At 38.7% G+C, this 125,141-nt stretch overlaps 3 protein-coding genes across 4 annotated transcripts; all 3 read left to right on the forward strand.

Annotated features, from left to right (window-relative positions):
- Positions 1-11,492: 11,492 nt before the first annotated feature.
- Positions 11,493-87,294, forward strand: LOC133981017 (spectrin beta chain, non-erythrocytic 4-like). Its single transcript, XM_062419904.1, has 42 exons — positions 11,493-11,637; positions 12,626-12,777; positions 13,517-13,690; positions 21,004-21,095; positions 21,207-21,287; positions 22,197-22,312; positions 22,508-22,620; positions 22,829-23,016; positions 25,215-25,332; positions 25,629-25,787; positions 26,942-27,244; positions 27,707-27,857; positions 28,487-28,623; positions 29,285-29,434; positions 30,632-31,000; positions 31,104-31,318; positions 31,420-31,557; positions 35,416-35,656; positions 36,214-36,372; positions 37,302-37,432; positions 37,541-37,766; positions 40,738-40,940; positions 42,652-42,742; positions 51,269-51,415; positions 66,321-66,584; positions 70,136-70,360; positions 71,055-71,144; positions 71,456-71,734; positions 71,974-72,104; positions 73,258-73,462; positions 73,706-73,951; positions 74,656-74,790; positions 75,772-76,016; positions 76,884-77,022; positions 77,672-77,756; positions 77,851-78,047; positions 78,631-79,646; positions 79,806-79,866; positions 80,253-80,509; positions 84,663-84,833; positions 86,734-86,776; positions 86,971-87,294. The coding sequence occupies exons 1-42, from the start codon at positions 11,493-11,495 to the stop codon at positions 87,292-87,294; spliced, it is 8,112 nt and encodes a 2,703-aa protein (XP_062275888.1).
- A 9,013-nt stretch (positions 87,295-96,307) lies between these two features.
- LOC133980821 (zinc finger protein ZFP2-like) lies at positions 96,308-101,922 on the forward strand. Of its 2 annotated transcripts, none has more exons than XM_062419627.1 (4): positions 96,308-96,871; positions 97,930-98,294; positions 99,233-99,302; positions 99,388-101,922. In XM_062419627.1, the coding sequence occupies exons 1-4, from the start codon at positions 96,448-96,450 to the stop codon at positions 100,980-100,982; spliced, it is 2,454 nt and encodes an 817-aa protein (XP_062275611.1). In that variant the 5' UTR covers positions 96,308-96,447; the 3' UTR covers positions 100,983-101,922. The 2 variants fall into 2 exon arrangements, with proteins under 2 accessions (XP_062275611.1, XP_062275612.1); XM_062419628.1 differs by having other exon boundaries at positions 96,775-96,891.
- Positions 101,923-102,502: 580 nt separating this feature from the next.
- LOC133981018 (zinc finger protein 729-like) lies at positions 102,503-118,410 on the forward strand. The gene is made up of 12 exons (XM_062419905.1): positions 102,503-102,658; positions 104,071-104,410; positions 104,682-104,732; positions 105,519-106,986; positions 108,766-108,928; positions 111,337-111,435; positions 111,927-112,146; positions 112,479-112,549; positions 113,174-113,299; positions 113,913-114,186; positions 115,135-115,880; positions 116,850-118,410. The coding sequence occupies exons 1-12, from the start codon at positions 102,530-102,532 to the stop codon at positions 117,114-117,116; spliced, it is 3,954 nt and encodes a 1,317-aa protein (XP_062275889.1). The 5' UTR covers positions 102,503-102,529; the 3' UTR covers positions 117,117-118,410.
- Positions 118,411-125,141: the final 6,731 nt, after the last annotated feature.

Below are 125,141 nucleotides of genomic sequence, written 5' to 3' on the forward strand. Positions count from 1 at the left end.
GAATGTTCTCCTGTTGGCGACTGAACAGTTTCACTGCAGCGTTCGGGGGGTTAAGTGGTTGTTTCAAGGGCACTGTGATGTTTTGGCATCACATATACTCAAAAGATTAGCAACTCTTTGCTAGTATGGTGGCGTCAGGCCAAATGCTAATAATGGGAAAAAAGAAGAAAAAAAGACTTCCGGAGGCCAGACAGGAGAGGATGAAAGGTCAGGACAGAGACAGGAGGACTGGGAATAGAGGAAAAGGACAGGAGGAAAAAGTGTGAAGGATAATAAAAGGAGAGAGCGGGGAGGCAGGTGCTGGTGCTTTCATTACACCATTGGTGTAATGCTGATTTATTGTGGCTACCGACAGTGACAGCATAGCTGGGGAGAGAGGGCAATAATAACACTGAGTGGTTTAGAGGAGAAAGCATAACAACACACACATGACCAGACTTTCTAATTGTCCGTCATTTTGATGGAAAGGGGTTGTAAAACTTCTGTCATAATCTATTATTACCCAACATTTTAATTTTAATTTTTTAATGACGATAAAACATATTTAATAGCTTTTGTATTCATTCATTCTTCTTAGTTTTTTAATGACTGGCACAGCTGCACTCCTCTGTGAACTGTAGTCACAGACTCGTCATAAAGCATCCAGTCCTTAGCTCTTCAATACAGGGTCAACAACTGGTTTGCGAGATGAGTCCAATGTGAAGCTGGGCAACGATTCACACATGCTCTGAAGGGAATCTTTTTTTTGATAGATTTAGTTACCTCCAAGATGTATTTGCGTGTCTGCCTGTGTAAGCGTGATGTCACATAACTTGCTGTCATGTAAAACCTCCCTGAATTTCGTCTCCGCCTCACCTGGACCATTCATCAAGTCCTTTCTGGCTACACATCATCAGCTGTTTCTGTCATCCTCCACTGCATCAATCCCTCTTTTTTTGTCGTTATTGGGATTTTTAAAGAAACTTAAGACACTCAGCTGCCGTGACATTTTGCTAAAGCCACCTAAACAACAAGGTCGTGGCCATGAGACCGAAGACAAGACAAGACTAGCTAATTAATATGCACACTTGCCATCAACTGGACATTGGTGTGAATAACTTAAAAATTACAGTTTGTCACCGTCAGTGTAATCTGTCAAAATGTCCTCATTGTTTAAAAAAGTTCAGTCAATGACGGGAAAAATTCAGTTAATGCGAACTCTGCACATAACACAGCATACAGTAGTGCTCAAACTGTTAATTGTCTGATTAATAAAGCAGCTGAACTGAAAACTAACCCAAACCGTAATCTAAAAAAAATGATTGAGATAAAGGATAATGAAAGTCAGTAACAGCCCTAATATAAACCTTTAAAATCATACCACTATACATACAACAATATCAACATCCACCACAATACACTGTAGTAAAAGCTTAGCTGCAGTCACACAGCTTACAACTGTGTCACTGAGACAGACAGGTAAGAGTCTGGCTTCAAAAGCTTCAAAGTAAAGAGAACAACAGCTGAAAGAGTGGTGACACAAACACACTCAAACCACCCAGGAGGAAGGGAGTGGAGGGGGGGGACAAAACAAAGATGGCCACCCTGAATATAGAACAATTCGTTTTTAGATGCTGTCCTATAAACCACGCTGAGGCTGAGGTTAGGGTGTGCAGAGGGTCCAGAGATGCCTCATGTGATCTAGATTCTGTCCTTTTAAGTGTTCATTACTGCTGCGTCGCCTTTATTAGAGTTGAGCTGTGTGGTTGGGATGTGACGGCTTTTTCTCTCAGATTTTCTACTAATGATTTAAGGTTCAACTAACACTTAATGTGCATCAAAGGATAGATCATGCCTAATATTTATCTTAATATTTTAACTCTTCTTCCTTATAATCATATTTTGTATAGATAGACAGTCTGGTGTTGCGTGTGTGTCTTTCCACTGTAGGTAGTGTGGTTAACAATGTATGAGGGATGTTCAAGAGATCTCACACACACACACACACACACACACACACACACACACACACACACACACACACGCACGCACGCACACACACACACACACACACACACACACACACACACAGATACATACAGTAGGTTATTCCTGCTCTTTCGTCTAGCTCCATGGAGAGATCAGAGAGGCTGCTGCTGTTTAAAGGGTTTGATCCTTTGATGTTGAAGCAGTAGTGTCTGTATCCTGGGCTGACTGTAACATGTGAACTCTGTAACCCCTGCAGAGTCAAACAGGACACACCACAGAACCAGAACTAGATCCCCTAGTCAGTCTAGGTCCAGAAAATACCTTTTTATCTATCCTTATCCATCACGATCTTAAAGAGCACATAATATCAATACAGCACAATTAATAGATCTCAGCAGTGTGAAACAAGATACTCCACTTACTGTCATCATTATACATTTACTGAAGAGAGCTTTCTGTATTGTATTGTATTAGTTAACATTATAAATGAACTGAAATGTAGATTTTAAGTGCAGTTTTTGTGATCTAGGGTGTCTGATTACTGATAAACTTCCCATACTGGCTGCTGTGAGGGAATCAGCATTACTCAGCACTTTATTTTTGACACTGTAGTAAAAAAAAAAAAAAGCCTCACTTTAAACTCTTCAAAGAAACAAGGAAATTAGACCTAGAAAGATAATACTGCACATTTCATCACTGAACTTTTTCTGGAGAAAATGACTGGAAAGTAATTTTTAGCCTGGAGTTAAATCATCACTATTGAAAGCTGGAGTCTGATAATGAATCCTCAGCACAGATAATGCAGTTATAGTGAAAAAAAGGTTGTGCTAATGTAAAATAAGTCTGTATGTGTCTTGTATTCTCATCTTCTGTTCGTATATCGTACGAAAGGTGTGCACTACTTTTTGTACGATAGGGGTAAAATCTCCTGGTTAAATGTTGAATAATATAGCGTTTATATTTTTAAAGTAATATATAATATTCGTGGATTACTGGATTTTGATCAACAGATACAATTTCGGGGCTATTTTAAAAACTGCCGTGAGACTTGGTTGCGCAGGTGCACTGATCACTCGTGTTACTGCATGTATTTAAATTCGTATATCATACCAAAAGTAGTGCACAACTTTTCGTACGATATCATTCGAACAGAGGATGAGAACGGCCTAGTCTGTTTTAGAGCTCCAGTAGTCTCAGGATATCTGCACATTTGCAGAAGCTGTTGTTTTTTAGGTTGCAGCTTTTGTTTTCTGTCTGCTGCTCTGTTACGTGGGCAACATGTACTACAGCATTTTATCTGGATCTGACTCACTGGAGCACAAAGAAGGGGCATTACCTTTGCTTTTAAATGAATTAATTATATATATATTTTTAAATTAAATAAACTATGACTTAAGCAGATAAATGTAGTTTACTGTTTACTTACATAGTTTTTGCAGTTTTTACTCGCAGTAGCAGTGAAATAATAAGCTGCAATTTTTATCATTATAAAGACATGATGGATTGCGTCTTTCCACATTTTCTATATAAACCTCTTAAGTATTCTCCTTAATATTTTCTCATTAAAATGTATTACAAAATCACAAATATAATATCAGAAGAAATATTTGTATATATTCTTTTGCATTTTATTGTGATATGGACCCTCCTCCCCCACCATGAGCTGTGTCCTTTATAAAGTTTGGAATTGAATTGAATTCGAAAAATGGAAATATTATCGATATCTTGTAAAAAATAAAAAAAAAATAAAAATGTAATTAATATTCCTAGAGAGAAGTTTTGAGTTAGAGAAACATGGACTTTTACTACTTATGGACTCTTTTAATTTCTGATGTTGCTCCTTATGTAATACAGAAGCAACCAACTTAGTTAAGTAGCAGAATTAATTTAATGTTGACATTCAGATGTTTAAACATGCAGGTTTCACGTTCATACAACAGTGAACACAAATCAAATCATTCTCAGCTCAATTTTATATTTAGCTCTTCTTTTTATTTATTTTTATCTCCGCCATCTGAAATTTGACTTCAGGCTGTGTTCAGTCTCTGGAGGGAAATAACGGAAAAAAACTCAACATCTCACTGCTGCTGTTACTTATAGAGCAGAGAATGGATAGCCAGGAGTGTATGTGTGTTAGTGTGTGTGTGTGTGTGTGTGTGTGTGTGTGTGTGTGTGTGTGTGTGTGTGTGTGTGTGTGTGTGTGTGTGTGTCATACATAGTGTTGACCCTCTTGCCTGGGGCTGGATGATTCCTCAACAGCTGAGTCTGATTATTAGAATAAAGGTGATAACACACATGCACATACACCATACACACAAACAAACATACATCACATACACGCACATGCATGCACACACACACACACACACACACACACACACACACACACGCACACACACACACACACACACATACATCAGAGCATCCCTACGAGCTGTGAGTATGATTGATTGAAAGACAGCAGGTGGTTGAGGTTAGGCGAGGATCACGGCAAGGAGAAACAGAGAGATGACACACACACACACACACACACACACACACACACACACACACACACACACACACACACACACACATTTCTATTGTTTCTCATCTGAACTTATATTATATTTATTATGTCTCATATAACATACATTTTAATCTTCTATTCTTATACTGCAGAATTACTACAAGTCTGTTTCTGTCTCATAGCATTACATTCATTTCAAAACTTGGTGACAGCTGAGACAGTGATATTGTCATGTATTTTTTTAAAAACCCAACATCAACATGGCTTCAGAAAATCACTCTGCTTTCTCAGATAGTGTCTGTCTCTTCTTTCCTTGTTTTATTCCCCACGTCCCCACCTCCATCACTTGGTGCAAGCAGCTGAAATGACCCTCGAGCCCAGGCTCTCACACACCCTGAAGGGAAAGGATTGTGCCACATTGGGTTGGGGGGGATATTGGTGAAAAATATAGAGGGATTTAAAGGGAGGTGAAACACAGGGATAGTTCATTTACAACATCTGAGATTATACCATCAGCTGTCACTCGTCTAAGACTTCAAGACAAAATGAAAACGAACTCGAGTGGAGATATTTCCAGTGCAGCTGTAAGGCAGACGGTGTGTTTCAGTCATGTTTATGAGGAAATGTCAGGTTTTTCGTCTAAGTTCGTCATGATCAAGGAAGAAAGGCTTGAAGCAGATGTCACGTCAAAGCTGGTCCTTATGAAGAACTACTCATACTGTACTGTTCAGTTTTTACCACACTGAATCCACAAAACCTATCAATATTCAGCAATAATTAGCAAAAGGGCTTAAATAAGATAATCCGTATCCGTATCCGTTTACTTTGGATATCGACATTGTTTTTATTTTCTTCTATTTATCTATTGTTGTTGTTGTTTCTCAACACCGTTGTAAATGAGTGCAATAAAGGTTAATAAATATTTCATCATATTCTCACATGAGGGGACAAGTTTGTTTTCAAAAGATTCAAGTAAATTAATTTCCTGTCAAAAAATAGGATTTTCATCTTTTCCACTATGGTCCTATATGATTCCCACATATTCATACGTCATTCATACCTATCACCATCATACTATTTAAAAGATCCAGAGCATATTCAGTTGAATGAATATAATAATTAAACAATCACTGCCGCTTTTGGTGTTGCATTTAGTGTGAAAATAATTATCTTACCTAGTTCAATCCCTTAATCTATTTCACCTATTTTCTATCTTTCTTACCTGTAAATTAAAAATGATACTCTGTAGGTTTTCACATGAGCTGCAGTCTCTCTATCTGCTTCATCACCACATAGAAAAGCACTGTAATGTTTTGCTGAATTCTCTCCAGGGAAGAGCAGCCATCTAAGTGCACGCTACAACAGCTTCCCTCTCCTCCCTCTCTCTTCTGTCTTGCAGGGCACACTGACATTTACTCGATATGGCTTTTTTTTTTTTTTTTTTTACAGTGGTTTAGGTATAGTGACAACTGTGAGCTTGGACTTTTGTTGCAGTGGAGAGAGGAGGGGAGAGGCCAGAAAAAGGGATGGAGAGTGAGTGCGAGACAAAGAGAACAAAAAAGGCTGAGGCAGAAAATGTGTATAGAAACCTCACTTACACCTTTTAGTTGTTAGCTTTTACTTGAAATGCTAATAAATGGATTCATCAGTCACAAAATCATAATAATCTTCAAATCCAGCTTTTAATTACTGTAACATAAGTACACAACATGCAGAACGCAGTTGCAACAACTGTATTTTCCTCTACAGTATCTTTTATTGATAGCCATCTATTAATATTCAGGTTGTGGTTCTTGCTCAGTGTGTGTGTGTGTGTGTGTGTGTGTGTGTGTGTGTGTGTGTGTGTGTGTGTGTGTGTGTGTGTGTGTGTGTGTGTGTGTGTGTGTGTGTGTGTGTGTGTGTGTGTGTAAAGGTGGAGGGGTGATGGGGGACAGATGGGGGAAGGGGCCAGAGGGGAGGGGTGTGTGAGCAGGACAGCACATTTTTCATTCTGCCTTATCTTACGAGGCGTTTCAAGGACAGGCTTCAACGGGTGCACAGAGGGGTTAACACTACTGTGGTAAATGGGTTTAAGTCTAAAAAAAAAAAGAAAGAGAAGCTCAACAAATAACCGATGCGGAGAGGAAATATTGTACTACTGTAGCTATTTTTTGTAAACCTTATTTTGCGAAATGTAACCCCACTTCAAGCTTCAAATCAGCCATCGTCAACTGTAATTGCCTTTATAGTGTGAAAATAGAATATGCCACAATAGAGCCAAACAAAATAGTGTATATAGGTGAAAACAGTGGACAAGCTGTATTATATATGTTAAATGTTTCACTTTTGATTTTTAGTTTTAGTTTATTTCAAACATGTTAAAATAACAATATTAAAAATAGATATGACAGCAAACTGTAAGATAAAAAGCAAAAATAATAACCGTTCAATGTTTGAGAAGGATGTAGTCTTAGCCCCCCCTTTTTTAAACTCTAACAATAAAAAAATTACAAATTTTAATCAAAGCAACACAAAAAATAAAGAAACAATGAGAAAAAAAAGACACGTCAAAAAGACATTGTACGAAATCATATTATTCCTGTCGACCTCTTTCTTCATCCTTTCTATATCTGTCAAATACTTTTACTTTTATATAGCCTTTTATATTGTGACACATATGTAATGGAGGCTGTGATAATTAACACTTTAAGAATAAACTTTTTTTTATGAAATTACATCAGTACACTGAAACAGTAAACTTCAATGGGAATTTTATATGTAAACTTGAATTACGAAAAAGGATTAAATATACATAAAATGCGGACTTTATACCTATAAAATATCGGCACATATCGGACGGCATAAACACCAATACCGATATATATATATATGTGACATGCAAATACCCATGTTGTGATACAATAAAGTTCAGCATTTGTCCTCACTAATTGTCTTAATATACTGATATTCCTCAGAGATCATGTTTACCTATTATCAGTTTTATAAAAGATCAGCATTGTGAATATACATTAAATAAGAAGATGCATTGTGTTTCAAATGTCTTTCCATACCTCTAAATCATCAAAAAAGCTTTGTAAGTGTACAGATTTCATTTCCACTGGAAATACGAAGCCGGTTGGCTGCGTATACCACTCGAACACCTGTGTGCCCCCCAACTGGTTTCCAATTTAACTGGTTTCCTTACCGAACAGCTCCAGCTGTGTTGCGCTTCCGTCAGCAGATTCGTCACAAATTCACAAATATACACAGCATATTACTGGAGATTTTTAAGTCGCAGTTATATAGTGCTCACTTCCAGAAAAATATCCGCTGCAGTAGATGTGAACTGCGACTTGAAAATCGCCAGAAATATGTTTTATATTGGACTTGACCCGATTTTGCAAACTCTTCATTCATTGGATGAGCCCTTTTCTCCCTTTCCCAGCAGGCTGTGCTCCATTCCCCATTTTAAGAACAAACTAAGAAAATAATATATTGCAGTTATAATTTTTAAATATACAACCATGGAAGTTGTAGAATACTGAAATAGGTTGAAAGTTGAAAATTGGAAGTGATAAGAAAGAACTGGACCACAAGAGCAAGAAAGCGGTATGAATAGGCCTACATCATGGATCACAATTAACTGATATATAAGTTGTTGTCTTATTTTTGACCTTGGTATTTGAAAAATCCTGGCTAAGACCTTGTTAACTCCTTTAAAGCATTTTTTTTTCTCCAGCCCAAAAAACTGTCCTTTCATTATTCAACACAAAAGCAGGCTGTAGGCTTTAAAAGATGGATGTTACACTTTTCATCCATCCTGCAGAACAGTGTCTGCGGTCAGCTGGGATTATGTTACAGTATATTCAGTTTCACAGTGGCAAGAAATGATCAACTTTTCGAAACCGCTGCTGCTGCAAGCTCCACTTCTCCACAGTCAAACTTTATTTGCATTTTGTGCTAAACACTCATATATTTCCCAAAATATGCCTAAAAGTTACAGTTACAGTTACTGTAAAGATCCTAAAAGTGACTCCCCTTTCATCAGGAAGGTTAAAGGGAAGAAAAGAACTATACAAAATAAACAAAAATAGAACACACATGGGTGGAGGACTACCAGAAAATTAGTCAGTATGCAGAATAAGGCAGAGTTTGCAAAAGAATAAAGAATAAAACAGCAACAAAGCTCATCAAGCAATGTCAAAGACGGTTTCCTTAACTTTGAAAATAGTTTTGTGAAAACTAATCTGTCGTAATTTTGCAGTAGCAAGCTTTTCGCTGAGCCATCTCCTGAAACATGGAGACAATAGAGACCTCCAGATCTTTTAGCTGCAACCATGCCTACCTTCAGAGCCAGCTTTTGATGAGAGGGAAGAGCTCTTGTCCTGTCAGAGCAACCAAATATTGCCAAATTACAGTCTGGCTGGTTTTATTTTTATTTTTTTTAAAGAAAAAAAAAGAAAAAGAAAACCAGTTAAATAAGTCACACCAGAAATGACAGATGAGATGTGGACAGATAGTCTCACCCTTCAGCAGTGAGACCATCTGCTCTTTATGTGACATACTGTACACTGTCTAGACACAGAAAAGATAAGCTAATATATGGAGTTATATGTGAGTTATGTAGAAATACAAGGAGGAAAGTGTAACATTTTAAAACAGTCAATTCTTTTTGGCTACAATTAGAGAAAAATCAGTTTAAAATCTGCCTTAGAGAAAGAAAATCAAAGTCCATCAGCTGTTTAATAGCGGCCATCATGTAAAGACAAGGAGGTTTTTCATCTCTCACCTCTCAACTGATGTGATGATGAAGTTTAGAAGTTATTTTTATCATCCAGTGTTCAGCTGTCAATGGGAAAGAGAGACAGGAGAGATATGAGAGAGAGAGAGAGAGAAATATTTTTTACTCTCTACCTCCCACCATCCTTTGAATCATCACAGAGATTTTATTTTAAGCTTCTTTATTGTCGAAGCTCTGATGCCGAGCAGGTTCTGCATTATTCATGAATGATAAGGAACTGTTACTCAGAGACTCCAGCAGCAGTTTTCTTTCTGTATTATTTGTATGTGTTTGAACACCCCCATTAAGGGCTGCTGCTATGTACACGCACATCACATGCTGCGTTTAGGGCACCTCAATAAAGTTGGAAAAATATTCACAGATTTGAACTTTCTGGATCAATAACTCATGAGTGAAACATTGTTAAAACACAAACGACATCTTTTTCCTGCTGCAGTAAGGTAGATAACGAGCTAAAACCTAATATTCATTCAAACGAGCATGGACTAATACAATCGGTCTCTATGTACGGCCGGCTGTGAGACGAGTGCACAGGGACTGTCTAAAAAGTACAACACCAAAATCAGAAACTAAATGAATATTTAATAACTTTTATACAGTTTAGAGTCCCCAAAGTCACTTCACACATCAATGGTCTTCTATTGGTTAAACTACAGCAGATAGTGTGGAAAAATGTCCTTTTTTTTTGTGGGGGGGGGGGATTTTGGGGAATTTAAATATTCAATAACTTCACTTTTGTATAGTGTGGAATCCCCAGAATCTTGTGTCAATTTTCTCCTGTTCGTTAAACTACAGGAGTTTGGAATATAATAACTCTATAACTCTTAAATAGTGTAGTTTCCCCAAAATACATTTTAAATTAAATTAATTTTAACAATAATGTTAACATCCCTAATTAAGATTCACTTCCACATATTTGTGAGTGTGGGTTTTTTTTTTTTTCCTTTTACCACAAATCCATTAAGCTTAGTGCACCCAAATGGCCCTGCTCCTAATTAAAAGTGTAAAGTTAATTTTGTGAGAATGCTGTTGTTAAATATTGTGTTAAATCTGAATGTCTGTTTCATTGCACTCTTGTGGCCTAAACAAGGTGAAAAGATGAAGTGTGTGATGTCACTTAGAGTTTAATTATGAAGTGTGAACAGCCTTTGTGCCTGTGGTGATGTGTTTGATGGTTACACAGAAACAAGAACGCTGAGAGGCAACAATGGCACCTGTCCTCACCGCCTCTCCTACTGTACGTGTGTGTGCGTGTGTGTGTGTGTGTGTGTGTGTGTGTGTGTGTGTGTGTGTGTGTGTGTGTGTGTGTGTGAATCGTGTGTTTTTACAGGTATATGTTGGTCCTGGTGTGAGTAGGGACAAAGACAGGCATCAGGATTATCACGCAAATATTTTGTGCAAATTTGAAGTATTCTTTATATCTGAGCATTAAAAAACAAAACTATTTTAACCAGTGAACGTCCATCTCTATTTGTGTAAATATAATAAAAGTAAATTTAGTTTCAGATTCTATACACAACCTGTAAATTATAGAAATCTTCAGCAACACCAGACTTAAAGACTGTGTAAAGTGAATTCAGACATTTTCTTCTAACCACATTAAATAAGTCATAAATGTATTTCTAAAAAAGGTGTAAAAAGCATTTCAACCATTTAGATTTGAATTGTGTTCAGGATTTAGTGGGCGGGTCTGAAAATCTGATTGGCATAAACCCGCCCCTGCTGCTGTAGAGGTATAAATACATTCAGCGCACACTGCTACTACTACTACAGTCTACAGTTAGCCAGTTAGCTGAGATAGCCGCCGAGCTAGCAGCTGAGCTAGCCGCCGGGCTAGCAGCTGAGTTAGCCACCGGGCTAGCAGCTGAGTTAGCCACCGGGCTAGCAGCTGAGTTAGCAGCAGAAACTTTCAGACCTAGCATGCATGTTTCTGGTAGAGGTGGTGACTTTGATTGACAGGTGACACTTGGTAGGGGGCGGGGTTTCAGCGAACTCGGCGGGCACTCCCACAGCGTTTGGGAGCTGAGAAAGAGGCTGGTTTTTACACAACTTTGAGACCTAATTTCATATATTTGGCGATTTTTTTAATCATTCAAATTTGGCATGGTGGTTAACAACACACTTTTATGTGGTATGTCAAACTCAGAACACTCAGATCTTATTTTACACTGACTTTAATGGTTCATATGTCTGTGTTTCTGTGTCTCGTTTGTGTGTCGCAGGGCGTCGAGCGCGATGGCTAATGCCTCCCCAGACCTGGACAACGTGGAAGCCCAACGCCAGCTCAACAACAACAACCGACCAATCAGCTCTGGGTTCTGGGAGACGGAGTGTACCAGCTCTAAGCTGTTCGAGTGCTCCCGCATCAAGGCCCTGGCAGGTCCGAAGTCACACACACACACACACACACACACACACACACACACACAGATGAATCTTTATCTTAGTTTTTAACTGGGTATTTATGTCGCTAATAGGTAAAGGACATAATATTTAGGACATAATAACTTTTCTTAGACCCCTCAAATCAATTAGTATTTCTAGTCTTCAAATGACTTCACAGGTAAAGCAGTGCCAAATTGGTAATTAAAGTCTCTCCAAAAAGCCAGAAAACAGATCTCATATTTTAAAGTCTCAGCAGGTAAAGCACCTCAGATAAGGCTGTAAGCACAATTTGACTGAATGCAGATATTATCGTAAATATCTCAAGAAATATCTTAGAGAAAGTGTGGTCTATAGGGTATTTATGTGTAGGGTATTTGCCCACTTACTCACCCAAAGTTTGGTTTGTATTGATACAGATAACTCCCAATTTAATTTAATGCATTATTGATTTGAGTAAAGGCACAAGAGAAACTTTTTTATCATGACTTAACCACAGCTTAGTTTTTCAGTGAGTATTTGTCGCTAATAGGCAAAGTCCATAATAGTTTATATTGATTACTTTTCTTAGACCTCTAAACCCTTCAGCATTTCTAGAGCTCAAAAGGTTTTAGAGGTAAAGCAGTGCTAAATTGGTGATAAAAGTCTCTCTAGAAAGACAGAACACAGATCTCATATTTTAAAGTCTCAGCAGGTAAAGCACATCAGATATGTAGGATATTTGCCCACTCACTTATAACATTATTTTTATGCATGTTGTAGTGTTCAAATGGTTTTAGAGATAAAGCAGTGCTAAATTGTTGTAAAAGTGAAGTGAAAAACAGCATACAGATCTCATATTTTTAAAACAATAATAATGATAAACTTGATTTCTATTGCACCTTTCCAAACCGAAATTACACAGTGCTTTAACCTAATACAATATATACCATTTCAGCAAAATAAAATGAACAGATGTAAAGCTGACTCCTTTGTTTGTCTCTCAGATGAACGAGATGCGGTACAGAAGAAGACTTTTACCAAATGGGTTAACTCTCATTTGGCCAGAGTGTCCTGTCGTATATCTGACCTCTACAACGACCTGAGGGATGGATACATGCTCACCAGACTGCTGGAGGTCCTCAGTGGAGAGCTACTGGTGGGAACTGGGACACACGCTCACTCACACACACACACACACACACACACACACACACACACACACACACACACACACACACACACGCTCACACACAGACACTTAATGGGAACAATTATCTTACTTGATCGTTCATAGGACGAGAAGAAAGGAAGAGTTAAAGTAGCTGTATGGGACCTTTTGGAACAGCAATAATATTTTGTAAAATCAGTTTTAGTGTTACATAGCTACCTCTTTAACTAGATATTTGTTCATTTTTACATATAGCCTACAATAATAACTTTAGCCACTGCTATACTGAATAGGTTTTTATGTAACAATTATCATTTTTCTTTCATTTAATTTTTTTCTGTTATTTTTCTACTTTTTCTGCTTACTAACATCTATCAGATATAAACACCAAGAACTGGATACTAGTTTTCATACTTTTCCCCATGTCCCCTTCCTTTAGTCCATTTATTCTCTGCTTTACATGTTTGAGGTATGAAATATAAAAATTGTCCATAAACTTTTCATTCTTTTTCATCTGCTTTAAATTAATCTGTAAGTGAAATTTAAGATAAATCCCCCCTGATGGTTGTATACATTTTTGACAAGTTATATTTCTTTATGCTAATTATTATGGTTGTCTGCTATATGTATGCTCATGCTACATACTACTGCATGTAGTATTTAAACAGTAAGACCTCTGATATTAAAAACATTATACATCCATCAATATGTCCTCCCTCCCCTCCAGCCGAGGCCTACACGGGGTCGTATGCGGATCCATTGCCTCGAGAATGTCGACAAAGCCCTCCAGTTCCTTAAGGAACAGCGGGTCCACCTGGAAAATGTCGGTTCACATGACATCGTCGATGGAAACCACCGCCTCACTCTGGGCCTCATGTGGACCATCATCCTACGCTTCCAGGTAGACACAAAAAGCATATACAACACCTATGTTTTGTCTTAAATGATGTATTTTTATATAGATTTTTATCACAGCTCAGTGATGTAATGGCTGTTTCTGCAATTAGAGGTTGTCTTTTTTGATTATATGATAGAATCATAGCAAAGGGTTAAAAATCCACTTAATATTGTTTTTGTTTGTTTTTTACAATAAGAAATGATTTGTTTTTCTGTTATTTCTGAAATGTAGCACATACCTTGTTTATTAGGACCATGTACAGGGTTAAACATAAATGTTACCGTTTGATGTACTGTACTATAGCTAATTTTCATTTGCAGTCCCTTTTAATAAGTCAATATTTAAACATATGACATAGCACACACAATAACAGACAGTACAAAGCAAAAAAACACAGGACACATACAAAATACAATGCTACACACAATAACACATCAAATACAATGTAGAGTCAGTGGTTACAGAGCTGAAAAGCTTTAAGCAGACTTTTTAATTTGGTTTTAAATGTGCTGTTTTAGTTATGTTTGATCCTGGTAGTGGTCTGATATCAAATAACAGCATCACCTGGGTGTTTCTAGGTAATGAAAGTACACTAGGCTGCCTTTAATGTTAAATTGTTCATGTGGCTTAAGTCTGAGCTTCTCTCTATAAGTGCAGTGAGATGCTGGCATGTGTTCCTGTACTTACTGAAGCACATACAGTGCATGCTGCAATCAGCACTGCTTCCATTTAGGATGAGTTTGGGTGTGGGGGGTGTGGGGGGTGTGGGGGTGTGGGGGGGGGGGGGGGGGGGGGGGGGGGGGTTGGCGGCTGTCACAGCTGCAGCATCATCAGTGTGCGACAGCGACAAGCAGAGTTTGGTGGATAAAGCCTGAATGTCACTCAGGGCTCTGCGGCCTAGTGATAGCGGTCGCCTGCCAGTCTGCGCTTCGAACAAGGACGCATACACACACACACACACACACCCACACACACACATACATACACACTGCACAAGCTCTCTTACATATACACTCCATCAGTCTGTCTGTCTGTTTTAGTCAGACATACACCTATGTGCTCACATCCTGACATTCACATGCACAAAAACTCTCTCACACACACTCTCTCTTTCACACACACACACACACACACACACACACACACACACACACACACACACACACACACACACACACACACACACACACACACACACACACACACACACACACACACACACACACACACACACACACTCACAGCACACAGTTCCCCAGGCCTTAGCAGCAGTGATACAGGATCAGTTCCTGCCATGTAAGTACAGCAGAAGCCCAGGGCTCCTGTTTTAATAACACTTCAGTGCTATAGCATGGCCTCTGCAAGAAATGCTTGTGTAGCATTAATCAGACCCTTCCGTAGCGTTCATGGTGCACAGTCGCCTAGAAGTCGTCTCCTGGGACTCAGTATTGTCATGCTATGCCTAGCTAATTACCACAAAGCACATTTAATTAGCCCGTAGTATGTAGATTGACCCTCTGTAAGGCCAGTCAGGCAGCTAGCATACCAGCAGGGCAGAGATGGAGGTTGTGTTATGGGTGACTGGACCCCTGATTTTAGTGTGAAAGTTAACATATTGTATGATGTTCACTGTTGAAATCTAGTTAATGGTGGCTATTTAATTTAACAACTTTTTTCTCTTTTTTATGCTCTGCAAACTAAATTTCAATATGTATCAATATGTATCAAAATCAGTCAGTTGAACTTAAGCTTTAGGCAAGACAAGGCTAATTTATTTGTATAGCACATTTCAACAACAATGCTTTACTTAGACATTTAAACACGATTAAATGGTTGAATTTGAAATAAGATAGATAGATAGATAGATAGATAGATAGATAGATAGATAGATAGATAGATAGATAGATAGATAGATAGATAGATAGATAGATAGATAGATAGATAGATAGATAGATAGATAGATAGATAGATAGATAGATTTCCTTTATTGTCATTCCGCATATATACCAAACAGGTACAAAGTGGAACAAAATTTTGTTGCCACTGGCTCCACATAAAACAGAATTAAAAAACCTAATGTGAATAGTAAATAGACAGATGCATAAATAAATGTAAAGTAAATAATAAAATGAAGCTAAAATAGAATAAGACAGATAAAAAAGGAGAATTAAAGGTTACAGTGCAGTGTGACACATTAACCCTCAAATTTGGATTTAATAGAAAGCAGTCGCAAACAAAAAAGTCTTTAGCTGTGATTTAAAAGAACTGAGAGTTGGTAATTTTGACAGAGCAGTCTGTCAAAATAAAAGGACATTTAAATGTGTTTAAAAGTGTTACATTGGGCATATTAGTTTAGGGTAGCTAGGTCACTTCAAAAGACTTGGAGTTGGACTCTTTAGTATTTCATCTGAATTACATATTAGGTAGGTTATTAGTTCAGTAAACACACTTTAGATAGTTTGGATTAGAGTTTCTCAGAAATACAGTATGCACCACAGATTGTTCAGCAACTGTATATCCTGAGTATAACGGACATGGTAACTTCTTGATAGTTAATTTAGGAATGCCTACTTTGTTTTTTTGTTCAGTTTTATTTTTACAGTCAAGCTTAGCAGCACATAACTGTACAGTTGAGTCGACAGTATTGTTGACTGCCTGCTAGCTTCGCCACCATTAGCTGTGAGTTTGGCTGTCATCCCGCTCTCCTGCTCCCAAGAGCCACCAGTCGATGGCCTCTTCAATTTTGCATGCACTGAGAGAGGAGAGCAGTGTGTGTGTGTGTGTGTGTGTGTGTGTGTGTGTGTGTGTGTGTGTGTGTGTGTGTGTGGGTATGACTTAGCCTACTTTCAGGGACACACACCAGACTTAACACCAGCTGATTGGGGACTGTTTGTGCATTTGGGAACGAAAGCTTTGTTCCCAAATGGTAAAGTGATTTTTGGGTCGGTGGTTAAGTTTAGGGTTAGGTTAAGGTTAGGGTACGTCTCAGGAAAAAAGAAGGAGATAGAGATAGAGAGAGTGAGAGGGAGAGAGAGTATGGATGTATTTTAAGAGCTGGATACTGGTCCAAAAATGGCGACCATTCAGTCCTATAAGAATTGCTCAGCTGGTGCATACACCCAAAAAAGTTTCTAGCTTCAGGGTTTACTTCGCTTTAAGTGTTTCCCCTGCTGGCCCCGCCAACGAGCTCCCACTCAGCCTATAGACTTTACATTGCGACGATGTCACAGATTTTTTCGGCTCGAGGAACGTTTTACAAATATAAAACCTCCATGGATCAATAATTCATAATAGTAAGAGTCATAATTGACCTTGTCTGCTGTCCAAAGTGTCCTGTCAACAGTTTTATAGACGTCTCTTTTACAACGGTGGTCTATGCAGCAACACTACAAGTGACCACTGGGATAAATCTGTTGATGGCTGAGTGATGGTGCCTCCAGCTCTTATAATACATATATGAGAGTAAAAGAGCAGTTATGGAAGTAGTGAAGCAGTGATGTTGTTGTGAGTAAGCAGTGGTTGGGACTTAACTATTAATTTTAGTCAATGTTCACCATCAGCGAGGTTAGCTCTGGATGTGGATTCAGGTTATTTGGATTACATACAGCACACAACACTCGTTCCTGCTGACCTTTATCATTTGTCCACATTTAAGTGTCCGTTCACAAGTTGCCTTTTTTATAATCCTTTAGGCTACTGCCGTTCCTTGTGTTTATTATCAGTTCAACCTTTCCTCACACCTGTTTTACTTTTGCTATTATTTAAACAGGCAGGTAAGTTCAGAAATAAAAACTCATTAAGAAAGACAACCTGGGGAAAAAAATACATTTTTGAGACAAGGAGACAAACTGAAGGGAAAATAAAGAACGGACTAAGTCAAGGGACTGTGTAGAAAAATATATTATAAAAAGGAAAAATTGAAATAATGACAAAACATTAAATTATATGGCAAACAAAGAAATGTACATTATAATCTGATCTATTTTTCGATGTTTCAGTCTAGTAAGGTCACGTAGGATGCAACACACTTTGGGTTTGGATGTTACATATTTGGACATGTAAGAAGAGCTCATGCAAGAAATGAAAACATTTCTTCTTTCTCAGAGTAGAAAACAGTTCAGTCATTTTGTTTTCTGGTCACAGCACATTACATTGTATTGGATTTATATTCCTATTTTATATTTTAGGCCTGGTTGCATTTTACATGCTAATATACAAATAAAATATTGTTGGTTTGAGCAGGTAGGGGAAAAACACATCTGATTATAGTCAATTAGTTCATGCCCAGTATTTCTACCATTAACAAGTATTGTTATTTTAGAAATAAATATGAAACTAATAGTATATTTATGTGGTCAATAGATTAATTCAACCGAACACTGAAGTGCTAGAGCAGGTTGGAGAATTGAGAGGTTGCCGTTGTTCTGATGGCTTCCAGTTATCTTTCCCTCTTTCTCCTCATGGCCACCTCTTTTCCCCTTTCCTCCCTTCCTCTGTAGTGGAAGTGAGATTTTGCTTTGCCCAGTCAGCAGGTAGGGCCGAACCACTGCAGTAAATGCACATAGCCAGAGAGAGAGAGAAGCATAGAAAGAGAGAGGGAGAGATAGGGAGAGAGAGGAAGGAAGGGAGATGACTGACTGGCAAAGGAAGAGGTAATCCTCATGTATATACAGAAACAAACTCAAATAATAACAGACTGTTATTATTTGCAGTGACTTCACTTATTGTTCTGTATATGGTTGGCTGAGTGTCCTTGTGTTGTGCAGTGTGTGTGTGTGTGTGTGTGTGTGTGTGTGTGTGTGTGTGTGTGTGTGTGTGTGTGTGTGTGTGTGTGTGTGTGTGTGTGTGTGTGTGTGTGTGTGTGTGTGTGTGTTTGCTCACCTCACACACACACACACACACTGCCACCTCTGATGCTATTTACAATCAGTCTGAGTGGAGACATATTGATCCAGCTATACTGAATATAAGAGAAATTATACAGATTTTGGCTAAATGCACATTATAACGCATTCTTTTGACTTGGTAGTAGATTGTGTATCCAATAACGGTGAGGTGTTCTTAATATTTTCTACATTCCCTGTAGTACATTGTACATTGTCTTTAATATCACATTTCTATTCATTGACAGTGAAGAAAGAACTAATTATTTATAGCAAATACGCTTTGCATCACACACAAATCATAGAAAATCACAGTGAAGTGTGAATTCTTATTGTATTTCCTGTTAAGAGCAACTTTGAGTTGAACAACAGTGCAAGTTGAATTACAAAGTGTTTCATTTTTTCTTCTACTTGGGCAGCATCTAACCCCTTTCCATGATTAATTCATTGATTATTTGTTGGATTTACTGATTAATCATTAACCTAAACCACCAACATGTCAGAAATAATGACAAACACTCATTATTACTCAAGTTACCAGCCTGTAGTCTTTACACTAAAATACAGATTTATCCTTTTTATTTATTTTTAAATAGAAAACATTGGTAGTCAAGTAGCTCCTCTATTTTGATATTGATGCAGCAGAACCAGAGATATCATCTTTGAAATTGTTAAACTCTGGCACCTACATTACCCACTATACAACTCAACCACTGATTGTCCAGTGTTGACTGCTCTGCCAGTAGCAGCTAATGTAGCCTCAAGCAGAGGTGAGGTGGGTCTACAAAGGTCTGGTAACCTCACTTCTTTCTCCACTACCCCAGGTCATTTTTGAAGATGTGGTCTTTAGCTCCAACTGTGATGCTGACTCAAATGACGCCATTTGAAACAATTTATGAGATTTTGCACACCTCCCTCTGGAGACACATGCATATATATAGTATTTCCTAAGGACCTGTAAGCAGACTTTGATGTGTACAATTGCTGGAATACTCCAGTTAAGGTACCCAGTGGAAAACACACATGAAAGATTTAGGTCTCTGTATTGTCTTGTGCTTGTGAAGTGTGTATTTATATGTGCAGGAATGTGTGCGTAATGTTGTTCCTAAAGATGTGGGTAGCAGCTGATTCCAGGGTGTCATGTCCCCAATTACCTTGGATCATGTCACTGTGATGTGATTGGCTCAATGGCTGTCACTGTCACCTATCATCAGGCATTAGGATGATGATGTAATGGGTGGGCATGCTGGGAAGCACACAGTGCAGCGTGTTCCTTACACTGAAATCTTCAGCTCTTATTGCTCTTGTCTGTTTTTTACGTGTAATTCTCTCTAACTTTGTGTTCGTTTGAGGGTTCAGGGATACTTTCAGGAACTGAGAACTTTACGCAAAGCTGATACGAGACCTCTGAGTCACTGCACACACCTCAGTCTTGCAAATAGCTGTTATATGTTTTTGAGACACAGCCTTTGTGGGCAGGACTGAAGTAGGTTACAGTACAAAAGCTTTGTCACATGGTTACTGTCACTGCTTATGATCTAGTAAGCAGCACAGATATATACACATTTAATACATACAAATGATCTGACTCATAGCAGGATGCAACCCAGATGGGAGCAAGGGTGGGTGAGAACACGTTAATTGTCCCCATTTTCCAACACCAGATTTCTTATTCATTTAACTATGCTTGTTAATTGTTTGATTAGCCATAAGTCAATCAGTAATCAGCAACATTTTCGGTTAAATTAAAACATAGACAAGGATTATTAAGTTTAATTATTTATTGGTTTAGTTCTCAGTTCCATAAATTAAGTGTTTTCTTCTGTGCTACTTACCCACCATGTGTTCAACAGACAAATGGAGGAGGCATCCAACTACTTCCTGTATTTATACACTGGGTGACATCATCAGTGATGTCAGTGGGTTAGAATAAGCATGGGGGGGATTTATTTTACTTAGATGTTAAATATTTGGTTTAGTATCTATACTATTATATTATGCTTGTTTTGGCTTGTGATGTGGCTAGTAGATTGGAGGCCATATTTAGTTTGTTATCCTATGTTAAGCCAGTTAAATTTGATTGCTTATTCTTTTCACTTTTTTTGAGACACCTTTTTCTGTTGTTACACTGGACTGAATAAATCAGTTTTCACTCATTCAACAAGAGTCTGACTCTGCCTTGTACCACCTTCCTAGCCACTCAAGTCACAAATTCTTGCAAATGTTGGTCAGCAGCCTTGACACCCTTGTTGTCATCTTTAAACACACTAACAGACACGGTAGTCAGTAAGGGTTATGTAAAATACCTGAAATGTGAATGTACAGTATGTTCCTATAAAGAAAGCAGACAGAGACAGAAGGTGTAGGGTCTGTCCATGCCTCGTTGTCTCTCCCGCAGCAGCTGAAGTGTTGCATTTCTGTGTGCTTGTTCAGATTCAGGTGATCAAGATAGAGACAGAGGACAATAGAGAAACCCGCTCTGCCAAGGATGCGCTGCTGCTCTGGTGCCAGATGAAGACCGCAGGGTGAGTGATAAAACAATCCGCATGTACGCTGCATACAGCTGCTGTTAGTGTTAGCAAGTCGGTGCTCTGTGGTTTACATTTAAAGTTACATAACGATTTTCTGTGCTTCAGGTACCCTGAGGTTAACATCCAGAACTTTACCACCTGCTGGAGAGACGGCCTTGCCTTTAACGCACTCATACACAGACACAGGTATATTAGATTTTTGACAAACCTTTATAGCATGCTGTTTTGTTTAAAACTGTAATGTTTCACTTTAACACTACATGACGACACAGGCAGAAAGAGAATGATTTAAAGGCGCACTGGTGTTGTTGTTTGTGCTATTTATTTATATCACATTCTTTCCAGGAATTAAAGGTAAAACAATTTGAATTAACAAATACGAGAAAGTAAGAAATTGCAATAACAATGTGATGATTTATCTATGAGGTGTTAGGATGATTTGTCATTTCACTGCTGTCATGGGAAGGGGAGCAGGTGAACCCAAATGCAGAGACCGAAAGCAGAGCTACAGAAAAATGTCTATTTGCTTGGTCGTGCATGCAATAACCAAAAGTGCAATGCTGAACAGACTTGACAAAAAAGAGATGAAAACTTGACCAAACTAGAAAACAACAGGATAGGATACAACAAAAAGACTGAACAGAAAACCACGACTTAAAAACAACCCAAACTAATCAAATAACAGGTAACAGGTGATGCAACACGAGAGTAGGCTGGGAGCTGGTTGCCTATAGGGAAGACACAAGAAGCAAGGACAGGGCTAATGAGGAAAATGCAGAGCAAGAGGAGCACACAAGGAAAACACACAGCAAACTGACAATCAAAACCCAGAAAACACACCCAAATATAAATAAGCAAAACCAAATGACTGAACACAAAGAGTCTAAAACTTTGAATCCATGTCATCTCTATTTTAAATGCACTCATGAAAACGTGTGCTTGCTATACCAGCAGTCGCAGTACACGTGCCAAACAACTGCAGCATGATTACAGATTTAACAGAACAGGAAAAAAACATAGATTTTTAAAGTCCTGCAACAAGATTGAAGCCAGATAAATATGACAGTTTCTGTTTCATCATCTTGCACCCTGCAGACCTGACCTGATAGAGTTCAACAAGCTGACGAGATCCAACGCAACCCACAACCTCCAGCAAGCCTTCAACATCGCAGAGCAGCACCTGGGCCTCACGAAACTCCTGGACCCTGAAGGTGAGAATCTTAAACTTCAGTCAAATCACATCATTCATCATTACATACAGCAATACTCACAATTGTGCCATAAAAGTATCCTGCTTTACATACGTAGATCCCTCAATATCCCCTCATTTACCCTGCACTCATGCACAAGTAATTAATCAGAGAGTATTTAAGAAGTTCTTCTCTGTCACCTTCCCTCCTGTCCAGATGTGAACACAGAGAACCCAGATGAAAAGTCTATCATCACCTATGTGGTCTCCTACTACCACTACTTCTCCAAGATGAAGGCGCTCATTGTGGAGGGCAAGAGGGTCGGCAAGGTAACAAATACTGTAATCAAATAGCAATTGAGCTGCAGTTATGTCTAAACCTCAGAAGTGTTAGCAAGCTAAAGCATAAGCAACAAATCATCAAAAGGTGCAGAGCCTAAGATATAAGATGAATATAAATATCATGATGCTTCTGTTTATTTTCGCCCATTTCTACCTCCTCAAAATATCCCCCTCTTCTTCTTGCTGTCTATCTCAGGTATTAGACAACTGTATTGAGGCCGAGAAGATCATCAACCGCTACGAGGCTCTAGCGTCCGACCTGCTGGACTGGATTGAGAAGACCATCGCGGTCATCAGCAACCAGAAGTTTGCCAACTCACTGGCTGGAGTTCAGCAGCAGCTACAAGCCTTCACCACGTACTGCACCATAGAGAAGCCCATCAAGTATGTTTGAAGGTTTTAAATACTATAGGCCTTTTAATGATCATTTATTACATAGCACATGTACACATAAGCATAAATGCATATGAATTCATGCATATCCTACACTTCAGAGAATATAATTTGTTACAAACTTACTGCTCTTATGTTTTAATGGCAACGGGTGGCAAGTTACAATCTCCAAGCAATCACAAAGCTCTAATTGGATCTCAGTTGCAGGCTGCAGCTACAAGCAGGACCTTCATGCCTTTTTGTGATGCTTTAATATTGCTCTATTGTATATTATGTGCGATTAATTGATTGATTGAAGCCAGGTTTATGCTCGATGTAGTGTTCCTGACGTGAGGGTGTACACGCCAAAAATGTAGATATACAGTATAATATCTACTGCTTACAGTTAGTAGAAATTAGTAGAATGAGTGTTATTATCATTACTCATTTAACAAACATTGTATTTACTGTTCGTATGTTTGCTTTGATTTCCTTATTCGTTGGTGTTTAGTCTCATTATAATTAGTTTTCTTTATTAAAGGATGACAGGGTGGGATGCAGACAAGTGACACCACTGAAGTTCTTGTAACACTCACTGAGTTCTTGCTTATTCACAGAACATTTTGTTTGTAAGCCCCCCGGCATTTTGGAGAATACTGCAACAAACAACGCTTTGAGCATTAACGCCTTTGTGCATGAAGCTCATAGCTCGTGCACCATCTGCGGGGGCCCGAACCACAGTGTCTTACACAAGGACAGACAGTTTATCAACAATATTAATAATGGTTTAATATCCAGCTCCTTTAGATGTGAGAATTTTGATTTAAAAAATCAACATCCACAATCAACATCACAATCCATAATGAAAATAATTGTTAGTTGAAGTTCTAATTTGATGTTGTTTTATTGAAATAAATGCAACTGCAGTAAGTGATTATCAGTCAGACTGCCACATATATGTAATTAAGAAGAGAAGGTGAAATTCATTTGTAGGTGTACTTGTTATTTCAGTGCATTAACCAACCTGATCTCATGAAGCTTAGAGTGGATCCCATTAGGGTTGAAACAAGGAAATGCGGATGTCGATCATGTCACTTCCTGTGTGTACATACAGCCAGACATGAATCAGACATAGTCAAACACTGAGCCACTGAGCCTTGAGCTTTTTGTCCAGCATCATCAGGATCAGCATTACAAAAAGCCCGGTACTGCACTCATGGCCCCAAAGGCAGTGGGAGCACACTAGCAGCTATGATGAAACCCACATACACACTGATACACACACGCACACACACACACACACACACACACACACACACACACACACACACACACACACACACACACACACACACACACACACACACACATAGACTATAGTATGTCTTGTTACACTCTGGGTTAATGTCTGGTTGACTAGCTCTGTATGAGCCACATATTTGTGTCCAATACTAGAAGCCCACACACACACAAACACACATACACACACAATTATGATATTGATTCTACAAATGTAAAGGAACAGTCCAACACTTACTTACAACACGGCAGTGTTAAATAAGCCTACATTTCATATTAAGATGTGCTACCAGTCGCACAGCACTGTTACTTTCCTAAGTATCAATTTTTCATTTCATCATTTCCAATTACCAGATTTTTTTTAACTTAATGATCATGCAGTTTTACTTTTAGTCAGTAGGATATTGAAATACTTCACATGCCCAAAGATCATATCACTTGCTAAACCCAAAGAGAACTTGTGTACTTTTTTAGTTGAAACACAGAAAACTCTAAAACTGGATGTATTGTATGAGTGTTACATAATAATGAAAAGTATAATTCTCCTTTTTAATTCAGTGGTTCCTAAAAATGTCACCATATTGCTCTAATGAGTACTAATGTGATAATGATAACAATTATAATTTAAGTATAGAAAAATATACTTATTTTTCACTTGGGTAAACACCCAGACTCCTCCAGTGATGAACAGCCATGACACTGAAGCTTTTTACCTAAGGGACTGAGTTTCAGACCTCATTGAGCTCCTCTGACATTGTATGACTTGAGTGTTTCCTTTTAATTTGTTTTTAATGTTTCTTTTAACACAGTTGGAAGTACTTTCAGTGTGTCTTTCACTGGATGGGGCTGTGTAGAGGTTGAGGGGATATTGTCTCACATGTTACAGATAAGGTTGTCTGATTCTCACCCAGGTTCCAGGAGAAGGGGAATCTTGAAGTCCTTCTCTTCACTATCCAAAGCAAACTGAGAGCCAACAATCAGAAACCCTATGTGCCTCATGATGGGAAGCTCATCTCAGACATCAACAAGGTCATACAACCACCAGCTGTGTTTTTATGTATTAGCATTTCACCTTCTAATAAACAGTTATTCAGACGAGTTCTTGATTAATTACGTTGCCATCGTTCTTTAACAGTTGTTGCTGTCAAATGCAGTTTCTAAAGTTTTGTGGTCTGTAAAATTGGAATGATTTACTTATTTCAACTTGTATATACATTCCTGAAATGTTATTTTAAAAAACAGATAATTTTGAAAATATTCATTATTGTTAAGCTTACATTTTTCCATGACATTACCGCCATTAACCATTAACTTTTCCTGTGCAGGCCTGGGAGAGGCTGGAAAAGGCGGAGCACGAGAGAGGCGTGGCTCTGCGCAAAGAGCTGATTCGTCAGGAGAAGCTGGAGCTGCTGGCTCAGCGCTTCGACCACAAAACCACCATGAGACAAGCCTGGCTCAACGAAAACCAGAGACTCGTATCACAGGTACTGTCGGGATCTCCCATTTAATGATATGACCGTGCTTCTTTCAGTGAAGACATGCGAGCACGCTTCTTTCTACCGCTTGGAATAAAAAGATGTCTGTCCTATTTAATGTTTTCTGCAAACATTTTGTAGAGACTATTAATCACATAATGATGCATAACAAATCAATTTTAAACTTTACCAGTGAAACAATGTGAACAGCATAAATTAATAAAGATTTGTCTACATAGTTTTAATAGGGAAATAGGGAAATTGTAAAGCGTCTTTGAGTACCGCATAAAGTGCTATATAAATGTGATTTATTATTATTATTATTATTATCATTATTATTATTATAAATTAACCTGCATAGTTTAAATCCTCCACTCAAACATCTGTTCTGCTTAATGCTACTTCTCTTAGATTTTAACTTTTCCTGTGCAGAATAATGTATGTGCAGAGTTTGACACTCACTCACATTCATCTGCTTTTCTCAATGCTCACCTTACATCTGACTTTAAGACATTTTTCAGACATGATTTTGTGACATCACAACTAGTTTAGAAGCCACTTATGATCCAGTATTCAGCTAAAAGAAGTGCAATGTTGAAACTTGAAGCCTACAAGTGCATTCATACTGATAATGGATTTTTCGGTGAAGTAGGAAGCATCTTGTGCCTTGTAGTTAAACTTTTAAAATTAACAATATTTGTCTTTAAGTAAATAATTATGAAAAATGGACTGCACTTACAGTATATAGTGCTTGTCTACCTTAACACGCAAAGTGCTTTACATCTTTTACCTCATTCATGCACACACACCGAATGTGGTGAAACCAGTGTCTTACTCAAGGGCACTTTGACACATGGACATGAGGATCGCCAACCCTGAGATTAGCAGACAACCTGCTCTACGTACTGAGCCAGAGCCATCACATTATACTTAAAAGCTGTACTATATATAACTTTTTATGTTTAATACCTCTATACCAGTCTAAATCACAAAGTAGGAGAATATTGTTTCATTCAGCTGAACTGACCCACTGTAAAATCACACCCTGCACTCTTACTCCACCACCCTTGTCTTATCTTATCTTATCACTCTTTCCTCCTCTCTTTGCCCTAGCCACACATTTTTCTTTGTTTCAACCTTTTTTTCCTTCTCTCCACCTACAGGACAATTTTGGCTATGACCTGCCAGCAGTTGAAGCAGCGATGAAGAAACACGAGGCCATCGAGGCAGACATCGCCTCGTACGAAGAGCGAATCGGCGTTGTGGTGGAGCTTGCCGCAGAGATGGAGGTGGAAGGATACTATGACATTCGGCGTATCTTGGCACGTAAGGAGAACATCCTGGGGCAGTGGGGTCTGCTCAAAGAGCTGGTGGCCGGGAGGAGGACACGGCTGGAGAAGAACCTGGCCCTGCAGAAGACCTTTCAGGACATGGTCTATATGATCGACTGGATGGAGGACACTCAGGTACAGGAGGGTGTGAGAGAAAGAGTGAGAGAGAGTGAGAGAAAGAGAGAGGGAGAGAGAGAGAGGAGAGAGAGAGAGAGAGAGAGAAAGAGAGAGAGAGAGAGAGAAGAGAGAGAGAGAGAGAGAGAGAGAGAGAGAGAGAGAGAAAGAGAGAGAGAGAGAGAGAGAGAGAGAGGTAAGAAGTTGTGGATTTGGAGAAACATGGAGAAAGAGTGTTGTATGTGTAGTTCGAAGGGTGAAAAAAAGAAAGGGAGATACAGAAAGAGTCAAAAAGAGTTAGAAAGAGATAGAGTATAAGTATGCATGTGTGTTTTTGATTAAGAAGGGATAGTTAAGAAAGGGAGAGAAATACAATTAGGCATAAAAAGCAAAAAAAAACATTATATGTTTTATGACATCACACATATTCCCTTTTCCTCCCTCCGCCTCCCCCCCCCCCCCCCATCTTCTGCTCCCTCTCAGGTCCAGCTGCTGTCAAAGGACTTTGGGAAGCATCTGTTGGAGGTGGACGACTTGCTGCAGAAACACAGCCTGCAGGAAGCCGATATTGGCGTGCAGGCCGAGAGGGTCGAGACCCTCAACACTGCTGCACTCAAATTCACCACCATAGAAGGTACACTCTGACCTTGTGTATTAATTATGTACAGCACTATTATAGTATTAAGATTTTTCTGTCTAAACAGTGTTTTTGTTGCCTGTAAAGAGGCTGCCATGAAAAGAAACTCTGAAAAGCAGTTTGAAATTTGAATTAAATACAGATTTGAAGAGATTTACATTTTTCACTCATTTGACTGCAGGATGCGTACAGTTACATTTTTAGGAATCAAGACCATTGAAAATGTAGAAAAAAATCATTTTTTCTACATGCTCTACATGCTCTACATGCTCAATTGTTGTCAAGATTGTGTCAAAGACTTGGACATAATAATATTAGTAAATATCATTAAAATACTAGAGTAATTTGGCTTGTAATGAAGCGGCTTTGGCTTGTTATCTCATGGACTGATGAGATGACACCAGGAGGAAATGATCCAGTATTGATCTCACTGTAGTGAAGAGAAGATGTATTTGACCTTGAGATAACTGGAAAATTGATCCTTGGAAGTGATATTAGAAAACTGATCTCCTCTTTAGTTTTGAGGTAGTCTAACTCAGAGTAAACTGATGTAATTAATGCTTTAAAGTGTTTTATGTACTGTATTTTTTTCCCACAGGCATTCATCTCATTTTTTTGTCTCCCAGGTTACCAACCATGTGACCCACAGGTGATCTGTAACCGTGTCAACCACGTCTCTTCCTGTCTGGAGGAGCTGAAACAACTGGCAGCGAAAAGACGCGCCGAGCTCGAGGAGTCGAGACAACTGTGGGCTTTCTTTCAGGTAGGAAGGGTTTGACAGGATGAGACAGAAGGATTTTAGCGAATTTGCGACTTTATAATGTTGGAGAATATCCAAGTAGTTTCTTGCAAGTAGTTTTTTTCTCGAAAATATTACTAATACGCTGTCATACATTTCCTTGGTGCTTGGTTATGCATTATTTTTTCTCATTTGGCAATTGTCAGATATGTATTCCCTGCTAAAGCTGTCTGTTGCTTTGAGTTGATGAAGGACTTATTAATGTAAGAATTTAGAAAAAACGATGAAAGTAATGAGTGTATAATGATAACAGTTTACATCTTTGTCAAAAGAGTCATCGGTTCACACTGCTGAAACACTAATTATATCACATTAGTGATTAAGTTGGCTAATTCCTCTTTCTGCCTTTTGTGAGGCTCTCAGAACAGACCGGGATCAGTGTTACGGACTTCAGTGGTTTCAGGGGAAGACTCTGTTTCTAACCTTTTTATATTATAGTTTTATAGTTTTATTTCTTATCTAATTTTAATTAGTTTTTTCCTTATCAGTTATCTTTCTTCCCTTCCCTTTGTGTGTCTTTTAATTATCTAATATCTTTCAGTTAGGATTATTTTAGGTTGTCTTTATATTGTTTGTATTAAATGTAAAAATGTCAATCCTGTTTGTCTCTTTGTTGTCCTGTTAGGAGCTGGAAGAATCGGAGGCCTGGATCAGGGAGAAGAGCTCCATCCTGGGAGCTCAGGGCTACGGGAAGGACCTGAGCAGTGTGCTGGGGTTACTGCAAAAACACAAGACTCTGGCTGGAGAACTGCTGGCTCACCGGTCACTGCTGCAGGTGTGTGTGTGTGTGTGTGTGTGTGTGTGTGTGTGTGTGTGTGTGTGTGTGTGTGTGTGTGTTTGTCTGTGTCTAAAGCCTGAGGAAACAGCACCTGGTTTACCTGCAGTATCAACACTACACTTAACATGATGTACTTCAGTGACTTTGTGCATCTTTTAAACCCATCTATCAAAAAAATCCCAAACTTTCTGGTAAAAATAATTTTGAATCCTACAAATACAATTTTTTGCAAGATAAGTATTTCCCTGGCTGTATTTAGTATAGTCTAATTAATAGAATCTGGCTGTTTTTATAGTTTTGACACTTATTATGAAAGTGAAAATATGGAAGTAAGTAATTGCTCAACTTCATATTGATTAATGGCCATTGGTGTCTTTTGTCATGGAAGTTATTTTTTCCTTTTTAATTTATTTATTAAGAAATATGTCACATGAAAATAATGATGTCAGAATAACAAGGGAGCAAATTGCAACCCCTCGCCCTCCCTCCCTGCTTCCAAGTGTGTATGAGAACCTATGGTGACAATGAAACTCGCAAAAAATGCAAAAGGCCCTCTCTAGAGCCAGTTTTTGGTTTGGCTCTTCTGGGTAACTGAAAACACAACAGTTCTTATTTTCTGGCTATTATACACTAATTAAAACATACTTATGAATATCATATACCATTTCTGCTGAGTTATTCCACTAGATGCCACTAAATTCTACACACTGCACCTTTAAGCCATAAAAGCATAATAATAATAGTATAAAGTACTGTGCCCTGTCAAAAAAAGAAAAGAAAAGAAGAAGCCATACTTTCTGCCTTCAAAAATGTTTTTATACTTTTTAAATTCCACCCCCACAAAAGCAAAAACAAAACACAAAAACACTTAGTCCAGAAAGAGAGAGGAGTAACCCACCCACTTATATATGGACGTTTAAATAAACAGGTTCTGTGTGATACTGAATAAGAGGTTTGATCAGATCTCACAGGTCTGAGCTTTAAGCAAGGTAGATATTGGAAGTACAGTACTATGTAAGGTGTCACTGATCCTAGGACTCAGTGTGTGTGGTAGTCCATTTAACTTCCTGCAAATAAAATAAATACAATGCTTCTACTATAAAATAGACATTAAAGTCAATGTATGGGCTTATTATCCCACAAAATAATCTAGAGTAACACTGTCATCCCTCCATCCTGCTCTGCTCCTTTCAGAACACCATGAAGCGTGGAAAGCAGATCCTCAGTGAGAAAAGCTTCGGCACGGCTGGGATCCAGGAGCGCATCATGGACGTGAAGGGTGAGTGGAAAAGGCTGGAGGACCAGGCCGCGCAGCGTCTCGGTCACCTGCAGGAGGCGCTCAACTTTTTCCAGTTCTCCACGGAGACGGACGACCTAGTGGCCTGGCTGCAAGACGCTTACCGCCTGGTCTCCAGTGAAGATTTCGGACACGACGAGTACTCCACTCAGACCCTGCTGAAGAAACACAGAGGGGTCAGCGAGGCCATCGACAAACATCGTCTGCATGTAGTGACGCTGCGCAAACACATGGTGGCGCTGCCTTTGCGGTACCGTGATCAGGAGGTGAGAAGTGAGAGCAGGGAAAGCATGTTTTTTTTTACCCTTCTGCCTCTGTCCTCTTATGTCCTTGCGCTTCTTCCTCATTACTCCCCTCTTCTCTCTGCAGGAGGTGCAGGTGCGTATGGGAGAGGTGGAGCAGCTGTATACCGAGGTAGCTGAGGTGGCAGTTCTCAGACAGCAGTGGCTTCACGACGCCCTTGCCGTCTACCGCATGTTCAGCGAGGTCAACGCCTGCGAGCTGTGGATTGATGAGAAGGAGCAGTGGTTGGACAAGATGGAGATCCCTGAGAGGCTGGAGGATGTGGAGGTGGTGGCACACAGGTGAGGAGGGAGAGGAGGTTTAATTGCTGTAGAAACCAAATGGAAGCAAAATTGAACCCACTGACTTGTCCCATTGTATCCATCAATGCCGCGTCTTGTAGGTTTGAGTCCCTGGACCAGGAGATGAACAGCCTGATGGGAAGGATCCTGGACGTTAACCAGATAGTCCAGCAGCTCCTGGATGGGGGTCATCCATCCTCTACAGAGGTCAGAGGTTGTCAGGACCACCTCAACTCCAGGTACTGAAACAAAACTGACCTCCCAACTCCTACAACTGCTACAACTTCTGCTCCCACTGTTGTACGACTATCACTATTGCATTTAACCATCATTAGTACCACTGACACTAATTACAACATCTCTACAAAACATACTAGTGCTGAGCCAGAAGTGCTATTTTTGCTTACCTTAACAACTTAAAATATAACTACTACTATTATGACATGGCAATACACTTTATGACTAAGCTACAAACAAGTACAAATTGGTTTACCTCAGTTTATACTCCTTTTACTCTATTCTTACTATTTTAATTTCTTACTTTCACAAATGATCTTCCAGAGAAAGGTGTTGCAAATTGGCATTTACTATAGCCACTGTGAAACTAACCCTAATAAATAAACAAATACAAATACACCACTGCTACTAATATGAGTGCTAGTTCTCCTAGTTCTCTAAGGAGAGACAAGTTTGTGTCTTTGTATGTTACCTGTCAAACACAGAGGACTACATGCAACTGCAGGTTTTCCATCAAATATTTGCTTCAGTACACACAGAAATCTTTATTTCAGTCATGAGGTAGTGATTGCTGCTGCCAACGTGCTGTTAAGTAAGGCACTGAAGACCCTAAAGAGTAGGGAGGATATGCTGATGGATAATGTTCAGTTAACTGTATAGTTTCTGTATGTGGAGAGCAGCCTGTAAACTGACAGATCCTCTCCTGTTAAGAGCTGCATTGATTTACCAAATCTTTGTCCTACTTACTTACTCACTCCTGGAAGGAGGGAGGAGTGGGTGTGAGGAAAAGGAGGTGGAGGGGAGTTGATTGACAAGCAGTAAGAGAAGAGCAATGATGGAGAGAGAGAGAAAAATTTTAATTATATGGGGGAATTCTTACTCCAGAAAATAGTGGGTTTGTCTGAGGATGAAGAAGATTTTCCAGATGTTTTTGTTTGCACAGTCATTTTTGAAATTGCCATCTGACAAGCCGCGTTTTGTGTCCTGTCAGTCGCTGTCTTAGTAAGATGTTAAACTCCTACCTGCTTCATCGTCTTTCTGAGTATGAGCTCAGTGCCTCAGATGTAAATGTTAAAAAGCAACAGTCTCTCTTACTTTGACCGTAATGTTTATTTACTTTTAACATCCAGCCAGGTTCGACTCTGCGATGGGATTGGCTTTTTTCCACCTCCGTCATATTCACTGACCACTATTACGTCTGGCAGCAGTGTCCATGGCGGCTTGGTGTCTTGTGACCTTGGCATGAAGTGTTGGTCTCAGGCAGACCATCTGTGCCGGCTGCCTCGGTCAAAACAGGGACAGCCGAGAGCCCTTGTACCAAAATAAACCAAACATTAAAAAAATAAACTTTCCTCATCTCTCCTATGCTGCTTATTAAAATTCTCTTTCAGTTTTATAACATTAACTGCGTATTATCTTTTCTGACCTTAGATAAGAACACTACACACAGTATTGGGGTTATTGTGTGTAAATTACCTTTGACTTGGTTTATTAGATACAATGAACATCAGTAATACTCAGTGGGTGCATTTGTGGAAAATTCAAACAAAATTTCTTATTAGAAAAAATGTTTTCACACATTTATGAAATCTGAGTGTTGCTGTTTGTCAGTCAAAACGTATTTGATTTACAGTATAGGTGTAGTGGCCAAAAATGTGATCTATAACTTAAAGATTAAAGTCATTAAGTTAACAGCTCAGTCAGTTTTAACGTCCGTCTTTACATTTTCTACCTTAACAATAGATTTCTGATAGCGTCCATTAATTCATGCTGAAACAAAAGTTAAAATATAAGACAAGATATTCCTTTATTAGTCCCATGATGGGGACATTTACATTATTGCAGAAGCAAAGTGGACAGTACAAATAGAAGAGCATCAATCAAAAAGAATAATGAACAATAAATAATAAGTTGAAAAACAATAATAAAACAGAGTAAAATTGATGTTGAGTGATAATATGCCTGAATTTGGTATTGTAATTGCACAGATTTTAAGTGAGAAATATGTATATAAACGACTACTAACATCAACATAACATTTTACCTTATTTTATACAATGGAAATTATAGAACCATCCAGTTACCATCCACGAATAGTAGTTATAGTATACCAATGTTACTTTCCTTATATATTTATATTTAAAATCAAGATTTCTAGTAGTTTAAATATGTGACTATGCTTTATTTCATAGATGAATGTATAAAACAAGTTCAAGTCAAACTGAGTTCAGCTACACACCCACATTGAATATAATATTTGTGAAGCAGCTACCCCCCTCACATATAAACCCCACTGTTGTATCTAAAAGACGATTTTAGCAGCTCTGAGGTCAGTGTCACCGAGCTGTTTTCCTGCCTGCCTGCTGAGCGCTCTGTCTGCCTGTCAGCGACTCTGCCATTACCTCATTACAATCACAAGGATCTGTTTGTACGAGTATCACTACATGTGTATATATGTGCGTGTGTGTGTGTGTGTTTCTTGGCTGAATGGGCGTGTATTAAGACCTGCTGGTTTGGAGCAGAGTCAGGAGAACATATTGTGTGGTGATACGGTGAGCAGACTAGACCGAACGGAGAGGAAACACAGTCAACTGTCTCACATGATTTCTAACAGTTCATTTCAGGTCATCATACCAATGAGAGACAAACTTCAATAATATATTAGCCTGTCGCTTCTCATTATATTCTGATTACAAGGTTAACGTCCACCAATGATATGGGAGTGAAATGCTAAACTCTTATAACAATGAGAGCAACTAAAACTAAGCATACACAGCATAAAATACCCAAATACATAGAAAACAGTGCCACACCACCAAGTTACTTTTATATTTTTACTGTTTTTCACCTATTTGACATTTAGCTTTTACATCCCAGTTGACTGAGCAGACAAACAGAAACATTGCTCGACCAACAGCTTTAATAATAAGCATTAAAAGAGAGATGATTGATTGTTTGAATCAGTTGTTTTCAATTAGATCTGCTGTTTGACACTGATGCATTTTATCGTGATCTAGTATGACTTTGACAGGCTGGAAGAAGTCCTACAGTTTATTTTTTTTCAAATCTTATCTACAGCAGGTAGGAAGAAAAATAAATTCTGCCTCCAGGAACCAAAAAAAAAAGACAGAAAATCTTTACTTGCAAGTAAAAAATGCACTAAAGCGACGCCTTACAAAATTATAGTGAATACTATACTATAAAGGTGTACAATTTACCAATAAATCATGACTCCTTCACAGCACCACCCTCCCCTTTCTTTGGTATTAATAGGGCTGGGGAGGTTACTAGTTACCCTATTTAAAATGTAATAAGTAATGTAAATATTTCAATTACTTCATCAAAGTAATGTAACTTATTACATTTGATTACTTTTTGATAACTTTTCTAACTTTCTAACTAATGTTTTCAGCTATTAGGGTAAGTGTACCCATTAAGCACCAACATCTAAGTTCAGGTGTTTTTCATGGATACTGACATGATTTATAAGGGAGATCATTTCTTATAAAGAAAGATTGATCTCTCATTTGAAAATGTATTCATTAGTTCATGTAGATTTTGGAATATAAAATAAAGACATTTTACGAAAAAAGTCAAAAGTCTGGCATGGGCTTAATTGGTACTGTGACACCATTTAAGCCCTTGTGTGCTCTAAATAAGATGATTTATTTACAAAATATTAAAAAATATTGATTTCAAAGAATTAAAAACAGCAATATATTTATTCAGTAACATGTTAAATGTTAAAATATGAGGAAAAAACCCTCCTGAGCAAAATCTTAAAGGTGTGACTTCAGATGTAACCTCCTTTGTAATCATCAACATTTTCATAAGTAATGTCTGTTTCCACATCACACCAGGTGGAACAGCATTGTGGAGCTGGTCGAGCAGAAGAAGGATCAGCTGGACTCCATGTTGCGTCTGCAGAACTACCTGCTGGAGTGTGCTGAGATCAAGTCCCAGATCCAGGACAAAAGAAAAGCCATCGACGCCACTCAGTACGTGGGCAGCGACCTGGGAGGAGTCCTGGCTCTGCAGAGACGTCTGTCCACCATGGAGGGGGCACTGTCTGTCCTGGAGCCCAAACTGCTTCATCTGCAGGTAGGGCAGGCTGGAGAAAATGACTGTAGTGACTGTACTAGTGTTCCAGCTGTAATATTTCTTTCAGTTTATCTGTGCAGCATATTTTTCAGTTTAAAATGTATATCAATATTATACTTAGGTATATTTGTATCATTATGACAACACCAATATTCCTCTTGTTCATACTGTCACTATTTTTATTTCCTATTGTCTCCTATTGTTCATATTGCTTGATTACTTACTTATTATTTATTATTCTTTACTTTTTTTATTGACTCTCTATTTTTTGCTATCCACATCGCTGCCGTAACACTGTAAATTTCCCCCCATCATGGGACTAATAAAGGAATATCTTGTCTTATATTTTAACTTTTGTTTCAGCATTAATTAATGGAGTTGAAGTTAAGTTAAAGGAAGACTTTATTCATCTGTGTAAAACATAGCATTTCAGCTTTTAATGATTATTGATTTATTCCTTAAATAACCCTTTTTTTATTAACAAGCATGAAGATGGTTTCATTATGCAGCTTAAAAGCCGAAAATCACCTTTTATTTTGCCTTATATTTCTATTTAGGAGGAGGCGGAGCACATGGCCACCGCCCATCCGGCTCGAGCCATGGAGGTTCTCGTGCCGTTTGATGGCATCAGTGTGGAGTGGGAGGAGCTGAAACGGACCCTGCAGGGCTGTGAGGACTCGCTGATGGTGGCTAGCAGGCTGCAGAGCTTCATACAGGTAAACAGGAGCATTTCATACAATCAGTAAGAAATCTGTGACACACTTCCACTTTGACAGATAATCAATAAGAACTGGAACAGTATATTCCTCTCCTCTCACATTCCTGTCATTCTGTCCTGTCCTTGACAATTAATAAAATCAGATTTTTAAAACTAATGGGATAAACCGTGTAAACACAAAATATTGCTTTGAGTTAGCTATTGTTTTGAGGCTTAAGGAATCTCAGAACATGTTTCAGTAATGATTGATCACTGGTATTGATCAGCAACCCTATTAATTCTCTACAGCCACAGTATGCTCTGGTAGTTTTGTGCTGTAGGGCAAAAGAAACCTTACTTATCCTTCAAGGAAGCACACGCGTAATGTTTTAATTTAGGAACAAAGCTACAAATTACAATCCCACACTCTCATACATTCGGTGAACTCCAGTTATAATATTTCTAGTTTATCCCTCCTGTTGTTTTCCCATTGACATGCAACTTTTGTCCCCTGGTTTGACTGTTTATAAAGCATAAGGTATAAATTATCACCTAATTCTGTGTTAGACCTTTTTAGCCAACATCATTCTAATTTATTACAACAGGTTTTACACATATTTTTTGGAAATTATGGTCAATAGGACTCATTTAAATTAAATTATACCAAATTTTTGAGTTAATGTGTCCATTTTGATGCAGGAGGATAACAGGGAGGGTTTAGGTATTGTTTGATGTTTTTCTTTCAAATGAAAAAATCTCAGTAGATGTGCCAAGAAACGTCAAACAGAATGTATCAGCCAACAATTAGCAGCAGTGGTATCTGACACACAAGTAAGCAATAATCTGGAAACACACTGCATGATCTTCAAGCAGCATTTTTCACAATGGATGGACACACAACAATGGAACGGATGTAATGTAAATCGTGTTCTTCTTACCATCCTCCAGGACTTGGACTCATTCCTCACCTGGTTGGTCCAAACGCAGACAGCTGCCGCCTCAGACCAGCTGCCCAATGACCTGGAGGAGGCTGAGAAACTCATCAACAAACACGCTGCCCTCAAGGAGGAGATAGGACGGTGGGTTAGCTTCTTCTTGTTTTAACTTTATCACCTTTATCATCTTAAAAATACATCAGGGGACCAGAGAATAATTAAACACGTCTCTGTCCTCATTGTTCCTTGCAGGTATGAAGAGGACTATGAGCGCCTGCAGGCCATGAATGAACTGCTGGAGTCGGAGGAGGCTCCTCTCCCTCAGGCCGCCCTGCAGCAGTGGCTTCAGAAGCTCGATGTCGGTTGGAACAAGCTGCTGGAGATGTGGGAGAGCAGGAGAGAAGTTCTGGTCCAGGCTCACATCTTCCATCTGTTCCTGAGAGACGTCAAACAGGCCGAGTCCTTCCTCAACAACCAGGTGAGTAAAAAAACAGGATTTATGGACGGCTCGTTCAGGTTTTTTAGTTAAAATAGTGGTGATTATCGGGCCACATCAACATGACAGTGTCTGTTTTCAATAGACTGTATATATAACTTAAATCCTTGTTGTAATCATGTCATTTGCTCCCCATGTAAAAGTGTCATCCCTCCTTCAACTTGATGTACTTAACATTCATCAAAGCCGCTTCTATTATCTCTAACCTTGCAGCATCACAGAAATCTGCTTAACTCAATAACTAAACAGTTATTCACAACATTAAAAATGTTCAGCTAAATTATGCTTGGCAATAAGATGAAAACAGCAGCTACTTGCAACATGTATGATGTGTTTTTTATCTTATGTGGCTGTTTTTTTTGTTTTTTTTTATGAGCTTGTCTGATAAAAATCTCCCTCGCTGTGTTTACCCTTTTCAACTTATTTTTTCTTTTGAAGGAGCAGCATGCACATCACAAAATCCGTAGAGAGAAAAGAGTCTGCTTCTCAAAAAGCGTTGCCTTTTAGATTGTCAGGTCTTTAAAAATATTTTTTGGGCCAGAAATAGAAATAAAAATAGATAACATTAGCGCAGACTCACATCTTGCACATCTTCTTATAACATGGCTAACAGATATAATGCCTTCTTTAAAACCCTTAAAATACAATGCAATGTGACATCAGCACCTAACAGAAAAATGTGTGAGCAAACTTTAAATTGGTATGAAACTCTCAAGTCACAGTGATAATGAGAACATCATCAGTCACACAACAAATCAGATCCAGGAGGGAACTTTTCATTTACTGTAATGTCCTCCCCTCTTTTTTAAATCCCAAGAACTAATCATCGAACTTTCTGCTGCCTTGTAAACTGTTTTGAAATTTGCTCTATAAATAAAGATTATTATCATTATTATATCCTGATGTCTGCATGAATGCGTTGACTCTAGATAGAAGGAGTGTTTCCTCTGACTGCAGCAGATGCACAGAGTGTCAACTAGACTGGGTGTAGTCAGCTTAGACATACTGAAGTCTGTTCTGAGAGAAAGAGAGAAGAAAGGGTGTGTGTGTGTGTGTGTGTGTGTGTGTGTGTGTGTGTGTGTGTGTGTGTGTGTGTGTGTGTGTGTGTGTGTGTGTGTGTGTGTGTGTGTGTGTCAGCAGGTGTCCTTTTGCAGAGTGTCTGTGTGTTATGTGATATTAGCGCCAGAGCTGATGCAGCAGCTTCTAGTAACTCTAGATCTACACTGTGGCTTCATGATAAAGTGTAGGAGGAGGAACTGTGTGTGTGTGTTTGTGTTAACAATATATTATAATATTTATAAGCTTGTGTGAACTATACTTCCTTATCATTGGCTAAATTCTGTTCATTATTGGTAAATTATCCAAATATTTAGTTTGCAGATATCCCATATAGGATCTTGTATGATTGTTACATTACAGGTGCAGTTTGTAGAATTTATTGGCATCCAGAGGAATGGACTTGCTTATATCCAGAAATGTAATGTAATATTCACAAGTATATTTAAATTAGTGTTTCATCACTTGAAAATAAGAATTTCTGTGGTTTCGTCATCTGAGAATGAGCCATTTATATCTACAAAAGGGAGCGGGTCCTCTACCAAGGAGTCAGCCATATTGCTCCACCATGTTTCTACAGTAGCCCAGAATAGACAAACCAAACATTGACTCTAGAGAGTGCCTTTAGTGTTTTTGCGAGTTTTGCAGGCACAGTAGGGTCTTCTAGATGCTTGAAAGGGGGGAGGGAGGGAAGGTGTATTCCATTGGTTGCTTCACCACTAGATGACACTAAATCTTACACACTGCTCCTTTAATAAAATATGATGTTCACATATGATGATGTAATAACTTCATGTACTAAACATGGACTGATAGTTTTAGCAGCAGCTGGCACAAACAGAAATCACAGAAAGCAGCAGCATTTTTAAATTCCCTTAAAGCAGTCTTTGGAATTAAATGATCACAGTCTTTATCACAGTGTTGCAATGCAATTATGATTTCAGTACATTTTAAAGCTTTACAGGGTAGTCTTTGTCATACAGAGTAACAGCTAAACTCATTGCTTACAGCCTGGATCTCTGTATTCAATCTCAGTATTACATGCAGAGGTTTGTTTTTCTAATTGAAATGTCACAGTCAGAGATGCCCCTAACTCTGTGTGTGTGCATGTGCGTGAGTGCTGGTCAGCTCGAGTGTCTCTTTTGGTTTGCTAACAGATCTTTAACAGGGACCAGCTCTCCTTATTAGCCCAGAGGGCTTGATTTAGAAAGAAGAGCATTTCTTCTTCAATAAGTATCAAAGACATTCCCGGCCATAGATCTGTGTCTTCTTCTACCCATTATTAATTATTCCATCCTCCACTGGACTCATTTTTATATATCCAGAGACTGTATACATTTATATGGTTTATTTGAGTATCATTTGAAATTCCCTGGTCTTAAATTATCGATTCAGTTTTTTACTTTCTCATAAAAAGCAAATGCAAAACAATAAGAAAGCAAAACAAATGTACTGAACTGTTGCCAGATTTCAGTGTTAACTTTTAAAGGCTGATATCATGAACAACCTTCATGGCACTGAAGCTGTTGAGAGCTGATTTTTTTTGCTTTTTTTAACATAATACACTCATAGTTAATATTTTCATGCCTGGAAAATGTAGTCATCTTTGGTGACTAAAACTTTCCGATGAATCCCCTGCTAACAAAATATTTTGATGATTCAGTTGAAGATTGTGGCAGTAGTTGCAGATCATCTCTAGTTTGTCATATGAGCAACATTATTTTGTTCATATGTCCAATATTAACCCTAATTTTTAAGAGTCAGCCTGATATCTCGATGTCTTGCTGTGCATTGAGGGCTGTTAGCATTTTATTGTATTAGTCTTCGGCTTTATCTTAACACTTAATCAGATAATGAATCAAGAAATCACCCTTCCGCTCCCATCTTCGTCTTCCAGGAGTCGGCCCTCGCTCACGTGGAGCTGCCCACCACAGTGGAGACGGTCGAAGCCGCCATAAAGAAACACAAGGACTTCACCACCACCATGGAGCTGAACCTGCACAGAATCAAAGCCGTGATCGAGGCCGGAGAGAGTCTGATCAGCCAGAGCAACATCTACTCTGATCGCATCAGGGAACGCATCGACACCCTTGCCAACAGGTACGAGTAAGAAATGGAGTAAGAGAGGAAATAATATGAACCAATGTCCAGACTGACTTAAAGAGCATGTTGCAAGTTAGAGTTTTTACAAAATGTATACTTAACCTTGTCTGAAAATGTCCATTTGAAAGGTTAATAGAGGATGTTAACATATTTTACAAGACATGAGGGCTCAAATTTAGAAGAAAAGGTGCCTTCAACATCGCGCCAAAGTACGTAATAAAAGGGAGTTGGTTTGTATGGCTCGGTGTGCAGTAGTAGGTTGTGATATAATGAGTATATAACTCAATTTCTCTCCTCTGACCGTCATTCCTTCTAACCCTGGTCTCCTGGACACATAGCAGGTACATAATTATAAGCTTGTGGTCCGTCATATGAGTATGAGTACACATTTACAACTTCTTTAATGTCAGAACTGGCAGAAGATGATACCAGTATGTTCATCAAGTATTTAAAGCTTCAAAATGTTTAATTCTTACATTGGTAATTCAGTTTTTGTCCTGGTTTAAAAATGTTTAGATAAAAATAAAACCACACAAAGAAAAACCTTTCCTGCACTTGAACAGGGAATTTGTGCAGACTCTTCAAGTAGTTGCCAGCTTATAAACACTCTATCACTTCCTTTTATTAAATGTTGGATGTGATGAAATTTCTTCAAAGGATTCAGGTTTCTTGCAGTATTAAGCTCACACTGCTTACTGAGTACCAAATGCAGCACTGAACTCTGTCCTAGCTGCACATTGAGCTGATTATAAAGAACAAAGATCACAAAGTGGCACAATACAACAATAAAAGAAAAAGAACAATAGAAGCTAAACAGGACGAAGCAAAAGGACTCCTGAGTATAAATGAAACAAAACACACAGAAAACAGAGTCTGGGCTGTTTTTGTATTGAAATGACACCTGACCATGAAATCTGTGTGATAGCTGAGGTGGTGGTAGTGTGTGTATGTGTGTGTATTGGGTGGGGGTTGGTGTGTGTGTGTGTGTGTGTGTGTGTGTGTGTGTGTGTGTGTGTGTGTGTGTGTGTGTGTGTGTGTGTGTGTGTGTCTGTGTGTTGGGTGGGGGTTGGGGTGTATTTATGTGTATGTGTCCAACAATAGAAATGTGAAGAGCCATATGGTTTTTAGATTAAATTTACATGAATTAACTGTGTGGACATTTATTTTTCTCCCATAGGGACAAATAAATAAGCATAGTGTGCAACATCATTATTTAAATGCATTACACACAGATTCTTTTTTTTAAATAAATCATCTCACAATTATTGTATAAATGAAGGTGCTCTTTAATAAACAAATATGTCATATGTAGTCTTGTTTGCTGCTGTCTACAAATATCAGTATTAGACCTGTACATTTGTAGGCATTATGCGATACCTCAGATATCGTGTATCAGTATGTTTGACGCATTCATGTAAGATTTACATATATTGTAAGTCAACAAGTGAAAATCATGATCTCAGACTGGCTGCAAATCATTCATTTAATCAATATAATGATTAGTATATAACTGTAGTTGCGAAGTTTTGAATCATAAATCCATAAATATATTCTTTACTATTAACTGTCAATGTTATTCTCACATAAACAAGTTGTACACAGAATTATGTGCAATATATAATTGAAGTTGAAATGTACTGTATTTATTTTATTTATTAACAGTTATTGTATTTTGAAACTAAAATGCCTGTTCCTCTCTCTCTCCCAGGGGAAACCAGAACAGAGAGCTGGCCCAGCAGTGGCTGGAAAAACTGAATGACCAGTGGGAACTTCAGAGGTTTCTTCAGGATTGTCACGAGGTAGGAGGCCAACAACAGACTGGTCTTACTGGTTGACCTATTAAGAATTTAAGAGGGTCTAATAAGGAAGTCAGTCCTGGTAATCTTTTGGTTTTTGTTGCAATAACTAACTACATATTTTGGAAGCCTCCAGTGGTAGAGCAACAAACAGACTTTATCACCCGAATCATCTCGAGTTGCATCTTGAAAGAGTTATAACTGCTGTTTAAAAGTTTGTATTTTAAATATTTCAATCCATTTAGTCTGTTTACTTTTTTCAGACAATGAGCCAACTAACTTCACATAAAAATGAAAAAATGTAAATCTTTCCCCTATCAAATTTCACCATCATGTCTTTCATCACCAGAATCATATTCACTTGTTAAAACTGGTTTATATCCAGTTTGTAATGGAGTCACTTGCTTTAATTATTAGAGTAGTCTGTAATAAGATAATGGTCTACATGATTATGAGGATGTATATACTTTTTTTATTTTGACATTAGTTCAGTCTTTGCTCTTCATGATCAAAGTAGTCTGGATCACAGAATGTACACTGTTGCTACGGGGAGCAACAACAACAACAACCTCAAAGCTAGCAATATATTCACTGAAAATGGCGATTTATGTTTGTCTATTTTTTATCAGTAGAAGTCGAATCGCATAGTTAATATACGTCTTTTTCTGTTTTATGTGGCATTTTCTTTTGCAGGGATTTAGCCATTTAAAGCCAGGGCTCAAACAAGATCCCCACTGCATCCTGAGTTTAGCGCCGCCCAGGACGGTTTTTATTAGTTTAAAGGAATACAAACAAGCCAGAGTGTTTTTCCACCTATAGCAGAATTGATAGTGGGTGCAGCCAGATTTTTCTCCAGTGCTGGCACAACTCTGTGGAGATAGATCTAGCTATTCAACACAATGATCAGAGCTACACTTCATCAGTAGTGCTGTACATACTGTACTATTTGACTGACATCACTGAGAAGTGCTTTGCAATACAAAAAAATGGATTTTAAGGATCAGTGCTTTAATCCTAATTTTATTGTTGGATCCTATAATACCTCATACAGCTGGGTAACCTCTCCAGTTTTTTTGCTCTCTCACCCTGCGGAGTCACCGGCTTCTTTCTGGGCCAAAACCTTGTTTAGTTTCAGCAACTTTCTCTCTTTGGCTCTGCTGAATAATTCATCAGCACAGCTCCTCATCACTAATTCAAAGGAGGAAGAGTGTATCTCACGGTATACGTGTGTGTTGGTGTGTTGGTGTGTTGGTGTGTGTGTGTGTGTGTGTGCGTGTGTGTGTGTGTGTGTGTGTGTGTGTGTGTGTGTGTGTGTGTGTGTGTGTGTGTGTGTGTGTGTGTGTGTGTGTGTGTGTGTGTGTGTGTGTGGCTTACAGTGGGCCAGTGACACTGCGTCAGTCTGTATGAACCTGAGATCTCAGCTGGCAGGGTGTGTTCTGCTGTTCGACACATTTACACACAGTCAGATATGTTTGACATCAACGTTGTTGTACACGAAGAAGTGATCACATGTATAGTTTATATGCTTTGGTCTGCTCTGGATATGACACACTTTTGTTCAGAGTAATTTTACAGTACAATAAACATTTAAGCCTTACATACTGTTCATATTCTGACCCATCACAGTATTTCCTCATAATTAGTGCCTCATCAGTCATAAATAAATGTGAGTAATCCGTAATGAAGCTTTCAGAGAGCAGAGCGTTTATTTTTTAGTTTTTAAGTGGAAAAATTATATTCTAAAAAAACCCCACTATATTATGGTCAAATTTCAACAAATTATATTAAATTTGAAAAATGAACGCATTTTGAATGACAATACTTGAATTTTTTGATAAATATGGGTCCAACATGCAAAAAAAAAAAAGATTTGAAAAAGTTTAAATATTTCCTTCTTTGTATTTTATGGGTCACATTAGGGAATTACATGAAATTTCAGGCTAAAACAAAAAAACTTTAAAAATAATTTTTACAGACACCTCAGATGCCCTCAGATGTAAAAATGGGTCAAATTTGACCCTGAACAGTATGTAGGGGTTAAGATAAGCTGTTGATAAACTGACAATAAGTGCAAGAGATGCTGCAGTATGGAAGTCATCAATGTTAATGTTGGACTAACAAGATTAACCTAATTTTCTAATACAAACACATTTAAACAGTATACCAGAGCGAGCAGTTGTAACACACTCTATACAGAGTGTGTCGAGTGCCATTACTGTTAGAGTAGTAATTAAGTACACAGAGTCTTAGTAGCTTGTCGATTTTACTGTTCTTGTCCGTATCTCCCGAGTATGTGGAGAGGAATATTGGCGTAATGGTAATATATACCTGAGTTTGATATTGATACTGCACAGATTTTGAAGTGAAAAATTATATTGCACAGTTGAACTGATACTGATATTGCAAAGAAGTGTACATTTAAAGGGCAGTTTATCAATTGTCCAGGTCAGAGAATTGTATTGTCTGCTCAGTAGAAGAAACAAGCTCTGTGATTAGGCCTGTCACGATAACTACTTTTATTTGATGATATATTGTCTAAGAAATAGTCACAATAAACAATATTATTCTCATTTGAAGATCATTTTATACCACTGATATTATAATATAATAGCATAATAATGTTTGGGGGGGGGGACATTGGAACATTTATTTCCTAGGCTGTGCACACACACTTGCAGGGAAATGACACTTTTTTTTTTCTTTTTTTTTTAACTTACAACTAAGCCAAAGTAAACCACCAGACAAACTTTGTCGAAAACACAGACTGCAATGATTGGCCGGGACAGAGTTATTTACCTTTAATTCCATATAAGCGGCGCGGCTCGCTTCTGCAGTCTCCACTCAGGACGTACACAGTGAGGAATGGAGGACACTACTCGCTAAGCCAATGTGACATGAATAGCCACTTAGCTGCTAATGTGAAGTGTGGCAATACTGAGGTCAAAGAATGATTAAGGTCATGTCCATGTTTTATACAATAAATCGATATATAGACATAATGATGTTGATAATTACGTTATTGTCCGATAAGTTGATCATTATTGTGATAGGCCTAGTTACCAGCTGTAATTGTAAAGTTTAATAACAATATTTACTTTCTTTTCTCTTATATAATTCACATTTTAAAGATTAGAAGCCCCTCTTCAGCTTGTCTCTTTTATTTCATCCATGTTAAACTCCATGTTCAGGACTAAAGTGGATTGAAAAGGTGAAATCGGTACAAGATAATACTGTAGCTTTTTAGCCGTATTAACCTCCCAGTCTCTTTCAAGAAAAGAGCAGGCGTATGCCCAAAGGCTGCACTGCTGAATGTCGTGTGTGTGTCTATATAATAGATGCAACACATGCAAACCCGCTCTGCACATATTCCTCCCAGTCTTCAGCCTGTTTGTGATTTTCTTCTGTCAGGCCAGATATAATGGATTGATTCCTTGGACGTTATTATATGCTGAGGAATAACAGTGTTAAGATTGCTTTTTTTCTGATATTGAGTCAAATTCATCCATCTTTGGAGCGCCTTGGTAGCTGCGTGATTAGGGCACTTGCCACATAAAGGCTTCGTCCCTAGTTCGATTCCGGCTGGGGACCTTTGCTGCAGGTCATTCCCCTCTCTCTCTCTCTCTTCCCGTTTCCTGTCAGCCACTATGCCACCCACTGTAAAATAAAGACAAAAAAATCAATTTTTAACTAATAGTGTTTGAAGAGTGCACCTTGATATTTTATCTGTTTGACACCTATTCAGAATATATGTAGTATAAAAATACATAAAATGTTATATACTTTATTGAAAGATAAGGTATTATTTGGGGTTTTAGTAGTTCTGAAAATTGTGTTTATTGTCAGTAATTAGGGCCCGACTGATACTGGATTTTTGGCCGATGCCAATACCGATATTATTGAGTAAAAAAAATGTGTCTAATAATCCTATATATACAGAATATATACATAAACACAAATCTTTTTGCAATTATTCCTCGAATGTGGTAATAAAACACACGTGACAAAGATATGTGATGGAGGCCATGATATTTTACAGTTTAACAATCAACTTTATTGTATAGAAGAAGGTGAACAAACTTTATTTTGGACCTATCTGCAGGTCCATAGCAATAAAACAATGCATAAGACATAATAGAAAAATTAAATTGCAATACACGGACGAGACAGTACAGATACATTGCATCCGGAAAGTATTCACACCCCTTCACTTTCCCCACATTTTGTTATGTTACAGCTTTATTCCAAAATTGATTAAATTCCTTTTTTTCTCATCAATCTACACACAATACCCCATAATGACAAAGCCAAAAAGGTTTTTTAGAAATCTTTGCAAATGTATTAAAAATAAAAAACTGAAATATCGCATGTACATAAGTATTCACTGCTTTTACTCAGTACTTTGTCAAGGCACCCTTGGCAGCGATTACAGCCTCAAGTCTTCTTGGGTACGAAGCTACAAGCTTGGCACACCTGTATTTGGGGTATTTCTCCCATTCTTCTCTGCAGATCCTCTCAAGCTCTGTCAGGTTGGAGGGAAGCGTCGCTGCACAGCTATTTTCAGGTCTTTGCAGAGATGTTCAATCGGGTTCAAGTCTGGGCTCTGGCTGGACATTCACAGACTCATCCCGAAGCCACTCCTTCGTTCTTGGCTGTGTGCTTAGGGTCGTTGTCCTTTGGAAGCTAAACCTTCGCCCCAGTCTGAGGTCCTGAGCGCTCGGGAGGATCTCTCTGTACTTTGCTCCGTTCATCTTTCCCTCGATCCTCACTAGTCTACCAGTTCCTGCCGCTGAAAACCATCCCAACAGCATGATGCTGCCACCACCATGCTTTACCGTAGGGATGGTATTAGCCAGGTGATGAGAGGTGCCTGGTTTCCTCCAGACAGGATGCATTCAGGCCAAATAGTTCAATCTTGGTTTCATCAGACCAGAGAATCCCTTCTCCAGATCTGTGCCTCAATACAATCCTGTCTCAGAGGTCTACAGACAATTCCTTTGACTTCATGGCTTGGTTTCTGCTATGACATGCACTGCCAACAGTGGGACCTTATATAGACCGGTGTGTGCCTTTCCAAATCATGTCCGATCAATTGATTTACTACAGATGGACTCCAATCAAGTTGTAGAAACATCTAAAGGATGATCAGTGGAAACAGGATGCACCTGAGCTCAATTTTGAGTTTCATAACAAAGGGTGTGAAAACTTATGTACATGCGATATTTCAGTTTTTTATTTTTAATACATTTGCAAACATTTCTAAAAAAACTTTTTTGCTTTGTCATTATGGGGTATTGTGTGTAGATTGATGAGAAAAAAGGAATGTAATCCATTTTGGAATAAGCCTGTAACATAACTAATTGTGGGGGAAGTGAAGGGGGTGTGAATACTTTCCGGATGCACTGAAAAAATACAGGGTCATGGAAGTATTGGTTGGTAATGCACTGATGTATAAATTGACATCAGTGCATTTAATACAGGAACTATTTTAAAAAAGAACAAAAAAACATATATTAAACATGAATTAAGAAATATCATCAAATATGCATAAAATTCCACCTATATAACTTTAAAATAAAATTAAAAATTGGTGAATATCGTACAACCTAGTCTCTGATGTCAATAAATCTGTAATAGGCTCTATTATCAATTAATCATTTTCTTTAATTATTATTATTTCATTTTAATTATTAATCAAAATTGCAGTCAATGCAATGTAAGAAATGTGTATGTAAGAAATGACTGAGTTCACCTCCTCAGTCCTGCAGATGGAGTTGTGTTGTGGGATAAAGTGAAGGAGACGAGCTGAAGACTTTTAAGCATCGGATTGATTGCTTTGTTTAACAGCTTTGACAGCTCAAATATTTTCAGTATTCAAGAGACACTTTACTGTCTGTTGACGGACGAAACCGAGATCAGCAGCTTAAATACCTGATGATGAAGTCTGATGAAGTCTGATGACTCCGAGGCTGTACATCCTCCTATTTCTCTCTCTCTCTCTCTCTCTCTCTCTCTCTCTCTCTCTCTCTCCTCTCTCTCTCTCTCTCTCTCTCTCTCTCTCTCTCTCTCTCTCTCTCTCTCTCTCTCTCTCTCTCTCTCATCCTTTCTTTCTCTTCTTTCTCTTCTCCATCCCGTTTTAAAAAAAAAGTGTACATCAGACATACTCCTCTAGCTCCTCCTCCCTCTCCCTCTTTCATTTTCATTCATTCCCTACATCCCCCCTCTCTTCCTCCAGCACACACACACACACACTCCCTCTCCTCCTCCTCCTCCTTCTCCTGCTCCTCCTCGTCCTTCTTCACTCAATTCATTTACAGTCTCAAGGGGGCATCAGGCAGTGTCCCCACATGACCTCTGTGGTCATTACACATGTGTGTGTGTGTGTGTGTGTGTGTGTGTGTGTGTGTGTGTGTGTGTGTGTGTGTGTGTGTGTGTGTGTGTGGTGTGTGTGTGTGAGAGAGAGAGACGGGAGAGAGAGAGAGGTGACAGAACAGAGAAATTCGGCCCCTCTCCATTAAAGGAAAGGAGGTCAGTATATCTATCAAAACTACAAATACATCATTCAGGATAAAACACTGCCCCCCCTCTCCTCCAATCCTCTACCTGTCTCTTTCTTTCCACTATCACCCCTCCTCCTTTCTTTTCTTTTAGCGTCCAAACCTACACTGTTTCCCTCTGTCTATATCTCTCTCTCTCTTGTCTCTCTCTCTCTCTCTGCTTTACCACTGCAGCAGTTTCAGTCGGGCTGGAGACAGAGAGTGCAGCTGCTCGGGACTGCTGCAGAAAGGAAGAGAGAGGGATGGTAGAGGGGGCGGTGGATGTAGCGCAGGAGGATAAAACAAAAGCAGCTGCGAGAGGAGTCGTGAGCTCGGTTGTTTAGTAGAAAACCAGCGTTTTTCAATCCCTGAAAAGAGCAGGGGGGGAAAAATCATCTGTTTTTCAGTCCTTCCTCATACATCCCCTCTGCTTTGACACATTTAAAGCCCACACCACACCCCCTCCCTCCCCTCTCCATCTCCACCTCCGCCTCCGCCTCCTCCTCCAGCTAAGCATCATTAGCTGTGACTGGTGAGCCTTGAGGCGCTGCCTGCATCCCTGCCCCCCAAAAAATCCCAATCCCAGCCTTTTGCTCCTCCCTCTCCTCCGCTCCATCTCTTCTCCTCAACCTAACTCACTCACTCGCCCGCTCACTGAAGCTGTGAGGTTACAGGAGAGAGGGGGGGGCGTGCTTGTGCACCGGCTCGGCTGCCTGCCATTTTATTGTTTTGGGAAGGAGGATTTTCTTTTCTTCTTCTTTTTCTTCTTCTTCTCCTTTCAGTCATCCTCATTCTTGCTCTCTGGTTAGTCAGTGATATGCCTCCGCCCCCCCACCCCTCCCCTCTCCTCTCCGGTTGAGCGTACAGCAAGTTCTCAGCAACCAGCGAGAAAGAGAGAGAGAGAGAAAGAGAGTCTGAGAGCGAAGAGAAAGAGAATGGAGCACAGCCTCAGTTTTTAATGTCTCCAGTCTGTCTCCTCAGCATCCAGTATTGTTGTTGGTATTTACCTTCCAGTGTTTTCCTCCTTCTGTGTCGCTACCTCGTGCTCGGCTCTCCCAGAAGGCGTCTTATCTTTCTGTCTGGCTCTCTCCATCTGGCTCTGCGGTTGAAGAGCATCTTTGTATGTGTGTGACGGCCGACGGCAGCGAGGATGCGGATACCAGCAGCGGCTGCCTGCAGCTGCCACGACCCCGCAGGCTGCTCCTGTTAAACGCTGTCGGTAAAAAAAAAAAGAAATTAGTGTTTGGAGAGAGAGAGAGAGAGAGAGGGATGAAAGTGCAAGTGGAAATGTTGCGTGCAGGTGTGAGGATGTTGATACTGGAGAGAGATGAGGGTGCTGATGCTGACCTCAATATGTTGTTAATGCTGTCAGCAAAGGAGTGACATCTTTCCGCTGTGTGTTTGCCTCGTGCAGACACTCATCTGCTCAGGGTGAAATGTGCAGGTTTTACTGTGCGACGGGGAGTAGAGGTGTGTGTTCGTGGGTTGGTTACCGTGTGGGTGTGTGTTGATGCTGTAGAGACCCTTGATCTGACATGTTGTGTGTGTGTGTGTGTGTGCACATGTGAGTTCCTGCCGCCATGCTTGTTGGTACACGTGTGTGTACCTACATGTGGCTGCTGTGTGACATTAAATATTCATATCTGTGTGTTTGACCTTGTATTTCTCACTGTATGTGTCACTGGTGTGTGTTTATATACAGAACACGAGCCTGTTTTTATTTTCTGCTTCTTCACATAACAGAAGCTACTGAAGAAATATGTGTAAATTATCATAATATATTTTAAACAAGCATATATTTCCCTTATGAACCGGGCATAGCCTCAGGATGCATCAATTTTTGTGTAAGAGTGTGTGAGAGAGTGTTTTTATGTATCCAAATCAGTTTCCACTCACCTATAGTTATTTATAGTACTGTACTGTATATACAGTAAGTACAGTATCTTACAGTATTTACACCACTCTCTCTTTCTCTCCTCTCCTCTCTCTCTCTCAGCTGGGGGACTGGGTGTATGAAAAGATGCTAATGGCGAGGGACAGCAGCCGAGACGAGACCCAGAAGCTTCATAAGAAATGGCTGAAGCACCAGGCGTTCATGGCTGAGTTGGCCCAGAATAAGGAATGGCTGGACAAGATTGAGAGGGTAAGTTGCTGTGCTTTTATTTTTTCTTTTATAAGACTATTTGCAGGGCAATTCTGGTGTTATGTGAGTTTTATGACCTTTGACTCCTTGAAACTGGATAAAACACCTCTCTGAAATGTCAAATGTAATGACAAACAAAGTTATTTAAATGAACTTTGGCCCTCTGAACTACTAGTGAAAACCTAGAGGTGACACTTGACACAGTTCAGTGTGAGGTGAATAAAAGGTTGGGATTTAAACTGAGATTATCATCATAACAAACAAATAGGACTGTCAATCAGAAGTATTGGTCAGTCCCATATACTGTGCCCATTATATATCTGTCAGAATAAATTAGTTTACACAGCTTTCAAGTTTGGTTCTCATTAGTTAATTTGAAACCTCACCAATCAAAGTGTTGAATATTAGACCTCTTTCAAAGCTATGAGACACAACATTATAGCAGAGCTTGCGTTTGTTTGAATTTCCTTCACATAAAGTTTGTTTTTATCAAGTGCTTTTTTCATTTTGAGCAGCATCTAGACTCATTTTTACAGCTTGGGTTATCACTTTAAATCATGTTTGATGCCAGCTAGGTTACTGAGCTAATGTTTAGCAAGAGAAAACAATGTGGATTTCTTGTCTAGTCTGAATCAATTGTTGTATTTATGTGTGTTTGGAAAGATTATAGAATCTGTCAAAAATTTCACATTTTTCAGGTTTTATTTGTATAATTTTAAAGAGAGAAGTGACCTCTTGTGTCTGTTACCTTCAGACAGGCATAATTGATGTAAACAATGTCTTTCATTACCCCATGCCAGTTTTATTCTTAAGTGTTTTATATGGTTGGTGCTTGTATTAAAACACTAAAGCGCCAAATTCAATCTAAGCGTAACAAAGCCAGTGGCAAGGGTAGAAAGTATTACAGAGGGGTTTTAAATAGAGAGTGGAGGGCTGTAACCTTCACCAATGCTCTGAGCCCCTGATAGGATCTGTTTAATATTAAGGAGATTTATAGAGGACATCAGCCTCTTGTCTAAAGACTCAATTTGACACAGATGTAATTAGGTTATCCAGTGTTTCCCCAGCTGCACGTCCAATTTTGTACTGGTTGTCTTTGTTGGCTGTTGTGTTCACACCTCTGATTCGCTGCCTTGACGTGAATCTGGGTGCGTAAAGTCGTTACTAGTCGGTAGAAGTGTAGTTCAGTGCCGCATTTCCTCAGGCCGCCTTCAACAGGTCGCTAATTTGTATTTCAGGCAAAATCACACGTAGAGTTGTGTGAATGTGTGTTTGACCTGTGAGAGGATCTACAGTTGAATTGTTTTGCCTGAAATTTCCAGACAACAACATGAACACTTTTCTGCAAAATAATTAAAGTTTGAAATTATTTTCTTGTGATGTACATACACAAAGGTACAGAGGAAGTATAGCTCTAAAAGATGAAATAAAGTCTAGGGTTTACTTGTAGATAACTACAACCCAGCGATGGTCTCCACATAACCTCCTGTAGCTCCACTTTGTGTTGAGATACAACAAAAGTGAACTATGGAGAAATAGCTAAAACAGGCTAATTGATGCTAGAGGTAGATTTGTCCTTAAAGCCCTGTTTACACCTGGCATTAAGATGCATTAAGGTGATCCGATCACAAGAGGACAGCTGAGTCACATTTATGTTCACACCTGTCTCTAGTGTGCATCTCGAGCTGACTGCTTGTGTCCAAATTTTGTCGCTACCCACATCACTTCCACAAGGAGGTCAAACAGCCCCGCTCACTGTTATTACATCAATCAGACAAGCAATAATGAATGTTTACACTACAAGAGATATGTGGTTAAAATGCATCCCACCTCTGCAAGTGGTTTGAGTGATTGGATACCCAAGACGTATGTTAATGTCAGGTATAAACAGGATGTAATTCAATTTTATGCCATGACCTGCTGATACTGTATCAGGTCATCAAGTCACATACACAGGTGGTGGCAATTATTATTGTTAAGATTAGATATTGTATGAGATTACCCTCGTATTTGAAGTGAGTAACAGTGAGCTGCTGGAAGCTTTGACAGGACATATGGACACCAATGAAGCCTTGTTAAACTTGCGAAAGGCTGCAAATCTTTCTTTATAAAGTGAATGGTGGAAACAAATCTTGGCTGTACATCTTCTCTAAGGAAAGCCAAAAGAATTATCTCTGGTGAAAAAGACATTACACTGAAGCCCGCTATTATCATGAAGCTTTTATGCCATTAACCAAAACATTAGTAGCATCACGTCATACTTCATTATGATGGCACATACAGTAGACTGTGGCGTAATGGCTCCATCCTCTGCAGTCTAATACTGGGCAGGGCTGAAACTGAACTCCCCTGGTAGGAGCAGAGTGAATGAAGCCAAGTCACAGCACTGCGCTCCATGTTGTCTGTGCACATACAGCAAGTCATGCTGGAGATACTGGCATGATATGAGATGATACAGTAAGACTTAATTGCATACAGAGTCACTAACTAATAGACTATTAATTAACTTAAATGCAATTACAGCTTGCAGAAGCTAGAGCCAGTAAATGAAAGATATAGAGCTAGATTTAAATAGATTATCAATCCAACTCAACTAAATGCTCATAAAACCTCTTTTTCAGAAAATTTTCTGTTGAGGTCAGTTTCACAGAAAAGCTTCAAATGAACCTTGTGATTGATGGCTATACAGGGAGGCTGCTTCACCCACTACTGGCTAAGCTGCTCATCGTGTCTAATTACTGTTTGCCTGCTGCTGAGAACTCAGGCACTTTTTTTTTCTTCTATAGTGGGCACTGGGAAGTTTGTGTTAGCGTTAATTTCTCTATTGTTAGCTTATAATGTGTGGAAACTGGTCGACTGATGGTATGTATATCCAAGTAATGATATGTACTGAAGTTTATATGATGTAGAGACAGCAGCACTGCAAGGCCTGAGAGTACAGAGCTGTTTCATTATACATTCATAGAGCATGTGCTTATCTGTAAGCAGAGTGGGGTTACTGGAAAATGCTTACAGTGGAAGTGAGAAAGAGTGACAGTGACAGAGGAGAGAAGGAGGAGGAGGAGAAACACTGCAGTCTCTGGATGTTTTTTTCCTGCAAATATCGATGTGTTGTTTTTAAATCTGAAGGTGAGAAATGTACTGTATGGTAAACAAAAACAAAAAAAGAGAAGTTCAAAATTTTCAAAACTACCTCTTTGCTGTTGCTCTCATGTATAGAAAGGTTCACTGTTGTTGTTTTTACACCCACAAATATCAGAATATTACTGAGAGCATTTCTTTGTTTTCATCCTCAGATGAAAGTATGTAATTTGGCTGACAGTACATTAACTAAACTTACTCAAATCCTGTCAAAACTTCTCAAGTCCTAAAATACGACTCATATTTGTTGGATTTTATTTAGTTTTAGTTTTTTAATTTGACTGAATTTCATTTTGCGATATTTAAAATAAATAGTGATATGATGGATATGCTTTGTTTAAAGAGTTTAAAATTATAATATTATGTCTTGATTACACTGCAAGAGCCAAAACACTTACATTGTACACAGTCACATTGTGCACAGATACTGTTTACAGATACTGTTTACATTGATTTCTTTTAATTATATAGCCTCAATTCATAAGTCTTTCTATCTGTTCAGTTAGGCATCATCCATCCATCAGTTAGTAAAAACTACACATGTATGTACATTGTGTTTCTGTGGGTTTTTTCCACTTTTATCAAATATACTACAGTCCTTTGTGGTCTAGAAGAGCTGGTGCTGAACACTGAGGAAACAAAGGCTGAGACAGCATTTTTATTTTTGGTGTATTTTTTAATTTCAAGAAAGGACCATCTCGGTGCAGTGAAGGCCTAAGAAGACATTTGTAGCATAAAACTTAGGGTTAGATGGTAGTATATTATACTAATGTTATCAGCACAAATACAGCAGTGTACATGTGTGTTTGTGTAATGATGTGTATTCTGCTAGTGATGGTCCCAGCTCACAGTCTCATAGCTCAGTAGCAGACTGTAGTCACACCAGGTCGTCTAGCTGTTGGCAGACAGACAGAGTTTCACTTCTGAAGTCGTACATGGCAGCCACACATCACCCCACATGCCTGCTCCGTGGCTGTTGCCTAGCAACCTATCATTTTTATTTATTTTTTGTAGAGAGAGAAAACATTAATAATATTTGGCATCATATCGTGGCAATACTGAGGATTTAAAAATATTGTTCTGTCCCTTTGAACTGTGCTGCAGCTGAAGTCCAAATATGAATTATATCAGTGCAGCATTTTAATAAAATAGTTTATAAAGTGCGTTATAATCAAAGCACATTAAACAAGTTAAAACAGGGGAACAACATCACAGGGTGGGAATATGAATCCTGCTTATATTCCATGAATCTAAAGGTAAGTTAAGTTTATAGTATTGTGGTGCTGATTGTGCTCCTGTCGCAAACACTCTGCTTCTTCTCTTGTCCTGGTTGTGTCTCTCTGCTTGTGCCCTCTGAGAATCTATTTCTGTAATTGGGTACGAACCCCCTCTCTTCTCTGTGCCATGAAGGACTCTTTGAAGCACATCGCCTGTTTTTAGGGTAGCTTCAGCCATCTGTGAGCATATCTGTATGTATACAGTGTGCAGAAAAAATGCTCTGCTTAAATGGTTTAAAAGAGTCTGCGGTGGATATAGATGACACCCTACTCCTTCTTCATTAAATGCAGTCCCCCCCCCCCCCCCCCCCCCGTTTACTCAGCAGCGTCCTTAAACCTTATGGCAGATATCAGCTCTCCAGAGTCTCTAGGCTGGCCTAACAAAGTCTAACATCAGGGTCAAAAGCAAACCATTATGACATTAATTAAGGCACTAATTAAGATAGTTCATAGGAGAAAGGGCTTTCATATTTTTATTTAAACTCTGGTTGGTCTCACCCACAGCAAGACTCAGTGTTTTACTGGTTTAAGGAGACTGCTGCACCTGATTTGAACTACAGACTGAATAGATGCTCACATCCAACAATATGTGCTTTTATTAACACATTATGACATTTTTCTAACATGTAGGGACACTACAGAAAACACAAAATCCATCATGCTTTACTTCTAGAAAGTAAAAACAAAAATGAAGCAAACTATTTTTATGTTGTGCCTTTGAGACACAAATACTAAGAATGCACAATAGATGTGACTGTATCCTCACAAGGCTTTTACACCAAAAGTGCAAGTTCAGCATTTCTACAGTTAGGATGTCTGACATCCACAACGTGCATAGAATGAATGAAATTCTGCATCTGACAGCTGATAGAAATGATGATGCAAACATTTTTACAGTAGAGAAGAATGGTGAAAAAGTTTATTCATTTAAGGTTTATTTGGAAGGGACAGTACACGTTAATCAACATTTTAGTTTACACCACAATGTAAATGTGTCAGAGTTAGCCAAGAGGATAGTTTTCATTTGTAGTCCCCAGGCTGCCCGTAGTTAGACCTGTCCAGGGTGTACCCCTCCTCTCGCCCAATGACAGCTGGGATGGCAACCCTCTAGAGGACAAGAGGTTTGTAAAAATGAATGAATGCAGCTCTACAATTAACCGCGGCTTCCTATAGGCTAAAAAAAAATCTGCTTTTAACAATACATAGTCCAATTTTCATTTTATTTGTGTAGCACATTTTAACAACAAAGTAATTCAAAGGGGATGGGAGGGAGAACAGGGAGAAAAAGTTTGCTTTGTTGCATGTAATAGTGACTTGCTGTTTGATTTGCTGTAATTTGCAAACAAAAAAACTAATAAATACATTTATAAAAAAAAAAAATTGGAATTGAATTTAAATTAGCATAATACAAATTATAATTTGCATTAGTATAAGTCATGCTAGATAGCTGAGTCAGCTAAATGTCTAAAATCTCAAATGTTTTTAATAACATTGATGAATAACGTAGTATAAACGTGAGCTCATTGTCTAAAGGTTACTGGCTTTTTGTATGAGCGAAACTCAAACTCTCTTTCGTCAGCAGCTGTTGACTGAGTATTTTAAGCAAGACTTCTGTAGTTGTCAGTATTCAGCTACAGAGTGGTGCGATCATACTGGACATCATGTTTGAGTCTGAAATGACTAAAATGATGTAACTGTGCAAAAATAAACACGTTTCTCCTTCAGTGTTTAGGTGAGTGTGTGTGACGGGGAACACCTCCATCAGATGAGGCCTTTTTTGGATTATTATAATGCAGCTGGTGTACTGTGTCATGTTCTCTGCTGACATCAAGTGGCCGGCGGCAGCTGGAGAGTTGTGTCTCCTCTTTCCTGTGCTTGCAGGGGTTGCCAGGCAACAGCTGTCCAATCACCCTCTCTCCCCTCTCTCTCTCCCCTCGTCTTTCCTCCTCCCGTCGTACGGCTCCTGTGTGTGAAGGTCATTCCTCTTTCCCTCCCTCTCTCTCTCTCACTCCGTCATCGCTGTCCCCTTCCAGTCACGGGGACAGGAAATATGTAGATAACAGGAAGTGACGTAAGACACAGACCAAAAGAGTGCTGCTTTGGAGTATTGAGATTCAGCCTACATCTGTAGGTGTAAATGTAGTGAAGTGTAACGTGGCCAAATCTAATGAGCTGAGGTTTGCAGTGCTCTGAATGTGCAGCACATTGTTTAATCAATAACTCTTGCTGTTCTGTCGCTGCAGGATGAATGGGTTTCTTTAACAGGGCCAAAATAAACCAATCAGTGTAAATAAGTAGAATTTAAGTTTATGATTGAATGAATGATCTGAGTGAAAACTTTTGCACTAAATCTCATGGCAGCATCATTTATGAGGTAGATGCATTCAATGATACTTTTTGTGCAGCAAGTTTTTCTTTTCACCCCAAAGAAAAATCAATGTAACATTAGTCTGTACACATTTAGAAGATTGTAGTCATCCTGTAATGTCTGTAATTTCACTCTGCAGTGATTCAGACAAAATACTGTGGAAGCTGCAGTTTGATTTGCCTCAGTTGCAGCAGATGTGTGTGTGTGTGTGTGTGTGTGTGTGTGTGTGTGTGTGTGTGTGTGTGTGTGTGTGTGTGTGTGTGTGTGTGTGTGTGTGTGTGTGTGTGTGTGTGTGTGTGTGTGTGTGTGTGTGTGTGTGTGTGTGTTATTGTTTCTTCCACATGCAGTTGTCAGCCTAAACCCAGTGGGCTTTTGATTCCTGTCCCCTGCTCTCCCATTATGCCTTATAATTAATTGGCCTCATTAACTCTCAGTATTAATCTCATCCTCTGCTGTCCTGATCCTACAATCACTCGCTCTCCCCAGCAAACAGGTTAATAGACTATTGAAAACTATTCTCTATTCTCATGTCTCTGTTTTTGCTGTTCTGGCCTGAAGGTTGCAGTGTGTTTTCCTGAATCCTTTCTTTATGTCCAGTTGGCATTTTTAGATATATATAAGCCACAGCTTGTCAGACTCAGCTCTACACTCTCTTTTAATCAGTTTAAGCTGAACTTTGTCAGCAATATCTTTACTTTGGCTCAGCTGTGCTTTAAACTGATATACTAACACAGTTAATCCTAGCGTTATGTTAACATGTCTAGCTTTAGTATGTGGACATGTATGTTAACTATTAGATCTTTACATGTTAACATGCCAATGTCATAGCTCATGGGCTTGCTAACACTTTAAATGTTAAAAGTCACTCAGTTTATTTTAGCATGTTAACATTGTCCTTTTTGCCTTCATTCAATAGTAGCTGGTATAGAGTTGGACAGGAAATGGAGACACAGATAGAGGGGAACATCATAATAATAATAATAATAATAATAATAATAAATCAAACTTATATAGCGCTTTATGCTTCATGCAATGAAGGGTCCTTGCTCGGCTATCAAGGCGCTCCCATGTTAACATATTCATCTGAATGTACAGCTGAGCCAGATGGGAGATAGTTTGTCATAACCTGATGTGTTGGACATTGTTCTTTGGATCTGTTGGTTCCACTAGATGAAAAACTCTCAACAGGATCAACAAAGTTAGTCTTCATCCTTTTTGCAATATGAATATCTGCATCAATTTCCGTGGCAATCCATCCAATAGTTGTTAATATATTTGAAGTCAAGTCATTTTTTATTTGCACTATACAGCCCAATAATACAAATCACACATTTACAAACAGAGTTTTAAATCTGTGCAATCTGTACAGCACACAACATCCTTAACATGTAGACCCTCATCTGGAACAAGGAAAAACTTCCCCCAAAAAAACTTGAACACAGAAAAAAATGGAGGAAGTCTGAGGAGAAACAGAAGAGAGATCCTGTAGACCAATAATACTTTTATAATAATAATGACATCTGCTGCAAATTGAGTTGTCAAAACCTAAAAGATGTATGCATATTAGTACCACTGTTATTTCAGTTTCAATGCATACTACATATGAAACTGCCTGACTCACATCACTGCATCCATTAAGCTGTGACCTATAGTTTTGTGTCGGCTCTGCAATATATGAGGAAGTGTGTGTGTGTGTGTGTGTGTGTGTGTGTGTGTGTGTGTGTGTGTGTGTGTGTGTGTGTGTGTGTGTGTGTGTGTGTGTGTGTGTGTGCGTGCGTGCGTGCGTGCGTGTGTGTGTGTGTGTAGGAGTGTGCAGTGAGAACATCAATGGAACAGTGATGATATCAGCAGTCTCACTGAGAGCGAACGGTAAACTGAGACAGACATCTATGCAGTTATATTTGTATTCTTTCAATCAATTCCAGATTTGTTTAAGATATTTTGGGAACACAGTTACTGCAGTATTCGTGCCAGTAAAGCTCATAGAAGTCGACTGATATGAGACAACGATGCTGAAACAGAAGGTCAAAGTCAGGTTGTGTACTGTGATTTAAAAAACAGAGACGATCAGAAGTTATTTTAGGGTTGGAGTAGCTTTCAGTCTGAATGCTGCTGCAGTTTGTGATATAACTGAACACACTTCTCTCCTCACACTTAATATTTTGAGTGCATAAGTGCAATCACGCTGAGAAGTATGGAAAAATGCAGCGCACTGGATGGTGCACTCAAAACAGTCGAAAAGTCGAGTGTGTAACTGTGGACGTTTCTTGCCCCCAGCGGTCGCCATATTGGCTTCATAGAGGAAGAGGAGGGACTACTTTTTAAACTAGAAATGGTTGCGGAGGACGTTGTAACTAGAACCTGACCATTATATCGTTCAGCTGATATAATTGGCCAATATTGACCTATCACAGATATATTGATACATAATCGGACAACATACAGTATGTGCTGATTTTTTTTTTTTTTAAGTTATATAGGCCACATTCAAGTTCAAGTTTAATATATACTTACATGTTTTTTTGGTATTTAATTATAGTTATGTATAATTATGAAATTCACAGTGAAGTTTTACTGTTTCAGTCGATGTCGTTTTACACAATCAAGTTTATTGTTTAACGGTAAAATATCACAGCCGTCATTACATATCTTTGTCAGATAAGTGTTTAAAAGGGATCCCTTCAAAAAATGTATGTTCATGTATATATTCTTTACATATGAGATTATCGGCTGACATATCAATACAGATTTTTTTTACTCCTTAATATCGGTATCGTCATCAGCCCCAGAAATCCAGTATCGGTCGGGCCATGGTTGTAACTACGGTGAACATCGCTGCATTATATAAATGTAAATTATACATGTGGTTTTTGCACTTAGCATCACTATACTGCTGATTTGAGTCACAGTGTTGCTGACAAACTATTAAAATATGTACATACAGTATTTGGAGATGGCCACAAACTCACAGATTCACTCACACAATATATGCCTGTGCTGCTTCATAGTAAATACCCTGCAAGACTGCCAATAAATGAACCAGTAAAGAGAACTAAATCCTGAGTTTTACCTTTTTTTTGGGAAAATTGAAGTCTACACAGTATACTAACAGAAGTATGTGGTTTGAGACACAGTGACTGAAGACACTATTTTTAAGATGTTGCTGCAGCAGTTGAATCCATAGTGGTTCAGTAGTGAATTATAAATCCACACACAGAGAGCTGAAAGCCTACTTTGTATTATATATTATCCACCGTTAATTGGACAGTTAATCTGCTCCAGCACTGACTATTACATAAACCCCAACCATGCAGTTTGTTTTTTTTACTGAAGACACCAAAGAGATTATTTTCTAGTATTTAACAAATACAGCTCCAACATGTTGGTTCAATCGAGGAAAAACTAAAACACCTTCACCTGGTCATGATATAGTCACATGCAACCACTTCATCTCACCTGTAGATTTATTTAAATAAAAATTGGGCTTCTCATTTAAAACACACTTTCTAACCACTAACTCTTAGTGTATCTTTTAATTAGTCGCTGCAAGTAATCTGCTGTAACTGTGTCAGTCTGTACCTGCTGATTCTGACCTGAATACGTCTCACTCTGCGGCTGTACAGTATCTTCTGCCTGCGCTGCAATCCTGCTGTTAAGACTCATTTATCCTTCAAAGAGAGCTCTGCTTTGACTGGCCTGTATGCACATCAGGAGCGTTTACAGCCAAATGTGTCGGTTTTTATATCCATTTTCAGCAGCATGTATTCTCCAGCATATAAATTCAGTAGACTGCTGATTCCAGCAAGATTTCTTTTTACACAAAATTTAACATCTCGTACTGTTTGTATGTTTTAGTGAAGCAGCACACAATGGGCCAGATGCAAGAACATGTTCGGTTTTATTTTTCTTAAATTTGTCTTACTTTTTTAGTGAGGTGGTCTCTAAAATACTGACAATATAATATTTGCTTAGTAATCTTTGTAACCTTTTATAGTTAATATGTGTTTGGTTTGTTTCTATAAACCTACTTTAGGTTTGCAGTGTTGTCACAGAATACAGTCTAATAATTATCTTTTCTTTAGCATTAGCATTTTGCCAACAAGTGGAAATCACACCATCAGTTGCATGTCAAATAATATAGCAAATAGTTGCCATATAGGGCAAATAATACATCATTGAATAAAAGAAATCATGAGGATGATTGTAGCTTTTGTTGCTGCTGTAGCCTGCAGTGCCATCACATGCATCACTTCCTGTACACTAAAGGACTTCTCCCTCAAAAGAGCAGAGTACCACTTAGGGTCCTTAGTGTTCAGAACAATAAGAGCCTCTACAGTATTCACAGAAACTAGATTGAATCTAAAACATGTCACCAGTTATTCATTTAAACAGTGAGAGCTCTGCTGAGTAGCGTTCACTGTTTGATTTTTTTTCACACGTAGAGTAAATATTGACACAGTAGCAGCGGTGGCCTCATCCTGACAGACACGCAGCGACCAGCGGAGTGTGAGCAGTGACGCTCAGGAGCAGATGTCTGCTGTGATGTACAGACCAGACAGCAGAGTGAGGAAGGACGCTCTCATCTGTTACCGTTAGCATCACTGCGGCGCTGTCACTGAGTCCTCAGTCTTCAGGGCCCATCTTCACTTTACCCTTCAGCTTATGTATTTGACTCTTCTTCAGTTATAACATATAATCACAAAAAAATTTACCTCAGCGAGAAGATAGTGAGACACATAAAAGGGAAAAAAGAGAGGAAAAAATAGCAGTAACAAATATAGGAATAAGAGCAGAAGTTACAGTCTTAATTGTTATTTATCTACTACTAGATGAGCAGGCAAAGTTGGGCCCCATCTAAAGAAACAGGGACTATATTAACAGAAAAATTAAGAAAACGTCTAATGTCGTCAGCAGCACATTTACCACTTAGACTTTTAAAAAAAAAGGAAGAAAATACAGAAGTCACCGTATGGACATGGATTTTCCTTCCTGATGGTTTGGGATCAGGTTTCTGTGGGATTTCTTTGCAGATGCTGTTTGTATGTGCAGTGGAATATGTGATCCTCTGTGAGCTGAGCATGTACGAGTGTGGAGAGCCTGTGGGTGAAGCTGCTCGAGCCCACGCAGCGCTCCCACTCAGAAACGCTCCATCAGCTGACGTAACGCACTAACACTGTCACAGGACAGTGAGTGGTGTGGTGGGAGCCTGCCTGTAATTCCTCTCTATTTTCATCACCTCAGGCATCTCCAGTTTGCTTTACTATACTTTTTAAGTGTGTAGTACATTTCAACAACGAGGCAATTGAAAGTGTTTTACATTAAACATAAAATGCATCAGAACAGAATATAAAAGCAACACACTGCGAAATAAAAAAGACATTTAAATACAATTGTGTAGTGTTAAATTGGAAATGAAACTAAAATAGAGTAAGACAGATAAAACAGGAGAATAAAGGTGCAGTATGATAATAATAATAATAATAATAATAATAATAATAATAATAATAATAATAATAATAATAATAATAATAATAATAATAAGCAAATTACAAAAAACAAAACAAATAAGACACTTTTTTCCCCTTGGTTCCCAGGAGGACATGCAAAATACCAGAAATGATTGCCACTTGTAAATGTTATTATCCTATACAGTGTCCTTCTTATATGGTAAATACCAAACTACATACACAGTATCTCATCGAAAGAAAAATAATATACTTTACATAATATTATATATATTGTAATGTGTGATACTGTATATTCTGGTATTCAGTGTAGGCAAAGAAAAGTCCTCCCATAAATTAAGATACTTTTTGTAATTAACGACACTGTATTTTCACCGTAAAGCAGTTATATTCACTATAAAAAGAGCTTTTGAGGAGAATTTTCGGCCTTTGCAGATTTCTGTGATGTTACTTGTATTACTTTATTTGACTTGACATGTTTTTATATGTTTACTCACATTCACAACTTGGAACTGCCTGTAAATCCCAAAGATGTCACTGCAGCTCATCTGGGATTTTGCATCAGAAAACCATTTTATCACCTCAGTGGGATCCAGTTTCCAGTCATTGGGCCGCTCTGTATGTCTGCAGATTTTATGATAACCTGAGTGACTCAGACGAGATCTGCGGATGGATGATGATGATGATGAGTCACTGCTCAAAGTTTTTGTTTTTTGCCCATTTTGGTGAAATTTCTTGGCAGAATGTGAAATTACCACCTGCCAAGCACCACATGCTGCAAATGTAGCTTTTGACAGAAAAATGGATCCAAATATCAAATTTCTAGTCATACAAGCCAATAACCACATTTCTATTTTGTTATTCATGTTTCAAAATCTATTAAAATGTCAGCTTCTGTTACACAATATCATAAATAACCTGCAGTGATTCTCTCAAAATGTGCTGTTAATTGATTGTGACTTTTGTTAAGATCAGTTATACTTGAATTACACTCAATTATTATGTTAAAACAAGAGTCATCATTCAGTTTTTATGGCCACACCTTAAAAACATTAGAGTTTAAATCAGCTTCTTACTGCGAGTGACGGCGTCTTACTTAAACATATTTTTCTGGAGTTGTTGGAGCAGTTTTGGTTCTTTAAAATGAACTAACTGAGTGGTATGTTTGCTTACATTAACACTAACAGGCGACACATCACATGTGCTCAAAAAAACACAACCACACACTCCTGATGAAGCAGGTTTTGAGTGTTGAACTCTTAACAAATAACACACACACTTAAAAATGTATTGTTGGTCATTTAATTATGAATATTTAGTATTATTGAGCAACTTTTCAAAATTCACCTGTACAAGAAGCATGGCTGCAACACTTGATTTATTTGAATATTTAATATAATATATATACATTAATATTAGTTTTTCCATATGTACAGACCAATAGAAGTCATACTGCCACATCAATTCAGTGTCTTTTTTTTAAATAAATACAGACGCTAAATGTTAATGTAAGTAAGATTGATACAGTTTTTTTAACCTTTCCGTACACATTTTTTATGTCTATTTTTCTTTCAGATATTTTTTCTTTGTTTGTTTTTGTCTTTGTTTTCTTTCTTTAGCTCTCTTTCACACACACACACACACACACACACACACACACACACACACACACACACACACACACACACACATACAAACACACAGACTGCGAATTACAATTGGATGGGGGAAGGTTTTCACTGTGGAGGGAAAAGGGGAGGGAGCAGGTGTACATAAGGATTATTGGTGGTGTGTGTGTGTGTGTGTGTGTGTGTGTGTGTGTGTGTGTGTGTGTGTGTGTGTGTGTGTGTGTGTGTGTGTGTGTGTGTGTGTGTGTGTGTGTTTGTGTGTATAAAGGCAAGTGGGGCAGGGGGGCTACAAAAGGGGGCAGAAATATGAAAAAGAGAGAGGACACAGAGAGAGAGAGGGGGAAGGGGAGTGTGAGGTAATTTATGAAGCGGCAAGGTTTAATCTCTTCACACACATACACACACACACACACACACACACACACACACACACACACAAACGTTCGTCCTAACCTAGTTCCACAGTGTCTGCACATAATTATCCCGACATGAAATCCAGAGAATATTTGCTGTCTTTGTTAGACAGTTTATTATATTTATTATCATTGTTGTGTTTCTATGTGTAGAAGCACTTTGCTTCTGAGTGTACATTGGGAAGTGACACTAAAACTGATTTTGATATCCAAAAGGTCAAAGGTTAGCTTCACTGTGATTTTAAACCTATTGTTGACCAAGCAGTTTGTTGATTTTTTAAAAATCACAAGTTTAAGTAGTTAAGTTAATTTTACACCCATTGTTTAGTTCTTGAAGCATTAATGCATGAAAAAAGTAATTTAAATTTAAATTAATTTATTAAGGTGGTAATTTTCTCACTGAATTACCTTATTATCATAACAGGTTTAATATAGTGTTTAATATAGTGGCACAAAATTCAATCAAGTGCCTTTTGTTTCAAGTTTTTACCTGAAGTGTTACGTGTGCTTTTTACTCTGCTCTATATGTTAAACTACATATTTAAAAACATCAACAGGTCTTAGTGTGTCTCACCTCTCTTTCTGTGTCCCTCCCTTCTCCTCTTCATCCCAGGAGGGCCAGCAGCTGATCCAGGAGAAGCCCGAGCTCAGTCCGGTGGTGCGGAGGAAGCTGGAGGAGATCAGGGAGTGCTGGCAGGATCTGGAGAGCACCACTCAGGCCAAAGCGCGACAGCTCTTCGAGGCCAACAGGGCTGACCTGCTGGTACAGAGCTACGACAGCCTGGACCAGAGACTGGGCCAACTGGAGGGTCAACTGGCCTACGTAGACCAGGGACAGGACCTCACCTCTGTCAACAGGCAGCTCAAAAAACTACAGGTTTGTACAAGTTAAAAACTAAATACACGGTCGCCCATAAAGTTGGAATAAAATATTTTTGACCTCTTCTCATGAAATGATTATGAAAATGTGATTTGTTCTTGATAGATAAAGTGTATATATTCTCAAAATTGTATTGATCAATCTCATTGCACCTGGTCAAAGGTGATTACTGATGTGTATAAATAGAAAATAAAAAGAGGAATGTGTCTGAAAACAAAATTATTTCAACTTTATGGGCGACCGTGTAAAAAGCCACAAACACTCCTACTCCTACTGATACCTACTTCACAGATCCTCAAAGTTTTTGGGTTGTAATGAGTCAATATCAGATGAGGCCTAGAAGTTTAGAAATGCTCAGTATTTGACAGGAAAATAACAATAATAGTGACATAACATGGTATTTTCATACAATTTGTTAGTTTGAGGTTGTTGGTCAGTCATCCCTTGATTCCACTATGTGCACTGCACTTTAAAAACAATTGTATTTCACCAATAAACAGGAAAAACAACAGATAAATAAAGAGACTGTTTAACTACGTAACCTACTGACCCACAGTAGAAGCACAAATATAAAGCAAAAGGACCAAATCAACTAAATGTAAAACTAAAATCGGGCCATTCAGTAGGAATTACAGTAGTCTAAAGGCACTCATTCGGATTTGATTGGGCTGCCATAATTACTGTATTAAGAGTACAACTTAATTTAAAAGGTCGAGTGCTTGCCCAGAGTACACTGCGTGTACTTCTGAAACACTCCCGATGGGGTAGGACGGAGCAAAACTGTGGTGCAGCTGGATCAGTACGCACCCGGTGGAAACCTGAGGTTAGACTTTTCTCTGCAAAGACACATATAAATATTTGAAATTCAAGTGTACAGAAAAGGAATATAAGAGCACAATTAGTAAGTTCAGTCTTGCTATTTTTGTCAGTTTTGAAGGTACCTTACCTTTTGGTTTGTTTTGTTGTTGTTTTAAGTTGTTTTTTTTAAATCAGTGCAACAAGCAGCCAAAGAGAAAACAGGTGTTTCACTTTTATTAGCAATAGCAGAAAGTTTATATTGTTTTAATGATGACATTTCTGAGTATATTTGTCTAATTTGGGGCTAAAACATGATGCATTTTTGACCTGAACTGTGAAAATTATCCTGCAGCTCTACATGGTGAACTGTTTGATGACTCACAGTTTTTTTTCCTTTCATTATCATCACACAGTGACGGCATCACCTCATTAAAATTTGAACACACATTGTGTTTGAAAAATGACTAACAACAACATTTCTCACTGTGTGCCTGAATACTTCCTGTTTAGCTTTTCATCTCATTTCTGCAAAGTCAGGCTCTTTTTTTTCATTTTTAAATTTTTTTCACGCCAACGTTAATTTTTAATTTGTGTAGATGGTTTTTGGAAACACTAAAATCACATCAGCATTCCTACCAACCTAGATAAGCTTTCTCCAGAGTTACATCCCAAGATCATTTACAAATACTGTATAATCAAATCTTATTGATTAGTATACAGATGACTTTGTGTAGAATTGTATGATTGTTTTGTGACTGATTGGATACAATTTAATCTCTTTGTCCACTGTTCAATAATCTTGCTGTGTTTACTGAACATTTGTTTAGGACATATTATACACTGGTGTTAAATTATCTCAAGAATCACTGTGTTAAAACCAGTCAGTCAATATCAGTATTTAATTACTGAACACGGAGCAGTTTGTTTATGTGTTATTCTGTTCAGACTGATGAGAAATGACTTCTCTGTACTGGTGTGACTAGTGTTTTAATCTGGAAAAATAAGGAATTCATTTTTAATGTGTTGCTCGTAAGCTTCTCAGTGCTGCTTGTAAACCGAAACCCCAAAATGCCCCCATTGAACGAGGCAGCACCTTGCACAGCAGCTCTGCAACCATCAGTGTATGAACGTATGTGCAATTTATCATTTATCTTTAAATCAAAATAACAAAAAACATTACTTAAAAGCTTCAAACTGACACCGACAACTGCTGTATTGAAATTTAATGTACTCGTCCTTGGAGTGTTTCTTTTTTCTTTTCCTTTTTATTTGGACTGGATGATTCCAGGTGTAAATACAGTAAGCACACAGTCTGTCTCTCTCTCTCTCTCTCTCTCTCTCTCTCTCTCTCTCTCTCTCTCTCTCTCTCTCTCTCTCTCTCTCTCTCCCTCTCTCTCTCTCTCTCTCTCTCTCTCTCTCTCTCTCTCTCTCTCTCTCTCTCTCTCTCTCTCTCTCTCTCTCTCTAAAAAAAAACAAACCTCTATTCTTCATCTGAAGCTTTTAAAGTATGCCGGTTTTATCAAAGAGCATTGACTCCAGACATTAAAAGTCCTGTTTCTATTCTTTCTTTTTTAACTAAATGTCTAAATACCAACACATGAAGAATTAGAGAAAATAATGACAAATATTATACCACTAACATTAAAATTCAGTTGTCTGCTGTAATAAGTTGTTTTCAATAGATTTTCTTATGAATTTGGATTAAATTTAATTTCCTTAATGATCGTACAGTCTTCTGTCTCTGTTTGCATCAACAAACTCAATTTTGGCTTAAATTAATATTCCTTAATTAGATATCCACTCATTTTAATTTCATGGAGGTAAAAATATGATGTTGTGAAGTAACTCTCCGATAGCGATTTGTTTAGAGTAGTTGGGTGTGACCTGGTCTGGCGCACAGATTCATCCGTTCATTACGTCATCATTTCACCGGACATCTCTCACTTTCCTCTCCCACAGCATGCTCCTCTCCTTACAGCTTCCTTTAACAGGCCGCCATTAGCACTACTTTACCACATCATCCCTAACTCCAAACCAAACTCCACTACCCAGCATCCATCCTGACCAGGGGTACAGTAACCTTCACTACACTTCATGTCTATCCACTCTTCTTTTGCTGATTTGGGGTTATTTTCCATCTCATCTCTGCTTTCATGTACCTCATTTATCACATTACTGTCAACTAAACCTCTTTAAATGTATTTAGGAATATTCTAAAATCTTTATAGATTCAAAGAGTCATTTATTTTCTTTCATGATGTTTCCCCTTTTACCATTTTAATGTTTTAGTTGCAAGCTGTGAGTCATCCTGTCTATATGGATGGGCCACAAACTAGGACTGCACTTTTGGTCATATTGTCTTCTTATAATTGTGTATCCACTATGGAAACATTTGTATTTTTTACATTAAACTGTACATATAATATTATTCATTTTCTGCCAAGTCCATTCAGCTGCTAGATGTCACTAAATTCAACACACTGCACCTTCAAATGTAAATTTGGTAAAAAATTAAATGTGTGCTTTCACTTATTTATATATATTTCTGTCACTCTCTTTACATCCCACTCATCTTCTTCTTCTTTCCAATGACAACATGTTTATTCTTCACCTCCACCCATGCTGGTCTCTTCATTTCTCCCCTGCCTCAATATCTCTATCCTAATCAACACATTCCTCCATCCATCCGATAACTTCCACTCTACTCCCTCTCTCCTCAACTGTTCTCCTCTTCCTCCTCCCGCCCTCAGACCATGGAGTGCCAGATGGAGGAGTGGTACAAGGAGGTGGGGCAGCTCCAGGTGCAAGCGGCCTCCATACCGCAGCAGACGCAGGTCAAGGAGACGGTTGTCGGGCAACAGGCCGCCGTGGAGGCCAGGATGGTGCGTCTGATCGAGCCACTGAAGGAGAGGCGACGCATCCTGCTAGCGTCCAAGGAAGTTCACCAAGTCGGGCGAGACCTGGAGGATGAGATTGTGAGTTTGACAGTCAACACATGGGCAACACACACACACACACACACACACACGTTAATCATTTAAAGGAACATTGCTTTGTCTTGCATCCAGTCCATTATGTTTTTTTCATGGTGAACCAAAATGTATTTGAAACCTGACATGTTTTGTGTCATTAATAGTAGTAGTTACTTAGTATAACTCAGTGTGACCCTTTACACTGAGTAAAGATGCATCAACATTCTTTAAAAGCCAATTATGCTTTTTTCATGGTGAACCAAAATTGATTCATTTTTGTTATTCATATTCTCACAATAGGTTGTCATGTTTTATTTTTCAACTGTTTTCAATTACAAATTAATTATAAAAAAAGGAAACCTGACATGGTTTGAGTCAGTTAGTGTAACTCTGAGTTAAGACACATCCAAATTCTTTAAAAGCGCCTTTATATTTCTCTACACCTTCATTAAATCTTACTGTAAATTTAACTGACATATGATCAGAGCAAACCATATGATGCCACTATAAACAGCAGTGCAAAATCTCCAAAATCTTAAAATCCAGGTGAGATAAAAATGATTAATATTTAGTAAGATACTTCTATTAATTTACTTTTACTTTTTACTAATTTGAATTGCACATGTTCTCTTTATGCACACCCACAAACTTTCAGCTGGACTTATATTCACTAACCTGTGTCTTGTTGTGGTTGTAGTTGTGGGTTCAGGAGCGCCTCCCGATGGCCATGAGTCAGGAGCATGGTTCCTCTCTGCAGGCTGTCCAGCAGCTCATGAAAAAGAACCAGGTAAGAAAATCTGAATCTTTAGTATAGCTAGTAATTCTAACCACAGTTTTGACCCAATACACAACTTAAAAAATGGGATAGTAAACTTTAAACCCCCCCAATTAAGTCACATAAATTGACAAAAAATACATGACAGCTAGACATGTACAAGCCCAAAAGTCCTAATTTGTCTCCCTTTTTTAACTACTTACTTACCTTATCATGTTCTAATGTTACTCCTGTAATTAAACAGTCTTGTCATCATGGTGCCATTCAACATAAAAAAGATCTAACCAGTCACCTCCTCTGTCTGTCCTCTGAATCTCCTCCAGACACTTCAGAGGGAGCTGCAGGGCCACAGGAGCCGGATCGACGACGTCCTGGAAAGGGCGGGGATTATAACCTCCATACGCAGCCCTGAAGCCGATTGCGTCAGGGCAGGTCACGACCAGCTGGCCGGTCTGTGGGCTCTGCTCTGGACCGAGACTGAGAGAAGGCAGCTGGTACTGGATGCCATGTACCAGGCCCAGCAGTACTACTTCGACACGGCTGAAGTGGAGGCCTGGCTGAGCGAGCAGGAGCTGCACATGATGAACGAGGAGAAGGGGAAGGTGTGTGAGCGATTGTTTGAAAGTTTCTGGCCTTTTAAATAAAATGATAACTAATAAATGACTTATTATCTGTCTCAAACTTGCTGCTACATGAACCTCTGAGCTCTCATTTTTCATCTAATTTAGTCAGAGTGTCATCTGAAAATGACTTGTAGTGTACTGTATACAGAGAGTCAGGATGCAGAATTTGTGCAGTATGTGTGTGAAACTTGTTTGTGCTGTTTCCTCCTCCCCTCCAGGATGAACCGAGCACACTGCAGCTGCTGAAAAAACACTTGATCCTGGAACAGACCATCGAGGACTATGCAGAGACCATCGGCCTGCTGTCACAGCAGTGTCGACAGCTGCTGGAGATGGGACACCCAGACTGGTGAGCACGTAAACATACACACACAAACACATACACCAACTTATCACAGGAAAGCTCATTTTCAGCATTTGACCAAACTAGAAATAGTTTGATTTATTCTTCTCATTCTCTTTATGTCAAATTAAAACACTGAAAATGTTGTTCAAAGCCATTTTTTAGTTGTTAAATACCTTTTTTACCTACTGAGTAATAGTTCTCAAACTCAAACTGATATATAGACTCTCATACATCTTGCTCAGTATTATTAAGATAAGATAAGACAAGATATTCCTTTACGAGTCCCACAATAGGGAAATTTGAGGTATTACAGCAGCAAGTGAGCAGTAAAAATAGAAGAGAAGAGCATCAATAAGAAAGAATAAAGAACAATAAATAAGTACGGAAAACAAAAACAATAATAGTAGAAAATATATAATAAAAAATAGCAATAATAATGGTGACATTATTTACATTATTTACAGTACAACAGTAATATTGGTATTCAGTGGTAATATACCAAAGATTATTGGTCTGATGAGGACAAACGTGGGGACTCGACTGTTGTTTCACACAATACATTTTTAACAAAGAATATGGCAAATGAAATATGAGCAGAAATTTCAGTGATTGCAGCATACAAACAAAATCTGTCACCCTGACCATGGTTTATTATATTTAACTAAAACTAAGATTAGCAGTGAAAAAAATATTTTAGTTAACTGAATGAAAGAAAAAAGAACAATGCAAAACAAACTAAACCTAAACTGAATTACAGATAAAATCAGCTTTGTTTTTGTTGTCGTTGTGTTTTCTCCCTTTTTACTGTCCTGTTCAGTTTGACTTCTTTTAATAACTGGAAAACTAAAACTAAGACTAAAAACTAAACTAAAACTACTTAATCACTTGTTAAACTAACTAAAACTAAACTGAAATTTGAAAAAAACAAGCTGAAAAACTAAATAAAAATAAAAACTAATGAAAATTTAAAAACTATAATAACCCAAATAATTTTGCCAGATTATAATTTCCAATTTTAAAAAAGAGGCTTTGAAAACTTTAAATTGATTATTCACCATTCAGATTGTATGTGATTGTTAAAAGTGAAGTTCTAACAAAACTAAAAGTGAGTGTTACCATCCAACCTAACAAAATGTCTCCTCTCTCTTCTCTGTAGCGAGCAGATCAGCAAGCGTCAGTCGCAGATCGACCGTCTGTATGTGTCTCTGAAGGACCTGGTGGAGGAGAGGAAGAGCCGCCTGGAGCAGCAGTACTGGCTCTACCAGCTCAACAGGGAGGTGGACGAGCTGGAGCAGTGGATCGCTCAGAGGGAGGTGGTCGCCAGCTCGCCCGAACTGGGTCAAGACTACGAGCATGTCACTGTAAGTATGTCTGTGGATTAATAATAGATTTAAGAAGCCTCATTTAAAAATTACACAGAGCCGTGCTCTCATTTGACTGTTCATTAAGTCAAGTTACAACTGTTAATTGGACAGTAATATGATGATGTGTTCATGGTTTTATTAATTTATTAGAAAATCACAGTGCATGAGTCAAATAACAGATAATCATTAACTAACAATCTAAAACTAGAAATCATTTCCTAGTCTTGTTATATTTCAAAGGTCCTGCAGGAGAAATTCACAGAGTTTGCGTCAGAGACGGGCAGCGTGGGGCAGGAACGAGTGACGGCCGTCAACCAGATGGTTGATGAGCTCATCGACTACGGACACTCCGAGGCCGCCACCATCGCAGAATGGAAGGACGGGGTGAACGAGGCCTGGGCCGACCTGATGGAGCTGATGGAGACCCGGGCGCAGATGCTCGCTGCCTCACACCAACTACACAAGTTCTTCTCTGACTGCAGAGAGGTAAAGATGAAAGAGAAACAAAGCTAAAGTGATACAGTAAAATGAAAAAAGATATAGGAACAATACCTATATTATACAGAATAATACAATACTGTTTGGTGCAATGATAACAGCTTATCATTTAGGGGAATATTAATGTAATACAACATATACAATACATAATATAATAAATAAGGCTGATTATTTTCTATTTTTTAGAGATTTTCTTTTAAAAAGCAGATTAATTTAAACTGTTTTCACCCATTTCACTATTTAGAGATTGTTTATCAGAGTTTACAGTAATGAGGACAGCTTGAAAGGGGTGAGAAATTTTAATTAGTTGCTGATTATCCACCAGTGTCCTTCAGAGTAAGCAAACTATTCAGTTTTTCTGCCAGAAATAATATAATCAATCACTTAAATATGACAGGCTACAAGGAGATGTTATGCATTAGTTAGAATTAATTGTTGTTGAGTACAAACATTTTAACTCCAAAATGTCAGCTTCCAAGCACTTCAGAGTCCATTTTCAGTTGTGGATATTACTCAATCCACAGAGGGGAATCATTCAGTAGAAGTTAAGCTTTAAAAATGAACAAAACTTTGTTACAGTTTGTCTGTATGTGTGTGTGAAACATATGTCTACTTTTTTCTACACAGATTTCACAAAGTACTTTTTTTACACTGCTTTATCTTTGATCTATGATTTTATTTTATTTTTTCAGGTTTTGACCCAGATTGAAGACAAACATCGAAGGCTGCCCGAGGTTCAGGATCGGCAGGGCAGCACTGCCAACACCAGCACCCTGCAGAGACTCCTGCACAGCTTTGAGCAGGACATACAGCTGCTGGTCACACAGGTACAGAAACACACACACACGAACAGACTGCATGTAAAGTTACCTGCTTCAGTATTCGGGTCAATGACGTGTATTTGTGTCCATGTAGTTTATTTAAAGGGGTTAAAATGTGGGCGAAAAAGTATTAATAACTTGCACACATTCTTTTTTTGTGGACCCAGCATAAAATGAAATGTAATGTAATGAATATTTTTGAATCTTGCCAACCTGTATTTGTCACTGACCCATTCACTGATCTCGAGATACATGCAGGGAAGAATCACAAAGACCTCCTCCAATGATGATCGCAGCACTTCATTTCCTACTGAGTGATGTTAATGCTAATTTCTCACATGTACTTGGCATTTGTTAAGCATGCATGCATGAGATGAAGATCATATTAAATCTGTAAGATAGCAGTAAGGATACTATTATTGTTTTCTTGTTTTTTTATGCACTGATTGGAGTTTGTTATTGACTTCCATCGCATGTCTTCCAAAATCATTTATTTCCCTTTGACATAATATTCTATTGTTTTCTTGTATTTTGTTCTATTCTGCAGACATTTTAATGTTATGAATAATGTTTGGTACCTTTTGAAGTGAATAATTACATTAGAAGTAATGCCAAAAAACAAATCCATTTGAATTTAAATATCAAATAGTTCAAATATTTGGTTATTTGTGAGTGTGAAACTTCATGGAAACAACTTCCTTCTCACTCTGCATTTAATTTTGCTTATCCTCACCTCTGTCGTGCACCTGGGGAAGAGAGACAGTCACACATTTTTACTAAAGGAAAGATGCAAAATCACAGCTGCTCTGTGGCAGCTCCAGTGACACAGCACGAACCATTTGGCCCTGACTAAACACAGCTGTCAGGGCAGCTGTGTTTTTGTGCGTCATTCGAGAAAACAAAATCTTTCTCTTTCCATAATTTAATTTCTGTTCTTTCCTTGTTCAGCTTTGCATTTTCCCAAAATCTACTCCTCCGCTCTGCCAGGTGCGTCAGCTGCAGGAGAGTGCGGCCCAGCTGAGGACGGTGTACGCCGGCGAGAAGGCGGAAGCCATCGCCTGCCGCGAGCACGAGGTGATGCAGTACTGGAAGGAGCTGCTGACGTCCTGCGAGGAGTGTCGGGTGCAGATCACCACAGAGACGGACAAGCTGAGGTTCTTCAGCTTGGTCCGAGATCAGATCATGTGGATGGAATCGATCATCTGTCAGATAGGGACAGGAGAGAAGCCCAGGTACACAAACTACCAGAGCAGGAAAAGATTACTTGTCAAGGGTTAAATCAAGATGGTTGGAATGTGTTTGGCTTTCATAGGACAACACAAAGATATAATGACAAAAGGGAGTTCAAGTTACAAAAACCTTTTTAAGTAAAGAAACAAGTGGCATTTTTGCAAGTTAGTGTAATCTGTGCCACTCGGGTGTTGCAAATGAGACCCATAATGATGTAACTTCCTGTAGCCATCAATTAGCCAATAGGGGGGCTCAATGAAACAACTCACTGCACCAACAGCAATAGTCACCACATTTTAGCTGTAACATTTGGATATCACACATCAACAGTGTTAAAATTGTAGTAATATCCTGTTTATTAGCAGTAGTTTTATTTGTGTCTCATTAAATCAGTCGTACACTGTCCACTTTCTATCTGTGGATGTGTACATACGTGTAAATACAGCAAAATGCATTTTTATCAATTGGTATAGCTGTAAATGGCTAACCTGGGCTAGAACTTACTTCTAAACTGGGAAGATTTAAACTCAGGTGTGATGACTCCCAACTTCTGAGGTGAACTGAACACAGCATAAATCTTAACTTCTCAATAAATCATAAATAAATCTTTATCAGGCTGAAACAAAACCTGATAGAACAGAAGATGGTGATCGATCATTTGATATCTTTATTCTCATTCGCAGCTGTGATCAACAACATCTCCATAAAAACATGAATTACTTCTAAAGATCAAAAATAGTTTTACAGTACGATGCTCTGTGTATAGTTGCATCAAACATTAGTCAGTTGTGTTGAAAACCAGTTTAGATGTTGGTGTCTGTATGTGTTGAGTTAACTGTTTGTGGGGGTTTTTTCTGTGTTTCCTGCAGAGACGTGTCTTCAGTAGAAGTGCTGATGAACTATCACCATAGTCTAAAGAGCGAAGTGGAGGCTCGCAGCCAGAGCACCATGGAGTGTATCGAGATGGGCAAGACGCTGCTGGCTGCTAGAAACCCTGCAGCTGAAGAGGTAAGATGAGATCTGAAAATTATAATAAACTAGATTAAAATTAAATATACGTTTACAATACATCTCTACAAAATTCCTCATGTTGACTATTGACCAGGGACCCATGGACTTCCAAAATCATTGAAAATTTGAGGGGGGAAAGGGGGCCTTAAAACATTTTTTAGAAAAAAATGGATAACCTTAAAACCCATTTTGACACCCAGATTCATCAGCAAGCTTCATTTCTCATTCATGCATCACAGCTCACATCTGGATAAAAAACCCAGGAGTTAAGGACAATACAAAATTTGTTTTGACCAGTTGAATTTTAACAGTCTGAAAACATTGTTGCAGTTTACATTAATTTTAACAGTCAGAAAAGTCTTTACATTTTATATTCAAAAGAGTGTTGAGACCTAAATCTATTTATATACGGTTGAGCAGATAGTTTCACATGTGCATGGTGTGCAAAATGTGCATTTTTGGCTCTGCACATTATGTTTATGTATATGTTTATGTTTACATGTCGCTAGCATTCAAACTGCTTTGAAATTGTGTTAAAGCTTTTTAGGCTTTCAGAAAACTATCGGCAAGCTCACTTTGTTTGAGTCCTTTTGACCTCTGACCTCTGTGAAGTTGTGATTTTGAGTTCACTGATTTTGACTCTCAGATCAAGGAGAAGCTGGACAAGGTGATGGTTAAACAACATGAGCTGTCTGAGAAGTGGGACAGGCAATGGGAATTCCTACAGCAATGTAAGCACTCACACAGAGGCCTATAAACCTATAATAATACACATTTAATGCTTCCTCTTTAATATTATTTTTATCCCTCCTGTCTTCCTCTCAGTGTTGGAAGTTCACCAGTTTGCTCAGGACGCGGTGGTGGCGGAGGCGTGGCTGACAGCGCAGGAACCGTTCATTAACAGCAACGAGCTCGGAGCGAGTGTAGACGAGGTCGAGCAGCTGATTCGTCGACATGAAGCTTTCCGCAAAGCTGCCGCCACCTGGGAGGAGCGATTCAGCTCACTGCGACGACTCACCACGGTATTAACGAATGCAAAACTTCACTGTATCACAACAAAGGGAGCTATTCATGAAAACATGTAGGACATTAAATACATTGAAACAAATCTATAAAAATAACATTTTGGACAGGTGGACTGGAATAATATGATTTGGCACAGTGTGTCTTTTTGACTTGTGTTGTTTTTTGTTGTTGTTTCTTTATTCTCTAGAGCTGTTTTTAATTTTTTGGCTTTGTTTTGACTGTTAAAGTTTAAAAAAGGGGGGTAAAGCTAGAAAAGTTCCTTAATTCATCCTACACCCTTTTTGAAACAAATAAACTAGACTAAGTTATCATTATCATATTATAAAATGATGATAAAGGTCCATATTAGAATTAGCTGTGTAAAAATTAAGTAAATGTTCAATAATCTATGCAGAAGAAAGAGAGTTTCCTGCTGAAGTTGTACTGTAGGTCATTAAATGCTATTATTTTTGGTTAAGAGTGGAGGATTTGTAAGATAAAGGTATATTTCCATAAAATCTCATTCACTCACATCATAGCCCTGCATGACTTAATGTCTCAAACTTTATATTTAAAGCTGCTTCTGTTTTCTGTCCATAGGTAGAAAAGTTGAAAGCAGAGCAAAGTAAACTTCCCCCAACCCCCCTGCTGGGGCGTAAAGTCTTCCTGGACCCCCAAGATGCCTCAGCCTCTCCCTCCACCCTCCCCCGTATCCCTCTCTCCCCCGTCATGAGACAGACCATCTACGAGCAAAACGAAGCCAGCTCTCCTCCCTCACCATCACCTGCCACCCCGACACCCTCGCCTTCATCCGTGGCTCGCCGGCTGGGCTCGACGGTGACCAACTACACCCCTGTGATGAACGGATCTAGTTACCGCCAGACCCTGGAGGCACGGCATGGCAGCGTGGTGGGCGTGGCTGCGGGACTCGGCCAGCCCGCTCCCTCCTCGATTGCCTCGATCGCCACGGCAGCCATGCTCGTCTCGGCCAACCAGGCGCGAGAAATCACCAGCGCAGTGAGAGACCAGACAGTGAAGGTGATGAGTCACCTACAGCCAGTGCAGGCGGCGAGGGAACTGGAGGTGAAATCGTCCCCATATCTACGGCAACCCAAAATCAAACACCTGGACGACGCAGTGACGCCTCTGCTCGTGGCGAGCCGGCTGGAGAAAGCGAGGGAGAGAGGGAGGGAGAGAGAGATGATGATGGGAGAGATAGGGACAGAGAGAGCGGAGGTGGCTGTGATGGCTGAGGTGGTGCTCCAGGAGCCAAGCCGCGAGAGACTACACAGTGAGCCCACCAGAGGGCCCCGGGGGTCCAGGTCTGACCCATTGGGCCACGCTGAGCCCCAAGTCCACCAGAGGGACCACAAGATGGAACGGCAGCTGTCCAGCGAGCAGCTGATCCAGGCGCGCAGGGACGAGCTGCCTCAGGAGGTGTGGAGGGAACATGCGGAGAGGCGGGAGAGACGGACGCTGGAGAGGCAAACGTCCAGCGAGCAGGAGGGCCACGGGAGCCATGAGGGGCGGCGGAGAGAGAGGGACCGACACCGGCTGGACAGACAGGAATCCAGCGAACACGACACCGGACACTCGGACAGACGCTCAGCAGGAGGGTGAGACTTAATGAAGCAGATATTGATTGTCTTGTGTAGGTAAGGTAATCAGCAGGATCTACAGCATATGAATATAATGTTTGGTTAAAGGGTTAATTCCTGTTTTTTGGTTTTTGGAGTTGCAGTATGATTCTCTGATGTCTTTTCTTTCTTTTTCAGAGAGAAAAGAACCACCTTATTAGAAATTGTTGAGCAGCTGCAAGAAAGAGAAGCTGCACAGGTCTGGAGATTTATGTGTTCTGCATTTCATTATCAGTATTTATTCATGTATGTTTCAGCTCGTGTGTGGTGTTTTTAAAATAGGACAAAAAAAGAGACAAAATAAACTTCCTGTTCCACCATCACTATATCATTTTCTTGTCACGTTTGCTCTAGTTTAAATTAAGCTGAACATTTTTGACTTTTTCTCTCCCACAATGGCTAAAGATACATACAGAAACTGGTAGATAAGTCATTCGGATACCCGATAAGCTGCCAGCAGGAATCACAGCGAGAACATTCATATTCTTTAGATAATAAAAAAGATACTTACTGATTTTAAAAGACCATCAAAGACTTACAGAGATTACTTTTAAACCATGAACCACTCTCTCACTGTGTCTCCAGGCCCGTGGCGAAGTGCCCCGCCTGCCTAACGGGGTACCAGAGAAGTCTTCCCGCCACGAACGGCCTCGAGCTCGGGACAGACCCAAACCACGGCGCCGACCACGCCCCAAAGAGGCGGGGGAGACGACGCGGCGGTCCAGGTCCGCCCCGGCCCAGAGCAGCCCGGCGGTCCCCCAGCCACCAACACACACTGCACATCACGAGGGCTTCCTTTTCCGAAAGCTAGACATCGAGAGCCTGAAGAAGAGCACCAATAGGTGGGTGTTCAGGGTCTTAATGATTAGCATAAAGCAGATGATAGAAGTCATAGAGAAGGAGGTGGACTCTGCTGTCATGAGAATCAGACTCCAGGGATTATTATTCATTAATTATAAAATATGCATTGTCAAATATTGTTTGGAAGTATTGTGTAGGGTTTAATTTGGTTGTCCACAAAGTTTCCACAAAAGAGCAATTTAAATTGTATACAGTGGGGGAAATAAGTATTGAACAATGATTTTTTTAGTGAATATATTTCCAATGAGGATATTCACATGAAATTTTCACCAGACTTTGGTATTAACTCTAGAAATCTATACATATAAAGAAATCAAAACATTAAAGTCACGTGGAATAAAGTGGAATGAAACAGGGGGGGGAAAGTATTGAACTCACTAACTAAAGACAATCTGTTTAAAAGAATGGGCCAAAATCACACGTGAGCACTAACAGTCTTGAGTCTTGAAGCTGTCATTACAAACAAAGGCTTCTCCATTAAGTATTACATACATTTCAGTTAGTGCGTTCAATACTGTTTTTTCCTGTTTCATTCCACTTTATTCAACGTAACTTTATTTATGGACTTAAATGTTTTTCATTTCTTTATATGTGTGCATTTCTTGAGTTAATACCAAAGTCTAGTGAACATTTCATGTGAAAATCCTCATTGGAAATATATTCACTGAAAAAAATGTTGACTATTGACGCATTCAATACTTATTTACCCCACTGTAAGTTGATTATATCTCAAGTGAAAAGATACCAACGTGGATTTTACCTTCTGCCTGTTGTTGCTAAATCTAAATTTTGGGGTCTATGTGTCAAAACCTCATCCATCAAAGTAAAACAAACTGCTATACAATATTTTCAAACACCATTTGAATGCACATCGTCTGTTTCTGATGACGTCACCGCCCCCTCCGCTCCATTTTTTCTTGATTCGACTGCAATTACTGACAAGGGCATGACTTTAAGCATGCTAAAGCTAACAACCTAACCACACGCTGCTGACATGTTGAAATAGATGCATGACTGACACCGGCTCAGGTCATACACACGGTGCCTTTAACAGTCGATATGATACTGGCAGGCTGTTAATGTTAATATAGGAGATAGATTAAGTTTTAGACATATTTAGTTATATTATCAGTATTTGCTGTGAGATTATTAGATTATTCCTTCAGTAGTGGCATCAGGAGACTTTCCTACTTTATCATTATTATTATTATTATTATTATTATTATTATTACATCAGGCTGGAGTTTTTCAGAATTGGTTAATTAAAGTAGTAAAATGCAGAAATTTCACTGCATGCACAATTTAAAAAAAAAAAAAAGAAAAGTCATGCATGATGCCTCTTGATCTAACACGAGCCCACAGAGGAAATAACGCACAGCACAGACGTGATTGGCTGGCTAGCGGACTGACTGACTGACTGACTGACTGACTGACTGACTGACTGACTGACTGACTGGCTGGTTGATGAATGCTGTGAGAGTGAAGATTGATGGCATTCACTGCCTTATGACCTATCGCTGAGCCTCACACATACACACACACACTCGCACACTACCTGGCCTCCACAGATGACTGCCCTGCTTCCTTCCTGAGAGACACCAACGTCAAAGTCGCTCTCTCTGCACTGTCCTGTAGTGGCTGGGCTGACCACGCACAGCTAAAAAAGCTCATCCTCCCCCCCTCCTTTCTCTCCCAGCTGAGGATGAGTCCCACTCACGCGCCCACTTAAGGCAGTGGATGAATGTCTCGTATGTACATGCTCTGTTATGTACATGGCAAGGTAAAAGCATAATCCCTGAATGGCTTTAAAGTCCAGACAAGTGTGAATCTCCAAACGGCTCCTCGTTTGGCTCAACGTACGCTCTCTGTTTGCTTCGTCTTTGAGATTTTGATTGGAGGAGAAGATCTGAAGCAGGCAGGCGGGTGGTTCCCCTTAGAGCTTCTCCTCCATTCAATACGGTGAAAGAGAGGATTCAGTTAGTCTTTGAGGAAAGATTGAGATTCATCTTGTCTCTGTAACATAGCTACATGATGAAACACTGAGTATGTTTATGTGCACATTAATATTCTGGTGTTATTATTCAGGATAAATGAGTGATCCTTATAACAGGATACGGTGCATGTGAATGGTGTGTAATCTTTATATTAACCTGACTTATAAACAAAAATATGTTGCATACAGAGAGATGAAGTTATACATCATTTATAGCTCAGAGCTCAGGTTTCTAATTGAGTATTTCATCAGAAAAAGCTGAAACATGCTCCATACACTAGGTTTTGTGTCAATATTTTAAGATAAATTAATATCAATTACTTTAAAGCAGAGTAAAAATCTGAGCACTTTACTTTAACTGTCATTTCTGCTGCTAAAACTGAGTTTGATGACATTGTGAAGTAGTATTATTTTACATTTAAATCCTCTTATTTTCTGCAACCAAGACCTGATTTCTCTACACTTCATCTTAAATTCAAGTTTCAAGTTTAATTTTATTTATATAGCACTTTAAAAAGCAGACAGATTTTGTAGTGCTTTACAAAAGGCAGGCAAATATATGCACATACAAGCATAAGGAAATCCATGTACATAGCAGATATAGTTGTGAAAAGGAGCAAAATTAAAATAGAAGAAAGTTTAAGCAAATTTAATAATAATAATGATAATGAACTTTATTTATAGTGCACCTTACATACAAGGGATTACACTTAGAGTGCCTTACAGAGAAAAATGAATATAGAATACAATAAATAGCAAATAAACAACATTTTTAAAAATTAGACAATTAGTAAAAATAAGTTAAAATGACACTAATTAAAAACCAGATCAAATAAGTTTGTTTTCAGCTGTTGTTTTAAAATATTCAGACCCCATGTCTACCTCTCTTTAAGTGAAGTATTCCATAATTGTGGAGCACAATTAAAGAAAGCTGCACTTCCTATTTTCTTGTGTGCAACCCAAAGAAAATCAGATAAGAAAAAACAACAGATTAAACACAGTTCAAAGCCAGAGAATAGTGCCAGGCAAGGGAAATGTGTTTGTATAGTACATTTCAACAACAAGGCAATTCAAATAGCTTTACATAAAACATTAAATGCATCAAGACAGTATATAAAAGCAACACATGGCAACATAAAAAAGACACTTAAGTATGATTAAAAGGGTTAAATAAAAGTGAGTCTTAGGATTCATCTTAAAAGGCATTAACAGACTTAGCATCTACAGAAAAAGCCCTTCTTTTTCTGCAAATGAGGCACTGCCAGCATGCTAAGATAGCTGGATCTGAGGGGTCTGTTGATGTTATAAAGGACTATAGAGGGATTTTTAGGCAATTAGAGGAATTGTTAATGTTATCCAGTAATGCAAATCAACCTCAGTGGATTGTAGTGCTGATTTTAGCAGTTTAGACACCTTATCCCATGCACCGTTAACTCTCTTCTCTTCCGGTCTGCTTCCATTTAATAACACAAACTGGTACCTTTAGTTTGAAATCAGTATATTAAGCTGCACACGGACAACATGCTCTGAATAATACCTGTATTTGGGTGTAAGCTATGAATGCTGTGTGCATGTAAACACGCTCACGGAGAAAGAAAAAAAGAAAAAAAAGAAGCATGATAAGATTTTATTAAGAAGTTTTTAAGTGTTGTTGCCAAAATGCCATTTAACCAAACTCCCCACTCTGCTTTCTCCTCTCCTCCTCGTCGCTGCTGGCTGCTCCTGTCGTCTCCTTCAAGGTAAGTCATATATAAGCCCGCCCCCCCCCCCCCAAAAAAAAAAAAAACCCACTTGGACACAAACTGTACGTAGCCTCCACCTCCCTCCTCCACCATCCTTCCATCCCTCCCACCTCCATCACCCGTTTGTGCGTCCGTTCATCTGTGTTTGTTCAGCAGTTGTGTTTCGTCCTCCCTTCTTGGCGCTGGTCCATCCCGCCTACCTGTCTGCTCTGGTCAGGTGAGTGAGGTGTTAGCTTAGCGAGAGCGACTCTGCAGCTATTCCTGACTCCTCCCATCTCCCTCCTCCTCCTCCTCCCAACCACCACTTCTCCCTTACTCCTCCCTCTCCACCTTCCCCCGTACTCCTCCACTCTCCCTCTCCCCGCCCCCCCCCTCTACCACCACCTTCCCACACCACAGCAGGTCATGGGTCAACCTGTACTGCGTGCTGAACAAAGGGGAGATGGGTTTCTACAAGGATGCCAAGAACACCACCACACCCTACAACAATGAGCCGCTGCTCAACCTCTCCCACTGCCACTGCGACGTCACCAACGGCTACAAGAAGAAGAAGAACGTCTTCACGCTTAAGTGAGGAGCTGTTTTCACACGCGTCTTTAGTGTTATGTTTTTATGAGTTTTAAACACAGACACAGAGAGATTTGTGGGTTAAATCTCAAGCTCTTAGGTCTTCTTCTTAGGCCTCTTTTTTAACTTTACTGATCTCACAAATTTGTGTTATCAGCTAACAGTGGCTTATCTTAACCCTTAAAAAGGCAACATGCACCAGGACATACAGACTCTTTAACACCCTGTTAGGAGCATAATTGGCTAAGGTGGTTGTGCCTTGAATTGGTAGAATTGAAGCTTGTGGTAGGTTTATACTTTGATAGAAATGATCAAATCAGTTTAGAAACTAGTATATGTGATATTTATGACCAGGGAAAGCAAGAATGTATCACTTCTCTTTATCAAATATAACATTAAATTGTTTTTACTACTATGATTTATCATGTGTATACCTTAATAGGGGCAACATAACCTGGTGGAAATATAACTCATAAAATCCAAAATATACAAAAACAAATGTATTAAATGTAGTTATTGAAATGTTTTACTTAGGTGCAAATGAGATAACTAGTATCAAATTATTTTTCCACACCTCGTTTTCCATTCCTGCCTCTGTAAGGATTAACTTAATTAACCTTTGAAAGTGCAGTCGCAAAGTAAAGTTGACTATGGAAGTAGCTATAGTATCATTTCAGACAGCACATTTCTAGTGAAAGAAAAATTATAAAAGCCCTATGAGTTTATTTGTTATTAGTCCTGTAATTGTCAAGTTAATTTACTTTGCCAGTGTACTTTACCAATATTTAAGTTAGCGAGCTACTTAGCTACTTATATAATTGCAGTGACGCACAAGTAATTTCACTCATTAACACTTTCTGGTGAGACCATTAGGTGTGTGGTATTAACTGCTTGAAGACATTGTGTTGATAAGATTTCAGTCACAGTAAAATATGTGAAAGTATTGCATACTTAAAGGAGACCTATCATCCACATTTACACCTCTATATCTATATTCTGGGGCTTTACTAGAATATGGCAAAGTGCAAAAAACTCTGTATCTATCTTATACTAGCCCTTTATGCAGCCCCTCAGTTCAGCCTCTGTCTGAAACAGGCTGTTTTAGCTCCTGTCTCTTTAAGGCCCCCCTCCCAATGAGCCCACCCTGCTCTAATTGGTCAGCTTGTGGAAAGAGGCCGCATCATCAAACTATAAAACAAATGTCACTACTTCTTCTCATTCTTTACTGCTCAAATACATCCATACATGTTTGAGCCTAAATCCTATCCAATATATGCGACTGGACAACATGAACCACACATGGATAAACAATAGCAACCGCCTTAGCAACCAAAATTACAGAATAGACGGCTGTTTACGGGCACGCAGAACGAGCTGACGTCAGCTTGTCAGCAAGGTAGAAAAGAAATGTCACAAATGAAGAGTTCAGAGCAGGTTGAAGCCCTGATTTTTGACTTGCTTGGAACATTTTTACATACATTAACATCAAGTTTGTGAACTTTTACCATATTTAACATAGATATCTGACATTATTACAGTATATAAATAATAGATAACCATGAAAAGCATAAAATGTCCCCTTTAGATAGACTTTTGTCATCTGTAAAAATGCAAATATTCCAGCAAAATGTTACTTACTTAGTGATGTTCATTGCTAATTTCACCTCTAATGTGTTTAAAGGGGCAATCCACCAACACAGTTAGAGTCTGGTGTTTTTTGAGATTCCATGCAAAAGTTAGGATATCTTGGCCTCAGATGCGCCAACTCACTGAACTTGTTGGACAGACTAGCTCTTTAATTACAAATACAGTTTGAGTGTGGTCTGTTTCTTTACTGTTTCTTCCAACAGACATGTTTGGCACTACACTGTTTTTAAGTTTAAAATTTCTCCTCTTATCACAGAACGAAGGACGGCAGCGAGTTTTTGTTTCATGCAAAAGATGAGGTGAGATATTCTTCTTCTTCTTCTAATCCGATCTCAAAATAGTTAAAGGAGTTGCAGCTTCACCCTACTGATCACATAACGTACGATTCTTCATCACTGAAACCGATATTAGAAACATACCAAAACATACACAGTACATGACAAATCATCTGACATCTGTGATCCCTCTCCCCCTCTACCCCTTTCGATCACAGGAGGACCTCAAAACGTGGGTGTCCAAAATCACCGCCAGTATTACGGAGCACGAGGAGATTGCCAAATGGGGTCAACCCCAACCAACTACCTCATCCACTGACGAGGGCACGCGGCGCGACGGCAGCAAAGCGGACAACAGATCGGAACGAGGCGGCGAGCGCTCGGACCGCACCGAGAAGATCGAGCCGGCCGAGAAAGAAAAGGAGAAAGAACGCGAGAAAGAGAAGGAGAAGGAGAGAGAGAGAGGAGAACGGTCGGAGAGGTCAGATCGGGGCGGGAAATCGGAAGGGAAGCGCTCGGAGAAGTCCAGTAAGAAAAAGTGAACCGGATGACGGACTGGTCGGGATTGAAATGAAGCGTATGAACTTCCGGGTGGGAGGTTGGGGCCGCGGACTGGTAATAAACGCCCCCTCTCCTTCTCTCCACCTCCAACACTGTCAACTAAGCGGTTGAGTTTGGACGGTAAGTGACACACAGGATGGAAGGATTGACCCGGTGCTCACTCATAGGACGGACAGGACGGATCTGGAGAAGGATATGTCTCTCTCTCTTTCTCTCTCTCCCTCTCTCTCTCTTCTCTTTTCTTTTGCATCTCTGTGAGAACACACAGAATCACTGACGCTCCAAATGCGCCCCCTCCCCCCCAGTGGCTGATTCGGAGAACTGCAGAGGGGGCGGGGTTTCGTTCTGCAGCATTAACGCAAGAGAGAGAGACGGGACACGCGTCACATTAACTGGAAGGCTGGTAGTGCAATTAAAAACGTAGCTCATGCTGTCCCATGTTTGTTTTTTCTATGAGATGAGCTGTATCTTTATGTATTTCTCGTCCGTCTGTCCTATCTACTGTATCTTATCTGTCTGTCTATAAGTCGGGACATCCTACACTATGTCTTATTACTCCTCGTAGATCGAAAGAGAATGAAACTTATGCCAAAATGTTTTACAGACGTACAAAACTTAGAGAATTTCCAGTTTTCGACGTTTAATTTCACCACACTTCCTCTCGTTTGTCTCGGAAGGTCTGGCTGTGGAGAAAAAGAAAAAGTTTGAATTGCATCCTCTTTTTTAATTTTTATTTATTTTGTTTGACAGCACCGACCCCCCCCCCCCACACACACACACACACACACACACACACACACACACACACACATTCATCCAGACTCCAAACACGGATGAATGAATCAGCACTGATGAACAGCTGCTGTGCTGATTCTAGGAGGGACGATGAGAAGAGTAGAGCGACGAATGAACTTCAAAAACAATCAGGAATATTTAAAAATAAAATTAAAATAAAGAGGAAAGCAGAAATGAAAACAAGGCTTGAAATCATAATTTTTTCTTACATTAAATGTTGAACTCTTGCTCATGAAGACTACAGGACAGCGTGGTCACTACAGTATCTGATTAAACTGGACTCAATCTGATTGTAAACCATTAAATCCATTAAAATATTCTTTCATTTTAAAGCTTAAAAAAGAAAAACAGACGCTAAGATTTTGCTTGATTGAAATTCGTTGGAAAAACTTGCTGGTTTGAGCATTAGGATCGAGTTGTTTTGGCTGTGGTCACAAGCACAGATTCTGCGCCTGGCGTGTTTTTAATGAAAGAGGCCTCCAGGTGGCAAACAGGCCACATCTACTCTTCTATTCTCTTACAACATCAAACTACTCGTCACATATTCTCTTTGATTTATCCTCACAAATCTGTTGCATCCTTTTTCTTCTTCTTTTTTTTTTATAGAGAATTTTAAATAATCTTGTTTTTGATGTGTGTGTGTGTGTGTTGTTATGTGTGTATGTGTGTGTTGCTCTCTGCTCCCAGGGTCTCCATAGCTCTCAGGTTACTTATGTCCTTGTTTGCTTAACCGTGTGCTTTTTACGTGTTAATATGTTCGTCCCCTCTCAGACGCACCCATCTCAGTCTTCCAGACACATCCACATCCACAAAACACACCTCCACGACAACACACACACACACACACACACACACCCACCCACACACACACACACACACACACACACACACACATATGGGGGGGGGTACAACTCAGCAGGTTTAACATGTTATATAAACAGTTATAAACATGTTACAGAGCGTTAAAAGGTCATTTGACTGTCGACATCCTGTCAGCGTAGAATTAGAAGTGAATAAGTGAATGAACTGGCGCTGCGTTGAAAGCCAGGATTGACCAAATACTTAGAAGAGGGAAAAAAAGGGGGTTTAAATTTGTAAGTTGTGAGATTGCATGTTTTGCTTGGAGAGTAAATCACATGTCAAAAAGAAGCTCGTCTTTTCAGCATCCACACGTTATTTTTCTGTCTTTGTTTCTTTACTGTAAACTCACCACAAAGCCATAAATGACAGGGGAGGGGAAGGAAGGGAGGAGAAAGAGGAGGAGGAGGGTCGTCAAAGTCAAATAAACTGGTGAATGATGCCCTGATAGGAGCATCCAGCGCAGAAAGCATTTAAATTCCTTTTTAAAATGATGGTTTAATATCACCGCTACTGTATCAAAACCTTCAATTGCTGTTTTTTTTTCAGTGTAGGTTTATGAACAGCCCAAAAATCCCCTATATTCAATTATCAGCTTGACAGTATTATTATAATTTTCACCTCAGGATTTTAAATTTTCTCCTGACCTGTTTGTGTTTAACATAAAACATGTCTTTTTCCTTTCCCCTACACATTTTATGCATCAAATTTAGGTGTGAATGCCAGATCAATGCAATCATTTACATGCATGTTGGACACAAAGTCAAAGAAAGTGGAAAGAGGAGGTGGATTTTGAATGGATTCAGTAGAAGTCTGACTCACTATTGATGCACACAGCACAGATCATGCAGGGTATGTTCAACAGTTAGTATTTTAAAAAAGTGTGATATTTAAACAGTTAAGTTAACAGCAGAGATGACCCCCATATGAGGTTTGGATGAGGTCGGAGGTACCCTGCCTGTCTGTGTGCGTCTGCTGTTCTGTTCACATCAACCTCAAAGTCTGTCAGCCAAGATGGAAAGAAAGAATAAAAATACCTGTTGGTCTCTCATTAATGTTTTTATGGTTGTCTTTTCTCACTGGAAATGAATGTAGAACTGTATTGAAGGAAAGAAAAGATCATGTTTCCTCCTTGCTCTCTCTCTCTCTCTCTCTCTCTCTCTCTCTCTCTCTCTCTCTCTCTCTCTCTCTCTCTCTCTCTCTCTCTCTCTCTCTCTCTCTCTCTGGAAAAGACTTTTAGAGAAAAAAAAAGAGCATGTAGGTCATAAGATCGTTAACATCTACATCGAAAGCAAAAACAGATTAAGATGGAAGGGAAATATTAAAGGTGCAGTCTCTAGAATTTAGTGGCATCTAGAAGAACGGTTAAATATGTTTTAATAAGTGTATAATCACCCGAAAATAAGAATTGTGTCTTCGTTAAGAATGAGACTTTTTTATTTGCAGAGGGAGCAGATCCTCCTCCAGGGAGGTCGCTATGTTTCTACAGTAGCCCAAAATGGACAAACACAGCACTGGATCTAGAGAGTGTTTTTTGCACTTTTCACTAGTTTCACAACCACTGTAGATTCTCCTTAATGCTTGGAAGAGGAGGGGTACTCAGTTGGACCCAATGTGCAGTATCACTGCTAGATGCCACTAGATTCTATCTACTGGCCCTTTAATTTTATAGCATTCAGTCATTAATCACGAACACTAACACAGTTTCAGTCTTTGTTGCATCTCTTGAACACCAAAAACCAACACAGCAGTATGCAGTATTAATTATGGAGTGTGATTTATTTTTTTGAGGATTGTAGAAAGGTTTTGTTCAGGAATTCATGTTTTTAAATGTTGTTGTGGTGGATGTTATTGAAGATGATGATGATGATGAGGATGATGATGCCCATGGTAGCAATGAACTGAGACTTTATGCAACTTTTTCTTTGCACTATCACAGAGTTGAGGCCTGATGGTCAGTGGTGTTGGGGGGGGGGGGGGGGGGGTGGGGTTTAATAATGAATGAACATGATTACTTGTATGTGAGAGGCGTCGCTTGTTTGTCATCATCACTCAGCTTTGTCTCATTTCAGCAACTTTAAGCTCATTTTTTTGGTTAAGTCACTGCTCTAATGGCATCATTTTCAACCAAAAAGCTCTTAAAATCCAGTGTATGCTACACCTGCTCTGCACCATACGACACATGCACACAAACTGGTGAACATAGTGGACAATTTAGCAGCGAAAAAGCAGATATTTCATGCAGGAGTTAAGCGGAAATCAACAGAGAGCCAAAAAGAGATTCATCAAACTTGCATTCATATTTTATTTTATTAATCCTCTATTTACATGCTGCCACTCAGGAGCATTAAAAAGCCATAGCCAGCTGTGATCACGCTTCTCATTCATTAGTTAAAATGGTTGCTGCTTGTTCAACTGCAGCTGGATAAAAAAACTGATAATCTAATGCAGACACACACACTGCCTGGAGTATATTATAATTACCAACAGACTTTGAATAGGGCTTAAAATAGAGTGAACACAATCAACCTAAAGTTTATTTTTTTAATTAAAGTGTCTGAGGACAACCAGGGCTCGTTAATTTACTCATTCAGGTGATTTATAGTGTTGTGAATCTAGACGTAAGAGTTAGTGCAGATCAGTCAGTGTTACTGCAAGTGAACGAGACAATGTTTAAGCTCATATTAGACTGCAGATGCACCGATACTGCTACGCTATTGGTCCAATATCGACACAAACAGCTGGGTATCACTGACAAAGGGCCGGTCTGATATCAGATACCGTTATTTTAATAAATAACAATTCAGTACATGTAAATGTACGCATTTATTTGTTATATTTTGTTTTGCAAAGTTAGGAAAGCCATGTGTAAATGTTGATGTGAAGCCTGATGTTGCCTTACACACAAATGATTGATCCTAGTCTCTTCCACACAGTGAGGTATACAGCTTATTAATTAATCACTGGTATTGGATCGGCACTTGATATCGGTCGATACCCAAAGCCCAGGTGTTGATATTGGGACTGAAAAAAGTCAGATTGGTGCATCCGACTTTCAGCTTGTGAGGCTGGAAACAGAGGTTTTGCCACTGATTTTGTGCCACGTGGATCTTTTATTGGAGGGTTAATATCTGTAATATAAAATAAATGCACCAGTATACTTAAAAGCAGCTCTACAAAAAAATATACTATTGTTTAAAGATAACTAACTACAGCCTAAACATCTTTCATTGAACAGCATGAGACTTAATGTAAGAGTCTCAGCCTTCTCGTCAGAAGCTGTGGGAGAGATTACAGACACAGAAACTGTTCATTTCTGCTTTTAACACGAAGAAAGCACAATATTTTTTTATATCCAGTTATATCCAACCTCATGAAGTTTCTGTGTGTCTCTTCCTGTTATTATATCTATCTGTCCACAGCTTTACAGTCAGTGAGGAACTTTGCTCGATTATGTTTTGCTTAAAATAGAAATAATGAAATAAAGAGAGAACGTCAGGATTAGTCAGACACATTTATATGATCATTTTAAGCAGTGTGCATCATCTTTTTGGCTTGTCATAATTTTAGCAACAAGAAAATTTCCCCCCAAATAGTCTTAGCAAAGAATTTGTTTTTCTTAACTTTAGATGGAATTGAACATCAGATGCACCACATTATGACATTAACTTTCATTTTTATGTCTCAAACAATCCCAAAAATTCATGCAGATTCCCAACAAATGATTTTAAAGTTCTGACACCTGAGATAATCCAGTTTTGTTTTTGTTTTTTGGCTGATCCAGGACCCCCAGAGCACCACTGTCTATCGGCCCTCAGTCTGTCTGTCTCTCTGTATGCCTGCCTACAGCAACCTAACCTGATAATGTACAATTGTATTTGCTCAAAAAGTATTTTCTGTAATAAAACAAGAAACAAGAAAACGAGTTTATCCACAATGACGATGACGGCGATGGGAAACTTCCCCCTTTGTCTTTGTTATGTTTGTTTGTTTGTTTTCCACGACTATTTTTGAGTCTTATGTGGGGAAGTGAGACTGTTGATTCGTACCATGAAGCCGCACTTCCTTCACACAAACACATCAGGACAAAGAGGTTGCATGAATGACATAAGTCTCTATTATGGTACTGCTGTGCATGTCTTTGAAGACCCATCCCTCCACTGTACAATGACTGTAACACACCGGGGTGACACAAACTACCAACACTGGAAAAAGGTGAATGAATGAAACAAATATTGTATAAAAATGATCAGAACCAACTGCGAATCATTAACTCTGTACAGTCGTTTCTTTGAATTGATAAATACAAATTGTGATATTGAAAGATAAAGTTTGTTTTGTGTCTTTTTGTGAGCAGATGTGGGGACTGTTGAGGGTTTTTGTGAGCTCCAGCGAGGCCGGTTTAATTTCACTTGTTATTTTAAGTCGGGTTTATTAGTACAGCATAACATTACATACATCAATGTGCTTTAACCCTTACATAATGTTTATAGTCTGGCATAATGATCTAGTCTCTTCTATACATTATTTATGGGCCACAAATCATTCATGAATACCTCATCAGTCACTAATAAATTAGTGAGTAATCATTAATGAAACTAGAGAACAGAGAGAGTGTATTCTTTTAGTTTTTACATTTTAGATGGAGAAATACATATTTACAAACACACTTTAAATTTGGTCTGTTACCTAACACAGAAGAACATAACGATTTAAAAAATGACATTAAAAGTGAATAAACTGTATTTTTTTAAAATAAATATTAGACAAACACTCGACAAAAATGTTTTTAAAAAGTTGAAATATTTCCATTTTTGTATTTTCTGCGTCACATGAAGAACAAATATCAATTTTTTTGCTTAAAGAAACATTTAAAGAGTTTTTTCTCTTGAAACTAGGTCAAATTAGACCCTGAACAGTATGTAAGGGTTAAAGACCCCCTAACACATTGTAACCCAACCACAACGGGGGTACTTTTAAAAAATCAAAGCAGACACTTTGATAGAAGTACAACAAACATACAGACTTTTGGACTATTCTACACTAATATTTTTATGGGTACCTGCACACAGGGTTCGAGTTACATGAGAGCTGAGCTCCCATAAAGAGAGGACCGAGTTCCCCTGAAAGCAGTAAAATCACGCATCTGTGGGCGTCACTAAAACATTATCATCAAACATTAATTTCATCACAAATAATAGAGTTTTCAGTACAATGACTGTTATTCACATGAACGAGACAAATAGGAAAAAAATAAAAAAAATTCCAGCAGAACTACACCTCATAGCTCTCGTGAATGACAGTGACAATGACTGCACATCCTCACCAAGCCACTGTGAGGCGCTGTAGAGTAAAGCAAACAGTTTTTTTCTCGCAAATTCGCAATTTGATAATGTCAGAGAAATTCTGAGTCTTTTCTGGAAATATTAACCCCCCCCCCCCTCCTCCCTCCTCAGAAAATATTTATATATTTAATATTGAGTAAATTTGCGAGAAAAAAAACCTGGATATTCTCTGACATTATCACATTACGAATTTGCGAGAAAAAACTGTTTGCGCGCTATGAATAGACATAGTCCCTTCTTCAGTGCTGTTAATGTTAATATACGTCTCTATTAACAGCATTGCTCCGCTTTACTCGACAGCACCTCACAGTGGCTTGGTGAGGATGTGCAGTCTTTGTCGCTGTCATTCACGAGAGCTATGAGGTGTAGTTCTGCTGGAATTTTTTTTATTTTTGCCTATTTGTCTCGTTCATGTCTCTCTCTCTCACTCTCACTCTCTCTTTCTCACTCTCTATCTCTTACACTCTCTCTCTCTCACTCGCTCTGTCTCTCTCTCTCTCTCTCTCTCTCATTCTTGCTCTCTCATTCTTGCTCTCTGTAGTGTACTCTTTCAAACTTTTTACTTCATATTTCAGTTAAATAATATCATAACAAAATACATATAAAGATGATTCAAAATAAAATTACTATATATAAATAGCTGGGAAAAAGACTTGGGTATTCACCTAGATGACCAGACCTGGCGCAAAGTTTTGTATAATGCCAAGAAAATCACCAGATCAGACAAATCACATGAAACACAATATAAGATAATTAATAAACTGCATGTGACTCCTGAAATACGTAGTAAATGTGATGACTCATGTTCTGCAGCATGTAGGACGTGTCTAAAACAACTAGGCACTTATTTTCATTTAATATGGTCATGCCCATTGATTAGAATATTCTGGTTTACTGTTTAAACAGAGATAGAGAACTTCTTGGGCATTAAAATAATAATGGATCCTAAACAGTGTATTTTTGGTATCAGTCCCGTGCCCTTGCCTGGTCAAACTGTAAAATTCTTAAATATCATGTTGTATGCTGCACACCTTTCAATCCTGCAGGTTTGACTTGAGGTACATCCTCCTACGATATCAATGTGGTACGATAAACTATATCAATTCTTCCTTATGAACGGTTATCTCATGTACTGCAAGCAACCCTGGAGGATTTTGTCAAAGAGTGGTCCCCCCCCTTAGTATTTATTTTGGTAGTGAGTGGCCAGCAATAACAAGTATTGGAGTAAATTAAGATTCAGCATTAGCATTCACTGATATTATGATCCCCCTTCCCCCCCACAATTTGTGTGTTGTTTTTTTTTTTTGGATTGCTTGTATTGTTCTATGTTTTGTTTTTGAATGTGTGTATGGTCTTGTATTATATGTTATCTTTTTGTGACAGCAGAAAGCTGTGGTCATATGTTGTTCTCTTGATGAGTATTTGTTTTGCTGTCTCAAAATGAAAATGAAAAAGAAAGTTAAAAAATAAATAAATACAAAAATAAATAAAATTACAGAAATAAATAAATAAATAAAATTGGGGGTTCATATATATTTAATCAGAGGTTTCAGGGAATAGTGTTTTATGATTTATTAATGTATTGCTTTTCTTATTATTTACTAGTTTGAGTGATTTAAATAAAGAGTCCAATTCTAAGAGGAAAGGAGCAATATTAAGTCATGTTTTAGAAAAATTTGGCATGAAGAATAAAAAATTAACCAAATATTGTAGTTTTATTCTCTGAGTTATTATAGCAGGGGATATGTTTTAGCTCAAAAGAGTAGCTGTATATATGTAGGGTTTAGTGCGTCAGAAACGTCCAAACATTTTTAGGATATTTCACATTGAAGGAACAGGTGTGAGACGGTTTTTGTGTGATTTTTGCAGAAGGAACAAGAAAGGTTATAATATTCATGAATTGACCCATCTGATCTGACTCCAGACCGGTTGGTGGTGATGGTGCACCACTTCTTTTTCGGAAGTGCAACACGGAACCTTTTCAGAGGCGCACAAGCCGCCATAAACGACAGATCTGTTGACACCAGTTGTGTTTGAAGTGTGGCTCACTTTTGTTCAAGATGCTAATTCATATTTATTAAAAAAAAATGTGCCACGAATCCAAGCGCAGGTGAGTTTGAATCTGACTGCAGGAAAATGGAGGCGAGGTTCGGCGGCGAGGTGGCGTCGGTGGTGGAAGTCGCGATCCGGGCGGCCGTGTCTGTTTTCGGGGACGTCTGGACGACAGAGGCGCCAAATACGGAGTGCAGGGAGGCGAAGCTCGGAGAGATCCAGGAGATCGAGAGGAGCCTGGTGCTGCAGATCCACCGGGTGTTCACCGAGTTCTCCTCGGAGCTGCTGGAGGAAAACGAGGCTCTGAAGGCCAAAGTGGAGCAGCTGGAGGACGTCCTGCAGAGGAAAGCCGGCCAGCTGCAGCAGGAGCTGGAGGCCAGAGTGGGTCAGCTGGGCAGAGACATGGAGCAGCTGGAGCAGGAGCTGAGGAGCATCAGTGACGGAGGGAGCAGTAACACACCAAGAGGAGGCCCGACCCAAGTCCTGCTGCAGGAGGACTCTCTGCCAGGTGAGAGACGGAGAGAGAAGGTCTGTGTGTCTGTGTGTCTGTGTCTGTGTGTCAGCTGATAGATCACTCTGATCATTTAGATTCAGATTTAAAACATTAACAATGAGCTGGGAGTTTTTTAGATTATGGGCTCAACAAAGTGATGAAATTCACTTTGAAACTTCAGTATGTGTAAATTAAACTAAATTAACTTATTCAACAGCATTTCTATGTGTATTGTGTTTTCACTTTATTGCTTGCTTTTATAAAATACTTGCAATGGGGGTGCTTTCATACCATCAGCACATGTGTATATTATCTCAGAAACTTTTGCATATTGCACATTTATTCATACAAAGATTGTTACTGTATATAGTATTTTATTTATTTAATCACTTTAACCCTTATGCTGCTACTCTTCGCTGTACTGCTGTGTCAATTAGAATTCTCCCAAGGGGGATCAATAAAGGTACATCTCATCTTATCTTAAAACATCAACAGTGAGCTGGGAGTAGTTTTTTAGATTATGAGCTCAACAATGTCATGAAGTTCACAGTTTTTTGGGGGTTTTTTAAGTAGTGATGATGCATATTATAATTTCCCAGAGCAGAGCACAAGGTGACAGATCTCTTACTTTGTCCGCTAAACAGCCTTAAACCCAAAAATATTTATTTTACAGTAAAGTAAATGATGTGAAAAGATGAATCAATGATCAAAATAATTGCCAATTATTCATCTATTGAACAACTAACCGATTTAATCGATAACATAAAGACTTATTTTCTCTCATTGGTCTCAATTTGTTCTTTGTTTTTGTTCTTTTTCTTTGTTATCCTCAGTCTACGTTTGTTCTGTCTTATTATCAGCTTGTCAATCATCTATGAAGCACTTTGAACTACATTAACCTGTATGAAAAGTACTATATAAATAAAGTTTGATTGAACTGATAATAGCAGTTAAATCCTCACAAACTGGACTGGATTTATCTGATATATGTACATTAAATACATCTCACTGATTTTCTGTCTTTTCCACTTCTTTGTTTCAATGTGTCTCTTTTTCTCTTTGGATCAACACAGGAGCTGCCGTGTTGTCATCCTCCACCAATCAAGCTTCACCCGCTGCCCCCCTGGCTGCCATGATTGAATCCACCTCGGACTTTCTGATGGTTTCGGCAGACGACACCAAAGCTGCTGCGACCGAAGCTAAACCTGAGGTGGCTCCGATGGTGTTTGTGGACAGAGTCAGCTCGGCTCCCACGGTGCTGCTGGTAGAAGCAACACAGGTCGTCACGCAGCCCCCAACGTCATCAGCGGCTGACTGTGAAATGACGGAAGAGACGCAACTCATCCTCAAAACCGCAGCCTCGCCGGGGTCGGCGCCTCAGGACGTCCCCAGTCCAGGCTCCAGCAACGGCAGCGGGGACGACGCAGGGGAGGAAAAGGTCGGTTCAGTAGTTGAAAGCTTAGTTTTTATTTGGAATAAAAGACTTCCAGCTGATACTGATATGTGTATTTATACTTATCAGCTGTAGTCACAGATACAGCAGGACCTCACTAGTGTTTATTTCCCCCAAATTAATCCATGCTGCTGGTTTTAAAGGTGCATTACGTAGAATTTTGTGGCATCTAGTGGAATAAACTTGGCAGAAATGGAACATAATTTTCATAACTGTTTTAATGAGTGAAAAATCACCTAAAACTAAGACTCCTGTTTTTGTTAGCTTAGAATGAGCCCTTTATATTTACATAGGGAGCAGGTACCCTTACACTGAGGCCACCAATGAAGGGCACCAGCCATGTTTCTGCAGTAGCCCAGGACAGACAAACAAAATGCTGGCCTTTGTTGTTTTTCTTGAGATTCATAGTGATCATATGTTCTCCTACATCTTTGGAAGAGAAGGGTGGGGGAGGGGTATTTAGGTGTTCAAAGTCACTACTAGATACCAGTAAATCCTACACACTGCACCTTTAAGCAATAGATTGAGCCAAAAATTCTTCTTGGATGTTTTCTAGTATCATAGTCATATATAACGGGGAAGTTTAGTGCTTGTTATGATTGATATGATTTATATAAAATTTGTATTCATTTTTGTCTGTATAAGGGCATATTATGATATAATCTCAGGATCTTCTGCATATTGCAGATTTATTTACACAAAGATCCAGTTTACTGTATTTAGTATTTTATTTATTTTAGCCTCATTTTTGTTTATTTATTGTCGATTCTGTTTTAAGTACACTTTCAATCTTACCTTTCTCCCAAGGGGGATCAATAAAGATACATCATATTTTATCTTATCTTGAACCTGTCATTCATGGCATCCAATCTTTTTATCTTACGCTTTTTTCAATACATGCTGTCTTTCTTTCTGCATTACAGAAAACTGTGGAAGAGGCACCTACAGGGAGAACGAGGAGGACGAGGAGAGCACATGTTAAAACTGAAAAAGGTATGAAAAGAACTCGGAATATACTTCCATCTTAAAAATAACAAAAAAGTCTTCAAATATGTAATCGACTAATTTCTCTTTTCAGCTTCCACTGATAAAAGGGCTGAGGAGAACGAGCCGGAGTCCGGTGAATTTCAAGGACGAACACTGAGAAAAAAAGAGTCACGGGCAGTGAAGCGGTTCTTCTGTGAGCACTGTAACGTCGGTTTTCATTGGAAAGGTGAACTGAAGAAACACATGAAGGTTCACAAGAAGCCTTTCCCTTGTGACCAGTGTGACAGAAGTTTCCTGGAGAAGAAGTCTCTTGAAAATCACCTTACGCGTCACGAGACGCTCAAAGCCCCCCTGCCCTTCCCCTGTCCTCAGTGTAAAAGATCGTACCGAAAAGAGCAGTCGCTGCAGAATCACCTCAAGCGTCACCAGGGGCAGAAGCAACCGAAGCCGTTCACCTGCGACCAATGCGGGAAAACCTTCAGAGTGGAGCAGTCTCTGGAAAACCACCTGTTACGCCACGAGAAGTGGAAGCGAATGCTGAAGTGCCAGTATTGCGACAAGACCTGCAAGACGACCGTCCAGTTGAGGTGTCACATGGTCGTTCACTCGGAGGAAAGACCGTTTAGCTGCGCCACGTGCGGGAAGGAGTTCAAGAGTAAAGACACGCTCCGCTTCCATCAAATGGTTCACACCAACGCCAAAAAGTACCAATGCCAAGTGTGCGACGAGACTTTCAAATATGCTCACTCCCTTACGGTGCATAAGAGGAAACACACGGGCGTCACTCCGTTCATATGCACCATATGTAACAAGTCGTACAGGACTGGCACAGCTCTGAAAAGACACAGTGTAGTCCACACGGGCGAGAAGCCGTTCACGTGTCATATATGCGGAGCTCAGTTCAGCCTGAATAACAACCTCAAGAGGCACATTCGCATTCACACGGGAGAGAAGCCGTTCACGTGTCAGGATTGCGGCAAGAGCTTCTCGGACAACAACAAGCTCAAGTCTCACATGCTCATTCACGGCGCCAGAAAGCCGTTCATGTGCGACCTGTGCGGGAAGACCTTCCTCTTCAACTGCAGGCTTTTGATACATCAGAAGTACGTGCACGCCGACAGGAACGAGGAAACGGATGGCACGCTCAGATTCTTCCAGACCAGGCGTAGAAACAAGTCAGCGGTTAAACCGTACAGCTGCAAAATATGTCTGAGGAGTTTCAGCGCCGCCTGCTCCCTCAAACTCCATGAAAAAGGCCACAGCGAGCACAAGGAGTTCAACTGCGGCATATGCGGGAAGGCTTTCCATAACAAATACTCGTTTGGTTATCATCAGAGAAGCCACTCGGGGGAGAAGCCATTTGTTTGCGAAGTGTGCGGGAAGGGGTTTTTCCACGCCGGCAGCCTGAAGCAGCACGAGCGAATACACACCGGCGAAAAACCGTACAAGTGCGACCAGTGCGGCAAGGCCTTCAGAACCGATGGAAACTTCTACAGACACTTGAGGATCCACACGGGCGAGAAACCGTTCGAATGTTTGTACTGTCACAGGAAGTTCCACCAGTCAAACCAGCTTAAGTCCCACATGCAGGTCCATACCGGCCAGAAGCTCTACTCCTGCCAGCAGTGTGGCCGAGGCTTCTCCGATTCGAGACAGGTGAAGAAGCACAGCTGCGACGGCTCATAGTGACTCTCAGCTGATTGACCAATGGGACGACTTGCGTTAATCTAAAAGTCCTAAATGAAGCGGCAGTTTGTTGTGTTAAGGGACACAAAGTGATGTGTGTGGTCCGGTGCCTTTAAACTCAAATTATCAGTCAGCTGATCAAGCGTGCCACTTCCATTTTTACGTTCTGTTGTTAAGAGCTTGAACAATTTGCTCAATCTGGCTAATTGAAATTGAATTTATCTGCTCCAAATTTGAGAATATGTTCCATAGTTGCAGTTATTCAGTGAAAAAATACAAAATATTTGCTTGTGATTACGTCACAATGTCAAAGGGATTCTTGTTTGTCTTCATATACACGTATTAACTGATAACTTAGTTTGGTAAGTTTTGGCTGTTGGCCAGCATCAATTAAGAGTTAAGGGAATAAGGAAAAATAATTATTACTAAAACTAGTCGCAGCTATACTATCATTCAGAGTATTTGCAGTAGGAGTTAGCATCGCTCATGGCATTACAATGTAGTATAGCACAATAGTTTATGGTGTGTATAGTTGGAAAAAAACAACCCAAATATGACTGTTTACCTTTATAGAAAATTGTGGCCATTTTAAAAATCCCAAGTTACACATGTGAAACACAAAAAACAGAAGTAATGAAGTAAGACGCCTCTGTAAATGTTCTGATGATACATGCAGCAAAAAAAAGGCCAGCGTCCTGATTTCGAGAGGCGTTACAGGATTTATTTTCATATACTGAAATTCTCTTTTACCAGTTGAGTTGATATTAACAAGGGTGGTCTTTTTTATTTTTATTTTTATGTTGTAATTTGAAGACTTCCTAAGCTATTTTGCATTAATTTATGTTGTTTGGCTACATAATGAATACATTGAAATGCCATTTGAGGTGTGATTTATTTTTTTTCTCAAAGTAATAACATAAATTGTAAAACAGATTTTGCTATGTACAGTTTGATGCACTGCATAAACTAGTTTTGTTTGTTATTGCGATTAAAGAAAATACGCAAAACAACTTTTAAAGAGTTTTTTTTTTTTAAAATTGAAATAGAGTTTTTCCTCTATTCTACTTACATTTCTGGATGGCAAGTCCCATCCCCTAATCTGCCTCTGATTGGTTCTGACCCTGATATAAGATAAGATATTCCTTTATTAGTCCCTTGATGAGGAAATTTACATTGTTATATTATTACCCTGACCCAACCATCTCACTCCTCGTGCTTAATACAGAGATTAAGAGAGTAAGTAACTTAATATAACTCATACAAGTAAAATTGAGCAATTGCATATCTAACTGTGTTTTAGATCATTTTATTTGATCTATCCGTTTGTATTGTTTTATTGATGTGCTGTTAATAAAGTTGGCAGAAAAAAACCCTCATGCCTAATCCTAACCAATCCGAACGAGGAAGGCAAAGAGTTTTAGCCAATCAGAGACAGAGGAGGGCGGGTCTTCGCTGAATGCGGGTGGGGGAAAAAACTGCTGAATGCGGTTGTATGTATTTTGAAATACTGTTGTGAGACACAGCCGTGTGAACTTTTAAAGGTAAAAATGTCCGAAAATGTAGTGTTTTATTCCGAAACTAAGTCCATTATAGAGACCGTTATAAAGACTACTATTGATGTTATCGGAAGTTCAAAAGAAGAAAACGCCACAAAGGAGACAAATGTGAGACGTACGGTGAGTCAACGATTTAATATTATGAGTGTATTATGACTGTAACTACACATATATATTAATAACAGTTTGTAGACCTGATCAATCGATAATGTGAACATGAAAGAGAATGTTTACTATGAGGGACAGAAATGCTACAGTTGAGGGAGATTGAACCAACGGAATGAAGACAAGTAGAAGGACAGCGCAGTAAAGATGGCGGAATGTCATGACGTACACTAAGTAACGATAGAGTGTAAATGTACTAAATAAATGCCAAATGCAACAATAAATCTCCAAATAATGACTTAGTAGATCAAAATAATGATGTGGTAACTCAAAGTAATCACTTAGTATCTCAAAATAATGAGAAACTATCTCAAAATAATGACTTAGTATCTCAAAACAATGACTTAGTGTCTCAAAATAGTGGGAGACTATCTCAAAATAATGAGAAACTATCTCAAAATAATTAATTAGTACTCAAAATAGTGAGATACTATCTCAAAATAATGACCTTGAAGCTCATAATAATGGCTTAATATCTCATTATCTACCTTCTATGAAATAAGGAAAATGACTGTTTTTACATGTACTTATATGCAGAGAACATGACTATTATTATATCAATTCTTTATTATTAATAACAATAAAGAAGTACTCATCACAATTTTAGCACAATATAACAAATCTATTCCTCCAAATTTTTAGATATTGAAAAGACCAAATGTATTTTTTGAAATGGTGAACCAGAGACTTTAATATATTTATTTTACCATTGTTTTTACCATTCAGTTACTTTTTTGACTCAAATGGAAGATAATAAATTGTATTATACTAATTATATTTCTAAAACGGAATGTAAAAATGTCATTACATATTTTGAACGTGATTAATATAATACTGAACTCACTGTAAACGTATTAATTCTATATGGTAAATTTCATGTGAATGCGATACAACGAAAGTTTCACTGGATTCAAACTTGTGAACTCTAAGAAAAAACTATAGAACTGTCAAACTGTATGGTGAACTCTTTAAAAAAGAATAACGTATTATTATTTAATTATTTAATTTCGTTTTATATTATTGTTATTATATTTATTTATTTAAAATTTACAAATTCCTCTAAAATTTAAATGATTGTTTATTTGTATACCATTATATTGAGCAGATCTGTTTGTAAATTTGAATATATTTAATTATAATATTACTGATACAACAATCTTATTGTTTCAATTAAAATTCTTGCAATTAAATTCATACTAAAGACAATTAGATATTTTAGTCCAGTGATTCCCAACCTAGGGGCCAGGCTCATTCACAAGCAGATAACATCAGATACATGTGTCCATGATAAATAATCTTTATACTAGTTTTTTCTAAAGAATATTTTATAATAAAGTATCTTGACTACCTTATTTTAATCCTCACAGCCAGATTTTGACAGCATTGTGGGAATGTTGGCTCAGGAGGCAACCAGAAAGATCAACACCATTTACACCCAGCTGTCGTCACTTCTGCACAACGAAAACAAAACCCTGAAGGCCAAAGTGGGGCAGCTGGAGAGCGAGCTGACAACTATGACTGCAAATTATGAAAATGCCAGAACGTGGAGAGAAAATGTCTTAAATGGTTGCCCGGTTCTTTTTGAGGAGACTGGGTTGATCTTCACCTTGAAACCGTTTGGGAATTTAAAAAGAAAGCCAGATAAAATAACAGAAGGAGTCACAGAATCGCTGCCTGCTGCTGGTTTGACGAGTGGACGGAATGCTGGTGAGTTTCTATTAAAGAAAAAACACACCCTGAATATCAATCCTGGCAAAAAGGAATTCAATTTAGGAAAAGTTGGGAATTGTGAGCTGAACTGAAAGTAGACAAGGCATGTGTAAGGGAAGTGGGTGACATAAAATAACCTCCAGGATGAAATTAACTTAATGACTACACAACATATAATATAACTGTAATAAATGGGTTTTTTCAGTTGACTTCTGCCTTAAATAATGTATTATTATTTGCGTTCTTATTTTCTTTTTTTTTTGTTCAGGTGGCGCAGAGGAGAACTCTGAAGCCGAATCATCACCAGCCAGTAGACGAGGTAACACTTTAACTCAAAATTGGAAGTGCTTCACGTTAAATTAAGGCAAAAACACAGGATTTTTGAATATATAGTTTGTGATCATGTGGAACTAAGAGGAGAGAACACAGTAGTCCAGTTTTAGCTGCTCTGCACTGAATTGATTTTAATGTCATCCTCTTTACATACAAAGCCATTAATGGGCTACATGGCTCACTACTTTGTTAACTATTTGCCTTCAAGAACGCTGCGATCATCTGCTCCTGGTTTATAGCAGCTTGCTATTATATCTTTAAATCAAACCTAAAAAAAAACGTACCTCTTCACTTTAGCGTTTAACTAGCTTTTCCATCATCTTCACACTGATGCACTACTGAACTTCTTTTAAAATGTTTTATTTTACTTGATTTTATATATATTCTATTAATTCTATTTCTTAGCTACTTTTACTATGTACTATTTACTCTCTTTTATTTCTTTGTTCTTTCTTTAAACATTACTTTATGCTCCTTTTATGTCCTTTTAATGTGAAACACTTGGTGTATGTAATTTATTTAGTTGTAAAGCACTTTAAGCTGCATTTCTTGTATGAAAGGTGCTATACAATAAAGTTATTATTATTATTATTATTATTATTATTATCATTATTATTATTATTATCATGAATTGATTTACAAGGTTTCATTGTTCCACAACCTTCATTCAATTCATTTAAGTTATGATTTATGTGTCCTTTCAGTTTTTGTATTTCTAGTCCTATAACTGTGGACATATGCGGTAACATTTATCTTCTCCATGTTCGTTTAGACACTGCGGAGAATTGTACCACGACAAACACCACAGAGCCCAAAACTACTGACAGCCAGAACACACAGGAAGCTGAAATCCAGAAGAAAGGGAAGATGTTTGTATGCGACGTCTGTAACAGGAGCTTCAACCGGCAGTTTCATCTGATGAAGCACATGAACACTCACAAAGAACAAAGGCCTTTTGCCTGCGACCAGTGCCCGAGAAAATTCAGGAACACTGAAACCTTTGAGCACCACCTGCTGCGCCATGAGGAGAAGAAATATACAACCTTCAAATGTTCCCTCTGCGATAAGATATTCAAAACAAAAATGCACCTCAAGGCTCATCAGCTTGTGCACACCGATATGAGACCTTTCACCTGCTCCACCTGCGGGAAGGGATTCAAAACTAAACACAACCTGCAGGCTCATCAGGTCGTGCACAGCGTGGAGAAGCCGCACAAATGCTCCGAGTGCGGGGAGAGTTTCAGGTATGCGTTCACGCTGCAGTGCCATAAAAGCATTCACACAGGCGAGCATCCTTACAAATGCACCGTGTGTGGCAAAGCTTTTACAAAGAGGAGATCGCTGAGGACGCACCAGTCTGTCCACAGAGGGAAAATCTTTACCTGTGAGACGTGTGGAGCTGGTTTCACTCTTCAGCACAACCTGAAAAGGCACATTCGCATTCACACAGGGGAGAGGCCGTTTAAATGTATAGTCTGCGGGAAGAGTTTCATTCAGGACAACAAGCTGAAAGCCCACATGCTCCTTCACGGTGCTTCCAAGTCCTTCATGTGCGACCTGTGTGGGAAAACTTTTCTTTACAACTGCCAGCTGCAGAAACACCAGAAGGTCACCCACGACGAAAGACACGGGCAGGTCATCAGAAGACGAACCCAGGAGCGAGGTAACCGCAGAGTTATCTATCGAAGGGACAGGACGACGGTAGACGTGACGCCGTTCACATGCAAGACTTGCCGCAAGGGCTTCGACACGGCGAGTTCACTGAAAAGACACGAGCTGATTCACGTGGGTAAGCTCCAATACAACTGCGACACATGCGGGAAGTCTTTTTTCTACAAGGCCACCTACGATTACCATCAGCGGATCCACTCTGGAGAGAGGCCGTTCGGCTGCGAGGTGTGCGGGAAGAGGTTCATCATCCTTCAGGCTCTCAAGTCCCACAAACTGCAGCACTCCGGAGACAAACCACATACTTGCGATCAGTGCGGCAAGGCGTTCAGGATCTACACGAACTACCTGAGACACTTGCGGATCCACACCGGGGAGAAGCCGTACGAGTGTGAAGTTTGCGGCGTGAGGTTCAGGCAGCTCGGACACGTTAAGTTTCACATGCAGGTGCACACGGGAGAGCGGCCGTACTCGTGCAGCAGCTGTGGACTCGGATTTTCAGACTCAAGGCTGCTCAAGAAACACAACTGTACTGAGAAATATCAGAAAATGTTGGGGAACACACTCGATACGCCCTGAATCTGAACACCTGGTTATGAAAAAAAGATGGTTATGATTATATTAATGTAGCAATGGTACAACAGTACAATAACTAATTATTTCCCATCAGGGCCAAACAGCCTGTCCTTATATTAATTGGATATTTAAGGCTAATAACAAAACAGGGACAGATATAGAACAACAAAAAACACAAAGCACCTCTGGTATTGTACACCATGTAACAGAGGAAACATGTTAACCACAGTTATCCAATGTGGTTTCTGATAAATAGTGCCTGAAGAAAATGTTATCTTGGTCGTTATGAGTCCCAGCAGCAAAACGGCAGTTATGATGCTTGAAACAGTCAAACCAAGTCAGTGTTTAAATAAAAGTGGTATTAAATGTTATGATTCTTCTGTCTGCTGAGTTGCCATAGCTTCAGTTTGTATGACAGGAGTCGCTGAGGAGGACCTGGTTTTCAGAGTGAGGTGGTATGCTGACTCTTAATAAATAATAAAGGATCACAATCAGAGGGGAAAGGCATAGTGTGGAGGAAAGTAAATCAACAGTGGCAACAGCATTGAGATGATACAGTAAAAGGGAGACATTTACACTCAATCCAAAACAGGTGGTTGGGATTAATGCCATGATCAGGCGGAAAGTAAAGTACAATTATTCAAGTACTTCATACTTCTACTTCCCCGCATTTCAGAGGGAAATGTTGTCCTTTCTCCTCCACTACATTTATTTGACAGCTTTAATTACTTTTCAGATAAAGATTTTACATAAAATATGTATTATAACTTTATAAATTTAAATTGTCGCTCTTCTATTTTTTTTTAAGTGTTATGCACTTTGTAGAAGGTGTTATATAGTGTACACTTATATATAATATGATGCTATATAAAATATGAAGGTGTACTCTTACTATTAAGTAAGTAGATACCCTAAGTATCTAAAATTAGCTCCACATCTATAAACTACAACATTAAAATGCTCTCATATGTATTTGTTAAGTGATAAAACCAAACAATATGATATACTATAATATAACACAGCCTGCATCACGAGTACCTTCAATTTTTGTACTATTAAGAATATTTTAATGATAATACTTATGTACTTTTACATGAATAAGAGGTTCAATTCAGGACTTGTAATTGAGTGTTTTTAGACAGAACTTCTACTTTTATTTAAGTAAAGGATGTGAGTACTTTGTCCACCACTGGCCATGAGGCTGACACAGCTGATATTTAATCCATATCCTTATACCATGCAGGAAATGGGTGAAACCCAAATGAAACACATGACAGCCAGTCAAGGAAATGTTGCAGATAAGATAAGCTGTATCTTTATTGATCCCCCCCCCCCCTTGGGAGAAATTCAAATTGATACAGCAGTACAGTGGGAACAAAGTAGCAATGTAAGGGTGAAAGTGATCAAATGAATAAAATAAAATACTACCGTATACAGTAAACAATGTCTGTGTAAAGTGCAAGACTATTTTAAGACTTTAGATACACACGCATGATTTAATAGGATAATTGAATGTAATAGTATAGTACCTATTCTGATCCATACGCCAATCCAGCCACTATCAAATCAGATAAATTAAAGAAGATAATGAAGCCTGAAGGTGGCAGTAAAGCAACAAGATGAATACCAACTGCGGTAAAAACCACAGAAAAAGAAGCTCATATTCTGGCTGTGAGTGTGAAGTTTTCTTCACCATAACAACAATATTGTAGCACCAAAAGCTACTTTTTTTAAGAGCTGAAACAGCAGTTATAGCTTTCATATTAATTTATCACAATGTCAGATTTGGAGGCGCAGGTAGGCTCCATTTTGGAGATAATGGTCAACGCGACTGTCACAGAAATGACCAAAGTTATCGGCAGCTGTGATTCGACACGTCCAGAAGCGTCTCCGAGTTGCGTTACGACCGAAAACACACAAGCGTCCTCAGAGGAGAAGGTAGGGGAAGCTGCAGTCGGTTACTGGTATGTGTTTGTGCCCCCGGTGTTATGTCGAATTCTGTTCCCCCATCGATTTGTGTCCCCTCTATTCCATAACCCCCAACCAGTCGTCTTCTGAGGTGCTTAACTTGAACCCACGCTTACCTTAACCCAGTCCAGCTAACTGTAACCATAACCTGACTCCAAACACAGATGTGTTGCTATGAGAAACCTGAGAAACACAGTTTTACCAGCAGAGGGACATTTTTGAGGGGGAACAGATTTCGACATAACACCGGCTCGGCATCCTTCCCTCCTAGTCTGGCGTCAAGACAACCAGCTGATCATAGAAATAGAAGAGCTAGCTCGCTGCTAATGGCTAAACTCAAGTGTCGACGGGCTAAAAGGCTGTCTTATGTTGGTTAGAGACTATATTCAGTTTATAATAAAATTAAATATGTATGTCTGGCTGATTAAGGTGACACAACAATGATGAAGAATCCATCTTTGGACGCCATTTTGAGTTGGACGGCAGGCCCAGGCTTTTCTATCTGCTGTATGTCTAGAAAACGTTTCAGCTACAGGTTTCACCTGCCAGGACCTTCATAATACTACTTATCCTCCAGTCTTTATCTCATCATTTAAACTGTGATAATAATAATAATAATAATAATAATAATAATAATAATAATAATAATAATAATAATAGTGTACTCAAATATCCAGCGGTGGAATAAATACTCAAATCATATGCTTTGATAAGTACCAATACATTAATATAAAAATACTCCATTACAAGTTAAAGTCCTGCATGAAAAATCCTACTTAAGTAGCCTAGAAGTTCATATTCTGAGCTTGATGTAGTTAAAGTACTACAGTAAAAGTAATGGTTTGGTCCCTCTGACTGATATATTATATGACATCATTAGATTATTAATAGTGAAGCATCATGGAAGCTTTTATGATGCATCATGAATGTATCTATTTATTGTCTGTATGGTACTGACCTGAGCAAAATGAATTTCCCTTTGCAGATAACAAAGAGTATCTATCTATCTATCTATCTATCTATCTATCTATCTATCTATCTATCTATCTATCTATCAGTCAGTGTTAGAGCAGCATGTTACTGTTGTAGCTGCTGGAGGTGGAGCTAGTTTACACTACTTAGTTAGCTAGTTTAGTCCAGTGGTTCCCAATAGGGGAGAAAATATACGATATTGGGTTCACAAGATCGAGACGAGATTTTAACACTATTTTTAAGAAAACTTCAATGAGGAAATATAGGCTATGACTGGTCTTTTATTTGAAAGTCACAAAATGCAATAATGCAGGTGCTTTTTGAAATGTTTGAAATAATCATCTTGTAATGAATGTCACTTTAGTTCTACTTTCTAAGTATGAATTATCATACGCAGTATGCAAGCACTGTAAAAGGTTTTCCCATATAGATGGATATTTTATAGATGGATCATTTTGGTATTTATGGAAATAACAACCATAAATACCAAAATTATATACAATCACAAATACCAAAAAGTGAAAAGAATAGAAATAATTCTTGTCTATAAATATAAATGAAATAAAATGTCAAATTATCACACATTAGAACATATTGCTAATAAAAAACACAGAAATAAAAGTAAATTGCACAAATCCTATATCACACACATACACTAGTAGAACAACATATAAATTGTGTTATAATTTGGTAGTGTGACTCATTTTACTTGTTGCATCATTCGGCTTCCATAGCTGCGCTAGATTCCCTGCTCCTCCTACCTCAGGCTTTCAGTGTGAGATCATCTCAGCAGGTAGAGGCTGTAACAAGGTTAATGATCCAAACGTGACATTATAAAAAGAAGACATGACGACGTGCAAATAAGCGATAGAAAACTCTCTTTTTTTGTGTGCGCGCCCTTAATATTGCTTCGTGAAACATCATTCACCTCGACGAGAAATATTGTCACGTTGTAATCTGCTCGGGACCCCTCCAAAGGGTCAGCAGATAAACCTAAAGGAGTGCGTGAGATGATTAATGGGAGTGGAATGAATACTTGAAAATAACTGAATAGCAGCTGTGTACCATGACATCGTTGTTGATTACATTATGTTTTATGTGGCTAATTAGCTGTCAGTAATATCTCTCTAAATAGTATTAATCAGTGGTGGAAAGTAGTTAAATGTTGGGTTCACAATTTTCAAGTCATGAGCCCAAATGAACATTAAAACATGTTTTTCTTGTTGTAATCATTCTTCCTGTTCATACTGTTCATTAGAAGATCCCTTCATAATGCACTTACAATGGAAGTGATGTGGGACATGAAAACACACAAGGATTTGCCTGATTATCTGAAATAGTCAGTTAATGTTTCACCTTTTATTGTACAATGACATTTTGTAAGTAAACTGCATTATTCCCATCAGGTGATCCAGCTCAGTGTCTTCATGACGTCTCTGGCTCAAGAAGCTGTGGAGAAGATCTGCCAGCTTTTCCACGAATGTTCCTCTCTGCTCCAGTTAGAGGTACGTCACTTTACTGCTCTGATAGTAACTTTTAACATTACGCTGTCTGTGTCTGGAGGCACGCAGCCGTCAGTCACCAACAGTCCAAAAAAACTTAATTTGAGAAGCTGAAACCAGTACATCTTTTGGCATTTTGCTTGAAAAATGACTTTAATGATTAGTCAGTTAATAGTTGACGATTCATTTTCACCAAGAACAAACTGTGGTGTCTTTGTTTTTTATGTACTCGCTCATACTGTTTCTTTTATTATTGCAGTAAAAGTTTTGGGGTACAGAATATAAGCAATATTGTTTCATGGAAAACAAGAAACAGACATACAGTCAGACGTGGAAGTAGCACTCTTTTGAACATAATCATTCAGTGTATTAGTCTACAATATTTTCAGGCATTTTCAGTCAACAATAGTAGCAGTTAAAAATAATGAAGATGAAATATTTCCTACAATGGCCTAAAAGGCTTTTTAAAGAGCCAGTTGGTCTTTGTTCTGTAGGTGAGACACGATGTGGCAGAGATCGAGGACCTTAGGAGGAGACTGGAGGTGGCAGAGACGGAGCTGAAGCTGATCCTGGAGGGGAGCAGAGGCCAGAACGAGGGGCAGGAGCTGACAGAGGGAGGCAGCGGTCAGGAGGGAAAGGGGGCTCCTCCGGCCAACGGAGCAGAGGGAGAGACCGTCCCGACCAATCAGCGATCGGCGAGGAAGAGCCGCAGAGGTGATGAGTTTTATCCTTTCACTGCATTACAGGACGTGTAACAATGTATGTGACAAATGTTAATATTTAATACATTATGTCATTACACAAATTGGGAGTACCTGAATGTTCTGTTTACTGGTGTTAGGATGTAGTTTTCTTCTTCTTGACACTGCATAGAAGACTGATACTGATATTAAAGCAGTTTGCTTTTAAAGAACTCCTGAAAACACATGAAGAAGGTGACACCGTAGATTATAGTGTAGTGTACTTTCTTTGTCTTTGTTTTCTGTCTCCGTAGTTTGATGAAGCAGAATTTGCCACAAAACTAACAAGTGTTTGGATTTTTACAGCTGTAACTAGTGGTGATGCCGGAGTGAAGAGATCGCCCATCATTCACCTGTGGAAAGGCAGAGCTTATGAGGTAACTTCCTGTCTCGTCTTATACACTATAGATGTCCTCACATCCTCAGGCTGAACTGGGTGGTCTCTAGTTCCCAAATAGGATGGTATTCTAAACAAAAATGGTCAACTAACAATTTCGAAGAATAATATTTAAGTTGCCTTTAAGTCTCATTTTTAATTATTTTGTCTTTTTTAATTTGTAAACTATATGGGGTGGGGCTGATATCAGGACTTTGTGCAAACTAGTCAAGTTCATCTGCAACAAACTTTGGAAACCTTTTCTTTTGCACATGAGATATATTGGGACAGCAAAGAAAACACAATTAAAAAAAACAACAGAGATACAGTGAAGTACAATAAAAACAATGCCAGAGAGAAAAAAGGTGCATAGCAGAGGTTCAGTTCATGATTTCAGTGTGTTTGAATAAATAATAGGCTAATTGTAATATTTATTAATAATAGTAAATAGATAGATATGGTGCAGATAAACTCTCAGAGAGACTGACTTCTTAACACAATGAATATAGTGAAATGGTATAATAATATAATGTAATATAATATAATAGATATGTCCAAGTATAGTATGACATCGTAGGTATTTCTCCTAATCTTTTGACATCTCCTTATTGTCTATTTCTCTCAGGACACTGTCCAGCCAGTGATAATAAAGGAAGAAGGATTGGAGGCATTTGCTGACCATGCTTCTTCTGATTCTGGTCAGAACAGAGACGATCTAGCACAGGATGATGACGATGACCCGGACTACCAGGTTGGTTTCACAGATCCGTCATTCATCGTTTGTTTGTTTTGTTATCTTATTTGCTTATTTTTCCCTGTGTTTTTGTTATGTATAGAATTTAATATATATATATATATATACATATACATATATACATATACATATATATACATATATACATATATACATACATACATACATATATACATATATATACACATATATATATATACATACATATATACATATATATATACATATATACATATATATATGTATACATATATACATATATATGTATACATATATACATATATATGTATACATATATACATATATATGTATACATATATATATTAATATACTGTACATTTTATAATTAAGATGAAAAATTAAGAATAAGTTTGAATTTTAAGTTTCTCTGGAGCACATTTCAGGATGACAAACAGTTTAACAACAAAATAAAGAATATTTAAGGATCACGACGGCAAAATTCACCAGCCAACTATTATTTTACCAGATAACTTACAGTGTGTTAATGTGTCTACACCAGTTAATGGAGACTTTTGCCCTCTTGCCAGTACGTTAACTCACGCATTCACTTAAAACAAATGAATGAACAAAGTGTGCATTTTTCTGTCAGTTGGAGCCAGACGATCCAGACGACGGTGACCCAGGATTCATCGCCAGACCCAAATGCGTTGTAAAGCCCAAATCCCACCGAGGTCGAGCCAAGAGTAAGAACCAGCAGTCTCTGAGCTGCAAACACTGCAGGAAAACCTTCACCAAGCTGCAGCAGCTCAAAGCACACCAGGCTGTCCATGGCGCGAACGTAGAGAAGCCTTTCCACTGCTCTCAGTGTGACAGAGGCTTTTCATTCCAGCGAAGCCTCAACGCACACATGCTGCTTCATACAGGTGAGTGTTCAGCTTTCTGTTTAGACTTCTCACAACATTTAACCTTGTGGGAACGTTCAGTATAATCCAGTACTGAGGCTAGAGGATGCTGGTCTCTTTGACATGTGTAAGCTGTGTACTAGTTGTTAGGGACTTAGGTGCAGCAGGACTCCACATTAAGCTGAAAAACACACAGCCCAGAGCAAAAAAAAAAAATCACCCTGTGAAGGAAACAGCCAATGAAACATACAAAAGTTTGGACACACTTAATGAGAAAGTATGTCCAAACTCTTGACTGGTACAGTAAATAGGAAACATTTACACAACCAGCAGACACAGCAGCATTCATTTGAAGGTGTGTTTCAGGCTACTGATGCATGTAAGTCCCAGTACTCATTCTCCTTCTCTGGTTTGGTCTCCTTCAACTCTTGATAAGAATATTTGTCTTTTTAGTAAATGAATGTTCCACTTTCTTCACCAGTTAGTCTCTAACTCTATGCTATCTGGTGCTGGGCAGATACGAGCGCAATGGCTTTATCAGAGACTGATCGCTAAAACAGCTGCCTGCTGCTGCTAGAAATGGGGTTGGTGAAAGCAGTGAGGCTCAAAAACAAAGTTATATGTCCCAAAACCAAAACATTGAGTTAAAAGGGGCTAAAAAGCTCAGTTGAACTGCTGGATTGTTTGCCAGTGCATTTTTGATTGATGTTCATTCAAAAATTAAAGAAAGGAATCATTGCACACCTGAGAAGTGGCAGGTGGTAAGAGGAAAGTGTAATCAAAAAATGAAAAAAAAGCTCCCACACTCTGTCTCGCTCACTGCTGTTTGTTTTATTTAGTTGTGTTTAGGTCTATTTTTGATTGATGTTTATTAAAAAGGTTTATTAAGGGAGTTTTAAAAATCATAATATCTTTTGATGTTTGGAGCGTCATATTCACTCTCAGAATACTCTCTGTTCCCATGTACAGGTGAGAGGCCGCACACCTGCGATGTTTGTGGGAAGGGTTTCACGCTGAAGCAGCTGCTGAGGAACCACCAGCGTCTCCATGCCGAGGTCCGGCCGTTCCGCTGTGACCAGTGCGGCAAGAGTTTCTATCGAGCCCACGGCCTGAAAATGCACCAAATGGTCCACACGGGAGAGCGGGCCTACAACTGTCAGTACTGCAACAAAAGCTTCACAATACAAGGTAACCTGCAGCGCCACCTGCGTATACACACGGGGGAGAAGCCATTCAGGTGTGAAACGTGCGGCAAAAGCTTCAACCAGGCCGACACTCTGAAAGGACATCAGAGGATACACACCGGCGAGCGTCCCTTCAGCTGCGAGACCTGCGGCAAGTGTTTCATTCAGAAGAGTGCCTTGAAAATGCACCAGAAGACTTCTCACCCGGGCGAGAACTCGCTAGCCTGTGTGGCGTGCGGCACCATGGCGGCCTGTGTTGACTCGCTGCGCAAACACCTCCAGACTCATGCGTCGACTATCCCGTGCACGTGCGTGATCTGCGGCCGGCGGCTCAGCTCCATCACCGACCTGCGCCTGCATCAGCAGCACCACACAGTGGACAGGCCTCACAGCTGCGGGCTCTGCGGGAAGAGCTTCAAGTCGTCCAGTTACCTGAAGATTCACCTGAAGACGCACAGCGGGGAGAGGCCGTTCTCCTGCGACATCTGCGGTCGCATGTTTACACAGCACAGCAGCCTTAAGTCACATCAGGTCGGTTCACATAGATTATACGTTTCTAGTAAAGTGATATTCAACACCAATATTACTGTGTTGCTTGTGTACTTATTATTCATTGCTCTTTATTCTTTCTATTGATATTGTTTCTATGTTTGCTATCCACTTGCTGCAGCTATAATGTAAATTTCCCCACCATGGGACTAAAAAAGGATCATCTCATCTTATCTTATATTTCCATATCTGTCACTTACTGTGTTTGAAATGAGAACAAAACAGAGACCAAATAAACAAAAAGAACATAAAACTATCTAAAACTGACTTTTCTTATATCAAAATGAGCTGAATTAATTTCTTGATAGGTGAAAAATTGACTTAAAATATGAGAATAGTTAGAGGACTATTGGAGGACAGCCACATCTCATTTCAGCAGTGTATCGTACAGTATCGTATTTTACAGTATCGTATCATATCATATCGTATTATACATTATCGTATCATATCCTATCCTATCCTATCTTACCCTATCTAATCAATACAGTATCATACAGTATTGTATCCTATCCTATCCTATCCAATCAGTATTGTATTGTATCGTATCATAAAGTATCATATCCTATCCTATCCTATCGTATCAGTACAGTACGTTATCGTATCATATCCTACCCTATCTTATCCTATCCAATCAGTACAGTATCGTATCGTACACTATTGTATCCTATCCTATCCTATCCTATCCTATTCTATCCTATCAGTATTGTATTGTATTGTATTGTATTGTATCATACAGTATCCTATCCTGTCCTTTCCTATCAGTACAGTATCGTATTGTACAGTATCCTATCCAATCAGTACAGTATCCTATACTATCCTATCTTATCCTATCCAGTCAGTATTGTATCGTATTGTATTGTATGTATTAAATATGTGAAATGCTTCAATGTGGTTTAAACCCTTATACAATGATTTCAGTTACAGCTTTTCTTTCGACACTCTCTTTTAAAGGTGGTGCACACGGGAGAGAAACCGTTCAGCTGCGACACGTGTGGGAAATGTTTCAGCAGCACCGGCAACCTGAACAGACACCAGCGCATCCACACGGGGGAAAAGCCGTTCAGCTGCGACACGTGCGGACGCAGCTTCAACCAGGGCAACAGCCTGAAAGCCCACCAGCAGATACACACCGGGGAGAAGCAGTTCATGTGCGACAAGTGCGGGAAGAGTTTCTCCTACCTGAGAAACCTAAAGGACCACAAATGTTTCTATGTGTGAAGCTAAACTGTGATGAGACGTCTGCCCTTGTGGCAGAGCGGCCAGCCGAGCTCTTCGGTACCTGTTGAGGGATACATTTAAAGGATTGGTTGAGAAAATAAAGGAATAAGCTTGCAGTGAAAGTGGCTTCGGTGATTATAAGCTACCTTCAAGGAAAGCAGTGGGAGTACGTGTCGTTGATTATCACCGGTTACATGACTGAAGAAATAAAACAAGGTGGAGACAGTTACTGTAAAGGTTTAAGTGCAAACCTTTTTGTGTTTTTAAATGTAGGTGTTTACCTGACACTGTTATTCAGGCAGTAAATATGATAATAGAAAAACAACATTAAAAAACTGTTATAATACTGAAACCACGAAAGAAAGATCTACTACAGAAAACAGACCTAAGAAGAGCAGTCACTCGTATTTTGGGTATTTTGAAGGAGCGACTGTTACCCTGAATCTAAATCACGCACACAGATGGACAAAATGAAGCATTTATTTATGGGAATAACTGAAAATTGTCAAGGTGTCACTCAAGAGCCTTTTAGTCTTTTATCTGAATACATTTGTAAGCAGCGTTTGCTGTCACTTATTTTAGTAAAGGACTGAAATAAAATCTGCCATTGTGATTTTCAGTTTTAACCTTTGGTATTACTACTATAATACAACCACAGAAAACATATTCCTCTTTAATGATCAGCTGTATATGCTCTTAAAAAACTGACTGACTGAACGCTTGTGAGTATGAGAAGAGTTTTTCTATTTTTGTGCCACTGGCAGACCTCATTAATGGCCTCTTACTTTTCTTAAATGAAGTTTTGTCGCACACAGGATCTCAAAACTTCATTTTTGGCCCTGTGGCCATTGTGGAAAATGGATTTAAAACGTGTTAAGCATTTTAAATAGATTGTAGAGTAATAGTTTTAGTAGAATATAACATGTGCCAAAAGATATGACGTATGAAGAGTCAGACAAGCCACAACTGGCAGCTGTTACATTCTTACTAGGACATAAACTATAAAATCAAGTACGACTGATTTTATTGTATTTATTTTTTTAAATATATATAAGAATTCTTAAAGAAGCTTGTTGAAGTTGTAAAACTGATATTTATGAATGATTTAACCAACTCGAGGAGTGTTTTTCTGTTTCAGGTGAGGAGCACCAGTCGAGTTTTTTGGAAGTAAAGCTGCCTTGTGTGCATTAGATGAACTGATGTGCTGATTGAAAAACGAAACAGATACAGAAACAGTTATTTTCTAAGAATGTTTTCATCTGTGACTTTGATTGTGGAGTGTACATTTGTTATATCTCACCTTTGTGACTGTGAGTCAAATTGATAAACGTTGACATTGAAATCTTGTGGGTGTTTTTTCTGTTATTAACTCTCAGAATACATTTAGAGAAGCTTAAAAAGAGTTCAGTGTAATTTTTTTAGTGGTTTACTGTAACTGTGAAGTTGGTCATAACGCGCAAACTTCTGTCTCCTGTTATGCAACCAGTTTTTATGATATTAAGCATTAAAGAAGTAAAGCTGTAACTTATTTGTACCAATTTTACCTGCAACAAATCTATTTGCAGGATCACATTTTTGTGATATTTTTCCCTGAATTAATTACAGGTGGGGTTTTTTTTTTTATTCTAACTTACAGCTTACTGAGATGTGTGCACTATACATGCACAATCATATGTTTCTGAATTGTAAATAATTAATTAAATAAGACAAATATACTTTATGTGCCTGAACGAAAATGCCACAGTTGCTCTTGAAGTGTTGCCTTTTTATTATAGTCATCAATAAAGTACTATTCAAATAACTGTACTAAAGATTTATAGTAGTAAGAGTAGTAAACCTATATTTATACCCGAGAGATCATTAAGAGTGATCCTCATTTGCAATGACATCATGTTTAATATCAATATTAATTATATTTTTATAAAAGTGTGAAAGATGTGTACAATCATTTGTGCAGTAAATGAGTTTCAGCTTTTAAAATAAATATTATATTTATTTAAATAAATATATATATAAATAAATATTTAGTGAGCTTTTATAAATATAAATATTACTAACATTAGGTTTAAAAGTGGAAGTTTGGAGATGAATTAACTATACGTTTGCATAATTATATAACAAAAACAAGGCCCTCTTCTCCTCATCCAGTAAATAATACATTGCAGTGTGATAACATATTTATTACATTGTATAAAACTGGACTCTACATCACCAGAATGATCCAGTACATCCAGTGGTCTATACTGAGTTACTTTTTCACTACTATCACTACTTCACCAGTAGATGGCACTCTATGTTACTGTTATACTGTGTATTACTGTTTGAATGACTCTAGTTTAGTTTCCTTTAACACTGTGATAGTGCTCACAGGCTAACAAACAAAGAAGGAAAGAAAGAAAGAGTTCATTCTTTCTCTTCTTGTCAGATTGTTTCCAACCTGCAGTTTTCATTGTAACCAAAGTCAATAAAAAATGATTTAATTAACTGACACTCATCCATGGAAAGGGGGAGGAAAACAGTTTTATTTTACTTTTTATTTGTTTATTTTCTTTTATTTGTCTGCACTCCTTTACAGCATGGCCTTAGAATCAGATTAATTTAGTGATGAAGGCCTCTGTTTCTCGCTTTCATTACATTTCTTTTCTTCTTTTGTTGTTGTGTGTTTCCTTTTAAATCCCTGCACATGACGTCAGTGTGCACATTTAGCAGCTGGCTGTGGGCTGAGTGTCTGGCTGCATGGCTGGCTCAACAGCCTTGGGGCTGCACAGTAGGTCAGGCTGGCTGTAATCCCTTCCAGATTACAGTTCAGGGCATCGCAGGAGGAAGTGTGGGGGATTGGCAAAGACAACACTCGTTACAGCTCGCTTCCTGCCAATTTAAAGGCAAGATGTACTGTGTATGTGTGTGTTGGTATTTGTGTGAAAGCCAGGCTGAGTTTATATTTTACTCCCTCAGAGTGAAGATGTTTTTACATCACAATTACATTTTGGCTGATGAACCTTTCTTTAAAGAAAAGGCTCACTGTTTTTCAACTAACCACAACTATTTGGCCCTAAAGTCCAATAGGGCAACCACTGAGGGTTTCAAAAATGAGGATAAATCTTTTAGAAAAGCAGTGGAACACAGTATGGTCAGGCTTTACTGATTGTTTTGCTAAATGTGCCAGATGTGGGAAGAGTAAAACATGATAGAACAATGTAAAGTAATACATCATACAAACCATTAAGAAACCACAAAAACAAGATATTTATGATAAACATGGTGTCGCCCATGTCATTTATTGGGTCCCCTTGCCTCCCTGCCTTTCTGGGATAATAGTTGGCCTGTCACATGACCATATACCCAGCTCATCTTGGTAGATAACCCATTGGTCAATACATAGTATCTGGATGCACATAATTGTTTTTTGTTGTTGTTTTTTTTTTCATTTTTAAAAGTTTTCTGCTTTTTAAACCTATTTAAATACTGATTGTAATGTGTTTTATGATGACCCTGATGAAGGCTGTAAGCTGAAACGCGTTGGTCTATTAATAAAGTTGTTCTATACTACTACTAGTGTTGCTCAAGCTCTGACTTTTTTGGACCCTTTTCCCTTCTCCATGCACCTTGGAAGTAGGTGAAGTTGTGCTAGAAACCTCTACCCAATTTGGACCCAGCAAGACAACAGAAGTTTAGTTTAGTTTAGTTTAGTTTAGTTTAGTTTAGTTTAGTTTAGTTTAGTTTAGTTTAGTTTGCACAAGTTAAAATGTACACAAAAATTGACAGATAATGACAAATAATATACAGTGCAGGGAGAGGCAGTAAACCCAAATGGGATTATTCAAAACCTCAACCTAAAAAATATTAAAATTACACAATATTACAGAAAATAATATGACTACATAGAACAAAACAAATAATTACAATATATTAATAATTAAATAATTACGATAGATAGATAGATAGATAGATAGATAGATAGATAGATAGATAGATAGATAGATAGATAGATAGATAGATAGATAGATAGATAGATAGATAGATAGATAGATAGATAGATAGATAGATAGATAGATAGATAGATAGATAGATAGATAGATAGATAGATAGATAAATAACAAAAATAAAAAATGAAAAATGCTATACATTTTAATAAAAAAAACCCATAATTCAATGAAAGCAGTGAACCATGCATGTATCAGATGTTCTTTGAGCCAACACCACCCACCATCAGCAGCAGCAATACACTGTAGCTTTTTCAGTAAGGGTGTGGTCACACATATAGTCGTGTTTTTGTTATGGGGCCGAGAGAAGACATAATGTCAGTGAGAGTCCTCACAAGCATCATCAAAGTGTGAACATGTGTTAGTGTGCTTGTATCCTCAGGGTCAGAATGAGCCAATGGCCGGATCAATTCCTGCTGACGTGCTCAGAACAGCACAAATCACTAACTGTTGTACACACACACACACACAAACACACACACACACACACACACACACACACACACACACACACACACACACACACACACAATGTGCTTTCCATAGCCTATTAGATGTATTGACGATTCCACATCCAGTATTTTTTGCTCTAATTGGTTTATCCACAGCTGACCGGACAGTGATGCTAACGATGCCAGTGTGCTCTGTAACACTATGTTCAGTACAGCCTCTGTAATCCATGGAAATATGGACTGCTGCTCTGGCTGTTCTTTCCAGCATTGATTTCACTCACAGTTTCAGCAGCACTCTGCTCTCCCGGTGACGGTTTTGTCTCTTTCTCTGCCTTCGTTCTCTGAGGGATGACAGTGATTGTGCTGGCGTGTTAGTCACCTGCTTGTTTTCAGTAACAGCTCCTCAGTTTTTTGAGGTTTCAGGTCATTGAAAGGTCTCATCAGTCATATAACCAAGGAAGTAGGGGTGTGAGTGAAGGATGAGGCCCTGGGTTCGTTCCAACAGGTCCAGATCAGTTCAGGTAAGATGTCCTGGTTTTATAATGTGTGGTTTAGTCTGTGGTGAGTCTGTTGTGGATTTTGGAGACAAATCCAGTGACTCAAGCTTATTTGTCTTTGCTTTTTTGGATACTCTGAGTAAAAAGTGAGTGTAATGTAACATTGTAATGGTTGCATCAGTGTGTGTGTGTGTGTGTGTGTGTGTGTGTGTGTGTGTGTGTGTGTGTGTGTGTGTGTGTGTGTGTGTGTGTGTGTGTGTGTGTGTGTGTCAGTTCAGACTCATCTAGAAACAAAGTATCTCAGAATCAAAGCTGCTTGACTATAGAAAAACTGATTTTATGTATTTTACAGCTTAAAGGTCAAGAGTTGCATTTACTTCTCATGTCAATAAGCCTAAAAATGTCATTAAGGATATAAACTGTACTCAATATGTTACACAAACATCACAACTACACCACAGCTTCTCTCCACAGAACAGAGGGCCTAATTAGAGTCTGAATCTCATTGCTGCATAAATGTGCATATTAAAGAGGACAATATATTAATATTAGTATTTCAAATATGCATGAGCTCATTAAGAAAAAAAATGTAAACACAAAATAATCTAAAAGTCTTATACAGAGTTCATGTTTTATTATGTTGTAGGTGTTCTGTTTAAAACATGGCAGCAAATACCAACAAACTAGTGAAATAATACATTTAACCAATGACTTCTTACCACAAATGTTTGCAATATTGTGATGAATGAGGCTTCTTGTTCGTCTGAGTACAGCTGTGATTGTGTGTATGAGTGTGTGAATGTCTCTCACAGCGATGCTCAACTTGAAGTTTAACAGTCTGGATGGTTTCCAAAGAAAATTATCTTTTAAATTATTAATGAATTATTATGATATACTATCAGCCTGCATGTCTTAAAGTTGGGCAACTGTGTGCTATAAGCAGAATGTAGTCGAGGGTTTATATTTCATTGATCAGAATTTATAAACTGCTGATAATAATAAAATATTAGTGCAATACACAGATTATTTAAACAAAAGAACCCAAAATGGTGTTTTATATACCTTCATGGGACTTTAAAACACTTAAAAATGGGAACAGGAGCTACATCATGAGATACATGCCAGTGTGTTGTACTGTTATTGCTTACAACTATGTTAAAAAAAGGTCTGCTGTTTAATTACTCTTGTAAGATGTGAATAAGTGCTGGTTGAATTGTCTTTAATATGCTTAATCGTAATCCTTAAACCAAGCGAAGGCAGATTTCCTGGTAGGAGGTCTCTAAAAACGTCTGGTAACCGTAATGTCTCTCCCTTTCTCTAGCTCTCTCCCTCGCTCTCTCAAACACACACACACACACACACACACAAACACACGCACGCACACACACACACACACACAAACACACACAGACACACACACACACACGAACACACACAGACACACACACACACACGAACACCAGTGCACTTCTGCATGAATGGGATGATTGTGCCTTTAAGAACATAGGGGGGAAGGGTGGGTGAGGGATGCTGCGTTTTGAGGCTATTGGAAATATTGTTGTTTATAATATTGTTTGCTTATGTTTTTAATTTAATAAAAAAAAGAAATAAAACATAAAAACAGATCTCTGTTGATGGCCCAAACATGAATGAGTTAACATATCAACATATATGATGACTGTCTTGCAACCTCATTCTAAAAAACGATAAATAGAGAAAAGAGAAAATCATCCAAAGAAGAAAATAAAGTGAAAATTTGAATAGCTTTTATTATTTGAGATTTAAAGTATTGATTCAAGTTCTTTAAAATCTACTATTTCCCTGTAAAATAGTCTAGGAAGATCACAGATGTTGTGCATTTAAAAAAACAAAAACAAACCTGATGTGTATTTTGACTTTAATGTGACTTCACACAGAAGACTTATCATTTGTCATATCCCACCGTAGTTATCGTACACACCCTCTTTACTCTCTTCACAGGTATGATTCAGAGCTCTGTTCAGTTCAGTTAAATTCAGAGCTTTATTGTCCCTCAAGGGGAAACTTGGTTTGCAGTGACAGCACAAAAAACAACCAACACAACAACCACAAATAAATTAATAAACAAACAGTGACATAACTCTGGGTCAGTCACACTGCAGTTACATAAATGAAATACCAGCCTACTTCCTGTTGCTGTCTCACAGCTGGAATACACCTGCCCCTCAGGGCCAAGGATCAAACCAGCTATCTTTTCATTATTGGACGACCGTTGTATTCCCCTAAAACTGTCCTGCCCTGCACCAATGTCCTGCTTCTTTAAAAGTGGATCTGCACCTGCTCTGCAAAGTATACAGAGGATTCTTCATAGTGTAGCCTGGCACTCCACTTTGGGATAGCTAGAGTTAGATTACAAATATTACAGAAGATTACGGAATAGATTGCAAATTATACAGTGGTGTCCTTTAAATTTGGGCCAATGATAATAATAATAATAAGTAATGATAATAGCACCTTTCATACAAGAAATATAGCTCAAAGTGCTTTACAACAAAATAAATAACATGCAACCTAAAAGGAACTTAAAACAATGTTATTTTTAAAAAATGTATTAAAGAAAAAAGATACATGAATGTAATATAAGCAAATAAAAAATCACAATGGTAAAAAATGTAGTACATAGTAGCTAAGAAATAGAATATAGAATATATAAAATCAAGTAAAATAAAACATTTTAAAAGAAGAGCAGTATTGTATTAGTGTGATTATCATTATAGTAATAATAATAATAATAATAATAATAATAATAATAATAATAATGACGCCATAATCATAATCATATTCATAATAATAGATTTTTAACCGGTGGTGTCGTTTAAATGTGGCTCCCAAAAAATAATAATTAGGGTTAGGGTTAATTATATTAATAATCATAATCATAATAATTATAATTATAATTATAATTATAATGTTGAAATGTCACAATTTTGCCTCTGGGGAATGAATATATATTGATTTAGCCACCAGGAGGCGATAAAGATATTAGAAAGATATAAGAAACAGACATCATTGTCCTACAGAAGGTAAAATTCAAGCGATTTTGTAATGAAAATA

The sequence above is a fragment of the Scomber scombrus genome, chromosome 5 (assembly GCF_963691925.1).
Source record: "Scomber scombrus chromosome 5, fScoSco1.1, whole genome shotgun sequence".
Classification (NCBI taxonomy): Eukaryota; Metazoa; Chordata; class Actinopteri; order Scombriformes; family Scombridae; genus Scomber; species Scomber scombrus.

Bases quoted from the DNA above. Each gene is read 5' to 3' on its own strand.
- LOC133981017 (XM_062419904.1), top strand. From the start codon at position 11,493: ATGGCTAATGCCTCCCCAGACCTGGACAACGTGGAAGCCCAACGCCAG. The intron at 42,743-51,268 runs GTAGGAGGCCAA...TCTCTCTCTCAG, and splicing joins TTCTTCAGGATTGTCACGAG to CTGGGGGACTGGGTGTATGA. The intron at 78,048-78,630 runs GTATTAACGAAT...TTCTGTCCATAG, and splicing joins CACTGCGACGACTCACCACG to GTAGAAAAGTTGAAAGCAGA.
- LOC133980821 (XM_062419627.1), top strand. From the start codon at position 96,448: ATGGAGGCGAGGTTCGGCGGCGAGGTGGCGTCGGTGGTGGAAGTCGCG. The intron at 98,295-99,232 runs GTCGGTTCAGTA...TCTGCATTACAG, and splicing joins ACGACGCAGGGGAGGAAAAG to AAAACTGTGGAAGAGGCACC. The intron at 99,303-99,387 runs GTATGAAAAGAA...TTCTCTTTTCAG, and splicing joins ACATGTTAAAACTGAAAAAG to CTTCCACTGATAAAAGGGCT.
- LOC133981018 (XM_062419905.1), top strand. From the start codon at position 102,530: ATGTCCGAAAATGTAGTGTTTTATTCCGAAACTAAGTCCATTATAGAG. The intron at 104,733-105,518 runs GTAACACTTTAA...ATGTTCGTTTAG, and splicing joins ATCACCAGCCAGTAGACGAG to ACACTGCGGAGAATTGTACC. The intron at 108,929-111,336 runs GTAGGGGAAGCT...TATTCCCATCAG, and splicing joins AAGCGTCCTCAGAGGAGAAG to GTGATCCAGCTCAGTGTCTT.